This window comes from Myotis nattereri (genome assembly GCF_964212035.1).
Source record: "Myotis nattereri genome assembly, chromosome: 13".
Taxonomy (NCBI): domain Eukaryota; kingdom Metazoa; phylum Chordata; class Mammalia; order Chiroptera; family Vespertilionidae; genus Myotis; species Myotis nattereri.
The window spans coordinates 19,993,406-20,116,684 of NC_138088.1; the positions used below are offsets into that span (position 1 = coordinate 19,993,406).

General features: G+C 47.2%; 4 protein-coding genes across 6 annotated transcripts; 3 read left to right on the forward strand and 1 right to left on the reverse strand.

Annotated features, from left to right (window-relative positions):
- Positions 1-15,635: 15,635 nt before the first annotated feature.
- SAR1A (secretion associated Ras related GTPase 1A) lies at positions 15,636-31,689 on the forward strand. 2 transcript variants are annotated; one of them, XM_081104869.1, is made up of 7 exons: positions 15,636-15,750; positions 20,456-20,529; positions 20,658-20,777; positions 21,424-21,489; positions 24,109-24,212; positions 27,777-27,908; positions 29,283-31,689. In XM_081104869.1, exons 2-7 carry the CDS (start codon positions 20,472-20,474, stop codon positions 29,397-29,399), a joined length of 597 nt encoding a protein of 198 aa, XP_080960995.1. In that variant the 5' UTR covers positions 15,636-15,750; positions 20,456-20,471; the 3' UTR covers positions 29,400-31,689. The 2 variants fall into 2 exon arrangements, with proteins under 2 accessions (XP_080960995.1, XP_080960996.1); XM_081104870.1 differs by lacking the exon at positions 27,777-27,908 and having other exon boundaries at positions 15,642-15,750.
- A 2,692-nt stretch (positions 31,690-34,381) lies between these two features.
- On the forward strand, positions 34,382-43,153 carry TYSND1 (trypsin like peroxisomal matrix peptidase 1; the record flags this gene model as incomplete). The annotated part of the gene is made up of 4 exons (XM_081104871.1): positions 34,382-35,547; positions 37,104-37,234; positions 38,255-38,440; positions 41,034-43,153. The coding sequence occupies 4 exons, from the start codon at positions 34,382-34,384 to the stop codon at positions 41,249-41,251; spliced, it is 1,701 nt and encodes a 566-aa protein (XP_080960997.1). The 3' UTR covers positions 41,252-43,153.
- Positions 43,154-44,896: 1,743 nt separating this feature from the next.
- On the forward strand, positions 44,897-62,245 carry AIFM2 (AIF family member 2). The gene is made up of 9 exons (XM_081105004.1): positions 44,897-45,171; positions 52,615-52,804; positions 53,161-53,276; positions 54,372-54,491; positions 55,218-55,310; positions 57,101-57,209; positions 58,166-58,318; positions 59,722-59,922; positions 60,579-62,245. Exons 2-9 carry the CDS (start codon positions 52,627-52,629, stop codon positions 60,728-60,730), a joined length of 1,122 nt encoding a protein of 373 aa, XP_080961130.1. The 5' UTR covers positions 44,897-45,171; positions 52,615-52,626; the 3' UTR covers positions 60,731-62,245.
- Positions 62,239-111,923, reverse strand: MACROH2A2 (macroH2A.2 histone). 2 transcript variants are annotated; one of them, XM_081105005.1, is made up of 9 exons: positions 111,277-111,923; positions 87,711-87,941; positions 79,315-79,421; positions 78,484-78,681; positions 77,375-77,485; positions 68,395-68,494; positions 66,992-67,081; positions 63,940-64,114; positions 62,250-63,000 (listed from the first exon to the last, which is right to left on the reverse strand). In XM_081105005.1, the coding sequence occupies exons 2-9, from the start codon at positions 87,880-87,882 to the stop codon at positions 62,835-62,837; spliced, it is 1,119 nt and encodes a 372-aa protein (XP_080961131.1). In that variant the 5' UTR covers positions 87,883-87,941; positions 111,277-111,923; the 3' UTR covers positions 62,250-62,834. The 2 variants fall into 2 exon arrangements, with proteins under 2 accessions (XP_080961132.1, XP_080961131.1); XM_081105006.1 differs by lacking the exon at positions 66,992-67,081 and having other exon boundaries at positions 62,239-63,000.
- Positions 111,924-123,279: the final 11,356 nt, after the last annotated feature.

The window sequence follows — 123,279 nt, forward strand, 5'->3', positions numbered from 1 at the left end:
CTCCTTTCCTCTCTGAAATCAATAAAAATATATTTTTTTAAAAAGTGAAGAGATGTTATTCACATTATGTATTAAGCATTAAAACACTTTGAAATTTTTAATGAAATCATTGTGTCACAGGCAGCTGTAAGAAATAATAGAGAGGCCGAAACCGGTTTGGCTCAGTGGATAGAGCATCGGCCTGCGGACTGAAAGGTCCCAGGTTCGATTCCGGTCAAGGGCATGTACCTGGGTTGCAGGCACATCCCCAGTGGGGGATGTGCAGGAGGCGGCTGATCGATGTTTCTCTCGCATCGATGTTTCTGACTCTGACTCTGTATCTCTCTCCCTTCCTCTCTGTAAAAAATCAATAAAAATATATTAAAAAAAAAAAAGAAAGAAAGAAATAATAGAGAGATTCTCTCTATACCTTGCCTAGATTCCCCCAAAAGTAAGATTTTGTAAAACTATAGTATGATATCACAGCCAGGACATTGGCTTTTATTCAATCCATCGATCTTATTAGGATTTCCCAGTTTTATACTCATTTGAATGATATATTCTATACAAGTTAATCACCTATGTAAGTTCTTGCATCCTACAAGATACTGGTTCTTTCCTGTTTTTCTCTGAAAGTGTTACAGTGTTACATTTAAGTCTATGGTCCATTTTGAGTCTGTTGTTGTGTAAGGTGTTAAGATTTAAGTCAAAGTCCTTTTCATTTTCCCAAGGACGGTCAGTTGCTTCAGTACCATTTGTTGCAAGGCTATTCTTCATTAAACTGGTTTTGTGCTTCTGTTAAATATCAGATGCATGGGCCTGTTTCTGGGTCCTCTGTTTGCTCCACTGATCTATGTGTTTGTTCCTCTGTCGGTACCACACTGTCTGGATTTCTGTAGCTACATGGTAAGCCTTACTACCACACAGAGTACTTCCTCCCACTTTAGTCTCTATCAAGAATTGTTTAACTAGTTGTTGAAATGTGCCTCCTTATTTAATTTTTTTTTCTATCTTCTCTATTTATATATTATCCTCACTCAAGGATATTTTTCCATTGATTTTTAGAGAAAGTGGAAGAGTGAGGGAAAGACAGAGAGAAAACACATCGAGTGGTTGCCTCCTGCACATGCCCTGACTAGGGCCCAGGCGGGAGGAGCCTGCAACCAAGTTACGTGCCCTTGACCTGAATCGAACCAAGGACCCTTCGGTCCGCAGGCCAATGCTCTATCCACTGAGCCAAACCAGCTAGGGCTAATTTAAAAATATATATATATTTATTGATTTCAGAGAGGAAGGGAAAGAGAGAGAGGAGAGATAGAAATATCAATGATGAGAGAGAATCATTAGCTGCCTCCTTCACTCTCCTTACTGGGGATTGAGCCTGCAACCCAGTCATGTGTCCTGACTGGGAATCGAACCCTAACTTCCTGGTCCATAGGACGAAGCTCAACCGCTGAGCCTCACTGGCCAGGCCTCATTTAAATTTTAAAATAAAACTCTCCTATGTCTATTGTTTATGCCTATAAAAATCTTGCTGAGATTATGATAGATCAATTTTAGCCATGTGCTCACTTTCCTAATGTGTTTCTGTTAGTGATTTCTAGTTTGATCCCATTAAGATCAGGAAGCACACATTGTATGATTTCAACACTTTTTATATTGTTAAGGTTGTTCAATGGCCCAGAATGGTCAGATTTGGGGAATGTTCCACAGGTGCTTAGAAAAAAATGTGTATTTTGATGGTGTTGGGTGGAATATTACATTTCTGTTAACTAACTCCTGTTGATTGATGGTAGTGTTCAGATCCTCGATAGCCTTGATTTTTATTAGTTTTATCAGTTGCTGAAAGGAAGGTGTTGAAGTCTTCAGTGATGGCTGTAGATTTGTCTGTTTCCCTGTCCAGCTCTATCAGGGCGTGTGTGTGTTTTCATGTATTTTGAGGTTCTGTTGTTTGGTGTGCACACACTTTGGATCTTTATGTCTTTCTGGTGGATTGATTCTTATATTGTTATGTAATGTTCCTCTTTGTCTTTACTAATTTTCTTTCCTCTGTAGTCTACCTTATCAGATATTAATATAGCCACTTTTTAAATTAATGTTGGGCCCTAGCTGGTTTGGCTCAATGGATGGAGCGTCGGTCTGCGGACTGAAGGGTCCCAGGTTCGGTTCCGGCCTTGGGCACATGCTGGGTTGCGGGCTCAATCCCCAGTAGGGGGTGTGCAGGAAGCAGCCAATCAGTGATTCTCTCTCATCATTGATATTTCTATCTCTCTCTCCCTCTCTCTTCCTCTCTAAAATCAATAAAATATATTTTTTTAAAAATTAATGTTGACAAGGTCTATCTTTTTCTATTATTTTTCAACCTACATATGTTGTTGAATTTGAAGTAAATTCTTATAAGTATCATGTAGTTAAGTTGTATTTTTTTTTTAATATATATCTTTATTTATTTAAGAGAGAGGGAGGAAGAGATAGAAACATCAATGATGAGAGAGAATCATTGATTGGCTGCTTTCCGCACGCCCCCTACTGGGGTTCAAGCCTGCAACCTGGGCATGAGCCCTTGGTCGGAATCGAACCTGGTACCTTTCAGTCGGCAGGCTGACGCTCTAGCCACTGAGCCAAACCGGCCAGGGCCTGTATTTTTTATCCACTCTTTTTTTTTTTTTTAATATATTTTATTGATTTTTTACAGAGAGGAAGGGAGAGAGACAGAGAGCCAGAAACATCGATGAGAGAAACATCGATCAGCTGCCTCCTGCACATCTCCCACTGGGGATGTGCCCGCAACCAAGGTACATGCCCTTGACCGGAATCGAACCTGGGACCCTTCAGTCCGCAGGCCGATGCTCTATCCACTGAGCCAAACCAGCTAGGGCTTTATCCACTCTTTTAATTGATATGTTCAGACCAGCGATTTTCAACCTTTTTCATCTCATGGCACACATCATAAACTAATTACTAAAATTCTGTGGCACACCAAAAATAGGTATAATTTTGATTCAGTCACACCGATGGCTATTGTGTTGGCTGTTGCCATTTTTTTATTTAACAATCTAAGGGAAAAGAGGTCAGTGTCCCTGACTAAATAGTCGGGTATTGCATGTTTTAAAATATTTTGTGACACACCAGTTGAAAATCAACAATTTAGACCATTTTCATTTAAAATAATTATTGCCAGATTAGCACTTTATCCTGTTTGGAGTTTGCTCGGCTTCTTGTGTCTGGAAGGTTGTGTCCTTCACCAAATTTGAGAAAAATGTTCAGCCATTTTTCTTCAAATACTCTTTCTGCCCCAGCCCCACTCTCCTCTCTTCTAAGACTCTGAGGATATGAATGTGGGGTCTTTTGTCATTGTCCCACAGGTCTGTAGGTTCTGCCTCACCCTATCCCACCCCCCACCCCCCCAGACTATTTTCTCTTTTTCAGACTGGGTGAGTTCTATGGTTTTGTCCTCATTCAACGAGTATCCTGTCATCTCCACTCTAATATTGAAACTATCCAGCAAGTCTTTTATTTCTGTTACTGTATTTTTCAGTTCTACTATTTCCATTGGTTTTTTTTTTTTTGTAACTTCTATTTCTTTGCTAAGAGATTTTCTATATTTTAACTTATTTCAAGGGAATTTCTAATGACTAATTGCAGTTTTAACACAGATGCTTAAAAATTCGTGTAAATATTCATCTTGTCATCCATTGATTGTCTTTCCACATTCAAGTTGTGCTTTTCCTAGTTCTTAATCTGATGGGTGGTTGTTAATAGTGCTCTAGACATTTTGTCTATTGTGTTAGGAGACTCTAGTCTAGGTCCTATTTAGACCTTCCGTTTTTGCAGGCATCACCCTTGGGTTAGCAGGTGTGTTTTGGTCTGCTTCTGTGGTTTTGAGGGCAGTATGATTTTCAGCAGCTTTGCAGGTTTATTCTGGGCCTCGTGGTTTACCCGGTGCTGCTGGGGCTTCTGTTGATCCCTGCAGGTGCTATCTGAGGGCAGGTAGGTATCTCTTGGTGGAGGAGGGGTGTGGAGGTCCCCCAACTGGTTCTCCCAACCCACCCCTCTGCCCTGGTGCCTCTGGGTGGGGAGGAGTCTTAGGCCAAAGGGACAATGAGGCTCCTGAGGCAGTCCACCCTACAGCTTGATTTCTCCCTCAGGCTCAGCCCTGTCCCCCTGCCCTCCTCCCTGCACCCGGCCACCTAGATAACTCTTGGAAAAGGGGAGTCTCAGGCCTGTGTGGAAGGAGAGTGCCTCCCCTCTCCCCTGGGGCTTATTTCTAGCTGGGCTCCTATGGATCCCCGGTTGCCAGGAGGTGGCATGCTCACCAGAGGGACCCCATTCTCTACAGGGGAGGAGTGAGCCCCTGGGCTGCCTTCTGTCGCTGGCTCTCCTGTTGCTGCTTCTACTCTAATTCCTTCCTTGTCTCACCGTCCCCAGCTTTAAGAAAGGTACCTGTCTCAATGTCACCTGGGCTCACGTTGTGAGATCTTTCCTGCACAAAGTCAAGAACCCACACACTGCAGACCAGCCTCGGGCAGACCTGCTCTGGGCTGGTCCCCATCTGGTGACAGTGATGTTTAAAACCACTGTCCCAGTCATAAATCTCAGAGATCCACAAAAGGTTTCTCAGAGGGTTGTAATATAATCAGTATGAGATACTATAGTGACTGTTGTGGACAAAAGGGGCCACATGCTAACCTGACAAGCTCAGGGGAGACCTTCGTGGCGGTCTTGCAAACTCAGAGACCTAAAGTAACCATAAAGAATGGTCTGAAATTAAACTTAAACTAAAAGCAGCTATGGTGGGTAGTTATGTCCTAGGCCGGTATCTTCACTGACAAGGCCAACCTTTACCTTAACTGAGCCTATCTGTCTTTTTGCATCTATAATAACATACCCTTGAAATGTCTGGGGAACTTGTAACTTCCCTTTTTCTGGACCCCTGGGGGCACAACCTAATGTGCTGGGCGCCAGGACAGAGACCACAAATTCCTTCATTACCATGTTAATTGTTCCCACCCACCTAAGTATGTGTCTATCCCTCTCTAGTCTATCACCAATGGATTTCATGTAACCCATCTACGTCCCTCCTTTGATTGCAATTTATAAATACAGATGTAACCTGCCATTCTCTGGAGCAATATCTCAATTCATTGAGGTTCTGCTTCCTGGCATATATCGACAGTTTGACTCAAATAAACTCACAAAATCCTTTACAGGTTTCTTTCAATGGTTTTTTATGTTAGCACTATCACAGGAGCAGCAGCAACAATAATAGCTCCCATCTGTGAGCACTTCCCATGCCAGGCCCTGTGCTGCAGGCCTTATAGACTCGGTCTCATTTAATTCTGCAACACTGAGCTAGGGAGGTTCATGACCTGCCCGAGGTCTCTGGGCACCCTGTTGCCGGCTGGGAATGTGGAGGAAAAGACACCGTCCCAGTGCCACTGCCCTCCCCCCCAGTGACAGGTTAGCCCTTTCACCTGGCAGCCATGTAATGCAGGTTGCCACATGAAGCAGCTGTAATGTACCCCACAAATCACAGAAGGACGCCTCGTCACGTTTATTGCAAATCCGGGACTATGACGGGGCATTTCGCTCTCCCAAATCTCATAGTGATAAGACGGCCGCAACACCAGATTTATATAGGCAAAAATCACAAAGGTATTGATTACATCCCAGGGTTTGGAATGAGGACCCTGGTTTGCACAAAGCAGTTACAGAAGCAAGATTGAGCCGATTAGTTATCTACAAAGATTAATTATAGTTCTGGGTCTTTGGACCACTGAGTTGACAGAAACACATTATCTAGAGCCCTCGGGTCTTGGGACCACTGAGTTGACAGGGACACATTACCTGGAACCCTTGGGTCTTGGGATAATTGTGCTGTCCTGGTTCCCAGGTACAGAGGAATTTGCTTTCTAAAACCAGTAAGATCACAATCAATGGGATATTCACATGACAATAAGGCATTCAATCGAATGGGATGATTTATACAATTCAGAAAATCAAAGTAACTTTTCTATTGTTAAACAAAGCAAATAAGTACAGACGCCAAACAGCAGGGTTAAAGTTAAACTACAGTTTCTACCTGAGATGATTGCTACCATACTGCAAAGCCACCTCATGAGGTGGTCTCAACACGTTAACCAGCTGAGTCACCTTCAGCACACAACCTTCACACCTGGGTCCCGGGAAGGCCTCTTCCAGCTCTGATGCCATGCCTCCAGCGTAGTAAGTAAAGCGGCCCTGCTGCTCTCTGCGCAGTGTGCATGTCCCCCTGGGACCTGCCGCTGCACCCAGGCCTCGGAGCCGTCCTCCGGCCTTGGCTGTGGAGGCAGGTGGAGTCGCTGTCCTGTATTCCTGCCTTAAGTCTATTTCCCGGGCATCGCTGTCTCCCCCAGCTCATGAAAATGCATGGTGAGCAGGAACCTTGGATCCCTAAACAGCCTGCCAGCTCCATACTGGCAGAGGCCATGCCATGGGCATGTTTACACCCTGTCACCAGCTAGCACTGGGTCCGTAGGAGGAGTTCAGTAAATAACTTCTGATTGCTTCTCGAATGGCTTTTCAAACAGTCAGAAACAGCCACGTTGACAGAAGCAGCATCCCTCCATGCTGGCGGCACTCAGAACCTTTTCGTTATAAAGCATGGAGGGATGCGTGGTTTTCCACAGTGGCTCAGCGCCCACGGAGCACAGCCTGTGCCAAGGGGCACTAACTAGAGCCACAGGGCAGGCACCAAGCCAAGCCCCGAGGCTTCCATTTTACCCGAGAGAGAGAATAATCACAAGGTTACCCGTGGGTTAAAATCTCAGGTATGTTAATGGTTTTGAACACTAGTGTTCCATGAATTTGCTATTTGCGGCTTCCACCTTAAGGCTGTGCCACCAGATCCCTGGAGTCCAAGTAGATTCTTTTCTGGTTTTGAAGTAAATCCTGAGGCAAAGTGTGCAGGTGCAGGAAACAGCTCTGTGCTGGGTGGGCGTCATGCCTTTTCACCTTTCCAGGCCTCGGTTGGCTCATTTTGTAAAATAAGGTAGTGGGCTCCGACCGTGAGCATCTATTTTCACATGTCCCTATGATTCGGATACAGTCCAGTTGAACAGGGATGAGGTAGAAAAATAAAATCCTTTCTGTGACTGAAGGGAACAAGGTGGGTGGGTGGGAGACTGATACTAAAGTTCAAGCCACATTTGCATGATTCTGAACTTGAACCTGCAGACCACAAAGAATGGTCATGAGCATTTGCTGTGTCAGGGGACAGTCATAGCTTCTCTTGGAGGATGTGGCACACAAGTTGGAACCTGCGGTGCAGCCTCATTAAGATGGTATGCTGGCTGGCTTTGGCTTTCCCCCCACTTCCTGCCAAGGTCAGAGTCTGCAGTGACAGAAAGTTAAAGGTTGCAGGAGGAAGTCACAAGAATGAGCCCTCGGGGTTGAGGAGGGGACCTTGGGAAACCCAGTCTGCTTGGGCTTTATTCTCATTTGCCAGCTGTGCCATCTCTCCGAGGAACAGGAAAGGGGCATCTCTCTACGGGAGCTCACCTGCGCCTCCCCCTCCCCCTTCCCCTCGGTGTCTTTTCTCCTCTCTCTCTCCCCTAAGCTCCAAGGGTCCTTCTTTTACTTCTATAACTTGTTTCCTGAGCCCATTTCTTCTACCACTCACTTCTCCTACCTCTGTGACTTTCTAAATAAACTTGTACCTATACTTTGAGTCTTGCCTTTTAATTCTTTCTTAGCCAGAACTTAAGCACTGAGGTTGCTGAACCCAGGTCAGGTCTGACTCCACCAGCCTAACACCTGGTGCCGTTCTCACTGTTGCCAACACATCCATCATTACAGTATCATACAGAGTAGGAGTCCTAAAAAATTTTTTTAAAAAGGAATCTACTGGAAGGATTTGAGTGGGAGTCACGAGGAGAGATGGGCCTCTTCCCTTTTACATCAAAGCTTCACATGCGCACTAGGTGCCTGGCACTGACGGCCTAGGGATGCAGCCAGGAAGAAAACGGTGAACTTTTATACACCACTTTCTGTATTTGTGTGCAAGCAACACATTCAGACCATAGATTTCAAAAACATAATAACTAAGCTTTTTTCCTTTTCTTTTGATGGGTGGTGATAATGGTGCTGCAGTAGTTAGGGAAAGAGGATTCCATAAATAGTACTAATTTATTTTAGAAAAATTGGAAAACACAAAAAAATCAAATAAATATAGTGATGGTTTAATGTGCTTCTTAACAGTGGAACAAAAGGACATGAATATGCGATATACATGCATATGTATATACACATATTATATATATATGTGAGATATATATATATATATATATATATATATATATATACACATATACACATATATATGGTAGCTAGCTGGTCCTCATTATTTCTCATTGTTTGCAGATTCCAATTTTATGAATTGCCTACTCTCTAAAATTTACCTGTAACCCCAAACTCAACACTTACCGTGTTTTATGGTCATTTTACAGACATGCAGAGTGGCAAAAAATCTGTCACCTGATGTGCACATTCCCAGCGGAGGTCAAACACGGGGACACTGCCTTCTTGTTCCAGCTCTCAAATTGTAAACAGGTGCCCTCTTGGGGTGTAGTTTTTCCCCTCTGTGTGCTTTTTATTGGGGATTTCACTGTTTAAATAGCCCCAAGGTGCAGTGCAGTGCTCTCTGGTGTTTCTAAGCAAAGGCTGTGATGTGTTTTAGGGAGAAAATACATGTACTATATAAGCTTTGCACAGACATGAGTTATACTCCTGTTGGCCATGAGTTCAATGTTAATGAATCAGCAAAATATATTAAATAAGCGGTCTTTAAGCAGAAACACACATAAAATAAGGTTATGTATTGAAAACACTGTGAACAGAGGATTGCAAGAACTTGGTTCTGTGTTTCTCCCACCAGCAATGGGTCAGTATAGGCTAGTTCAGTGTTTGGGGTGAATTTATAGAACATAACTACTGCGAATAATGAGAATCAGCTGAATATACATACACAGGTATATGTATATATACATATGTATATTTATAAAACAAAATTGGGAAGTTGACTTACACCTTTGTAACCTGCTACTTCAGCTTAATGTAAACTTTTCTCCTTTTACAAAAACATCCAACACAATATAAAATGACTTAATTACATAATGAAGATATATCATAGTTCACTAACTAATTACCTATGATTTGCCTTTTGGTTTATTTCCAATTTCTTCCAATTTTAAATTATTGCTACAATGAATGAACGTTTTCATAAATAAATCTCAGAAAATGTCTGATTTTTTCGTAAGGATAAATTCCTAGAAGCGGAACTATGAGTATGCACATTTCCAAAGATTTCGAATATGTGTTCAGTTGCCCTCCAGAAAGATCTTACATTTGCCTTCTTGCTCACTGCTTATGAAAATGCCTCAAATCTCAGGTTTTTTAATGTAATAAAAAGTATCTCTTAGTTTATTAAATGTGTTCTCTCTTTCTTCCTAGCAATGTCTAATTAATCCTCAAAAGAATGTTCAAACTTTGTGTTTCTCAAACTTCAGAGGGCTTAAAACCAACTGCTAGTCCCACCCCCAGAGATCCTGCTTTCTTAGGTCTGCAGTGGAACCTGAAAATGTGTCTTTCTTTCTTTCTTTCTTTCTTTTTTTAATACTATTTTTATTGATTTCAGAGAGGAAGGGAGAAGGAGAGAGAGATAGATACATCAATGATGAGAATCATTGATCAGCTGCTTCCTGCGCACCCCCCTACTGGGGATCACATATACCCTATAACCCGTTTTCATATTATTAACACCTTGCATTATTATAGTATGTTTGTTACAATTGATGAATCAATATTGAAACATTATTCACTAAACCCCTCATTCTATTTAGATTTCCTTTTTACCCAAAAATATATTTTGGTTTCGGGATCCCACTAGGGATCCCATAGTGCATTTAGCTGTCCTGTCTCCTTCATTCCTCTCGGCTGTGACAATTCCTCAGACATTTCTTGGTTTTCATGACCTTGACAGTTTTGAGGAGTACTGGTCAGGAATTTTGTAGAATGTCTCTCACTGGGGATTTGTCTGATGTTTTTCTCGTGATGAGACTGGGGTGATGTGATTAGGGGAGGAAGATCGAGGAGGAAAAGAGCCATTGTCATCATATCTTATGCAGGGCGCCTACTATCAAAGTGATGTGTCACGGTGGATGTTAAGCTCTCACCTGGCTGAGAGGCACTTTGACCATAGCAAACGTTTTTAGCCGTGTAACTAACTGGCCGTGAGGCAATTTTGCTGTAAAAATGGTAAAATAAATGGCTGACAGCTTGGTTTTTTGTTTGTTTGGTTTCATTTCTCCACTGACTCATCAACTGCCTTCTGCTGCTTTAATGTCTTTAATTAAGCCCGTTTTCAGTCAGGCTTCATTTCTCCATTGACGAACTTCTCAGTTACTCCCAGTTTTATATTACATATACATTTAGCTAATCCTCATAATGGCCTGCACAGTGACAAGCGGACGTGCTGCTAGTCTTAAAATAGTTAGCAATTCTTCCAGAAGATGATGCTTTGCCCCAAGAGCTGTGTTGTTTTGAAAGACACTACCTTGGGAGTAGAGGGGCGGAGGGCCCTCTTTGAGAACGCAGAGCGGAAGTCACATTTCCCACAGAATGAAGACACATGCTTGGGTACAATCCACAAAATAACATCAGCTATTCGTGTAGTAGTGCCATGAAGCTACATACATTTTAAATGAATTCAAATATTTTGTACTTTATAATAAAGTCTTAAATTTTGCTATGTCCTTTTTTAATGCCTCTTTTATTTCTGTGATTTTTATCTTCTTCAGGGCAAAATTGCCTTATAGCCAATTAGTTATGCAGAGAAAATGTGGCAAAAATGCTTGTAGCAGAGATGTCTGTGACCAAGATGTGTACAGCAAAGATACTGGACACCCCGGTAAAACATTATTTCTGGGGGGGTGTATGAGGGTGTTTCTAGAAGAGTTTAGCATTTGTTTCAGTTGATGGAGTAAAGAGATCAGCCTTCACCAATGTGGGGTGGCATCATCCAATCCATTAAGGGCCCAAATGGAACAAAAACACAAGTTCTCTCTCTCTTTGAGCTGAGACATTCACCTTTCCTACCCTTGGACATCAGAGCTCCTGGTTCTCAGGCCTTCTGAACCCAGAACTTACACCAGGCCCCCCAGCCCAACCCCCCAGGTCTCAGGACTTCAGACTTGCACTAAATCACCACTGCCTTTCCTGGTTCTCCAGCTTGCAGATGGCAGACCATGGGACCTTTTAGCCTCCATAAGCGTGTGAGCCAATTCCTTTACTAAATTTCCTCTTAGATACATCCACATAGATTCTATTGGTTCTGTTTCTCTGCAGAACCCTGACCCACACAGTTGCTTTTCAGTCTCCATTTTAATTCCTGAGTGCATGTCGAGCTGATGCTGAGCATGTGTAGGGCGATAGGGTGGGGAGAAGCATTACAGAGAACTCCTCTGCTCAGACCCTCTGCTGGCTCTCCAGAGCACTCCCAATGAAAGCCAAAGTCCTCACAGTGGCCTGAGGCTCTAAGCTTTGCTCCCCATTGAGAGACAGTTCTCCACAATCCCTTCCATTTCTGCTCTTCTTGGAGCAGAAGTACTGGCTGCCTTTATTTGGACTATCTTTTCAAGGCTGTTTATATAAATTAGGAACAGTCATGGAAGACAGACTGTCTGGGGCATGGAGACAGGTTTGTTTACTGTCCCGTGTAATAATGTCTCCTTCTGGGTCAAAGGTCAGGCAGCTTGGCTGGCAGTCCATTATGAAAGACTTGAGTTCCCTAAACTCTGAGGGTTAGCATCACTGGGCTGCGCTGTGTCACCCCCAAGCACTTGGGTGGGCAGGGAGGCAAGTGGAAAAGACACAAACATGAAGCTCATGCTCCTTGCTACGCTTGAGGTAATAAAATCCTTTGTCTCTGCCCTAGGAATGGGGTGTCTCTGTCAGCATCCACGAAGCATACTAGGCTAGGTCATTAGCTTGCAAGTGAGGTAAAATCTCAGAACCTTCCCAGTTCTTAACTGCCTACCTCCTCCCCTCCCTCCCCTCATCTGCGATTCCTTCCCTTGCCATCTGTCTAGCTACACTGGCCTCCCAGCTGCTCCTGGAACCTGCCAGCACACTCCTGCCCCAGGGCCTTGGCACAGGGCTCTGTCGTTAGCCTGAAACATCTGACCCCCAGATGTCCTTCAGGTCTTGTCTAAATGCCACCTTAGTGGGGTCTTCCTTGACTACTCTATTTAACATAGCCTTGTCACCAGTAAACAGGTGGGCGTTTGCCAACCTGATGGATGAAAATGGTATCTCAGACTATGAGATTTGGGGAATGGTCCCTCATAGTCCAAGATTGCAATAAATGTGACTCTTTAATTCGACCTCTTGAGGCGTCCTTCTGTGATTCGCGGGGCACATTACAACATTTGGAGGCTCCAGTGAGATGCAGCTCCTTAGGGGTAGTGTTTCGGACGCAAAGGGAGGCAAAACCTTCCCTGAGCCGTTCCTGGAGACTGAGGGGTGTCTAGGGAGTGCGAAACCTGAGAAGTTCCAGGGCCCAGCAGAACTCCCTTTGGATCCAGCGAACGGGCAGGGGAACTTCACCCGTTCCTAAAAAAAAGAAAAAAAAAATTTTTTTCATCTGAGTCACCTGGGAAATCCTCTAGAGTCTGCTTCCGAACCATCGGATCCAGCATCCGGTCCCTGCAAATAGGACTACATTAACTTCGCCTAACAAACAAGGAAGGGGGATCTGTTGGAGACCGGGAGTAAGCTGGCAAGGTCTTTGCACCTGAAGGGGCTAGCAAGGCTGGGACCCTTACCCACACAGTTTTCCCAGACTTGTTTGGATGGCGGTTATCAGTAGAAAGAGAGCAACCTTTGTAGAATGAGAACAGCCTTTCTAGGCTTACCAAGAAGTCTGTAACTATTTACTGAGATTTGCTGTACCGAGAATTTGTCCTTCTGCTCTGTCTCTCCCTTAGAGATTAAGAGGAACAAAGAATACATTCCTCTTGACAGACCTCCTATTCAGTGTCTTGTGTATAAAAGGCATTGCGTGGTTAATAAACTTGCTGCAGTTCCTCGACTGATCTGTAGTCCTCCCCAAAAAAACAAAACAAAACAAAACAAAAACAAAACAAAAACAAAAAAGAAAATGGTATCTCAGTTTACTTATCTTTTATTATTTTCTATATGTATATACAGGGTGGGGCAAAAGTGGGTTTACAGTTGTTCATATGGAGAATAACACATGATTAATAAATAATAATATAAGAATAAACTCTGTGTTTCACATACAACTGTAAGCCTACTTTTGCCCCACCGGGTCATCTATAATCTCTACTATATTTCTATTATTAGTTTATTGTGTTTAAGAGCCATTTATAGTTCCTTTCCTGTAAATGGTCTGGTCCTAATCTTTGCCTATTTTCTAACAATAGTGTTTTTCATATTAATTTTTCACTTGCCTTGGATGTGATAACATATATATTTTCTCAGATTGTTATCTGCTGAGTTTATGGTGGCATCATTGTTGTTTTAATATAAAAGTTTCCTATATTTCTATAGTTACATTTGTCAATCTTTTATGGTTTCTGGATTTTCAATCCAAACCAGAAAGGTCTTCTCCATTCCACGAATATAAGGAACTCATCCATGTTTTCTTCTATTTTTCTAGTACTTTAATGGTGTCAATTAAAAATATACAAATCTTTAAAATCACTTGGAACTTACTTTGTGTAGTATGGGATTTATAAATTCACCGTTTAGGTTTTTGACTACCCAATTGTCCCAACCCTTTTATTATTTATTTATTTTTATACACATAATTGAAACATTTACTGAAAACACTAGAGGACCGGTGCACAAATTTGTGCACGGGTGGGGTCCCTAGGGGTGGCCTGCAGAGATCAGGTTTCAGCTCATGTCCCCAGCCTTGCAGCCCCGAAGCCCCACCTGGCACCCCGCTTTGGTCTGGCACCACCCACACCACCATCCCGCCGTGAGCCGGCAGCACCTCCACTGCTGCCTGACAGCACCTTGTCGCCGAAGCCCACCATGTTCCATGCCGCCCCCTGGTGATGAGGGTACGTCATAGCTAGTGGTCGAACTCCCTATTGAACGGCCAGAGGGGACAATTTGCATATTAGGCTTTTATTATATAGGATACTCTAGAAAAATTGCCAACATGGACAATGCCTCTTTCACCCACCTTAGAGGTGGGGACACTGTAGCCTGGGGCACTTGTCAACTCGCCCAAGGCTGCCCAGCTGGTGTTTGCTGATCTGAGAACCTGCCAGTGTGCTCCTTCCTCCCCAGCCGCCCAATCATCCTTATGGTTTGGGAACCTCCCACTTCTTGCAGCCAGACTTCTATCAGGGACAGCAATCTAATGCATTGGCTAGTGCTGGGGCAGCTGTTTCAGGATGTACACAGCGGGGTTCCAAGCCCTATGGACACAGTGCCCTGGTTTAGCCAAAGCAGGTGAGAATGCTCAGAGCAGGGACTGATCCCTTTCTCTGTCTGGGAGGATGCACACCCAAAGGGGAGGGAAGGTGGAGAGCTTGCCACCCAGCCCCCTCTGAGTATTGCCACTTTATTTCTGTATGTATTTGGGTCTATTTCTGTACTTAGTTCCATTGGTCTGATTGGCTTTTTGTGCACTAGTACCAAACTGTTTTAATGACTGAGGACCTATAATCCGCTTTACTATCTGATAGTGCTAGTTCCTCAGAGCTTGCCTCTTGACTAGTGTTATTTTTCCATTTGAATTTTAGGAACAAACAGGTGCTTTAAAAAACACACACACATCCCATTCATTCTATTAGCACGTTTATATGAATTTGTTAACTTTATCATTTCATTTAGAGAATTTAGATCTTTGTGATACCGAGTTTCCCTATCCAAAAATACTCATCTTCCCATTTGACTCAGTTCCCCTATTTGTAAAATGGGAGTCATAATACGAATCTCATAGAGTTAAGTGAGAAAATTCATATGAAGGACGCGAGAGCAGAGTCACCGTGTGGCCTTGCCGCTTCCTAGCGTATGAACTGGGCTTCGTCACGTCGGTTCTCTCCTTTGTGAGCTGGAGATAACGACGGTGTCTCCTCCATCGGACTGTGCGAGGGTCGGACGAGAGGAGGCGTTCCAGGTGCTCAGCGCACGGCCGGGAACACAACTTCCCCAAGAACATTAGCGGCTCGTCCAAACGATGGGCTATCGCCGGGCAAAGTGACTTAACCTTGCGGGGATCCACCTGAGGTCGAGGCCTCCAGGCCGTTCTTCTTTCCAAGAACCTGCCTAATCGTCACCCCTCTCAGTCTCCCCCTGGCGCCCGGGTAAGGAGTCGGATTGGAGCCGCGCCGCCGAGCGTCTGGGTCCACGGCCAGAAGCCAGGAGACCGCCCCCACCCTCGGGGCCACCGCGCTGCCACGTCTCGCGCGTCCCGCCCTCCTTACGGGAGGAGGCGTGGCCACGTCTGGCCCGCCCCCGAGCGCGTGTCGTCACGCCCGAGGCCCGCCCCTCCGCCGCTGGAGGCGCCCGTCAGGCGCCCCGCGGCTGCAGAGCTCCTCGACGCTACGAAGGGGCGGGGCAATCACGCGCCCGGAAGTCCCGGGGGAGGGGTGTGACGTATATCCGGCGAGTAGCTGGCGGTCCCGGGTGCTGCTGGGCTGTGTGCTCAGAGGAGGGTCGAAGCCGCCCGCCGCCGCCGGAGGAGCCTGTTGGGCCGTAAGTCTGGCGGCTGCCTCGAGGGAGGGAGCCGGGCTCGCACAGGTCGGGGCGGACAACTGAAGGGTCGGGGCGGAGGCCGGCGCAGGCGGGGAAGAGGGGGGGGAAGTGACACGCAGGCGGTTCTGTGGGGCCGTGGGACTGGTTCTGGGCGGGGATGGGCCGACTCGGCCGGGTCCGCTCGGTCCCGTGCCTGCCTCTCGGGGTGTCAGGTCGATCGGCATTCAGGTCGGGGGTCTTGCAGCTGCTGGGCGGGGCGGCAGCTTTCTCGTCTGTGCTGTGCGATCTGGTGTACGAAACGGCTTCACGTCTCCCCGTCTCAGAAGAGCCTTGCGTTACAGCCTCGGCGCGGCGGGCCAGAGACCTTGATGGTCCTTGTCCACAGACTCGGGGACCGAGGCCCGCCGGGCTCAGTGCTTTGGCCGAGGCCCCGGAGCGAGCGAGCGTGAGCGCTGGAACCTGTTCTCCTGCCTCCCAGTCCCGGCCCCCCCCCGCCCCCCCCCACATACACTCAGCTCTGTTACCATCTGATGTCTTTATGTCTCCCTCCTGTATCGCCCCTCTGCCTTCATTTCATGGCAAAATTTCTTCACATTTCTTTGGTGTAGATGAATGTTTAGTTCACGATTCTAGCTGAGCGGCCGGGGCTCCTCTAGTGAGCGCGATACCAATTGCCTGTTCGTATTCTCTCTCGCTCTCGTCTTTTCTCCTGACCTGACCTACCTGCTGAGGTGGTGACAGGCTTATGGAGCTTTGCAATGGGTCTGGCCTTGGACTCGGACCCCCTGCAGCCAAGCAGGTCTCTGAGCTACCCCAGATCTGTTTGGAACGGTGTCTCAACGTTGCTCTGAGTATGTGTACAAGTAATGAGTATGTATGGGAAGTGAGGGCTGCATAGACTCTTTATTGGCTAATGGTCAGTCGTCTGCCTTTCCTTTTTTAAATTTATTTGATCAATTAGTCTTGAAATGTGCAAATTTTTTTTAAATTTTTTTCAGTTTTAATTGTAAATGAAATTTGCAAATTTTAGTGTGGGGTACGTTGGCAGTGCTTTTGTTGGTGGTTCAGAGTCCTTAAGTTGTAGAGCACTCTAATTTGCTATAAGATGCCGTAGGTGGTAAAGTGGATCAAGGATAGGTCAGTGCTCGTTAACATGCCATTCAGAAGGTGTGATGCATTGCACGGAGGAAAACTTTAGAAGATTACCCGGAGTGTAATTGGTGGGCTAAGGAAGTTTGATTTTTTTAAAAGCATTTTGTGATTTCAGTTTGAATTTTATGTGATATTAACAGGAAGAGCGGTGACTTTGGCATTAAAAGAGGAAGGTTTAAGTTCTGGTGCTGTTACTTTTTCAGCTGAGCAGCCTTTGTTGAACCAGCTAACCTTGGAGTGTCCGCATCCTCATGGTGTGAAGTGAGGCCAAGGATTCCTGCCCAGTAGGATTGGTGTGAGGTTGAAATGAGATGGACTAGTATGTGCAGGCATTGCATAAACTATACAGCTACTCACAGAGGGATGCAGACCCTACTAGTAAGATCTCAAGAATGGAGTTGCCATGAAATTAGAGGAGTAACGCAACACAATGCTTTGTGTCCAATAGGTTTTTTTTTTTCTTTTAATATCACCCAAAGGGTGTCTTCACTTTCCATAGATCATTCTGATGGGAAGAATTATAGGACTTTTAAAGCAGGGTATGTCGAGGGAAAATGAATTGGAAAATGAAAGTAGTTCATTTAAAATGAAAAATTCCTTAAGAAGGGGTTTTCCCCTTGTCACCTTCTGAGAATTCATTTAGTTGGGAGTTCTATAGAAAATGATGTGGTAAGACTTTACAGAGTTTGTAAAGTACTGGCTGTAAACCAGTGTGGTACAAATGACCGCACGCGCTGGGTTGTAAAGGAGTGATCCGAGTGGAAGGGACCTAAGGAGAGGTGCTTTCCGAAGGCCACCTGCGCTTCTCCAAGCGGTGGACAGACAGTAGGGGAGGACGCCTGTTTGTGGGGTGGCAGCGGCGCGGCGCATTGTTCTTTACTGACCACAGTGCAAAGTTAAGCACGGGATCTTTGTGTGTTAAGTCACTGGACTTCTTAACGTGCAGGACAAGTTTCCAGACACAACTGTCACTTAACCTGCTAAATTTGTTCTTTCTGCCAAAATATATATTGATGTTACTGAAAGGGGAAAAACCTTAGTATCTTTTTATATTTAGTTTTTGCCTTCAGTCTCCACCCTGACTCACTCGCACCCTTCATTTGGCCATTTATGTCCAGAGCCATAGAAAATAAGCATTAAGCAGTCCCTACAGTTTATAGGTGAAGTCGCGGCTTCATTTTAAAACAAACACAAAAACCAGTAACTGTATGAAAAAGAAAATTAACACACATTATCTCAATTTTTCAATTTCTTCATCTAGCATTCTTTGAAGAATATAGATAGGGGTTTTTTTTTTAATTGTGCTTTTTTTTTTTAGAAATATTTTTTTAATTGATTTCAGAGAGGAAGGGAGAGGGAGAGAGATAGAAACATCAATGATGAGAGAGAATCATTGATTGGCCATGTCATGCACACCCCCTACTGGGGATGGAGTCTACAGGCTGACGCTCTATCCACTGAACCAAACCGTCTAGGGCTATTGATAGGTTTTTATGAGTAACCCTTTTACAAGTTAGCAGTAAATGAAATAAAATAAAATTTCATGAAAGTGTTATTTGAAAGCAGTTAGTCACAGCTAGTATAAAGCCTTGTGTTCACATGCTTTTGATGATGGACAGGAGTGAAAATGGGGAATCTTTCTCTTTACCAAATCTGTGATATTGAGGCAAAAGTTCAGTGTGACCAGGAAATGCTGACTAGGGAGAAACCTTAACACCTACCATTGACTCTAGGTCAGGGGTGGGCAAACTTTTGACTCGAGGGCCACAATAGGTTCTTAAACTGGACCGGAGGGCCGGAACAAAGGCATGGATGGAGTGTTTATGTGAACTAATATAAATTCAAAGTAAACATCATTACATAAAAGGGTACGGTCTTTTTTTTCAATAGTTTTATTCATTTCAAACGGGCCGGATCCGGCGGGGCCGTAGTTTGCCCACGGCTGCTCTAGGTCCTCTTAACTTCACTCTGAGGTCCTTTTGCTTATTACCAATGTATGTAGACCTTCTTGTAACTTTGTCTAGGCCTATGAGAAACAGTAGAAAAAGTGATGTTAATATCAGTACTAATTAAGATATGTTCTTGGCTGGGAACCTACCACAATGTCCTCAATGAGTATTCTCATTTTAGGAAAATCCATACTTACACTCTTCTTACTGCTACATGGCTCTCCAAAATAGTGGTATTTCTTCTAAGTTGAGACACTTATTTGCAAGAGAGGCTAAACAAATACTGTTTAAGAAGAGATAGCGAAAAGAAAATGAAATCAAGATAAAAAACCCCAAACAAACAAAAAAGAGATAGCATTGATAAATGCAGCAGGGCAAATTGTGACTGTTTTGTTTGTGTATGTGTGTTTAAGAAATTAAAAAAAAATTATTGATTGATTTGAGAGAGAGAGTTGTTCTACTTACTTATGCATTCATTGGTTGCTTCTTATATGTGCCCTGACAGGGGATCAAACCTTCAACCGTGGCATATTGGGATGATGCTCTAACCAACTGAACTCCTGGCCAGGGCCCTGACTATGTTTTTTAGAGCAGTTTACAAGGATGGGTTAATATGCTTTTCATTCTGGTTAATATGCCCTTCCCCCCCCCCCCCCCCCTCATTTTCTACTTAATGAATTGATGTCAAGTTTTGATACAGATAATTGATGGGACTGATTTCCTGCAGGTTTTGTTAACTGGTAGACAGCAATGGTGTACCTAGGGAATAGGAATGAGCAGCTTCCTGGAGGAGTGAGTAACACTAAAAGAGGAAAGTATATTGTACTAGTAGGTTGAAAACTGTTAGAAAATCAGGAGTTTATGCAGATTTGAAGACCCCAGAGCAAGCATGTCAAACTCAAAGGCTAACGGGCCAAATAAGGTTAAGTTTATGTGGGCTGCCAAAAAACAAAAGCTTCAATTTTCATAGAAACGTAGGTTTGTTTCAATAGAGACATGCTGAATTCAAAGGGGTGAAATAAATGACTAATTGTTAAAATAAACTAATAGAACATTTTAATAAAAATTAATTTTTTTTGAACATTGACTTACCAGACACTGAATAACTGCACAAATTAATAAATGTAATGCAAATAAGCCTATTTTTTTGTTCTCCGACAGCAAAATATTATCTGTTGCGCACACCAAACAAGTCACTACAGACTAATGAAGTGGCAGTTGGCTGCTAAAATATTTGCTGCTGGTCTTAGTGGAAAGAAATGGTGCACCTGGAAATGAATGCAACACGATTATAGAAATCAGTCATTAGTGAACATTGTAGTTCGTTATTAATAATTATGTATAACAGGATATTATAAAAATTAAGTTACAAAATTTTTATTAAGACGCTTCTTACATATGGTTATATTGAGTGGGCACAAAAATATTCGTTGTGGGCCGCGAGATTTATGTGCTTGCTGTAGGGACTTCCCTCCAGGGTGTAAAATCCTTTCTTTTCTTTTGGGACTGTAAATATGCATCAGGGCCAGGGAATAAGAGTTAACTTCTCCAAAACTATATGGCATTCAGAAAGCTAATGTTTGCTGTTTTCATATTTTATACAGGTAGTAAGCATTAATAATGTCTTTCATCTTTGAGTGGATCTACAATGGCTTCAGCAGTGTGCTCCAGTTCCTAGGTAAAGCCAATTTCCTTGAAATATATCATAGGTTTCAAACTTTCTGCATTTCCTCCAGCAATTTAAGTACAAGCAGCCTTTCATATGTAGAGAACAAAATGTTAAAGTTTTTTTTTTCTCTCTTTTAGGACTCTACAAGAAATCTGGGAAACTTGTATTCTTGGGTTTGGACAATGCAGGCAAAACCACTCTTCTACACATGCTCAAAGATGACAGATTGGGCCAACATGTTCCAACATTACATCCGAGTAGGTTTGAAAATACCAGATGACCTTTTGATATTTAAAGGTCAATATCAAGGTTGGAGGATGAATCCCCAATTGAAGTAGTTCTTCCTTCTTTATTAAAAACATGTTATTGAGAGAGAGGAAGGGAGAAGGATAAAGAGATAGAAACATCAGTGAGAGAGAATCATTGATCGGCTGCCTTCTGCACACCCCCTACTGGGCATGTGCCTTGACCGAGAATCGAGCTGGTGACCTCTTGGTTCCTGGATTGACATTCAACCACTTAGCCACACCGGCTGGGCAGTGTAGTTATTTTCTTAACTGAGATCCCAAAAGACAGCTCACTTGAAAAAAAATTCCCTATAGGACACATTCAGCTCACATACTTTATAGATCTGAACCTCTGGAACTTGGTCACTCTCTATTCCCACTGGTCCTATAATGGGACACATCTCTCATATCTACTTCTAAGCAGTAGGAGACACATTGGAGAAAAAGAAACTTGACTTCTAAAACTAATTTAAGAATGTTTTCACACTTGTATTCTTTTCTTTACAAGGTGAAAGCTTTATTAAGTTCTGCTTTTGTATTGGCTTATAATACTCATAGCTGGGCCTTGTGTGGATGGAGAAGTTTGTTTATTTCTTCTCTTTTGATAATTTTTCAGCATCAGAAGAGCTGACAATTGCTGGAATGACTTTTACAACTTTTGACCTTGGTGGGCATGAGCAAGGTAAGAAATGATTCACTGAAAAGATGGTATTGACTTATGGTTCATTTTGTTCCCATCTTTTTTTAAAAGCAGTTTGTCATTTTTACCTTTTAAATTGCTTGCATTTAGGATTGGAATCTTATTACTTTAATGAAGTTGGTTTATTCCCTTATTATTTTTAAGTAATTTCCAAATTGTGAAAAGTTTCAAAAATAGAGAACTCCACTGCTTTATACCTTTTGTCCAGATTTATTTGTCTCCCCCTCTATATAATACATATTAATACTTACTTTTCTTTAGCCGTTTGTGAGTCCATCAAGGTCTTTTTGTTGTTATTGTTAATCTTCACCTGAGGTTATTTTTCTATTGATTTTTAGAGAGAGTGGAAGGAACCGGGGGGGGGGGGGGGGGGGGCAGGTAGAAACATCGATTGGTTGCCTCTTGCATGGGTTTTATTCCTGATCAAGGGCATGTACCTGGGTTGCAGGTTTGATCCTTGGCCTCTGTCTGGGTGTGTGTGAGAGGCAACCATGTGATGTTCTCTCCCCCCCCCCCCCCCCCCGCACTTTCTCTCCCTTTCTCTCTCTTTCTGCCCCTCCCTCCCTCTCTCCCACACTTTCTAAAAAGCAATGAAAAAATATCCTGCCCTAACCAGTTTGGCTCAGTGGATAGAGCGTCGGCCTGCGGACTGAAGGGTCCTAGGTTTGATTCCGGTCAAGGGCATGTAATTTGGTTGTGGGCACATCCCCAGTGGGGGGTGTGCAGGAGGCAGCTGATCCATGTTTCTTTCTCATTGATGTTTCTAACTCTCTATCCCTCACCCTTCCTCCCTGTAAAAAATCAATAAAATATATTTTTTTAAAAAATCCTTGGGTGAGGATTAACCAAAACAGATAAATAAATAGAACATTGGTAACTTTAATTGTTCAGCCAAAAAATATTAGCCAAAAGGCTGGGAAGCGATCCAAATAATTTTATAGTCAGTGATTTCGTTAGCATATAATTACATGTATTTTATTTATTTATTATATGCTACCAAGTCATATATGTAGTATGGTCACAATCATATAAAATAGCAGTGTATGTGTTTTGATGGAGGATTATAGATTATCTTGGTTTTGTTTTTTGGTTTGTGTTTTTTTTGGTTAATCATTACCTGAGGATATTTTTTTCCCCATTGGTTTTTAGAGAGAGTGGCAGGAAGGGAGGGGGAGAGAGAGAGAAAAAAACCCCACATCTGTGTGAGAGAGAGACATCCATCAGTTACCTCTTGCATACGCCTCAACCCAGGCTGGAATTGGGCTGTAACCCAGGTACATGCCCTTGACTGGGAATCAAACTCAGACCAACGTGCAGACCAACACACTAACCACTGAGCACCGGCCAGGGCTTTTTCCCCCTACAATGAGCTTGTATTACTTTCATTTGGGTTTGAAGGGGTATATGGTATATTTTCTGCTTCTTTTTAAAAAGATTTGTAACTGTTTACAAATTTAAATTCTGAGGTAATAGTTATAAGCTGAACTGAGGCCATTTAGAGAATGCAGAACAGTAGGTGCTTTTAGACACCTGAAGTGGGAATTGTGTATTATTTGGTGTGATAATTTAGCTTTCAGGTTTTGATAGAGTAAGAAGGGAAATAATGTTCATGTACATAGGTCTGTTTGAGGAAAATTTACTTAACGGAAACAGTTTTTTATAATAACCTAGCCACTATTATACAGAAGTTACTAAAATACGGTACATTTGGAAGTTTCCTTTATATATATGTAACCTAGAAATCTAACTATTATAAAAGTAGTCTAGACTTAATGTAACAAATTTAGTATACAATCAGCATACACATATGGAAAGTAAAAGTGAAAGCTTCCCCAAACTTCTTCCCAGCCCCTCTTCCGAGGCGACCATAATTAACTGATGTAGAGATTCTTTTTTAGTTATCCCATTGAAAGAACCAGAAATGAATGGCTTAGAATAATGACAATATAATTAAAGCATTGCTTCCTAAACCATTATCGCTTCATATCATAAGCAAGTAAAAAGAAATTATAAGCACCCTGGGTTGAATAGGGGAGACCGAGGTGATTGGCCTGGAAACTTGAACCACCTGTCAGCCCAGTCTCCCTGAGGGCTGAGCGGATGAGTGTGTCACTACACTTACACATCAGTTGGTTAGGAACTAACTTGAGACTGAAGTTATATGGACAAGTAATTGGCATTATGATATTTTAACTCAGAGGCTGCAAACGAAAATGGCTCCAGGGGCAAGGAAGGTGATTTAAGTGAGTGAAGTGAACTTGGTGTAAGACAGTAAGGAATGGTAGGAACTTTGACAAACTCAACAGCCCAGACCTTATCCAAAGGGGCATTGGGTAGGTGGGCATGGGGTTGCCAGATGTTGCAGTTTTGGAGAAAATTATGCAAAAACCCCTAGTTTTTGACTTTTAAAATCATTTAGTTCATGGACTATCAGTTTGTACCTTCTGTTCTGACTTTTAATAATGGCTAGAGTTGGAAAATCATATAGAGTTTAATGCTATTGAAACCTGGCCAAGATATGACCATTTCATAGATCATTAGATTATTCATTTTCAAAATGGATATTTTTTATTGATGCAACTATGAACTTTGTCTTTTTAGCACGTCGGGTTTGGAAAAATTATCTCCCAGCAATTAATGGGATTGTCTTTCTGGTGGATTGTGCAGATCATCCTCGCCTCATGGAATCCAAAGTTGAACTTAATGTATGTTGATATTTTTTTCCTCTCGTGGCCTGTATTTCTTTTAAGGAATACAGCTCAGTAGTGCCTATACTTAAACTTTCCAGTTAACATTTGATAAAGGTCCTAGTTAGGAAAGAAAGTGTTTTAAAATCTACAACATTGCTTTTCAATGTCCTAAGGACACTCAGCTTGCACTTGAGTAAATTAATTTTGTTTATATCTCTCATAGGGTGACTCTATGTCCAATTTGCTCAGGACACTCCCCAGTGTATGCCTGTTGTCTCATCATAATTAATGCCTTTCCCTTTCACATGCTACATATGGTCACTCTTTATGAAGTATTGGCATAGTGATACCTTAAAAGGGATTAGCATTAGTTCTTTACATTTTGAGTCTGCCTTCTCAGGTTGTGCCTGCCCACCTTTGCACCGAATGACTTGCCAGACGTAATAGCCTGTTCTCAGTCTTCAGTTTTGGTAACGTGCAGGGTTTGATACTATTAAGGACTCACTTCAAGTTTTCTCCTTTCTCAATATTGCATTTTCTTGGCTTGACAATTTCTATAATGTTGCCTTCTTTGCCCTGTGCCTCTTCTTTCTCTTTGATTTAGAACTGTCCCTTTGCATTCTTGTTCCTGGCAATTTGAACATGTCTCAAGTTTATTTTTAAGTACGTTTCTCGAATCTATACTCCTGTGTCATGTAGAACTGCCTACGGGGCAGTCCTTCCCTTACTTGACTCCTTGGCACTGCCATTCTCTCTTTTTAAACTCCTCTTTACATTCTTGGTTTTTTCCCAGGGTCTAGACTTGCTTCTAGGCTGTTCCGGGCTACTCCCATTCCTTCATTTGCTACAGTGACTCCCAGATGGATATCTTTGGACTATACCTCTCTTGATCTCCAGCCTCATACATAATGCTGCCTATTAGACAACTCATCCTACCAGTTCTGTTCTGAAATGGAACTGTTGATCTTCCTCCCCATCTATCTGGACATGTAGTCCAGAACCCTGTGAATTACTGTAGATTTCACCACCATCCTGCCATATACTGTAATAATGCTAGAAGGAACTTTCTCAAGACTTATCATTGCCTTACTTAATATCCATTAATAGATCTCTATCTTCAAAACAAAATCTACAAATCTGCATAGCATATAAACTCTTTCAAGAGCATGCTTCTGTTTATTTCACTAGCTACTTTTCTGTTGCTTACCTTGAACTACATCTCAAACAATTTGCCCTTTCTCGAGAATACAGAAGTGGCTATCCTGCCTGCTTTCTCACCTGACCCCCTACCTCCTTTTGCTGGTAAATTTGAAAATGTCCTTGAAGAGCATTCAGAGTTCAGGCATGACCACTTCTAGGAATTCTTCTTTTACTTCTCAGATTATTAGACTCTCCATCTCATTAGTGTCTGTTTTTTTTTTTTTTTTTTAATTGGTCTTTCCCACCAGACTTTGAACTTAAATGGTAGGCACCTTGTCTTACTTCTTTGCACCTAGCAAAACATCGGACACATAGGCACTTTGTTAGCATGAATTAATGACTTCCTTACTCTGATTTTGTCATTTCCTGGAACTTAAATGGTCAAAGCATGTTCACATTTATCCATTTAACTCTAGTCTTTCCTAGCTTTTCCTTTCAGTAAGAACTAGACTCTCAGTGTAATGCTGTGATTTATAAGAAATGTATTTTTATCATCTGAATGATCAAATATGTTTCTCATATATATTTGACCTTTATCCATAGTTCCTGGCATACAGTTCCTGGAATTTTCTAAGTGAGGGGAGCCACATAGATATCTTCAGTTATGTTAATGAGGTAGATTTTAGACCTCACCGATGGATGAGGCTGGTTGCCAGGAGACCCAACCAGTCAGAGGTGGGAACTTTCAGCCCCAGCTCCTGACCCCCAGGGAGGAGAGAGGGGCTGGAGGATGAATCATTTGCTAGTGGCCAGGGATTTAATCAATCATGACTATGTAATAAAGCCTCTCTAAAAACCCAGAGAGCTTCTGGGTTGGTGAACACTTGGAGATTTGGGGAGAGTGGTATACCTGGCGAGGACGTGGATGTTCCATGTCCTTTCCCCATACCTTACCCTGTGCATCTCTTTTATCTGGCCTTTTATAGTCAACCAATAATCCAGTAAGTAACGTGGTTCTCTGAGTTCTGTGAGTCATTTCTAACAAATTAAACCCAAAGAGGGGGGTTATGGGAACCTCTGATTTATATCCAGTTGGTCAGTACAAGTGATAACCTGGACTTGCTACTGGTGTCTGAAGAGGTGTGGGAGTCTTGCAGGACTGAACCCTTAACTTGTGAAATCTGATGCTTATCTCCAGGTAGATAGTGTAGAATTGAGTTGAATTGTAGGACAACCAGCTGGTGTACTGAGAATTGTGTGTTAAGCAAGTCTAATAAATGATGTCCCCTCACATTGCACTAGATACAAGACCCGTCACCCATTCTTGAAATCTCTTCCAGCTTTGACCCTTCTTTTGTCTGTTATCATTTAAACTTCAGTCTCTTTACCGCTTTACTCCAAAATTCCTGCTGCACTATTCATTATATGCTGCCACCTTAGGCTAGATCATTATCTCTTACCTAAGCTCTACGGGTAGATACTGTTTGTGAATGCATTGCACTAAAAGTATATAGATTCTCTCTGTAACTTCTGGATTTGGGGTCTTTAGAGTCTACTGCAATTAACCTCTCAGACTGGCACCATAATATTGGCTATCCCTTGCCATCCTGTTTACTCTGTCACTGCATGTCAACATAAATGTGTTAATCCAGCCAGATGCTACTCCATAAAGCTTCCTGAGTTCTTTTCCTACTGTAAAGCCATTGCTTATATTCTCCTTCCTCTTTTTCACCTATTCTAGTCCTGTCCCTCCTTCACTGAGCCAAACCAGCTAGGGCTCCTGTCCCTCCTTCAGAGCCTAGTTTAGGTTCTACATCCTTGCTAAGACTTTCCTCAAGCCCACATCAGCATTTTATTTCCCTGAATGCCTTCCAGTATTTATAGTCTGTCCCCATTTGTTGTGACACTTAACCATGCACTTGCCTTGCTTTGTTGACAGATGTGTGAACATAGAGTGAGGATTTCTTGGGTAGGGGGCCGTGTCTTACCCTCCCTTTTGTATCCGTCAGTGCATTTTGCACACACTGGGCACTCAGTGAATACTGGGAGTTCCTGTTGTCATTTTAGAGCCTCGATAGCCAGAGCATTCATGCTTCTAGGACTGCTCAGTGGATAGCCCAAGGATGGTCTGTGCGTGAGTGACTTAACTCAGAGCTACGGTTGGGGCAGTTCTTGTAAACAGACACAGCCTTAAGTTGCCATTGTTTTGAAGCCATTGGGGGATTTTTGCCTAATGTCAAAGTATTTTTAGGGGCTTTTTACCTAATATTAAGAGTGTTGTAGATAATGTCCAGAATAAACTTTGAGTTAATCACTCAAGTGTAAAGATGATTAGATTTTCACTTTACATTTACTGCCTTTTAGACAAATGAAAGTCAAAGTGATTTTCATTATCTGGTGGCTTTTCTGGATCCTCACTCTTTTTTATCTTGTCTTCAGGCTTTAATGACTGATGAAACAATATCCAATGTGCCAATCCTTATCTTGGGTAACAAAATTGACAGAGCAGATGCAATTAGTGAAGAAAAACTCCGTGAGATATTTGGGCTTTATGGACAGACCACAGGGAAGGTAAGAGAAAAATCTTTAGAGGACATAGAAGGGGAATTCACCGCTTTGCTATCTAGAATTTACTTGTTCTAAAGTTTAACGGGGCTTAGGATTTGTTGCATTACAGGTAATTTGTAGACTATGAAGGCTGGAACATGTTCTTTTTTAAAAAAAAACTATTTTCTAATGTGATACATGAGAATGAAGGAAATGGTGCAAATGGCAAACTTAATATTTTAAGAATTTTTTAAAAATATATATTTTATTGATTTTTTTACACAGAGGAAGGGAGAGGGATAGAGAGTTAGAAACATCGATCAGCTGCCTCCTGCACACTCCCTACTGGGGATGTGCCCGCAACCAAGGTACATGCCCTTGACCGGAATCGAACCTGGGGCCCTTGAGTCCACAGGCTGACGCTCTATCCACGGAGCCAAACCGGTAGGGCAAGAATTTTTTTACTCTCTTTCAAATTCAATTTTTAGAAATCTCATTTGGAAGAACCTTTTAAAGCCAGAAATAAATTTTTTTTTAACTGGAGATTTCAGGTTATGAAGAAGAGTGTTCATTTATCTGTATCACTTTCTAAGCGTTGAATTCAAAGCACTGGATTCTTGGACTGTTTTCCCCATTCTGAAGATGGAGCTCTGACAGTGGTTTGTTCAGGTTCTCAAAGCAAGTCAGTAATAAAAGCGGGAGCAGGACCCAAGTCTAGATCAGTAGATCATGTTGTCTCCAGTTAAAAGAAGAAAAGTATGCCTGAGAGAGAAAATTTAAATCAACTATAATTAAGCATGAATCCTGTCCTTTTCATCTCAGGATTTTGGCATATTTAACATTTAAATTTTTGTTTTCTAGAATCTGTAGTGATATTTTACTTTTTTAGATGGTTCTTTTGCCCCTTGGTTACCTATTTCTTTCCAGAAATGCTTTCTCTTAATTTGTTTAGTTTCCCTCTCTTGCATGAGAATTACATACACGAATTCTTAATTTCTTCAGTATAACTTGTTATTAGTGTATCTTTCTGAATGTTTGCATTAATGAGAATATTTCTAAAAAGTCCCAGACTTCTTTTGTCCATCAAAGAGCATGCTGGTTCTGTGGGTCCCAGTGGCCTTTTTCTTGGTTTGCTGCCATAGCTGGCCAGTGAATGTTGGTGTGTTCAAAGCAGATGCACTTCTTAGGGAGAGGCGGGGAGTAGGACTGTGCTGCTTCCTCTATCCTGAAAGTATGAAGCCCTGGGGAAGTCATTCGTATGGCTTGGACCACACTTTTTAAAATAATCCCTCCTTAGAGTTGCTTTTGAGGAATGGGGAAAGTGATTTTTGTGATCACCCTTTCAAACTTTGCACCAGGAAGGTGCTAACAGGCCTTTCTTGACTTTGCCTCCCTTAGGGAAATGTGACCCTGAAGGAGCTGAACGCCCGCCCCATGGAAGTGTTCATGTGCAGTGTGCTCAAGAGGCAAGGCTACGGCGAGGGCTTCCGCTGGCTCTCCCAGTACATTGACTGATGTATGGACAGTGAAAATAAAAGAGTTTTACTTCTCTGGACTGATCCTATTCACAGCCTCCTCATGAACTTTTCTAATAGAACAAGGAAAGCTCTCCACAACCATGTCTGGCGTTGAGAAGCCAAGAGTCTCTGTCAGCTCTCTCTTCTCCCAGTGGTGACATGTGCTCTTCACACTGTCGGGAGGTCACGCTGCCCCATGTGCTGGTGCAGGTCAGCATCCCAGGACTTGGAAGCTGGCAGGATTTGCCGGGAAAAGCTGTGCGCCATCATGGGGCACCTGAACAGAAAAACACGTCTCACCACTGAGGTTGATTTCAAAAGAAAGCAATTCTATTTTTTAAAGAAAGTGTTGTTTATGTAATTGGTTTCCCTTCTAACTTTTTGAGTTTACAATTTACTTGGTCCAGAGTTTTCTATTCCTTTTTTTTTTTTTTTTTTTTAAATCTAGTGAATGGCATTTAGATACTTCCTAAAATTATACAGAGGTACATGTTGGAGGCCAGAGCTCAGTCAAGTGAACTCACTGCTGTTGAGTTAGCAGTTGGTGGAAGAAGCTCCCCTGCCTAACTGCCTGGAGTAGGTGGCATCACCTTGTGCACAGCGAACCGGGAAAGGGCAGGCCTGGCCGCGCAGTTGCAGGTTCCCACTGTGGCAAGCTGGGGCTCTTCGGCCTCACAGAGTGCATGGCAGATTGTTCACTGCAGGGGAGGTCATTATACAGTGGGTCATTGTTATTATCATTACCTATAAAGTTACAAATTTCAGCCAGTCTCTGCTTGGAATTGTGGTTTCATTTCTCTTTGTAGCACTTTATTTTTCCCTCAGTTATAGCAAGTGACTTTTGCCTCAAAATAGAGTTGAGACCATCTCCCATGTTGTCCTGTACTGCAAGTGTGTCGGTTACTTTTGCACAGATTTTAGGGGAATTTTTCCGAATAGGAGAGTCACACAGGACACAGGTAACAGCTTAAGGGCTCTTAATTTTGTGATTTGAGAACTTGAAAATCTGGTATTGTAGCATTTGGTTGAATCTGGGAAGGATTTACTCAGTGGACTATAAATTTCCCACTTGCAGCATTTGGTCTCTGGACTTTTCATGAGCTTTTTTTTCTTTTAAATCAGTTACCAATTCTTTTGGTGTTTAAGGATGTTTAAAGGTTAACATCTTTTCCAGAATTTTATTTTTATGACATTGCCTTTCTCCATTCCAGGAATAAGCTGGGGAAACTTGAATTCAAGAACTTCGTGTAGAGCTTTCCCTTTTGAGCCAGCATCACCTATTGTCAGCAAACACTCTGTACAGAAGCCGCCACATCCCCAGCAGTGTGATGAGGAGGGTGTTTATAGCTTTCCATTTCTTAATGCCATGGGTGAAATTGGGTTTTCTTGATCTTAACCAATTTTCTACCCTTGCAGTAAAAGATGACAGGATGGGAGGTGGTCTTAAAATGGGAGAATATCTTCATTCATTTTTCCTTTAATGAAAAGTTAGAGGTAGTTTCCTCAAAATTGAAAAATTGTGGTGATGCCGATATGCAGATGATTGAATTCAGAGGATTCTTGCTTACAATAAGAGGGTAGGGAAAGTGTGGATAACGTATTTTTGGGGTGAGAGAGTATTGTTCTTTAGTTGGATTTCTTGTTAACGATGTCTTCAATACTATTAGGAGAGCATACTTTTTCACTGCCAGGTACCAAATGCGGAGGCTCAGTGGAGTATAAGTCTGGAATGAGCATGACTTTCGTTTATGAGCAAGCATAGCTGGATTAAGACAGTTGTTGGTTTGGAAAGGGGTTAAAGCCTTAAGTGAACAAATCTAGCTAATGGTGAATTAACTTGCATACTTTTAATTTACTTTGGCTAAAGGTAATCTATCCTCCATCCAGAGACATGAGAGTATGATCGCTTCAGTGTTAGTTTTCTTGTTTTTTTTCTTTCCCCCTACTCACTTTGTAGCAAGCTAGAAAACTGGATTCTGTGCAGGGCGGCTCTTGGTGAAAGTGGTTTATTTTGGCCACTGGAGAAAGGGGGGGTCGAAAAGCCAAGTGTCACCCGTCTGTGTGTTGCCCCACATACAACACTGTTTCTGTAGTAACAGCAGAAGCAGCTGTGAGGAGCTTGGCTCTAACAGTGAGGATCTGAGCTTTGGGCAGGAACTCCCATGAATTGAGACTTCATTCTGTTTTATCAGAGCGCATATAGGTCCTATTTCAGGAAAAGTAAAGCAGTCATTTACAAAAGAAAGTCAGTCTGTATCCTAAGCATTTTAATAAAAAGTTAAAGCAAACTTGCTGTCTTTTTTTTTTTTTTTTGCAGTGGTTTTGAGTTGGAACATTTAACAATATTTGTGCTGGGGAAAGCAAAGTTCTTTCCTCCTGGTGGGAAGAAATTTATACAATGGGTGTGAGAGACTTAAATTTTGCTATGGCGGGGGGGGGGGGGGGAGGCTAAGCCAGTTTACACATTCCACTGGAAGTAATGAATTTAGTACTGTTTGAGAGCCTTGGAACATGTGGTGGTCCCAGAATTGGTGGTAATCTTTGAGACAGAATAGATAGGGCAGACTTTTGAACAAAATCTTGTATTAATATGCTAGCAAGGACTGGATCCATCTTTAGCTGGTGTTTCATCATTTTATAAAAAATTGGGAAGATCCAGTTGAATGCTACATTTGGCAAAATAGAAAAAATGAAACCTTGTGCATTTACTAGGCTTGTAGAATGACCTGCTTTTAGAAACCCAGATGAGATTCTAAAACTAACGTGCCAGTATGAATATAATGGGAAACAAAATGCAACAGGTTCTTAAAAAAAAAAAAATACTGATTTCAGAGAGGAAGGGAGAGGGGGGGAGAGAGAGAAACACCAATGATGAGAGAGAAGCATTGACCAGCTGCCTCCTGCATGCCCCACATGGGATGGAGCCCGCAACCCAGGTATGTGCCCTGACTGGGAATCTAACCATGACCTCCTGGTTCAAGGGTCGACATTCAACCACTGAGCCATGCTGGTTGGGCTCAACAGGTTCTTTTTGACCAAGTATTCAAATGGGAGGCATCCTGCGATTGAAACTGATATCCATGTTCCTATGATAGGAGGCCATGGGTTCTATGTTCATGTGCATTTGTGTTGTTTGAGATGGAGCGGAACATGAGAAGTAAAGGCTGAGTCAGTGAGCCCAATACCCGAGGGCTCTCACCTTGACTGTTGGCTGTGACTTGGGACTCTAATGTGCCATCAACAGAAAAACTGTCAGAACATGCTGGAGGCTTGAGAGACGAAGAATCACTGGACGAGAGAGAGAGAGAGACTTAATTGCTAGGAAGTTGGGACAGCTGAGAGATTGTGTTGCACTCAAGCATGTGTGTCACAGAACCAAAAAGAAAAGATGCTGATTTCAATCCTGCCTTATACTAAAATGGATCATCGTTCCCCGTTCTCAAAACAGCTTTGTTACTGGGAACACTGAGCATTACCCCGTGTTACTAGTTTTATTCAAAAATTTGAGACAAATGTATTTTAGTAATTGAATACTTTTCATTAATGCTAACAAATATGTCCTGAAATAAACATTAAAATGTGTATTTTAGAGATACGGTGATAAATGTCTAGCTTGTGGCTGCTTTGGGGATATCCTGAACCTTTTCCCCACAAACATACGCATGTTCCTTATCCTCAAAGATATTTCTTTGGAAAAGAAGGGATATTTTGTGTTTGCTTAGATCAAAGATGACAAACTATGCCTCCTGGGCTAAATCCGGCTTTCTGCCTATTTTTGGTCTATGAAGGAAAAATAGAATGTTATTTTGTGACGTGAAAATTATATGAAACTCAAATTTTAGTGGCCATAAGGTTTGTTGGGACACAGACATCCGTTCCTTTGGGTTTTGCATGCTAGGACCGCAGAGCTGAGTATTTGAGACAATGTATGGCCCACAAAAACTGAACTGCACTCTGGCTCCTTATAGAAAAGCCATTTGGCCCCTGACCTACATAAATTCTAGGGGTTATGTGAAATGTGCATACTGTAAAATATAGGCTTATACAATTAAAATTTTTTACTTCAGCCAGTGTTCATAGTCCATTTTAAAGGGCACTTTATTTGTAGCAAATTCAGCTTTCATGGGATTTGTAGTGTTGGGCTTTGTCATCAAAAGACACAAGATGTGCCCAGGCAGTTTGGCTCAGTGGTTGAGCGTTGACCTATCAATCAGGTCAGGGTTTGATTCCCAGTCAGGGCACATGCCCGGGTTGCCGGCTCAATCCCCAGTGTGGGGCATGCAGGAGGCAGCTGATCAGTGATTCTCATCATTGATGTTTCTCCCTTCCTCTCTAAAATAAACAAAACATTTTTTAAAAGACCCGATGTGCAATATTGTGAGCCCCATGCCCCCTAGTGGATTGCTATAGGGTTTACGTAACAAAAATTTAAAAATATTGAAATGGCCAAGGATTTCTTTGCCTTATTATCCCCGTCAGTGGTCGAACGTCACCTCGACCTAGGCAAACGCTGACAGGTGCTGTCATGGCTTAGGAAAACCTAGCCACGTCAGCGCTCGTTTCTATTCTCTTTCCTGAAGCCCAACAAAGAGACCAGACTAAGCGTCCGAGGGGTCCGCCCCCTGCCCCTCCCGCAATCTCGGTGTAGCCGCAGGCCAGTCACTTTGCTGGGGCTCGTCCTACGGGACTGCTGTATCGCCCCGGTGGCACGACCAACAGGGGAGGAGAAAGGGAAGCGTGGGCCTCCAGCAGCCAATCAGGGCTTGGCCTCGGGTCCAGCCAATCAGGGCTTGGCCTCGGGTCCAGCCAATCCCGGCCAGTGGGGCTCAGCCAATCGCGCCGGACGCGGAAGGCCGGAGTCCGTGTTTGCGCCTGTCGCTCCCAGCCCTGGGCGGCGCTGTGTGGGGTCCGCAGGTGCCGGTCGGGGTTCTAGCTGGCTGCCCGGTTCTCCGGGAAGCCGGGGCGCAGCGTCCCGGAGGCATGGGGCGACAGTGGGGGCCCGCCATGAGGGCAGCCGAGCAAGCGGGCTGCGTGGTGAGTGCCTCACGGGCCGGGCAGCCCGAGGCGGGCTCCTGGAGCTGCAGCGGGGTGATCCTGAGCCGCAGCCCGGGCCTGGTGCTGTGCCACGGGGGCATCTTCACCCCCTTTCTGCGGGCCGGCAGCGGGGCGCTGACCGCGGCCGGCGCCGCCTTCCTGCCCGGCGACAGTTGCAGCGACGATCTGCGCCTGCACGTGCAGTGGAGCCCAACGGCCGCGAGTCCCGCGGGTCGCGCGGAGCGGGGCCGCCCTGGGCTGTGCACGCCCCAGTGTGCGGGCCTGGAGCCCGGCCCGCCCGCCCGGCCCCGCGGGCAGCCCCTGCGGCCCCCGCACCCCGCCGAGCTGCTGCTGCTGCTGAGCTGCCCGGCCTTCCGGGCCCACTTCGCGCGCCTCTTCGGGAGCGAGCCGGCCGAGCAGTGGCGCTTCGCGAGCGCGGCGCCGGACGAGGAGGTGTCGGAGGACGAGGAGGAGGATCAGCTGCGAGCGCTGGGCTGGTTCGCGCTGCTGCGTGTGAGGCACGACCCCGAGGAGGAGGTGGACGGGCGCGGGCCGGCAGTGGCCGTGGCGCCGCTCGGGGCCGTGCCCAAGGGCGCGTCGCTGCTGGCCTGTGGCTCCCCGTTCGGGTCCTTCTGCCCCGACATCTTCCTCAATACGCTCAGCCGCGGCGTCCTCAGCAACGCGGCGGGGCCGCTCCTGCTCACCGATGCGCGCTGCCTGCCCGGTACCGAGGGCGGCGGCGTGTTCGCCGTGCGACCCGCGGGGGCCCTGGTGGCGCTGGTGGCGGCGCCCCTCTGCTGGAAGGCCCGCGAGTGGGTAGGCCTCACGCTGCTCTGCGCCGCCGCACCTCTCCTCCGCGCCGCCCGTGCCGGGCTCGGCCGCCTGAGCCCCGATGCCGCTGCCCTGGCCGCTCTCCTGCCGCCCGAGGTGGGCGCCCCGTGGGGCCTGCCCCTCCGAGACCCTGGGCCCCCGTGGGCAGCCGCGGCCGTGCTGGTGGAGTGTGGCACCGTCTGGGGCTCCGGAGTGGTCGTGGCGCCCCGTCTCGTGGTGACCTGTCGGCATGTGGCCCCCCGCGAGACGGCCAGAGTCCTGGTGCGGCCCACCACCCCCAAGTAAGACCCACATGGGTGCTCCCACTCCACACCTTCACCAGGTCTAAAATCTGGATCTTAAATTTCAGGTCTTAATCCTTGGAATTATGGAGGCCTTTTGGCATCACGCGGATGATTTGGGGCCCTCCCCTCATCCTTGGCACCCAGAACCCCAGTGTCGGGGATGCTGGGCCTCCTGGCAGGGGCTGAGTGAGGCTTGGGCAAGATGCCCAGCAACTCCAGATTTGGGAACTGTAGGCTGCACCCGCATTCCTGCCTGGGCATCTGATTTCCTTCTGAGCAACTTCTCTGCACTCACACACCCCTAGGCCTTGGAATGGAGACTTCCCTGACAGTGGTAGTGAAGCCTCAGGGCCCAGGATGCTGTGCTCCTGGGATAATGAGTTGGACCTGTTCATCTTCTTTATCTTGTAGATCTTAACCAGAGCTTCCCATCTGGGTCAAAATGATAGACGTGGAGTCCCACCTAATGAGAATGTGGGCGTGGGGCCCAGGCCGATAGATTTTGCACAGTCTTTAGGTGATCCTGGTGGGCAGCCAGGTTGGGACTTTAGTCATTTGTTCCCTCTCTGCAGAGAAAAGCACTTGCTCTCCGTGCACTTGCTCTGGCAGTGGGGACAGTGGCCTTGGCTTCCTGGCTTGATTTTCTAGTGCATGTTCTTTCTCTTTCCCCTGTAGTTTCCAGGTGCTTAACTTAAGCCACAACCAAGCAGGATAGCACCTTGGTGTTAATGCCTGATGTTCTCCTGTACCTGGCTCATGCAGCCTGGCAGCCCAGGCCTTTCAAAATCCTATTGCATTTCCGAGACTAACCCAGCCGGTTAGCACTGGTGGCCTTGGGGACAACCATGACTGATGGGAATTTTCCTGCCTGTGGTCCCAGATACCTCACCCCACCCCGCGCTTGCTCCTAAGAAAACCACCAGGTCTGCTGGGAGCAACCCTGCCGTGTGCCTCGCCTTGAGGTGGCATGTGCAGTCTTGGAGCAGAGCCTGGCACATAGTAAGTGCCGTAGAAATGCTAGCACTTATGTAAACAAGGACCCAGAGGGTTGAAATCCTGTCATGCCTGCCCCACCCCTGCACAGGATTATCCCAGTTAAATGAACATCGAAGGAAAAAGCGGGGCGCACTCTGGCTCCTACCGCTCACCCATTATGTAATCTTGGGAATGTTACTCAGCCTCTCTGGGTCTCCAATGCCCCACCTAAAATGGAGGAAATAGCAGTGCCTCGCTCACAGGGATTCTGTGAGGACTTCATGAATGACGCCCACAGAGTGTTAACACGGGGCCTGGCCCACAGTGCTCACTAGGTGCCGGGTGTTGGTGGTCACGGTGACGTGCAGGAAGCTTTGCCATTGGTAAAGCTGTTTGGAAATAACACCACAGAACGGTTAAGGGACGTGACCAGAGTTGCCAGCCTGGTAGGTTTCAGGACTGTCACCAGATCTTTTCACTCCCACGTCCATGACTTTTACTGTCACTCATCCATTTGCTTCCTCCCGGCACTAAAGGGTCAGAAAGCTAATCTGTCCTTTTGTTTCCCTTGCTCCCAGGAGTGCCAAGATCTGGGGACACGTGGTGTTTGCCACTCAGGAGACATCTCCGTATGACATAGCCGTGGTGAGCCTGGAGGAAGAACCAGAGGGTGTCCCCGTGCCGGTGCCCACTGAACATTTCTACGAAGGTAAAGGGCAGAGGGGCCCTCTGCTCTGGGCTGGACCTTAGGAAGGAAAGTCAGAGTTGGACACTCAAGCCCTGCAGATGAGGGAGCCAGTCCCCCCGGCCAACCCCCTTCCCACTCCTGCTGGACTAAGAAGTCAGGGTGACATCCAGCTGGCATGAAGCCATCCTGGGTACAGTGCTTTTGCTCTTGGACACTTCCCTTCTTGTGCCCACATGCCCAAGGTGCATGTGGGGTCCCCAGCTAAGGAGGAGGCATGCCTCTTCCCTGCGGCCCTGTGGCAGGCTCCTTACAACATGGCCGGCTGGTCAGAGAGGGGCTCCTGCAAGGCTGCAGTGGGTGATTTGAGCAGGAGGCTTTGTGATGCCGCCACAGAAGTTGCCGCTGGCGGCCGACTTTGTGCACGCGGTGTGATGTCACTACAAAGAGCACGGGCTCTCCCAGCTGGCCTCTCTTGCCACTTACGAGCCCCGTGTCCTTGGACAGGCAACGTGATGTTCTCTGCCTCGGTCTCCACATGTATAACTGCACACCTTCCTGCTCCTGGGCGTGTGAGGCCCGGGTGACATGCTGCCTGTGAAGCACTCGGCCCCATGCCTGTGCATTCAAACACTTGGTAAAGGAAGATTTTGTGGTCATCACCACTTTTTTTTTTTTTTTTTACTAAGAGACTACTTATTAGTCCCAGGAGGAGGTGGGTGTTAATTCTGTAAACATTTACTGAGCACCTAGCTGGGTGCTCGGAACTCCAAAAAGTGACCGCCTACTCTACTGGGGATGAGGCTGGGGAACAGCCTGGCACTGAGAAGTGGTTGAGCAGGTGCAGTGCTGGGAGCTCAGTGCTGGTCCTGGCCTCTTCCTGTGGGGACCTAGGGAGGCTCTCGGAAGGCAGGAGTGTCTGAGCAGAAACTCCCAGGGCAGAGTGTTGGGAGCTTTGGAGAGGGCAGGGTTGGGGCTGGGGAGGATGAGTCCTGCCAGACAGGAAGAGGCTTTGCAGCTTCATCCTTCTTTTCTTTTTGGCAGGCGAGGCTGTCAGCGTGGTGGGCTTCGGCGTTTTTGGCCAGGCTTGTGGGCCCTCGGTGACCTCGGGCATCCTGTCAGCTGTGGTGCAGGTGGATGACGCACCGGTGATGCTGCAGACCACATGTGCTGTGCATGGCGGCTCCAGTGGGGGACCCCTCTTCTCTACCTGCTCAGGGGACCTCCTGGGTAAGCAGCGCCTTGGCCCTCTCCCAGCCTTCCTCTTGCTAGAGCCTCAGTCCCAGCTACTGAGGGCTTGGTGTTCACCCCCTGTCTGGGAAGGTAGTGTCCCTGTGCCCGGGAAGTAGTTAGCCAAGGTTTCAGGCTTGTTCTGCTCCTGAGGGTAGAAAGAGACAGATGCTGAGCTACAAGGAAAGACGTCTGGGTTCTGGTTCCTTCTCTGCCCCTGAGCCACAGTGCAACCGTAGGTAATCCCCCAATCTCAGGCAACCTGTGAGACTCAGGAGTTGGATTAGTCCAGGGGTCACAGACTCCGTAGCTTACAGAGGCTGGAAGGTCGAGGGATGAATGAGTGAGTGGAGACAGCATGCAGGGGGAGGTCAAGGGTGAGCCGGGGTGAACACTCAGCTCCAGCCCATGTTGCCACATCGGAATGTGAGCTAACACTGGCTGACCTTCAGTTTTTCACAAGAAGCTGTGAACCTTCTTTTCCTTTCTTTTTTTTTTTTTTTTTTTTTTTTCCAAATATGTGGTTGTTAAATATTTTAATTTAAAATTTTTGGTAACTCAGGTTTTTTTTTTTTTTTTAAAGTATTTTATTAAAAAACCCCCACACAAGACAACATGAATCCATATGGATACCTCCAGCTGCCCAACTGCAGCCCAGCACATGGGGTTCATGTGTGCCTCCCCTTCTCTTATTTCTGACTGCTTTTTGCCACGGTGAGAGACCTTGCTCTTTCTTGCTACAATAGATTTACTTATTCCTTCAACGGCGGTGTGCAAATAAAGTCAAGCAACCATGACTTTAAAAATATATATGTGTATGCAGTAGTTAATGTAAATATATATATCCTGGCTCTGTCCGCTGTGACAACCCAGTTGATGAACGAGCACACCGAGAACCCGCTCTCTAATAAAAGGAACCAGGAACTGGTTGGTACCAGGATCAGGCAGGGAAAACCGGCTCTCAAGGTGCTGAAAAGGAAGGAAATGCTAACAAAACAACCCAGGGATGGGACATGTCAGACGCTGAAAGAACTAAGAGCCGACTTGAAGGAGCTCCCATGGGAGCAACTGGAGCAACACAACAAATCGCAAGAGTATTGGGTGAGCCCCGCGAAAGCACGAACATCCATGTGTCCAGATAAGTAACCAAACCTCAAAATGGAGACAAGCCACAGCTCTTTCTTACAGAAGATTTGCAATTAGTAAAAGCAGAAGAAATGAGGGAAGTGGGAAATCACTACTGGCTCACCACAGTAGAAATTGCTGCAGACAGGATCTGCCGATGGATGCTAAAACCAGTGGGCAATAGTTTAAATAGAAATAGGATATTTGCCTAACCCTCAGATATTTAGTACTTTACACGGGAAAATACTAAGTCTACAGTGGAGAAACCTGGGAGAGAACCCATGGCCAAGTGACCCAGTCATTCTTATAGACACCATACACCTCCTTGGGAAGCACTGAGGACATGTTGCTTCTACCGTATTCTCAATAAACCTCGATCTCATCCTGAGAAAACATCAGGCAAACCCTAATTGAGGGACATTCTACAGAATAACTGGCCTGCATTCTTCAGAGTGTCAAGGCCACAAAAGATGAGGGCAGGCTGGGGAACTGGCCCAGATTGGAGGAGACTTGGGAGAGGCAACAGCTAAGTGCTGTGTGGGTTACGGGGTTGCATCCAAAACGGAAAGAGGACATTGGTGGAAACATTGGTGAAATCCAAATGAGTTCTGTGCTTCAGTCAATAGCATTGGTTAATTTGTTGGTTCTGATCAGTGTGTGTTTTTTTCCCTTTTGTTTTTAATTCTTACCCAAGGATAATTTTTCCATTGATTTTTAGAGAGAGTGGAATGGAGGGAGGAGAGGGGGAGAGAGAGAGAGAGAGAGAGAGAGAGAGAGAGAGAGAGAGAGAGAGAAAGAGAGAAAGAGAGAAAGAAACATCAATGTGAGAGAGACACCTCAATTGGTTGCCTCCTGCACACATCCTACCTGGGCCGGGGAACCTGCAACTGAGGTATATGCCCTTGACCAGGAAGGGAACCCGCGGCCGAGCAGACGGGCCAGGGCTTAGTCAGTGTTCTGTGGTGACATAAGATAGTAATAGAAAGGGAAGCTGGATGAGGGATATACAGGAACTTTGTACTATTTTGGCAAGTCTTCTGTAAGTCTAAAATTGTCTGAAAAAATACATGCACACACATGCGTGCACTCAGCAGGCCAAACAAAATGTGTCTGTGAGTTTGATTCATTCATGAACCCGCTCAGCAAGTATTTATGAGAGCCGCCTATGCTGGGCACCGTCTAGGTCTGGGGAGGCCGCGTGAACAAAACACAAAAGTCCTGCCCTCGTGGACCCGACACTGGTTGGAGAGAAAGATAACAGAATAAGTGAAACAGTGTTAGGTACTGATAGTGTTAAGGAGAAAGTTAAGGCAGGAAGGGGGACCAGGGTTTGTGGAGTTGGTGTCCCTGAAAGAAAACCTGGCATCGGTCACTCTGGGGGCTTCAAGCCCACCGTAGGCCTAGGACCTCCCTCCCCATCCCTCTGTGTCCGGCTCACACCCTCTTTTCCTCTCTGACTCCTCCACAGGGATTGTCGCCAGCAACACCCGGGACAATAACACTGGGGCCACCTACCCGCACCTGAACTTCAGCATCCCCATCACGGTGCTCCAGCCGGCCCTGCAGCGGTACAGTCAGACGGGCGACATGGGCGGCCTCCGGGCGCTGGACCACGCTGCCGAGCCAGTGAGGGTGGTGTGGCGGCTGCAGCGGCCCCCGGCAGAGGCCCCGCGGAGCAAGCTCTGAGCCTGTGTCACCCTCGAGAGAAGAGCGACATTTTATGCCCTGGGAAGTGCGAGTGTGATGGCAGCCTCGGCATCCTGTCACAGCAGCCCAGCTGGGCAGCCCCCCATCAGCACCCGCCGTGCTTGGCGCTGGAGTCTGGATCAAATTTCTCCTCAGCCCCCTGGGCCTCCAAGCCAGTAGCCCCTTTTGGGGTACTCCCTCCAGCCTTCACCCCTCTCTGCTCCCTGGCATAGACACAGCTCTGTTGTTCCCCATCTGGGGGCCCAGCACAGCTGCACAGAGTCCTGGTCCTGACAGACATGTTGGCTGGAAGGCAGGCCCAGCCCTGGGTTCGAGTCTCCCCTGTCTCCGATGGCCACTGGCTCCTCTGCTCTCCGTCAGAGTTAGCAGCTGACAGAGCACTGGCGCTTCCTCAGAAAACCTCGGCACAGAGGCTCTGCTCTGAAGACCGGAGAGAAGGAAAGCGACGTCTGTCTCCCTGTTCTGCCAGACCTTTGGGGAGACAGAGTCCCTGAAAGTCAGGACTCCTGGGCCTTCATCTGTTGTGTCCGTGGCCCACAGGGGCACTCTGCCATAGTGCCTTAGTTTCCCAGCCCATACAACGGGCCTCAGGGATCTTGGGAGGTGGGGAGAGGATTATCAGGTGTCCGGCTGGGGTTTGGGAATAAACAGGACCTATGGGAGGAACTGTATTCTTGTATGAATCAGATTCCTTTTTCCCCTTTCTGTGTTGAGAGTGGAGTTGGGAATAAGCAAGCACCAGGCACACAAACGCACCTTTTCTGTCCAGCTTTCTCAGTGCGATTTGCTCTCACAGGATATTCTCATGCCCAACTGGCCCTTCCACCACCTCTGGCCCCTGGAGAGTCAGGCAAAAGAACTTTGTTGGGCAAGGAGCCCTGAGGTTCACTTCCAGAGCCATTGGGCCTGTTGAGTGGGTGAACTGCCTCGGGAAGGGCACAAGGGGGGCTGCACCGAGCCCCTCTTCCCTCTCTTGGATCAAGGTCCTCTGGTTGCCAAAGTGTTGAATGACAGACATCTTCCCTGATTCATGGTTTGGGGTAGATCTTTGGAGATGGGCCACCAGCTCTGAGAAGCCATGCCCCAAGCCCAGTGCGGGGCCACTATACACCTCTCCTCTCTCCTGGCTTCAGGTTTGTGCTGTGATTTTTAGAGTCCTGCCTTTGCACCCTGCCCATTGGAATTCATCTGTAGAGGCCCAGAGCTTTCAATCAATCTTCCTTGACCTTCCCATGCCCCAGGGCAGGCTGTAGCACTCCCTGTAGCTCTCTGTCTCCCACAGGGCAGGACATGTGCCCAGTAAATTTCCGATGCTTGTTTGACTCACAGTTGAGACTCTCCTTTGCCTGCTGTGACCTTTGGCCCCCTTAGGAGTGATGCCCTGCTGAGGGGTTTCCTGGCTTCAGGGTGAAGGTCCTCCAGCTCCTTGGCTTTACTAGCTGTGAATTTGCCTAAATTCTTAGCCTATGAGCCTCAGTTTGCTCATCTGTGAAATGGAGATTAATAGAATTTACCTTGGAGGATCTGTGTACATTTTGAGAAGCTATCCAAAACTGTGTTTTCAATAACCATTAGCTATTATTTTTCTAGACTACTGGCCAGATTGTTTAGTCAGAAATGCCGGGAAGAATGGTGTTAGAAATTGGTGATGGTTGCACAACCTTCACATTACTGAATTGTACATGTTAGAAGAGTGAATTTTATGGGAAGCAAACATTTGTGAACTCCTAGGAACCCAGTGTTGGGTCAGGGCCAGAGGCTAGAGACCCAAAGTCCAGCAGAGTGAGGTCTCTGCCCCAAAGAGCTGGTCAAGGGTGGTGGTTGCTGTCCTCAGGGTCAGAGTTTAACCCCCACCCTGCTTTCCTGGGGGGGTTTCAGGAGAAAAAAAAAAAGAGATAAAAACTGTTTGGAAGTTTGCAAAGTCCAGGACAAATGCAAGGCTTGCAGGGCCCTATGAGACGGTTTAGGCTGGGCAGGGCCCTGGGCTCTCTGCACCCACACTCTGGCACCATTGCTCTTCTGGCTGCGAGAAGGAGGTGGAGATTGCCACACCTCTCACTGTATCCCCCTCCAGCCTACTTTCATGGGGCAGATATCAGCGGGAGAGGGGGAGCGGCAAAGGTTCCAGCGAAGAGGAAGATGCAGTCGGGCTTTGTAGGTGAGACTGGTGCCCACAGGAGCACACCAGCTTTTCTCCCAGCTCGAGATGAATCAGCACCAACTTCGAGATCAGCGGTTCTCAACCTGGGGGTCGCGACCCCTTTGGGGGTCAAACGACCCTTTCACAGGGGTCGCCTAAGACCATCGGAAAACACATATATAATTACATATTGTTTTTGTGATGAATCACTATGCTTTAATTATGTTCAATTTGTAACAATGGAATTGGAGGTCACCACAACATGAGGAACTGTATTAAAGGGTCGCGGCAGTGGGAAGGTTGAGAACCACTGCTCTAGATGGAGTTGATCCCATCGCTCCTATGCTGGGGGTATAGGGTACAAAGTCTTTGACCACAGCCTTTGGAAGAGGCACGGAAAAGGCCACGTCTAGTATAAACATTTGTGAAAACCGGGAAGGTGAAGGGCAGTATTCTAGGGAGCACTGGGTGGGAGCCAGGAGGCTGCCAGGCACGGCATGGCCTTGGGCACGCTGGCTGCTGTGTGCCAGACACCACACTAGACAGTTCACGTCAAGGATCTCTCAGGGTAGGTGCTAATGTTTGTTTAAATAGATGTCACCTGTCATCTAATTAGCTTGATCCGACTGCCAGGTTGTAGCTTGCATCAGTCCATTTCCTTACATATCCTACGTAGTCCAAGCTCTTTTTCTTTTTTCCTAAACAGTTTCCTCATTTTCAGCAGCCCTCCTACTTCCCCATCCTTTCACCACAGAACATGACGCAGTCCTGTCACTCTTCTGCCTAAAGCCCTGCAGGGGCAAATCCCACTGCCCTTGGGGTGACGGCCAGTCTTCACCAGGGCCTCCGGCCTGTATCACCGCCAGCGATTTGCACACCCAGAGCACACTCGCCTCCTCTCTGCCCAGGACTAACTCCTTCTCATCCTTGCAGAAAGGCCTCAGCACCCTTCCTTTGCCCCCCGTTTTTCTTCCTTCAACGAGAGATAGATATTTAATATATTGTCTTTCCCCAGACTATCACCCAATCGGACGGTGAGCAGAAACCAGGCCAGTTTGTTCTCCATTTTATCTCCCAGCTCCTAGCACAGGGCCAGGCATACAGAGGTGCTCCACTGGGTTTGCGGGTTATGACTTATAAGCGTAAAGGCAGGAGGTTGGTCATCCGCCCCGGGCGGCACAGCCGGTGCCCGAGAGCCCGCGCTCTGAAGTCCGGCAGCTTCGGGCCAAACTTTGATCAGAGTCCGAGGTGCCCGCGCAGGGCCAGGCAACGTCGATCTTCGGGGCCGTCAGTTTCACCGTCGGGGGTGAGGGAGGGGTTCCCACCCGTTAGCGGGAGGCGTGGGGGAGGGGGAAGGCGGGCGGGGAGTGCCCGCAGAGATCCTACCGCGGGGGCGTGGCCGGGGCGTGGCCAGAGGGCGCCCCGAGTCACGTGGGCCGGGAGGGGCCGCGGTGCCCCAGGCGACCCGCACCGGCCGCGCCGCCGAGGCGGGAGGCGTGCTCTCGGGCTGCCCGGCGCCCGCAGGGCCCCGCAGACACCCCGAGCAGGGACCCGCCGGGGCCTGGGAGACGGGACGGACAGAGGCGGAGGTCGGTGCGCGGAGTTGTGGCCTTGGGAGGAGGGCGATCGTCTGGGACGCGAGGGCTGCACCCCCCACTTTCCCCAAAACACAACAGGGAGGTTTACGGTACCCGCGGCAGGGGGAGGGGCATTGACCCCCTTCCCGTCCGCCCCCGAAGTGACGGCCGAGTCTTCCCAGGTAAGAAGGGTGCCCTCATTCAGCCCTAACCCCCACCCCCCGGCCCAGGGTCGCCGCTGGTTGGAAGCCGGGTCACAGGGAAGGAGGAAAGCCTCGGGTCCAGAGGGAAATGCCGGGGGCTCACTGCCCCAGGCTCCGGGTTACACGAGAAGGGCCACCTCTCCTTTCCCGGAAGCCCGGTTTCCGCGGGCTCCAAACTTACGGATGGGGCTGGGGAGCCCAGGACGCCCCAAATTCCCGGGGATTTGCTTGTAGTGGGTGCCGGTGCGCGCTTTACTTCCAGCCCCACCCCCTAAACACACCCTGCCTGTCCCCTCCAACTAGCGACCCTTTGACCCCTGGCTGTGTCTGAGGGTGGGGAGGGGAGCCGATGATCTCACAGGAGGACTGGCACGGAGCTGGGGGGCAGACATAGTTTGGGGAGGGCTTACCAGGCATCCCAGGCGTGTGTCTTGTGTTCAAGGCCTTTGTAAAATATGTAAATGTGTAAACTATCAGGGAGTCCTGCTCAGATTCCTCTGTGTGTGTGCGCGCTCCAGCATGCCCCTGTGCAAGCCCTAAGCTCGCAGACCCCACCCACCCTCACCCCAGCACCTAGAGAGAAGCCCTTTAAGAGCACTGTGTGTAACCCCAGATCTGGAGGGCCTCCATTTCTGGGGGAGACTGCTCCCAGCTGGGCCTGCCCTTGTTCGGGACACCCAGCAGTTTAGCAGTAGAGCTGACCAGGGCTGGTGTGCGCCAGGGCCTGGCTGGTGTTTGGCTGGTGGTGAAATAAGAAAGCCAGGAGGATCCAGACACAGGAGGTGAGCAGACCATGGGTGTTAGGTGACGGGCTCCCAGGAGGAGGTACACGGCTGTGGTAGGGGAGTGTGTAGGACACTGGGATGAGCCTGTCTGCCCAGAGCTGCCCTCTCCTGGAGCGTGAAAGGATAGCTCCTTTGTCAGACTTTGAGTGCCTTTCAGAAAGTGGTATTTTTGGGGTTATATTTAGCATGCATTCCCTGGGGAATGGGCCGTGGAAGGCCTACTCTCAGCCTGTCCCCCGGTGGATAGGGGACATTCGTGGTGCTTGGAGTCACACCCAGAGGCCCTCTCAAACAGGATGGCCACTCTGGAACCGTGGCTGTAGAAATCTACCCTGGGCATACTCCAGACTTTGTTTCATTTGTAATCTCTGTGAAGCGATCCTGGACGATGTCCTTGCGTTGATTGGAACCCACGTGGTTCCTGCTGTGTGTTCTGAGGCGTGAGCGCTCTACAACGTTGGCATAAATGTAACTGGCTTGTTTTTCAGTAGATTCCTCAAAGCCTCTGTTTGTATTATTAGAGACTAACCTCTCCTCCCCCACTCCCCCGGGGGTCAGGCTGGGTATCCTTGGTAGAAACAGGATTTACTGAGAACATTCCAGTGTGCACCAGGTGTGTGTGTGTGTGTGTGTGTGTGGCGTGCGGATGTGTTGGGGGAGGGGCAAAGGTGAATTTCCTTAGGAGTCCCTGGACAATTAGGGTTTGCTCTCTTGGACCTTCTCTTAAGCCAACCTTCCTGAATCTTGGCAGATTGAGTTAAGACTGTGCTCTCTCCTTTGGCTTGATGTTCAGTTCAGAATCAGCTGGTGGGTTTTGCAGTTCCTCAAACAGTTCAACACAGAGTTACCACAGGCCCCAGCAATTTCACTCCTGGGTATATACTCAAGAGAATTAAAAACATACGTTCACAGGAAAACTTGTGTATGAATGTTCATAGCAGCATTATTCACAATAGCCAAAAGGTGGAAACAACCCAAATGTACATCAACTGACGGATGGATAAACAAAACGTTTCTCCATACAATGCAATGTTACTCAGCCATGAAAAGGAATGAAATACTGATACATGCTACAGCTTGGATGAATCTTGAAAACATTATGCTAAGTGAAAGAAAGCAGACAAAAGGTATGGAATGGGCAAATGTGTAGAGACTGACAGGAGATTGGTAGCTCCCAGGGGCTGCAGGAAGAGGGAATGGGAAATGACTGCTAATGGATGAGTTTTTTCTTTCCTTTTCTTTTCCTTTTTTTTGGGGGGGGGGGCGTTGAAAATGTTCTGGTATTAAATCGTGGTGTTGGTTGTACACTTTTATGAGTGTACTAGGAACTACTGAATTGTACACTTCAAAATAGTGAATTTTATGACTAATATCTCAATTTTAAAAATTAGTTGGTAGGAGGTCTGCCCTGTTTTTAAAGCTTTATTATTTCTGTAAAAATGACACACTCATTTAAAAATATTCAAACAAGCCCTAACCGGTTTGGCTCAGTGGATAGAGCATCGGCCTGCGGACTGAAGGGTCCCAGGTTCTATTCCAGTCAAGGGCATGTACCTTGGTTGTGGGCATATCCCCAGTGGGGGGTGTGCAGGAGGCAGCTGATGGATGTTTCTCTCTCATCGATGTTTCTAACTCTCTAGCCCTCTCCCTTCCTCTCTGTAAAAAAATCAATAAAATATATTTAAAAATAAAAATATTCAAATGATACAAAAAAAAAAAACACCTCAAAGAAGTAAGTAGAAAAGTCATCTGGGACCACTGTGAGCGCTTTGCTTTAGAGCTCAGGTCTGTCAGACTGTGAGGATTGACCTTGGGCAAGGTTACTGACTTTCTATAAAAAAATGGAGAGAAAAACTCACACTATTCAATGCAAATATACAGATAAAAATGCAATGAATGCTAGCTGTTGTCATTATTACATGTATGTGTATATATGTAGCTAGGTACACATGTCTGATTGCTCATAAGTGGGATTAGGCTGTTCTATTACCTGACTTTTTCATGGACAAACTTTGTTTTTGTTTTTTTAGTATATTTTTATTGATTTCAGAGAGGAAGGCAGAGGGAGAGAGATAGACACATCAATGATGAGAGAGAATGATTGATCAATTGCCTCCTGCACGCCCCCTATGGGGATTGCGTCCGCAACCCGGGCATGTGCCCTGAGTGGGAATCAAACTGTGCAGTGACCTCCTGGTTCATAGGTTGACTCAACCACTGAGCCACACTGGCCAGGTAACAAACTTTGTTTTTTAAGGACTTTATTTTTGTAGAGTAGTTTTAGTTCAAAGCAAAATTGAGGGCAAGGTACAGAAGACTTTTCATATGTCCCCTGTCCTCACACATGCACAGCCTCCCCCATTATCAACATCCCCCGCCAGAGGGGTACACTTGTTACAGTTGATGAACATGCATTGACACATTCACCCAAAAACCATAATTTACATTAAGATTTATTCGTGGTCTTGTACATCATATGGGTGTGGACAAATCATGGACAAACATTTCATGTAAAAAGCGTCCACTCTAAAAACGAATGGTTCCAGAATATTCCATTGTATGGGAGTATAACAGTGTATCCTGTAGTCTTCCATTGATGGGGTCTCCCATTGATTGAGGCTGGATATTTTTTCCATTGATTTTTAGAGAGAGTGGAAGGGAGGGAGGGGAAAAAAAGAGAGAGAGATGAGAAACACACCGATTGGTTGCCTCCCACACCCTGACCGGGGCTGGGGATCGAATCTGCAACCCAGGTACGTGCCCTTGATGGGGAATCAAACCTGTGAGTCTTTGGTGCATGGGCTGATGCTCTAACCAGGGAGCCACATTGGCCAGGGCTACATGGCTTTTTGAGCACCGATAGGTAGGGTGTGTGGCTGGGAAGCAGCTCTGTGGCTTACATACATGGTTTAGGTATCTGGCAAAGTGGATCGTGGTCGAGTGTAGGGGAGCTGTCCTCAGGGGCCAAGCTAGAACTGGCACTGGGCCCTGGCTGGGTGGCTGAGTTGGTTGGAGCATCGTCCTATACACTGAAAGTTTCCAGGTTTGATTTCCGGTTAGGATACATACCTAGGTTGTGGGTTCAATCCTTGGTCGGGCCATGTATGGGAAGCAACTGATTAATGTTTCTCTCACATCAATGTTTCTTTCTCTCTCCCTTCCTCTCTCCCAAATCAGTAAACATCCTCCAGTGAGGATTAAAAAAAAAAGAAGAATTGGCCAAGGAAGACACGGGTGTGCAAGAGTGTTGGGTAAGGGAGGCCGCTGAGGAGGAAGGGTGGAATCAGCTGGAGAGCCGCCAGCCCACCATTCCCCCAGTGAGAGTGTCAGGGGTCAGTGGAGGAGAGAGAAGAGAGATTCCAGGAGGGGCTTCAGGGCCTCCTCTTCTCGTCCAGCCCCTCGTGGTGGGGGAGCCCTCAGGCCCCAGACGCTGGGACTCCAGAGAAGCAGTTTGCCTTCACGGAGGGTCTGCCTGCTCGGGTGGGCCAGCGTTTGCCCTTTGGGGAAGCCCGTCGATCCTCAGCCAGTTTACTGCCCCTCAGGCCTGCACTGGGGCCGCTGGGCTTACTCGCCTCCCCGGGGAGGGCCCGGGGCAGGCCTGGTGGTTAGAACTGGTGCGCATGTAGGTGTGACAGGCACCCTGTGTGTGCTGGCCCTGTCACCTGCCCTCCTGGCCACCCACCTTGTTCCCCGAGCTCATCTTCAGCCTCCCTTTCTGCCACCGGACCTCTTGGCCCAAACTGTCCTCTGCAGAGAGGGCCCCAGGTGTTTTCAAAGTCTCTCCTTGAGCTTCCCTAGGTGGCCCAGTGTGACCCGACCCACGGCGGACCCCTCTCCCTAGCCAGCTGTGCAGCCTCTCTGGGCCTGTGCCCAGCCAGCTTGGGAGCAGGGCTCTGGGGGTTTCCCTGACCTTGCCGGCTGCTGGCCCCAAAGGCAGGTTGGCACAGAGGGGGCCGTGCTGAAGAGGGAGGTGAAACATACCCCTTCCATCGCCTGCCTCATTCCCAGCCTCTGCTCAGCTCTGGTGTTTACTCCTGGCCTCGGGCTGGGCCCTGGGCCCTCTTCGGTTTTGGCTCCCAGGAGACATGCTCCTTCTGGCCCAGTTGGCAGATTCCGCCCGATGAACACTCAGGACGACCTTTCTGAGGGCCTGGAGCAGTGAAGGTGGTACTGCCTGCTGGGGACTCGTCCTGGTCCCAGCCCTGCTGAGGGCTCTTTCCTCATCTGTAAAAGGGTAGAATGCACAAGCCTCAATGAGTTGGGGACCATTCAGTCAGTGAGAAACAGTTAAATCCCTTCTAATCTTCTCTGTCAGATCTACCTCCCCCACCAGGCTCCCCCTTCCCCACCAGGTTCTCTTCCCCATCAGGTTCCTCCTCCCCCATCCTGTTCTCCCTCCCCCACCAGGTTCTCCCTCCCCCACCAGATTCTCCCTCCCCCTCCAGTTTCTCCCTCCTTCATTAGGTTCTCCCTCCCCCATCAGGTTCTCCCTCCCCCATCAGGTTCTCCCTCCCCCACCAGGTTCGCCCTCCCTCACCAGGTTCTCCCTCCCTCACCAGGTTCTCTCTCCCCCACCAGGTTCTCCCTCCCTCACCAGGTTCGCCCTCCCCCACCAGGTTCTCCCTCCTCCAGGGGAGAAATTAGGCAGTGGACATTTGAATACCAACAAGAACAGTGCCTGGAGCTCCAACCATAAGCTGCCCCTATAAGTGTGGGGACCATTTTGGGGGCCCCATGTCTTGGAAACCTATGTGTGCAAGGACATCTTAGGATGCCCCCTCACATTACAGGGGGTAAATGGAGGCCAGGGGGGAGGGGTTGTGCCCAGGCCACACAGGATGCAGGACAGTGGGGTAGTCTTCCAGCTGCTGGGGTGCTGCCCGAGAGGGCCCAGGCCGGCTGGAACACGCTTCCCCATCAAGCCTTTGGGCAGCACACTGCTTGCCCTTCAAGGCTGACCCAAGTCCACTTCCTCCTTCCTTGCCACCCCCTGCCGCCCCCACTGTGAACCTCCATCCCTGATGCCCGCAGCCGCTGTTGGGCCTCTCGCTGCTTTCTGTGCATGCCAGCTTCGCCATCCTTTACTGTCTCTCCTGGCAGCCTGCTTTATTTCTGCCTCTCCTTAGAGCCTGGCACAGGCCAGGAGGAGGTGTGACTGCCTGTCGCCTCTAGCCAGCATCTCCCAACAGCCCTCACTGCTCTCAGGCGCTCAGCTGCAGTCAAGATTGCTCCCCAGGTAGCTGGGCTCCCACACTGGAGAGCCCGGGGCCCTGCACCATGAGCAGCCTTCTCTGGGGTTAAGCTGGACTGGGGTAAGGCCTCTGACTGCAGCCCCAGGCCAGCTTCTCAGCCCTCAAAAGGGACAGACTCTGGGATTCGCCAGGTGACCCGGGCTCTTTGGAGGGTGAGCCTGCTAGATTGCCTCTCGGGCTGGCTGGGGGCACCCAGGCAAGCTTCGCCACCTCTTCCTTCTCCCTCTGTGCTGACTCAGCCCAAGGCTGTCCTCTGCCTCAGACGTCCTCCAGTGTCATGCTCTGGGCTAAGGGTTTTTGAATTTCAGCTCCTCAGGAGCTCAACCAAGGTTTGCTTGGCTGCACCAGCCCAGGTGTGAGTGTGGGCCTGGGGCACAGGTGGCCTGCAGTCCTGGCCCTCCACCCTCTGCAGACACTGTCCCTGGCATCAAGCAGGTGCTCGCTCCTCCCTCCCCCTCACTGGAGCCCACACCATCACCACTGCTGCCTACCATCCTTCTTACCGGCGGGCATTCCTTCGCAGTCTTTAACCAGCACTGTTTCTTCTCACAGCAGACGTCTCCCCTTGCCCCATGTCTCCTGGGGAGGCTGCCCAGCAGTCCTGGTGGACATCCACTGTCCCAGAATGCTTGGGGAATGACCTCCCGCTGCAGGCCTCTCCTCCCCGCCCCACTGTCACGGCCTCAGTCACACTGCATCCTATTTTGCAGGTTGATGGTCAAAACCTGTCCATTCATCTCCTTAGACCTGGGGCTCAAGCTGGTGGCCTGTGAGTGGGCAGAATCTGGTCAGTGATTGCTTAGCTTGGGGCTTAAGAATTTTATTTCGTTCCTTTGATGTGGCCCGTGCTTGCAGGTCCCCACAGGTGTGCCCACCATAGAAATGTGCACCTGACCAGCTTCCCAGGTCTGCATCCTCCTCCTGGCCCTGCGGTTTGTGAGCCCTTCCTTTACAAGGGCAGGGGCCACATCTGTCTATCTGTCTCTGGCCCCAGGAGCCACGGCACAGGGCACATCAAAGAGCAGGAGCTCATTTAAGTTACGTTGACGAGTGAGCAAACATATTGAGTGGGGAAACTGCAGGATAGTTTAATGTGTGCAGAAACAATTACGATTGTAGGTACACAGAACACCTCTGAAGGATTCATATCAACTTGGTAACGTGGATGCAGTGGAGAATGGAACTGGGTGGTTGGGCGATGGGATGGAACAATGATACCCCTGTGCCTCTGGAATTCAGATTTTACAATTAAAATCTTAATGATGACATAAATTAAAAAGGTCACGTCTCGGCATTTGAGGCCCTTCTTGCTGGGGGCTGACCCCTGCCCTCCCAGCCTTGAGCTGCCCCTGACTCCCAGGTGGCCTCTCCTTCTGTCCCTGCAGTGGCGGCTCGAGATGGGGTCCCAGGTCTCCATGGAAGCGAGAGGCGTGCATGTGGTGATCGTCGGTGGGGGCTTTGGCGGGATCACGGCCGCCGGCCAGTTGCAGGCGCTGAACATCTCCTTCACGCTGGTGGACATGAAGGACTCCTTCCACCACAATGTGGCCGCCCTGCGGGCCTCCGTGGAGAGCGGTAACGGGCTCCTTTCCGGGGCTTTCTTGGTCTTATCACGCTGTGGGTCTGGGGGTGGTTTTCTCGACTTAGGGCAAGGTACCTCTGTTCAGCCGCTAGACAAATTCTGGAGAATCTAAAGGTCATTGGCCGTAAGCAGCTACCATCAAGGCCCTAGAGTAAGAGCTTGAGCTTCCCTGATGCCCCGGGGCACAGCTGGCACTTTGGGGGTGGGTGGATACCCTGGGTATAACACTGGCCCAGATGTTTGGTCAGGGACACCCCTGTTGGTATGCAGTCCAGGAGAGGTTCTGAGTTATTCTGTCTCCTGTGGGCAGCCCAGTTTTACACTGTGACCTCCTCTGTCCGCTCTTCAGGGTTTGCCAAAAAGACATTCATCTCCTACTCCAAGAGCTTCAAGAATAGCTTCCGGCAGGGCGTGGTGGTTGAGATCGATCTGAAGAATCAGATGGTGCTGCTGGAGGATGGCGAGGTGAGCAGGGCTGACAGCTGCTGGTGGGAGACCTGGCAGGTCTGCCTGGCAGGCCTCACGGCGGGAGAGAGGCCTCTGGCCCCCAGCCCTGCCTGGTGCTGAGAGCGCTTCCTCATAAGCAGAGGCCTGACGACAGCAGCCATACGTGTGGGGGCAGACATTTCCTGAGCCTTTCCTGTGCCCCGGGCACTGTCCTAAGCTTTACACGGTCTCCTGTGGTGCCCGCCATGACTCGGGGAGGTGATGTAGCCTCCTGTCACATGGGGATAAGTGGCTCGCCCGGGATCCCACAGCCAGGAAGATGCTCAGCCCGGGTCGTAGCTCGGCGCCTGGGATACACCCGCAGTAATGTGAGCTCCACCCATGAGCTGCCGCCAGCCCAGTTGTCATGTTGAGGGTCACCTCTAGCCTTGCCCTCTACTCTATCCAAAGCTAAAGGGGAATTAGAAAAAGGGGACACCATTTCTGTCCTCAATGAGTCTTCGATTTTGTGTGAATCAATCCCACTTGCATTAATTTTAGGGCTGGGAATCTCTCGGTTGGAAAGATTGCTGAGAGTCGCCTTGTTCTGTGGTTTTGGGCCAGACTGTTCAGAGCCCTGGAGGGTCCATGAAGGTCCATGAGGGTCCATGGGGGTCCATGGGAACACAGACCCCCGTCCTCCTCCCAGCAGAGCAGCACTGGTTTTGTCAACTTGATCTATTTAGGCTCCAAGCAGGATCTCCTCCCTCCCCCCTTTCCTTTGTTTTGGGGGTGCAGGGGGCAATTTCTTCTAAAATACCTAGGAGAGTCTAAACTAATTCCACATGGATGCTGGAATCCTGCTTATTCCCCACATGTAGTTTCCTGTTTCCAGCTTACCTGCCCCACACTGTGGGGAGCTCAGCCCTCTCATTTCCATGCTGGGAGCTCTGGCAGGAGGCAAGTCTGCTTCTTTAGGTTCTACTGGGTTCTAGCACCACCCTTCAGCTTAACCATGTGATGGTTTTGCTCCCCTCCAAGGAGGGCTGCCTCAGAGGGCTCAGTACCCATGGGCCTGGGGTTGGATGAAGAGCCCAGGCCTGCCCCCACCTTTCTTTTCCTTGCCCCTCACAGGCACTGCCCTTCTCACATCTTATCCTGGCCACGGGCAGCACTGGGTTCTTCCCTGGCAAGCTGAACCAGGTTTTCAGCCAGCAGGAGGCCATTCAGGCCTACGAGAACATGGTGAAGCAGGTGAGCGCCCCTGGCCCCGGGCAGGGCAGTGAGCGCAGACTGGGTGGCCCCTGGAGAGCAGAACAACTTGGGGGGCACAGCAGGGAGACCCTTAGGAGGTGTTCAGGGCTGTGACAGTGGCTGCAAGGAGAGTTATTCGAGAGACTCCTGGGAGGAGACCTTTGGATCTGTCATCAGTGTCTGGACATGAGCACCCAGACCTGCTCATGGAGCGATTGGGGACCCAGCTCCGCTCTCTCGGCTCCTGGTTGCACAGGGCCTGTGATATATAGAGCAGGCTTGGACCCATGCCCGCAGCCAGCTCTCACAGCAGCCCTGAGAGCCGGCGGGTGGCTCTGTCCCCTTCGAAGTGATGAGGAGTGGGGACCAGGGAAGGCTCTCAAGGTGAGTGCTGCTGCATGGCTCGGCCAGGTCTTCCCTCTCTGCACAGCTTCTGAGAAGCCGGGAGGAAAGACACTAGTGTAGACGTTAGGAGCCAGGCTTTGAGCTCAGACAGACCCGGGCCATGGTCATCTGAAGGGCGGGCCAGCAGCATGATACTTGCCTCTTGGGGCTGTTGTGAGAATCAGATGGGAAAATGCAGGGAGACACCCAGCAAGTGTTAGACCTCACATTTGGAAAGAGTTCTCTACTCTTTGGCAAGGACCTCCCTCCCTGCCCTGGCCCAGTGCTGCCCCTTGAGGCAGGGTGAACTTGAGGGTGTTTGTACATTTGCTTCTGCTCCAGGTCCAGTGCTCACAGTCCATCGTGGTGGTGGGCGGAGGCTCTGCTGGAGTGGAGATGGCAGCGGAGATTAAAACCGAGTACCCCGAGAAAGAGGTGGGCAGGCGGCCTTGGCTCTGAGCTCTCCGTGGCCGGCTTCTTTCTGTGTTGTCGAAGGAAAATCAGGAATTCGCTCAAGGCCTGGGAGGCGGAGCCCCAACACACAGTGGGAGCCCGTGTTTCCCATCTCCTGCTCTCTGTACTGAGGGATCCCCTGAAGTGCCTTTCTGATGGAATTTTTTCTGGACAGCCAGGATGTGTCCTGGGTCAGTGGGGGGTCTTGCCTTCTGGTCCCACCGGGAGAATCAAGGCCAGGGGAGACCCCTTACAGAACATTAACGCCTGTGGCCCCTCAATGTCCCAGCTCTGTGACCTGAACGTAGACTTTGATTGCCTGATTTTGCTGACAACTAGCTTGGTCAGAAGCACCCTTAGTTGTTTTTTTTGGTCTTTAAGAGACGGTAGCCCTAGCCCTGGACAGCCCCATGGGGGAGCCTGCGGTGCAGCCCCTCACTAAGGACTGGCCGGCCCTGTTCCCTTTGGATGATGGAGGGATAGAGCATCTGGCTGGCACGCTGGAGAGAAAACACACATCCAGGCAGCCGCGAAGGCTCAGCTGAGGGCCGAGCGATGATTGGTAATTACGGAGGCGAGAGCACGCTTGCAGCTGATGCCAGATCAGCTGAGAGCCGCATGGAGCCCGTGGCTGCTGCTCGTTCCCGAGGGAAAGGCACGTTGGTTTTGAAAAGTGAGATCAATATGGGTTAATTTAATTATACAGTTGTTCTCTGACAAATTGTTGGAAATGATTATGAATAATTGATGTAAAAGTTCATTAATTTTGATTTATGGGGTAAAGACCGGTCTGAAGTAGGAAGTAACTCAGGGAAACTTCCGTATGTTTATGATCAGTAGACACATAAGAGTAATATGTGCTTTATACACACATGCTCGTTTCGTCATTACATTTCTTTTTTAAAATTTACCTTTATAAAAGATATATATATTTTTTTATTGATTTCAGAGAGAAAGGGAGAGAGAGAGAGAGATAGAAACATCAATGATGAGAGAGAATCACTAATCGGCTGCCTCCTACACGTTCCGTACTGGAGATGGAGCCTGAAACCCGGGCACGTGCCCTTGACTGGAATCTAACCCGGGGACCTTCAGTCCGCAGGCCGACGCTCTATCCACTGAGCCAAACCGGCTAGGGCTTAAATTTATCTTTATTGTCGAACGTATTACAAATATCCCCTTTGGGTTTTTTCCCCATTGACCCCCTCAACCCCCACCCCTGCCCCCATCATGACAACATTTCTGTGAATGGGACTGCGATCTGTCTTACCGAGTTGTCAGGCAGTGTCCGAGTGAGTATCCAAGATGGGATTTCCACCCAGGCAGTCTGATTCCAAAGCCCAGGCTTTGAACGCCGTTCCAGGCTGCCTCTCGCGCCCTGTGCTGACCCGCATGGCAGGAAGTGCTCGTTTTAGAACCAGCTTTAATGGAAATGTCAGGTTGACGTACAGGTACAATGTCAATGGCTTGTATATAGACTGTCTGACCGTAAGTGCCCAAGGATGCTCGAAATGATTTTCCACGTGGCGCCCCGTGTGGTTGTGGCGTGCCGGCCCATTCTGAGAGTCCTGGACCGGGGGACGTGGGCTCCAGCCCAGCTTGCCATGAGCTGGTTCCAGTGTTGGGCAGATTGCTTCACTTGGGCCTCAGTTCCCAAACCTGTGACCTGAGGTAGGGGGAGGAGGAGGGGAAGGCAGACTGGGTGTTTTGAAGCCTCTAATTGTGTGCAGGAGGCTCAGTGGCTCCTCTGTCCTATGGTCGTTTGTCCCCAGGTCACTCTTATTCACTCCCAAATGGCCCTGGCTGACAAGGAGCTCCTGCCTTGCGTCCGGCAGGAGGCGAAGGAGATCCTGCTCCAGAAAGGCGTGCAGCTGCTGCTGAGTACGTGCCGTTCCCCTGGCCCTGCCCGCCCCCTGGCCCAGGGAGATTGGGCTCGAGGCTTGGTCACTGCCTCCGGCTAGAGGGTGGCCACAGTCTCTGAGTCCTGGGGTTGAGCATCAAAGCCCATTTGAGCCCTGATGTCCAGCCGGAGGTTGTGCCTGCCCTCGGCAGGGCAGAGGCCCTCGTGCTTACAGGATTTCATGTCACGGACCAGCACTGTCCTGGCTATTGGTTTGGACAAAGTGCAGATGGTACCTATTTGTTGAATGATTTTTAAAAAATCATCTAAAGGATTTGACCTGAATTATGATGTCTCTCTGGTACAGAGAATAGGTTTTTTGGTTTGTGTCTTGAGGGTGGTGAGGAGTGTGGCTTTTGTCCAGAGCAAGAGGGAAGAGAACCACCCAGCAGCTAGCGAGTGGGGGTCTAACCCCAGGGGTGTCCTCCACAATTTGTGGGGCTCAGCCTCTTTGTTTTCTTCAGGGAGGGGGGTGTCTGCTCTATGAAACCCCAGGCTGGCTGCCTCCTTGCTCCTGGCTCTGCAGTACTGTGATCACCTCTACTTTTAGGCAGTGGTTCACCTTTGCCGGTGTGTCTGGAGGGCCTGTGCTGCCTGAGCAGGGTGGCATAGCTCACAGTCGGGGAGGCATGTTGGAGATCTTCCTCAAATAGCTTTTCCCAGAACTTGGGAAACTCAGCCTCAAATTGCTTCTTGGAACTTTCCTCCCATCGTATCCCTGGGGGCCTGGTGTCCAGATTGTGCTTGTGGGGGTAGCAGGTGGACTGGGAGAGGAGCAGGGCGGGAAGGGGGAGTGGAATCATTACCTACTTGGGCCACAGCATCCAGCCCTTTCCTGGGGCCTTCAGGGGTCTCCAGACTCCCCCGGGTCAGCTTTGGCGTGGACCAGCCTTGTCCACCCTCTGCCAGCCTCCTGGTCACAGACCTCCCTTGACAGGTGAGCGGGTGAGCAACATGGCGGAGTTGCCTTTCAATGAGTATCGCGAGTGCATCAGTGTACAGACGGACAAAGGCACTGAGGTGGCCACCAACCTGGTGATTGTCTGCAATGGTATCAAGATCAACAGCTTTGCCTACCACCGTGCATTTGGTAAGCAGGTGGCAGAGCCACTGTCCACTGCTCAGGTTGCCTCCTCACTGCCCAGCGTCCAAGGCCCCTCAGGCCTTTCCCCCAGGAATCGGCACCCCCTTCCTTTCCCCTCCATCCTAGCAGCTCTTTTGTCTCTTCTGAATGGTGACATCAAACTTTAAATTTAAGTTCAGGTTCACTCTTGTTGTCCTTTCCTCAGCTGTGATAATGATGACTTAGCCCCGTGGTAGGCAAACCGCGACTCGCGAGCCACATGCGGCTCTTTGCCCCCTTGAGTGTGGCTCTTCCACAAAATACCACGTGTGGGCGCACATGTACAGTGCGATTGAAACTTAGTGGCCCATGCGCAGAAGTCGGTATTTTGTGGAAGAGCCGGTATTTTGTGGAAGAGCCACACTCAAGGGGCCAAAGAGCTGCATGTGGCTCGCGAGCTGCGGTTTGCCAAGCCGCAGTTTGCCTACCACAGCCCAAGATGTGCAAGGTGACGAGACTCTTCCAAAATTGGGGCCCACCCCCAAGCAGCAAGAGATGAGAACGGGTTTCAGAGAGCCGAAAAGATCTGCTTTCTGTTCCTGGCCTTGGATCACGGATGCAGAGGAAATCCTGGGGTCAGGCCTTTCTCTCTTCACAGGTGTGCTGCTCTCCCCAAACCCTGACCCAGATGTTTGGCCACTTGAGCTGGGATGACCATTTGGGGAGTGGGGGCAATATTGTGGCTTCGTGTCCTTAAAGCTCAATATTGGACCATCGAGCTGACGGAAACATGGAGCAGGTGGCCTCCTGCCTCCATGTGTGAATGGAGACTCAGGGGCTCCTGGTCAGGCCCCATGTTGCTGTGTCCTCAGGTTCCCCGCATGTATGCCTGAGTCCCATTCCTGCCCGCGGAGCTCCCCCTCTGTGCCTGCAGGAAAGACTTATCCAATCCCAGAGGAAGGAAGCTAGTCCGGGCCAGGCATGTGGGTGGAACTGAGGGTTAATGGACAGAGCCCAAAACTGAACACCTAATTGTCCTAATGATATACTTCAAAGATAAGCTTTTAAGTCCCTTAAAATGAAAAGTTTATCATTTATTAAAGCCCTGTATTTATTTTAAAAATCTGATCCACGTTCAAAAGAAAGTTCAGGACTCGGCCAAGTTGTGAACGTAAGCACTGTGTTAACCGTGGTAACGTCCAGAGTCACGCACAGCACAGAGAATGACCCTTGCTGTCTTTCTGACCAGTTCCCACCCTGGAGTGGTCCCCTTGCCTCTGCAGGAGGAGTTGGGGGCGGGGGGGGGGGCTTCAAGCGGAAATAAACTGGGTGGGCGGCCCGCCTCCGGCAGAGCTCCTCTTCTCTGTGCTCTGGGGGCCACTTAACATGGCAGCTTAGGGTTTTGGTTTCCTGTTGGTTTCGCCTGGCAGATAGTGGACTGGCCAGCAATGGTGCCCTGAAGGTGAACGAGTACCTCCAGGTGGAGGGCTACAGCCACATCTACGCCATCGGCGACTGTGCCGACGTGAAGGAGCCCAAGATGGCCTATCATGCTGGCCTCCACGCCAACATCGCCGTGGCCAATATCGTCAACTCCATGAAACAGAGGCCCTTCAAGGCCTATAAACCAGGTGAGGGAGTCCCATGTGCTTCACAGTTTTTTAAAAAAATCTTTTTTATTGATTTCAGAGAGGAAGGGAGAGGGAGAGATAGAAACATCAACGATGAGAGAGAATCATTGATTGGCTGCCTCTTGCACGCCCCCTACTGGGGATCGAGCCTGCAACCCAGGCAGGTGCCCTTGACTGGAATCATACCTGGGACCCTTCAGTCCACAGGCCCACGCTCTATCCACTGAGCCAAAACCAGCTAGGGCAACTTTTGCTTCACAGTTTTAAGAGAGTAGGGGTTAGACATGGTGAAAGTCTTTGAGATAAATGACCACTAGTACCAACTTTTTAAAAAAAAAAATTTTTATTAATTATGGGAGAGGGAGAGAGAGAAAGAAACATCAATGTGAGAGCAAAACATCGATTGGCTGCCTCCTGCACTCACCCTACCAGGCACTGAGCCCGAAAGCCCAGCAAGTACCCTGACCAGGAATTGAACCGGCAACCTGTCGGTGCACAGGACGACGTCCAACCCCAACGGCCAGGGCTAGGACAAACTTTTAAAGCCGGATACAGAAACACTCCCTAGAACGCTTTAATAATTTGTAATTAATAAATCTGGGCATTGCCCGCCACAGATGGTGAGCAGGACTCTAGCTTGTGCTTCTGCCCCACAGGTGCGCTGACGTTCCTCTTGGCCATGGGGAGAAATGACGGTGTGGGCCAGATCAGCGGCTTCTATGTGGGGCGCTTCATGGTTCGGCTGGCCAAGAGCCGGGACCTGTTCGTCTCCACGAGCTGGAAAACCATGCGGCAGTCTCCACCCTGAGGAGGAGGCTGGGCGGGAGACGAGGTACCACCGACACCTGGGAACGGATTGCCTGACAAGTGGTACCCGCCTGACAGCTGTCAAAGGGCACTCTTTCTGGAGTAAGATGCCACTGATGTACTCACCAGAAACACAACTTACAGAAAAGCAAAACTGGAGAGGAGAGAGAGAGAAAAACAGAGAAGGAGAGAGAGAGAAAGAGAGAGAGAGAGAGAGAGAGAGAGAGAGAGAGAGAGAGAGGAGAGACTAAAAAGACACCCCCTAGAGGATTCTTTCTGGGTTTGGCAAGGCTGAATGAATGCTTCACTGGGTCCTGGGAGTGCGAAGCCAGCCTTCTGCATAACAGGCTCCCCTTGGATGTGTGTGCATGTGCGGGCGCTGGGTCTCCTGAGGGCTGGCTTCCTGTCTGTAGGGCAGGAAGGAGGACCTGCCAAGTGAGACCAGCTAAGGAAGGGGGTCTGCACCCCAGTCTTGCCCGTCGTTCAGAGGGTGGGGAAGCCCACACATTCTACACTACTCCAGTTGTCAGTAGGAGGCTGATTTTAAACTGTTAGTCCCTACAGTCTTTAATCTTAACGAAACTTTCTATATTTCAATTTTTATACCATATATACTATGATTACATATCATAGGTTATATTTAAGAAGAAAGAGATAAAAATTTCCCCGTTGGTTAGTCCATGCTAACAGTGAGTTTTTACGGAGCTCAGGGAAGTTAAGACCGAGACCTGGCCTGCCAGCTGCTGGAGGTGTTTAAGGGCGGGGTGGGGGTGGGGGGGCAGCCGAACTACGTGACCTTTGGGTGGGTCCCCATCGGCGAACATCCAGGGAGCAGACGAGCCCTGTGTGCTTCCAGGCTGCTGTCATGGCAAATTTACAAGTGAAAAAACTCTGTGGTTTTGTGCTTCTGGTCTCTTGGCCAACCTGACTCTCGCTGACCTGGAGACCCGGCCCTGTAGTGAGGATGCCTGCCAGCAGCTATGTTACGGCTATACTGACTCTTCTGCTTGGGAGAGAACGTCAGTCTGGAGGAGCCTATTTTGGACCCTGCAAGTTCACGCGACAGCAGACGTGGATGATCAGTTCATCCGAATAAACTCAGGTTCTGGCCCTGCCCAGCCGGCCCCTCCCTGCTTCCCTTTGATGTGGCCCCTGGATACTTGGCCAGAGTCCTTGGACACCAGCCTCACGGGGGCTCCCACTCCACCCCGTCTGGGCTGCGGCCTGGGCTGATGAGACATGTGCCTCTCCCCCAAGCATGGCTTCCCCATTGGGGCATCGCCCACGGCTGAGTTCCTATGGACCAAGGCCAGCGAGGCCCCCCTTCTGGAAGCAGGACCGATGCCTGAGAAGCAGGCCGTTCCGTGCTGTCTGACCTGGGGCCTACCTAGCTAGCGTGGCGGAGTCAGAGCCCGTTGGAGACAGGCCTCGTTCTGTTTATAACATTCTAGACGTGCCCACACCCAGGGGGACAGTTTTCCAAACAGGAAAATGTTGCAATAAAAGAATATGTTGTAAGAAAGACACTGAATCTTTTATTTTTTTTTTCCTTTCATTTTCTTTTTCTTTAAAAAACAAAACAAAACAGAAAAAAGCCTGAAGTAAATCCTTTTGAGGAGTAGTTACAGATATAGGGGCGGGGCGGGGGCACTAAGAAAGATAAAGCACCAGTGAGATGCCTTTCTAATTTTCTCCTCCATCACGGAGCACAGAGCCTCTGAGCAGAGCCCGGGCCACTTGTACGCCCTCCTCCCTTGCAAAAGGAGAAACAGAAGACAAGAGTTTTGAAAGGATTTTCTCGGTGTGTGTAAAAGTCAATGCTATAAATCTAAAATGAAGTCTGTTTTTTTCAAAAAGTTCTAAAACAACAGGAAGAAAACACATGGAAAGAACCCCTCGTGAGACCTGGTGTTTAGGACTGAGGCTCTTTGTAACGAGAATATAACAGGCAGCGGCTCCTTCCGTGGGCGGGACCTGCTCCCGCAGCCTCTGCCACCCACTTCCCTCCAGCCGCCCAACGCTCCCTTCCTCTCTCCGTGTAAAAAATAAAACCTGCTCCGTGACCGATCCTCCGGCAGCTCCTGTTGGCAAGCGCAGCCGCGGGGCTACTTGGTGTCGAGCTTGGCCATCTCCTGCACGTAGATGCCGATGCTCTCGCTGTCGAAGAGCAGGAAGTACACGTTCTTCAGCGAGGACGCGCTCGAGTCGTCGAAGTGGGCCGAGATGGCTTTGAGGGTCACCTGAGCGGCCGTCTGTTTGGGGAAGCAGTTTCTGCGCCGGAGGAAAAGAAGAGCCCCTGTCACGCTGGCCCCTGGGACCCTGGAGTGACAGCCCAGGGCGGGGGCAAAGCGGGCCCTTCTTATCTTGGCCCCGGGCCCTGACTGCCATCGCACGGGGTCTAACCACGGGCAGGCTGGTCCTCGCACCATCTCCTTTGATGCCAGTCAGAGTGACAGCCGGGGTGTGTGTGGGGGGAAGCAGGGGGCCCATATCATCACCTCACAGGTGCCACGCTGACTCGGGCACAGGGGTTTTAGCCAAGATCATAGGGCAGACTGGCGAGCGGTGCCCTGGGCTTGAATACGTAGCCCGACTTCAGTCAAGCTTGGCTTTGAAAACACTACCAATTCAGCATCTCAAACACCTGGTCTTCAAAACAGCACCTACAGGTTTCATTAGCTCCCTCAAAACCAGTTTACGTCGTAGACTGTTTATTAAAGGGCAACAATAGATGCTCAAAAGCGTGTGTTCATAGTTCCTTTTCATGCACTTAAGGTTCCTCTCATCAACACACAGAGATGTGCGAATGTCATTTCAGCAGCAGTGACGTACAGAAACGGGACCTCCCCTCTGCTAACCCCCAAAAACAAACCCGAGGTGAGAGCTTGTCATTTCTCTGGGTGTGCATGTCACCGCCTTGGCCTCCTGGCCTTCCTTCCGCCCTCCTCCCCCCACACCCCCCCACCCCCCACCCCCAAGCAACACAGGATCCCCGTGAGTAGCAAGGCCTTCAAAGCCTGGTGTTTCTGCCTCTCGCTTCTCCCCAAAGCTCCTCTCCGAGTGTTCTGAAGGATGGAGGCTGGCAGCCTCTGGTCATGTCTGCAGTGGCCAGAGTGGATGTGTCAGTGGAGAGAGAGCACCAGCTCCCAGGGAGAAGGCTGGACTCAGAACCTCCCCGCCCGTGCCCACCCCCCCAGAAGCCCCTCCTACCTGCCACTGGGGAAGGGTGGGAAGGCCACAGACTTTAGCTTCTTGTCCTCCGCTGCCGACAGGCAGTTCTTGATGGTCTCTTCAAGCTGCTCTTCACACTTGTCCGAGCCCCACTGAGGGATGTGACAGTGGATGACAAACTTGGCTGCGAGTCCGCTGGATTGGCTGACGGCAGCTGGGACGCGGGAGAGAAACGCTGCAGGTTAGTCCCTGGTCTTCACCTTAAGCCAGGGGGTCAGGCCGAGCCCCCCATATACCTGTGAGGTGTGTGGGGACAAGGAGGCGACAGAGGAGGCGACAGGGAAGGCGACTGGACAACCTCCTGTGCCTTTGAAGGGGACTGCAGTGTCACAGTGCGGGAGCCGTGCCGGAATCGCTCTGACAGCGGCACGAGCTTCCTTTAAAGCTGACGTGGCACCACGTGACCTGCCTGTGCCCTGCCAACTCGTCACCACTCAGCAGGTCTGGTGCGGCTTGTGTTCGTGACCGGATCCTCCGTAAGTCGGGCCACGCGCCTGGCCCTCCACTCCCCCACAGCGATTGTCTTCCTGATCATCTCCGAGGAGCCTGCAGGGAGCGGGCCTTCACACGGCTTGTTTGTTTATTTATTTATTTATTTATTTATTTATTTATTTATTTTTAATCCTCATCCGAGAATATGTTTCCATTGATTTTTAGAGAGAGTGGGAAAGACAGAAATAGTGATGTGAGAGAAACTCATTGATTGGTTGCCTCTGGCATGTGCCCCGACCAGGGCCCTGGCCGGGGAGGAGCCTGCAACCAGGGTACGTGCCCTTGACTGGAATTGAACCGGGGACCCTTTGGTCCGCAGGCCGGTGCTCTATCCACTGAGCCACACGGACTAGGGCTATCCTCAATATTTTCAACCTGAGGACCCAGGGTTTCATTCTGGAAATCGTACAGCAACGATCTTTTAAAACACGGCTTCTCTACCCTCTATCTTCTGCCTCTGGAACTTCAGACGCAAGATGGAGCCTCTCATTCTACACAGAGCAGCTGTTTCCTCTTTCCCACCCTGACAAGCAGTCTGCTGGGTGCCTTCCCTAGACCCCCAGCCCAGATCCAGTCTTTGTGGCCAATTCAGGGCTCTGGGCAGGGGTGTGGTAGGTCCACGCACTGAGCCAGTGGGCATGTGGCCTGGGCGAGAGGCTCCCTGCTCCCATCGGCTCCCCTAGAAAACAGCTTTCACACAAGCCAGGCCCTGCTGGTGGTCTGAGCGAAAGGCCACGGGCGTTGCTTTCAGCACTGAGTCTCGCTTTGGTTCCCTCCACGGAGGAGGTGACTCTGTTCTCATCACCACCTAAGAGCCACCTCCTGATGGTTCAGCATACTGCAGACCTGGAGCCCACCCGCAGCTTAGCCCTGCCCTGCTGCTGCCCCAAGCAGCACGCCTACCCCTGCCCACATGCATGTTTGTCCTATATTTCAGTGTGGCTCTGTCTTAAAATTTTTTTAAAAAATGCTATCATTGCTATATGAATGGGGAATGGTATGTGCAGACTCTACAGGGTGGACTCACACTCTTTCTAGACTGGAAGACCCGTTACTTCTCCAGCATCTACCAGTAATCTGATCACAAGTCCCTCGCTTCAACGGTCAAAGGCGCCACTCTCGTCCATTCCGGGTCTCCTTCTATCTGCTGCTCGCTGCTGGCTCATGGCCCGAGCCCTCTCACACACAACGCCCTTATGGCCATGACGTCCCTGCCCTCAAGTGGGTCTTTCACCCTCATGGAGATTCCACTTCTCCCCCAAGCAGAGGGTGGGCTCTGCAGTCCTGCTCCCATCTCTCTGTGCCCCACTACTGAGTCTGTCTTGCCTCCTAGGCTGTTCGGTGCTTGTGGGCAGGAGGGAGATGTATTGCCTTTGGGGCCCTGGCATCAGGGCAGCACCTGGCACTGACTGGATGGCCGTGGGGGGGCGTGTGGGTGGGGACACAGATCTGAAGTTGAACACATCCATCAGAAATTACCCAACTGTCTTGAAAACAGGTGTCAAACAAAAACTTGCGCACAAATGTTTACAGCAGCTCTATTCACAATAGCTAAAGGTGGAAACCACCCAGTGATGAATGGATAAGCAAAATGGAGTATTATTCAGCCATGAAAAAGGAATGAAGTTCCGATACATGCTATAATATGATGAGCCTCGAAGAAATTATTTGTGAAAGAAGCCAAACACAAAATGTCCCATATTGTCTGACTCCATTTATATGACATGTCCAGGACAGGCAAATCCACAGACAGAGGAGACTGACGGTCGCCAGGGGCCGAGGGAGGAGAATGACTGAAAGTTACCCAGTAACTCCGGACCATTTTTGGGTGACCTGAAGCACCCTGACTTGAACTATCCAGATACAGTGGGGCCTTGACTTACGAGTTTAATTCGTTCCGTGACGGAGCTTGTAACTCAGATTACTCGTATGTCAAATCATAAAGTGAACGAGACACGTGATGCTGGGCTGATGTTGTGGTGTTCACTGTGATGTTCGCTGCGCCAACTAGCGGTGGGGTATCTGAAGCTGGCTCGTAACCCGAATTTTAGCTCGCAACTCAAAGCAAAAAATCGGCCGAGAGACGGCTTGTATCTCGAAAAACTCGTTAGTCGGGGCACTCGTAAGTCAAGGCCCCACTGTACGTTATAGCCCCCGAAGGACATGACATGATCCACTGTTCAAATTAAAAAATAACTTTCTGCCCTAGCCGGTTTGGCTCAGTGGATAGAGCCTCGGCCTGCGGACTGAAAGGTCCCGGGTTCGATTCCGGTCAAGAGCATGTGCCTCGGTTGTGGGCACATCCCCAGTGGGAGGTGTGCAGGAGGCAGCTGGTCGATGTTTCTCTCTCATCGATGTTTCTGGCTCTCTGTCCCTCTCCCTTCCTCTCTGTGAAGAATCAATAAAATATATTTAAAAAAAAATAACTTTCTGATTAGGCACGGCAGACGTTACTTTGCAAACTGAGCGTGTGCGAAGCCTGTGACGCTGGAGAGGGAGGGGCGAGGCTGTGCTGGGAACGTGCCCAGTCCACACTCACCTTCGGCCACTTCCAAGGGGCCCTGGGACTTGCGCAGCTCCTTCACCGTCTCCAGGAACTCTTTGCCCCCCGCCTTCTCCAAGGCCTTCCCTGTGAGGACAACAAGGGGAGCCACTGTGGCTGTTCTTTCACTGCCGCCAATCACACTGTCAGACACACTTTCACGAGGCCAGAGAAAACCAACCAACCGTACTTGGAAAGTCAGAATAAAACTTTGCAACTGAAATCCTGGTTTGCCAGTGGTCACCTGTGGCAGGGGTCTGGCTTCTGTCCATCGGGACTTAGATTCTAACAAACTCTTCAAGGACCTTCTTAGAGGGTGACCTGACCATAATGTGTCTCCTGACAGGAATCCTGAAGATTATTATTATTATTATTATTTTAAATTGAGGCTCCAGTGTTCTGTTCTCTGGGCTCAGTACCGGTTGTGTTCATTTAATTCAATGCCTTGATTGGACGGCCACCTACTGGGGATTGAGCCCACAACCTGGGCATGTGTCCTGACTGGGAATCGAGCTGGCAACCTTTTGATGCAAGGGATGACACCCAACCAACTGGGCCACACCGGCCAGGGCTGAGATGGTGACCATTGAGTATGCTATTATTTCTCGTGCCCTTCCTAGCTTCCCTTCCCAGGCTCTTCTACCTAGCCTGGTAACATCTCCTGCCTTAAGACAATGAACTTTTCCTAGGTGCCCATTTCCTTTTTATCGATGGTTTTCTCAATATTTAAGCTTAAAATTATGTAGAATTTAACCCAAAACATGTACAACAATGTTTGTACCAGTATTACTCATTATTATCTAAACCAAAAACCACCTGAATGCCATCAATGGTAGAATGGATCAACAAATTGGGATATATCCCTACAGTGGAATACTATACAGCAAAGAAAAATGAACGGACTACAACCATACTCAACAACATGAGTGAACTTCACAAATACAAAGTTGAGCAAAAGGAGGCAGACACAAAAGAAGACGCACTGCATGATTTCATTTATAAAGACTCCAAGAACAGATGACGCCATCTGTGCTGTTAGAAGACAAGATAGTGGTCACCCTGGAGGGAATGATGACTGGGAGAGGGGAGAAGGGGACTTCTGGGGTGCTGGTAAGGTTCTGTTTCATGATCAGGTGCGGTTGCAAAGATGTATTCACTCTGAGAAAAATTCACCAAGCTGTGCACTAATGATCCGTTTTTATCTAACATTTCAATGAAAATTTCAAAAATATATGCAGATTTAAAACAAAATTAGTTACTCTCTGGTAATGCTGTTCAGCTACATATAAAGGTAAGCACCCGAAGCAGGGGACAGCCAGCGGACAAGGGCCAACCTCCGAAGAGCTTGCCTGAACAGTGGGCTGTACTGTGGCGCCTCTTCCAAAGTCTGGGGACCTTACCTATGTCTTCCTTGAGGTCAATTTCGGCCGTGGTTGGGTGGACAATGCCCTCCACTCTCATGGAGCCAATGTGGCTGATGTCACTCTGGGTCAGGGACAGCTGCATCAGGAAGAAAGGATAGAGAGTGTGGGAAAGATTAGATCCTGTTAAGCATCTTCATATTTCAGATCATATCTGTTAATTCTCTCAGTTACTAACACCAAATGTCAACACAAAGGGCTGTACATGGAGCAACGTCTCGAGTTTCCCGGTGTTTGGTTTTCAACAGGTGCTTTGAGCTCAGAGGATTTGATGTTCGCTCTGAGGTTAGCAGCTTGCACAAATCTCCTCTCCCAGGAGCAGAAACGGGACCCCCCCTCCCCTCTTCTCCTTTCCCTACAGCCTATGCCTGCCTTTCCCCATCCTGGCAGCCTTGCTGGTCGGTGACATAGTCTCTGAGTAGCTTCTGCAAGGGAAGCCTGACTCGCTCCTCTACCTTCTGTCTCCTGCATCCTTCCCAGAGCAATGCAGACCTTCGGGCAGGGTCGCAAAGCTGATGACCTCGCTTGAGAGAAGTGATGGCCTCCAGGACCCTGACCCGCGTATGTCTGGCCACCTTGCCTTTAGTGGACCACGTTCTTGGGGCTACACTTGTGAAATGCTGCCCTATGTGCACAGGGCTTAGTGGGATGGAGGCATTATTCGTCGCCTCCCCATTGAGCGAGGACTTCACGATCCCCTAAAGAAGTGAGAGAAAACTCATCGCCTCGTAACTGCAGACGGCCTCCAGAGGGGACAGGAATTCCACCTCTTCGCTCTGGGCTTCCATCAGTGATGCCGTAGGAACCGGCCACTTTTACACTCTTCCCATAACATGCGCGTCCCAACCGCATCAATGAGATTCACACTGTACTGTCGTCAGGCTGCAAACATGGCGCTACCAGAGATACGATCAACTGTTTCCTTGTGGACCTTACGTCAGCCCCAGTTGATCTGACAGATAATCGTCTGTTTGGAAAACTTTTATGCTGGGGAATGAATTATCTGCAGGTCATGCTGCTGGAGACTGTTCAAATGTTTGGCCCGTTTGCTTCTTCCTGCAGCCGAGAAAGGCAGGCAGACGAAATTACCGGCAAATCATTCATTTCTAACACCAGGCGTTTTCAGGAAACATATTTCTATTTTCTTTCTTTGATGAATTACAGTGAGCCATGTGACGTGGACCGCCCAAAGCCTGCTTGAGAAATTGGCTCTGAGCATTTTGGTGAGCACAGAAATAACTGGGCCTGGGCCATTTCCAGCAAACCCAGGAATGCCATCCTATCTACTGACCAACTATCCGCTCTCCATGCTTACTTTTGGCCGCCCGACATCAGCATGAACAGCTCTCAGCACGAAAGACCTGGTTCACTCGTTAGTTCAAAAATGAATCATTCAAGGCCAGAGCGAAAGTCATATTAGGGGAACCAGATGAAGGAGGCGTCACTGCTTGTAAACAGCAGGTTATAAAAATGCAACCATGGGAAGGGAAAAATGGCGGAGGTATAAGCGGACGTGTCCTGTGCCTTGTCCTGGAGCAGATAAGGGTGAGCAGCTGAAACGGGTAACATTCAGCCTGAATAGGTAGAGGATTTTCAGCTGAGAGATTGTCTGCAGCTAGGAAAGACTGAGAACCCCCCAGGGAAAAAAAAAGGACTGTTGGAGACTGCGGCTGAAGCCTCTCCTGGTGCGCCAGCTAAGCAGCGGAGACTGCGCCATCTTGGGTGATTGTTGCCGGCATCCAGAGACCAGCTACTAACCTGGAAACAAGGGATCTCCAGCAGCGTGACTGCGTGAACTCAGACGAGCACTGCTTCTTCTCACAGAAAGGTTGGACATCCCCTAAAGGTGCGGTTTGCAGTTCGGGTTGGAGGGAGGACCGAGCTCGCGTGCGCGGGGCGGAATTTGCGCCCCACAGAGTCCGCAGCCGCTGGGACCAGCGTGACCCGCGAGTGGGGAAGGGGCCCCACAGGGCTGCTGGCAGAAGGGAACGCGAAAAATGAGCCCATAGCTGGACTGGATGTAAAGGAGCAGCCTTGGACTTTGCCAATCTGCTGGCTGCTTGGTGCCAGGGGCGAGTGAGTGCGCGGAGACTGCGCGCGTAGACTGCGCGCAGACCTGGAAGGTGGAGGCTTGCGAATTCGCACAACTATCAGGCTCTTGTTACAGTTCCCCTTAGATCCGTGCATTTGATTATTAAACCCAGCGCATGGGATTCCCCAGTTGGGGTCATTCGCAGAGCCTGTAGGGGAAAGTTCTTTTTGGGGAGCCTGGGAAACAGCGGACAGTGGCAAGGAACCAGCTCTGGGCAGTGGTCTTTCCCGAATCAGTTTCAAATACCATAGAGGACAAAACCCTACTGATAGAGAGGACTTAGAGCCTCGGAGGTAAATCCAGACACACTGCCACCCAGAGGCAGAGCCACGAACTGTCTCTTTTGCGATCACAAATAAAGGCAGTCTGGTAAAAAAATACAACCTGCCTTAAATTCAGGTCTGTGGTTTACTGCACGGAGGGACAGTGTATCGCAGGGAAGTTCAACACTCCCCTGAATGCCTGGCAGGACTGAGGCGTGCCAAAAAGAAGAGTGGAAGATCTGAAGCACCTTCACTTCCGAATATTTTTATATATATATATTTTTAATTCTTTTTTCACCATTTCATTAAGAACCTATTTTATTTATTTTTTTTATTTTTTATTTTTTTCATCACCTGATTTTACCTTTTTAATTACTACATTTTTTAACCAGTATTATTGCTATCCTTTTACCATTTTTTCAAAGGTCATTTTATTTTTTATTATTTTTTTTTTATTTTTCTTTATTTTATTTTGGGATTAGTGTTCTACACTCTATTTTCATCGTTCCTTTAGCATCATTTCTCTCTATCTCACATTTACCCTTAAGCCAAAACTCTCTTCCTCACTTTTCCCCTTTTGTTGTCCTGTTTCTCTTACCCTATTCCTGCTTTGGATTTTACCTATTCCTTCTTTCTACCCACTGTCTAAATTTCACCCTACTTATATATCTAATTTCCAATCCCTCGCTCTCCCCATACAAATAGCCTCTTCCCCACCTCTATTTCATTCTCTTAATTTTTGTTTTTGTTTTTGTTGTTGTTGTTTGTTTTTTTTGGTCTTTTTGTGTTTTTTTTTTTTTTTCTTTCTTTTCTCTCCCTTTTCCCAATCTCATTTCGGCACTCCTTTTTGTTTTTTATTTTTCTCTCTAATATTTTTCTCTTTTTTCTTCTTTATCCCCTAATTCTCTTTGCTCGGGGGGGGTCACCTTTATTTGGGGTTATTAAGACCGTGAATGCATTTAGTTCGGTGCCTTGTACGTTGTGCCTTGTTGTGTTGTATTTTGTGCCTTTGAATCAGCGCAACAGAGAGAGATCTACATAACCAAACACCTTGAGAAGAGAAATCATGGTGAAACAAAGAACCAACCCAAATATGAAAGAAAAACAGGCATCATCAGAAAAGGAAGTAAACGAAATAGAGGCAATGGAGGCAAGCAACCTGTCAGAGAAAGAATTCAGAGTAATGCTCATAAGGTGGATGAAAAGAATGGAAGACCAATTCAACAATATGTGTAGGAACCAAGAGGAAATGAAGAAGAACCAAGAGGAAATGAAGAGAAACCAAGAAGAAATGAAAAACGACATCACTGCCATAAAGAACTCAATAGAAAGCATCAACAGTAGACTAGAAGAAGCAGAGGACCGTATCAGCGAGCTAGAAGACAAGGTAGAAAAAAATACCCAAACAGAACAGCTTCTAGAAAAAAAAATTAAAAAGCAGGAAGAGAGCCTAAGAGAACTCTGGGACAATGCTAAACGAAACAACATCCGAATAATTGGGGTGCCAGAAGGAGAGGAAACGGAGCAAGGAATAGAAAACCTGTTTGAAAAAATAGTAACAGAAAATTTCCCTGATATAGGGAGGAAAAAACTCACACAAATCCAAGAAGCTCACAGAGTCCCAAACAAAATGAACCCGAAAAGACCGACACCAAGGCACATAATAATTAAATTGGCAAACACCAACGACAAAGCAAGAATCTTAAAAGCAGCCAGAGAGAGACAGAAAGTTACCTACAAAGGATCCCCCATCAGACTAGCGACCGATTTCTCAACAGAAACACATCAGGCAAGAAGGGAATGGAATGAAATATACAAAGTCATGCAAAGGAAGGGTCTGAATCCAAGAATACTATACCCAGCGAGGCTATCAATCAAAATTGAGGGTCAAATCAGGAGCTTCACAGACAAAAATGGTCTACGGGAGTTTATTACAACCAAACCAGCAATGCAAGAAATGCTAAAGGGTCTGCTGTAAATAGGAAAAACAGGAAACAAAGAAGGAACGCAGCGGTAAAGAACAAAAATGGCGACTAACAAGTTTCTATCAATAATAACTTTAAATGTAAATGGATTAAATTCCCCAGTCAAAAGGCATAGGGTAAATGAGTGGATAAGAAAACATGACCCATATATCTGCTGTCTACAGGAAACCCACCTCAGAAAAAAAGACGCACACAGACTGATGGTGAAGGGATGGAAAAAGGTTTTTCAGGCCAATGGAAGTGAAAAAAAAGCCGGGGTAGCAATACTTATATCTGACAAATTAGATCTCAAAGTGAAGGACATAAAAAGAGATCAAGAAGGCCACTTCATAATACTAAAGGGAGCAGTCCAACAAGAAGAAATAACTCTGGTAAATATATATGCACCCAATATAGGAGCACCCAAATACGTAAGAAATCTTCTGGAGAAGATCAAGGGAGAGATTGACAGCAATACAATCATAGTAGGGGACCTTAACACCCCATTATCGCCACTGGACAAATCCTCTAAACAGAAACTCAGCAAAGAAACATCAATCCTAAATGACTCACTAGATCAGATGGAATTAATTGACATCTTCAGAACATTTCACCCCAAAGCCACAGAATATACATTCTCCTCAGGTGCACATTTGTCATCTTCAAAGATAGACCATATATTGGGTCACAGACAAAGTCTCTTCAAATTCAAGAAAATTGAAATCATATCAAGTATCTTCTCAGACCACAAAGGCATAAAACTGGAAATCAACTACAACAAAAACAATCCAAAAAAATCAAACACATGGAGACTAAATAGCATGCTATTAAACAACGACTGGGTCACCAGTGAGATCAAAGAAGAAATAAAAAACATCATGGCAACGAATGACAATGAAAACACAACAATCCAAAACCTATGGGACACAGCAAAATCAGTCTTGAGAGGGAAGTTCATAGCTCTACAAGCCTACTGCAAGAAACAAGAAACAATGAGAATAAATGACCTAACTCTACAACTCGAAGAATTAGAAAGAGAGCAACAAAAAAAGCCCACTGTAAGCAGAAGGAAGGAAATAACAAAGATCAGAGCGGAGATAAACGACATAGAGACCAAAAAAACAATACAAAAGATCAACAAAACCAAGAGCTGGTTCTTTGAAAGGATAAACAAGATTGATACACCTCTAGCCAGGCTCACCAAGAAACAAAGAGAGAGGACCCAAATAAACAAAATCAGAAATGAAAGAGGAGAAATAACAACAGACCCCATAGAAATACAAAGGATTGTTAGAAAATACTATGAACAACTCTACTCCAACACACTAGACAACCTGGAGGAAATGGACATATTCCTAGATAAATACAACCTTCCAAAACTTAACCAGGAAGAATCTAAAAATCTCAATAGGCCAATAACTATGGAGGAAATCGAAGCAGTAATCAAAAAGCTTCCAGCAAACAAAAGCCCGGGGCCAGATGGCTTCACAGGGGAGTTTTACCAAACATTCAAGGAAGACCTAAAACCTATCCTCCTCAGACTATGTCGAAAGATCCAAGAGGAAGGAACACTTCCCAGCTCATTCTATGAAGCCAACATCACCCTAATCCCAAAACCAGATAAAGACAATACAATGAAAGAGAATTATAGGCCAATATCCCTCATGAACATAGATGCCAAAATCCTCAACAAAATCCTAGCAAATCGGATCCAGCAGTACATCAAAAAGATCATACACCATGACCAAGTAGGATTTATCCCAGGGATGCAAGGATGGTACAATATCCGCAAATCAATAAACGTGATACATCACATAAACAAATTGAGAGAGAAAAACCACATAGTCATATCAATTGATGCGGAAAAAGCATTTGACAAAATCCAACACCCTTTCTTGATAAAAACTCTCAGCAAGATAGGAATTGAGGGATCATACCTCAACATAATAAAAGCCATATATGACAAACCCACAGCCAACATCATAATCAATGGGCAAAAACTAAAACCATTCCCCCTAAAAACAGGAACAAGACAGGGATGCCCCCTCTCACCACTCCTGTTCAACATAGTACTGGAAGTACTAGCCATTGCGATCAGACACGAAGAAGAAATAAAAGGCATCCAGATTGGAAAAGAAGAAGTAAAACTGTCCTTATTTGCAGATGACATGATACTGTACCTACAGAACCCTAAAGACTCCATCAAAAAATTATTAGACTTAATAAATGAATTCGGCAATGTAGCAGGATACAAAATTAATGCTAAGAAATCCATGGCATTTCTTTACACCAATAGTGAACTTACAGAAAGTGAAACTACAGAAGCAATCCCATTTACCATTGCACCAAAAAAATTAAAATACCTAGGAATAAACTTAACTAAGGAGGTAAAAGACTTATATGCTGAAAACTACAGGACACTGAAAAAAGAGATAGAGGAAGACATAAACAGATGGAAGAATATACCGTGTTCATGGATTGGTAGAATAAACATCATCAAAATGTCCATACTACCCAAAGCAATTTATAGATTCAATGCAATCCCCATTAAATTACCAATGGCATATTTCACAAATCTAGAACAAACGTTCCAAAAATTCATCTGGAATAAAAAAAGACCCCGAATAGCTGCAGCAATCCTGAGAAAACACAAAGTAGGTGGGATCTCAATACCAGATATCAAACTGTATTACAAAGCCACTGTTCTTAAAACAGCTTGGTACTGGCACAAGAACAGACATATAGATCAATGGAATAGAATAGAGACCCCAGAAATTGACCCAATCCACTATGCCCAATTAATATTCGACAAAGGAGGCAAGAGCATACAATGGAGTCAAGACAGTCTTTTCAATAAATGGTGTTGGGAAAATTGGACAGATACATGCAAAAGGATGAAATTAGATCACCAACTCACACCATACACAAAAATAAACTCAAAATGGATAAAAGATTTAAACGTAAGACGGGAAACCATAAAAATACTAGAGGAATCCACAGGCAGCGAAATCGCAAACATATGCCGAAGAAATTTCTTCTCTGATAATGCTCCTAGGGCAATGGAAACTAAAGAGAAAATAAACAAATGGGACTACATCAAAATAAAAAGCTTTTGCACAGCAAAGGAAACCATCAAAAAAACAACAAGAAGACCCACTACATGGGAGAACATATTTACCAATGATATCACCGATAAGGGTTTAATTTCCAACATATACAGGGATCTCATGAAACTTAACAAAAGGAAGATAAACATTCCAATAAAAAAATGGGCAACGGACCTAGATAGACACTTTTCGAAAGAGGACATACAGAAGGCAGAAAGACATATGAAAACCTGCTCAAAGTCACTAATTATACGAGAGATGCAAATCAAAACGACAATGCGTTATCATCTCACACCTGTCAGAATGGCTATCATCAACAAATCAACAAACAACAAGTGTTGGAGAGGATGTGGAGAAAAAGGAACCCTTCTGCACTGCTGGTGGGAATGCAGACTGGTGCAGCCACTGTGGAGAACAGTATGGAGCTACCTCAGAAGACTAAAAATGGAACTCCCATTTGACCCTGTGATCCCACTCCTAGGAATATATCCCAAGAAACCAGAAACGCCAATTAGAAAGGATATATGCACCCCTATGTTCATAGCAGCACAATTCACCATAGCTAAGATTTGGAAACAGCCTAAGTGCCCATCAGCAGATGAGTGGATTAGAAAACTGTGGTACATATACACAATGGAATACTATGCTGCGGTAAAAAAAAAGGAACTCTTGCCTTTTGCAACAGCATGGATGGAACTGGAGAGCATTATGCTAAGTGAAATAAGCCAGTCAGAGAAAGATAAATACCACATGATCTCACTCATTTGTGGATTATAGAGAACAACATAGACTGATGAAAAAGGACAGACCCAAAGACTGAGAAACAGCGATCAGGCTATCAATCCCTAGAAGGAAAGTAGGGGAGGGCGGGGGTAAGGGGAAGAGATCAACAGAAGGACTTGTATACATGTATATAAGCCAAACCAATGGACATGGACAACGGGGGGATGGGAGCACGAGTTTGTGTGTGGGGGGGAGGTTGGGGGTTAAAGGGGGGGGGATGAGGACACATTTGTAATTCCTTAACTAATAATAAAAAAAAAAAAAAAAAAAAAAAAAAAAAAAAAAATCAATGGAAAAATATCCTCCAGTGAGGATAACAAAACAAAACAAGACAAAAAATACGAAAGTGCTAATGGGGCTCAAGGTAGATAAAGTAGATGGGATGACAGATTAAATTTGTCTTTTTTAAAAAAAAAAAAAAAAAAAAAAAAAAAAAAAAAAAAAATGCAACCATGGCCCTGGGAGAGGCTCAGTTGGTTGTGACGTCATCCCATGCACCGAAAGGTTGCGGGTTCGATCCCTGGTCAGGACACAAAGCTAGGTTGTGGATTCCATCCCCGGTCACAGAGAGTATGGGAGACAATCAATAGATGTTTCTCTCTCTCTCTCCTCTCTCTCTCTCTCTCTCTCTCTCTCTCTCTCTCTCTCTCTCTTCCTTTCTCTAAAAATCAATAAACATATCCTCAGGTGAGGATTTGAAAATGAATCATGTTTTACTACAGCACAGCACAGCACAATTCTCTTTAGTACCTTCTGCCCTAGAACGAGGCTCTTAGAAGACAAGATGGTGAATCCATCTCCTGGCCCGTCTTCAGAGGTGGAATTCGAAGTCCCTTCTTTATCACTGTCTTTTGGTTTGGACTGTGGGTAGAAATCAGAGGAACAGGTGGGAAGTCATTGGAGAAAAAGCCCAAAGTGGCTCAATAAAGCTCTTCCCATGGCCACCACCCCCGTGGGCATGAAAGGCAGTGGTTAGCGTTATGTTCTACTGCTCTTGATGGAGGGAAGCAAAGGGTAGCAATATCAGGAAAAGAAACGGGTGCTGCCAAAAATACGACGCGTTCAAGGTTCACGCGCACCTGTAGTTCTCACTCAAACCCGCACAGTCATGTGATTCTTGCTCTTCTCCACTTACGATGACAAGCATCAGAACCGGGAGGGTCATTCCTCAACCCCCTGTCCCCGGTTTCCCCTGGGACACGGAGGCAGCGCAGGGAGCGCTTACATGACCTCTGTGTTGTCATGAGGTCTGTGGAGGGCAACAGACAGCCTCTGAAGCTGTGCTGTCCAACCTCCTGTGATTGTGCGACGTCCTGCGTCTGTGCTGCCAGGGCAATTCACTCAGCTCGTGCAACCGAGAAAATACTTTTAAATTTGATTTAATTAAGTTAAATTCAAATAGAAAGAACCACACGTGGAGAGCAGTTACTGTGCTGGGCAGCGCCTGAAAGTATTACTCTGCAAACGGCATCTCTGGCTGTAGCTGCTCAGCGCATCAGGTTCTCCGCCACACCTGGAACCCCCTCGGCCGGACCTAGGGGGCTATCTAGGGGAGACCAGAGATGTTTCAGTGGCAACATGGAGCGATAGAGAAGTGAAGGGCAGCGTGCCAGGCTGTCGGCTCTCACGCAGGTTTTAGTGGGGGCAACGGCAGGGATCTGGAAACATGAGGACCACCCATGCTTTGGAAACCGCTGGTAGACCCTGCCTGGCGATTGCAGCGCATGCTTGGCATTTCCTCCCAGCACCGTGCTGTGGAGTCCCCCATTTTCTGGAGATGTGGCTACACTTTCATCTTCGACGGTTCAACTTTCCTGCTGTTCCGAGAGTCCCTGGCTCACAGATGCAGCCTGGCTCACCTTTTTGGACGTCCGTGGTTTGGCAGCCTTGGATTTCTTGCCCCCCTTCTTGCCCGACGTGGCCTTCCTTCCTCTTTTCTCCGGGGGAGGGGAGAGGATAGTTTCCGACTTGCCTTTGGTCCCTCGCTTTTTGGCCAGCAGTTCGGGATGGATTCTGGGCAGGACGCCTCCGCTGGCAATGGTCACTCCTTTCAGCAGCTGAAGAGAGAAACGCATCAGTTCAGACAGCTAAGAGCTTGCTGATTCTGGGCTTAACACAGTTCTAACTGTTGGCAAAACAAGGTTAAATCTGGCCTTTGTTTCCCCTAAGTTGCATAATACACCGTCTAACTGGCTTTTTCTGTTTCTCTTGCAGAGAGTATCTCTGTAGGCGTCAAGGCCTCCTGTGATCTTGTGCAGAAAACACAACAAGCCAAGCAAAATGAAAGGCTAGAGAGGCTGAAACCAGCGATGCTGCCCAGGGCTCTGGAATTCCAGACATAACAGAGGATAAAGAGCCTCACACATGGGGAGCGCAGCTTGACAAAATGAAGTTCAAAGGTCAAAGCTGGGGCTAGACCCAGCGGACCGCTGGTCTCCGCACTCCTTTGAGGAAAAGAAGGCCTGGCCAGACCCAGAATATATAACAGGATCTACTCCAGAGGCAATTGTATTTTGAAGCCGAATGATACCCTAGAAGAATCGATTCTTCTCTTTTAGGATCTAAAAGACCTATTTTGGTGCAAATGTGATGGGAACTAGAGCAGGAATGATGTGCAGCCAGCTGTGTCCACATGCAGTCGTGTGTTTGACAAACCCATTTGGTGGCACATGTCCGTGCGGCCGAGGTACCTGATTGAGCTCCTCATCGTTGGCCACGGCCAGCAGGATGTGTCTCGGGGCTATCCGGGCCTTCTTGTTGTCCCTCGCGGCATTGCCAGCCAATTCTAGAATCTCCGCTGAAAGGACAAGGGGGAGTTAATAGGCAGTCACAGAATGGGGTCTGAGCTCCCTGAAGCTTTTCCTTGGGAGTGGTCTTTGAGTTTGATCACACTGATTCACTTGTGATTTTTAAGTCTGGGCCTGGAAAGAAATCCAGAAAGCTGAAAAGAATTCAGGTCTTAGACAAGTAAGATATGTTAGCAAGACCTGACCTATGATCCTGGACCAAAAGTCTTCTAGTTGTCCCTTGACATTAATTCCTCCCCATCCTTCTTGGTATATGGATCTGATTTTTTTTTTTTTTTTTGCTGAGCCCATATCCATGGGAAGGAATGAAGACAGTTTTTCCCAACCTCCCTTGTTGATAGAGGTGGTCATGTGACAAGCCCTGGCCAGTGAAAGGCAAGCAGTCGTGTCGTATGGTACCCCTTCCTTTTCTATTGCTGGGCTGAGGACGTGATGGCTGGGATTTGACCAAGAAGAAGCCGTGGACGTGGAGTAACAAGACAGAAGGAGCTGAGGTATCTCATGGCTGTGGGGCTTCCGTACCAACCTGGACTATGTTCTATAGCAGTGATGGCGAACCTATGACAGGCGTGTCAGAGGTGACACGCGAACTCATTTTTTTGGCTGATTTTTCTTTGTTAAATGGCATTTAACTATATAAAATAAATATCAAAAATATAAGTCTTTGTTTTACTATGGTTGCAAATATCAAAAAATTTCTACATGTGGCACGGCACCAGAGTTAAGTTAGGGTTTTTCAAAATGCTGACACGCCGAGCTCAAAAGGTTCACCATCACTGTTCTATAGACTTCTTTTATGAGAGAGAAATAAACTCTTATTTAAACCCTAGCATGGGGCATCTCTGAAGAGAATAGTGATGTAGGTGAAGTCTGTCTCTGGTCCCCAGTGGGACCCCTTTCAGAATCCTCTTTTCTGCTTCACCTGATGCCCCAGCTCCCTCTTGTCCTAAAGGAAAGTGGATGGGAAGAACTCACACTACGGGATGAGGAAATGCTCAACCCGAGAAGTGAATTCCAAGTGGGGAGACCTATGAGGTCTGCGAAGGAAGGTACGTTGGGGCTCAGGGGTTTCCTCATACCCCTCACAGCCTGGCCTAGCTCTGAGTTTAACGAACATGTTATGTGGTAAATGTGAAAGAGCTGACAGAAAGCAATTTTCCTAATACTACTTCACCTGCTACCAAATTTTTGAGTCAAGTTTTTTTTTAAAAAAAATCTATAGAATTGTTTGATACCATCTATATGCTTTCTCCTTTCTCCTCTTATTTTGTTATTTTTCCTTCTTCCTCAATTTTAGGATGTTCTGCTAAATCAAACTTGTCTGCTTTTAAAAGAATGAATGAGCCTATAAAGAAAAAGTCCTTCCCTTAGAAAGCTAACAGCAATGTGCCATTGAGTTGTTTCACTAACACGTGGGGGAAATGTGTGCGTATGTGCATGTGCGCATAAATTTGTTGTGAGGTGTTTCCACAGGCGTGTGTGTGTGTGTGTGTGTGTGTGTGTTGGGGATTTGCTGGTATAATGGCATAAATATTAAATCTTAAAATTAACAGGGGATTATGTATGTCTTTACAATCAACCTAATTTCAAATAAAATAGCACATGAAATTGCCATCATTTATAAAATATATGGCAATAAAATAAAAACTTTGCATAAGTATGCCATATTAACTAAGCAAATGTAATTAACAAAAATTAGAATAAAATAATCATTAGAGTTAAATATTTATATGGCATTTCCATAATGAAAAGTGCTAAATCACTGCAAATTCATCTCATAGCATCCCTTCCAGGTTATTAAGCAATGAATATTGTGTTTACCAACAATTCATTTATACAGGGATCATGTTTCCTGAATCAGAGGTTGAGGGGGCACTGTAGTTGGAGAAGTATGAGCATATTTGTTGAGACAATGGGGCAGAGAATTTGAAATTAATGTCATATTGGATAATCTGATTTGCTGCATTCAGACTGCTGCCCAACCCTTTCTTTATTTAAAAAAGTGTACCCATCAAAAAGAAATGCAATCACAAAGCTTTCACTAATAGGCTTGCTGGCCTGGCCTGTGTGGTTCAGTGGTTGAGCGCTGATCCATGAACTAGGAAGTCACGGTTCGATTCCCCATCAGGGCACATGCCCAGGTTGCGGGCTTGATCTCTAGTAGGGTGCGTGCAGGAGGCAGCCAATCAATGATTCTCATCATTGATGTTTCTCTCTCTCCCTCTCCCTTCCTCTCTCTGAAATCAGTAAAAACATATTTTTAAAAAAATAGGCTTGCAGCATGACTCTAGGTTAAAATGGGCAGCACCCCACTGTGCGCAATAAAACGGAGTATCCTGCACTTGCTCATCTCGGGGGGCCCATGCCTGGGCAGAAGGTGCACTCCACCACCCTTTTTCCTAGATGGGTGTGGGGGCCAAGGAGTCTCCCAATGTTAAGCTTCTGAGAAATCAAATGTAATTTAGCATCTTGGCCCATCACTCTCCTGCCTCTGTCCCTGCATTTAGAGGAAGAAGTTAAGCACCCTCCCAAGTTCATTAACTCAGTCGTCAGCATGAGAAGCAGGGCTCATGGGGAATCCCTCCATGCTTGGGGCCTGCAAGAAGCCCCTGAAGGTCAGGTTATTTTCAGCTTGACGGACAGACGCACGGACATGAGACCCGCAGATGGGAAATCTGCCAGAATTAAGTGCAGCACAGGAGAGAGTCACCGCAGTGACTCAGCAGGCGGCACGAAGCGTGCGACTCAGCTCCCGGACCAGCCCTTCCAAAATCCGTTCTAGAAAGAAAACCTTGGCCATGTGCTCTCGTGAAAAGCAAAGGTAGAGCTTCCTTTTTCTTCCTTTTTTCTTTAAAGAGGAGAACTTCATGATACACCAGAAAATCTAGACCAAGGAGTTCTTTTCTCTGTTGAATGTTTCATCTGAACATTCCCTGGGACAGAGATGCCACCATGTAAATCTCAACCTTCTGGCCCTTTAAATACAGTTCCTCATGTTGTGACCCAACCATAAAATTATTTTCGTTGCTACTTCATAACTGTAGCATTGCTACTGTTATGAATCATAATGTAAATATCTGATATGCAGGATGGTCTTAGGCGACCCCTGTGAAAGGGTCGTTCGACCGCCAAAGGGGTTGCGACCCACAGGTTGAGAACCTCTGATTTAAATGTTTGAAACAACATTACTCATTATTAATATTTTCAAATGCTGTTCCGACAAACGCATTCAAGTGGATTATAAAATAAGCATTAAAATTAAATATTTATGTGGCATTTCCATAATGAAAAGTGCTACAACACTGCAAATTCATTCTCACATCTCTTCCACGTTATAGTTGCTACATCCTTGAGTGACTTTATTGATTTTGGAAACACAAGTCTCCTTCTATTGGCCATCAAGAGGAAAACTGGATTTAGATGGCACACATTTGTTCCACTGGAAATTCTGTAGGGAGATCATTATTCCATTAAGTGGTGGCGACTTCCCTGGAAGTTTATAGACTTCCATAGCAAACCTCTAACTTCTTGGAAGTCTGGTTTCCAGCAATAGTAACCATCTGGAATGCACCTGAGTATCTGGTAGTTAAAAAAAAAAAAAAAAGATTTCTGTAGCCAAAAGAAATTATTTTGGAAGAGCTGTGTCCGCTCATTTTGGACACGAACCGAATCGACACCGGGCATCCCGACCCCAGCAATGGGAAATAGCACATCAAACGGAGGGTTGAACAGAGGGCCTGGAGTGGCCACTCCTTCAAGACTGTCTCCTTCTCCGGCCCCATCTTGCTTGTACACCTGCCCACTAGATGATGGCGCCCCTGGGCTGTTTCTGGGCCCTTTGCTCTGCTTAGGCCATGAGTCTTTTAGAGGGAACCCCACCCACTTTTGGCTCCAGCTTCCACCTACCTTGCCGTGTGGTCAGATCTGCACCTCCAGCTCTGCTGAGATGTCACCTGGGCCTCCTCACCTGGGTGTCCCACAGGTAAATCAAACTCCCCACATCCATATCACCCCCTTCCCAAGCCTGCTCCTCCCATCGCCCCTGGGACTGGCAGCTCCATCCACACACAGACCTTAGAGTCATTCTCTCCTCCTCCCCGCCCTCCCTCTTCCCGGCCTCTTCAAGCTCACACACCTTTGCCCCTCTTCCCCACGCTTGTTGCCATGATCTGAGTTAAGGCTCTCTTCTCTTCCGGCCCAGAAAACAGTAGTGACTGTTGAAATGGTTTCCCTGTCCCTGTTTTGTCCTCCTCCAGGTCCGTGCCAACAAGGCCATCACTAGGCCAAAGGCGCCTTTGTGCAAATTAGAAAAAGATGCCTCTTCCTCAAGACACTGTACAGCCCCGATTTCATCTGAACAAGACCCTTTACTGCCATCTGCTGGAAATGCTCATAATAAAGATAGTTATCTGAGGGCCACGCTGTGAATGGCAGGCCTTAAACGTGTGTCCTTGCGCAGTGTACAATCTGCACAACCACGCGCGTGGCTCTGGCTGCCAAAGTGAGCTCTTCAAAAACACAAATGTAATAAGTGAGAATCATTAGGTAAAAATGCTTGGTGGTAAATGGATAGACCTAATTGCCTGGAAATGATGTGTAAATGATGAGTTCCTATGTCACACAATGATTTCAGGAGGTGCCCTGAAATTTAACCCTGCTTTAAGACTTCTTTGTCCTCTCAATTAAAAATATTTTATGAAACATTTTCTCAACATAAAAAAGGTAAATTATTTATTCTCAATAGCTCATCGTGGTCCTCAATGGCCTGCTCCCCACTCCATCTCATTCCCACCACCAACCCCCGGCCCTGCCATTTCCCAGCGTGTTCCTGGTACACGGAACTTCCTCTAGTTCCTGGAAGTGCTACATACTTCCTCTAACCTTCATCCTTGTTCCTCCCCAACCTGACAATCTCCCCCTGTGCAACCCCTCCCATCTGAATCTGGTAACTCCTACTAATTCCCAACTCTATTGCCCGTCAGATCATTTGGGGGAGCTTTGAGAAACCCTGATGCCCAGAACATACCCCAGAATTTCTGGGGGTGAGACCCAGGCATCAGGAAAGGAGAGGGATAGAGAGATAGAAACATCGATGAAAGAGCAAACATCATTGACTGGCTGCCTCCTACACGTGCTCCACTGGGGATCGAGCCCGCAACCCGGGCATGTGCCCTGACCGGGAATTGAATCCTGACCTCCTGGTTCACAGGTCTATGCTCAAACACTGAGCACCACGGGCCAGGCTCACCTTCTCCATTTGACTGAGGAAGATGCTGGATGCTGGGACTGGCTGGAGAGAGGGGGAGGATATTAATGGCTATGCTATCCTTCTAGGTGCTCATCCTCTCTTCTATTTCATGTGCAACTCATGAGCAAGTCCTGTTGGCTTTGCCTTCAAAATATATCAGTGCTCTACTCTTCCTCGGTGCCTTCACTGCCCACTCACTGGATCTCTGGCGTAGCCTTCCAGCTGCTTCTCCTGCTTCCACCCTGTACCCCTCCCCCAGGATCCGATCACTCCTGCCTCTGCTCCAAAGCCTGCAGAGCCGCTATTGCTAGCTCTTATCCCCACCCCTCCCCCAATTCCAGCCCCTTCTCCCTTGGGCCTCATTTACAGTCCAAGCCCCGCCCCCAGCTGCAGCCCTCTGGCCCCACTGCTGTCCCCACTCCCAGCACCTGCCTTCCCCCAGGCTAGGGCGCCCACCCCCAGACATCTGCAGGCCCACTCCCTGGTTTCCTTCAGACGGGCCTTCTGGGGTGGCTCTATTCACGACTCCCCTCCCCTTCCCTTTTCTGGAGCACCCTATCAGTAGTATCCACTTTATTTGTCCCCCAGCACTTAGCACGCCCGATGCAGCACACCCTTCACTTGTCTGCCTGCGCCTTCCTCGGGAATGCATTCTGCTGGAGGGAGGGATTCCTGCCTGTCCTGGTCTAGGCTCTATCCTCAGCATCCACAACACCTGGCCCACAGTAGGTGCTCAGTAACTTTGTGAGTGAATGGAAGATTCTGAGAACTCCATTCACTGAGAAACAGAAGGACGCTCTACTCTGGGAGGTACTATAAGTCCTTAAAGACCTGCTGGCTCAGTGTGACTGCTGTGGAGGCTGGGGGCTCTAATCCAAGACACATGAAAAACCCTAGCAACGGTCCAATTCTATGACCAGAGAGCAGCCTGAGGACTCAGTGTGTGTACTGACAAGTAGATGCTTACCAGATATTGGTTGAATAAATAAACGGGAAAATGTAAGCTTTTATCTGAACCAAGACGAACAGAGATTCCCGTGATTCAAAAGGCCGCATTTGTTTTCTTATGCACCAAGTGTGCCTTCTGCCAAGTGGAGACGTAGAAAGTACTTAATTACTTTGATTACACACACATTATAATGGGTCATGGTGGTGTAGCGGAAAGTGCACAGCTTGGGATCGGAGGGTCTCAGGGAAGCCCAACTCCTGCGGGGAGGCTGTGGGATCTCTGGGTCACCCAAGTGGTTTCCAGTCTCGGTGGGTGACACGAGTTTAACAGGTTGTTTTAAAGTTTCATTCATCTTTCTCGAAGACAGCATCCCAGAGCCAGCAGGGTTTCCCATCAGGCTTCTGGGTTCTACCCCAGACCCAGGGAATCAGGCCACCGGGAGGGGTGCAGCCAGGAACTTGCATTTTGAACAAGCATCGCCCACGCCTGTAGGCCTGCTGCTGAGAGACTGGCTGCCACCTTGCCCCTCTGAGCCGTCCTGGAACCAGCAGCATGGGCATCACCTGGGAGCTCGTTAGGAGGGCGGAGTCTCAGGCGCCACCCCGCCCTTGTCAACAAGATCCCCGGTGATTCCACCTTGAACAGCACTGCTCTATCTCCCTGGACTCAGCCGACCTTCAGAGCCCGCCAGCCCTCTCCCACCTCCTGAAGGGTCCTCCCTGGAAAACCTTTAGCCCAGGAGGGCTTTCATTGCCCAGTAAGGGACAGGCTCATGGTGCTGCGGTCGGTGTGTCCGACTGAAGGTCAGGGGGAGAAGTTTCCACGAAGGGATCAAGGCAAACCTTTCATCAGTAACGGTGCTCAGTGAGTGATGGGGACCAGGAGGGCATTTAAGGACCGTACATTTAAGGAGGAAGAGACTGCGCTTGAGGGAGAAGCAGGAGGGGAAGAGGGACCTGGGAGAGAAACTGGGTCCAGTCCTGCCCACCTGGGGGTTTTCATGCTGCGGCTGCAAGGGGCTCAGCTTCCAGGTAGGTGGTTTGGGGAAGTTTGCTTTTCTCCCTGGTGGACTTTCCAAAGGATCTGGTGTCTAGGGAATCCCCATGGGCAGAGTCTAAGACATTATTGCCAATGGCTAAGAGGACCCCTTCAATGAACTAACCACACTTATTTATATAGATTTGTATATTTATATATTTATATATCTTAAAAATTAAAAAAAATTAAAATTGGTTTCAGAGAAGGAAAAGGAGAGGGAGATAGAAACATTAATGACAAGAGAGAATCATTGATCAGTTGCTTCCTGCATGTCCCTTACTGGGGATCAAGAATGAAACCCGGGCGTGTGCCCAGGCCGGAATTGAACTGTGACCTCCTGTTCCAACCCACTGAGCCACTCTGGCTGGCTCTATATATTTTAAAGCCTCCTTGAAATTGTGAAGTATATCTTCTGTTTACGACATAAGAGTACAATAACAAAAACGAAGTAGAATGTTCTCAAATATATAAAGAACCCATACAGCAAAACTCTCATCTCTTAGTAAAAAAGTAATTTTAACAACCAATACGGGAAACGATTTCCTACGTAACCACTGTAGACAGAGAACCACGTCTGTAAAGGAGCAAAATTAGAATGCTGGCTTCATGGGACCAACTGACGATGCCTTTGGTGCTCTGGTCAATGTTATTCATGGACACCGAGTCCTGGTTTCATGCCCCGGAGAACCAGTGTTTAAGGAGGGCTTTCTGTAAAGTGAAGACCCCCTTTTACAAAACAAATAGCACCCCCTTCCTCCCGTAGCTTCTCTTCTTTGGGAACCTAGATTCTCACACATCGCATTTGCCTACGCAAGACACACCGTTTTCAGGGCTGGGCTGGAAAAGCCACCTTCCTGTGAGTTCTCTGCCTCTCGTGCTGATCATCTGTCCATCTTATGCCCTTTTCTCTCCCCTAAAGCCTGCAGAAACTGATCAGCAAGCAGGCAAGCCCAACCCAGCTGCCACCCACAGCAGCCTTGAGACAGCACCCTCCCAGCCTGTGTGAGGGGCCGAGCGAGTTACCTGCCCCTCGAGGCACCTTACCTGCCAGGTACTCGATGACTGCCGCCATGTACACGGGAGCACCCACGCTGATCCGGTACTTGAACGTCCCTTTCTTCAGGTAACGCATCAGCCTCCCCACCGGGAAGATGACCCCGGCCCTGGCTGACCGGGACAGCTTGGACATTTTCTTCTTCCCGCTCCGGCCCGACATCTTGCCTCAGTTTCCCTCTCAGCTTGCTGACACAGTGGCTTCCTGGCGCCAGCACAATGCTGGAAAGGAAGGAAAGCAGGGTGAGGAAGGGCGGCTGGAGAACACCTTGGGAACAGTGAGCGGTCCTAGAGCGGTCTAGGTGAGGTGCCTGACAGTCCGGGAGGTGGCTGGGACCGGCTGCCACCGCAGGGTGCTGCAGGCAGGCCATCGGCAGGCCCACCCACAAACCTCTCCCACCCCATCAAGCCAGCCCAACCTCAAAACGAGAGGCCAAAGACTGTCACCAGAGGCCAAGGCCTTTCAGCCAGCGAATAATGGTTTCCAACAACGTCCACTTCGTCACCCCCAGACCATTTGGGATGTGTCGCCTTATATGGCAGAAGGGACTCTGCAGATGGGATTAAGTCCAGGGTCCTGAGCTGGGAGCGTATCCTGGATGGTCTGGGCAGGTCTAAAGGAATTGCAAAGGTTCTTCCATGAGGGGGGCAGGAGATGAGAGTGAGGAGCGACATGAGTGAAGGGAACGAATTCTCCTCTCAGAGCCTCCAGAAAGGACCAGACCTCCCGACGCCATTTTATTTTAATTTTTAAAAATATTTTTTTATTGATTTCAGAGAGGAAGGGAGAGGGAGAGAGTAGAAACATCAACGATGAGAGAGAATCATTGATTGGCTGCCTCCTGGCCCCCACTGGGGATCGAGCACGCAACCCGGGCATGTGCCCTTGTCCAGAATTGAACCCGGGACTCTTCAGGACGCAGGCTGACGCTCTATCCACTGAGCCAAGCTGGCCGAAGCTGCCTGCGCCATTTTAGCCCAGTATAAGGGCTTCTGACCTCCAGGCTGTGAGAGAGTAAGTCTGTCTGGTTCTAAGCCACTAAATTTGAGGGTGACTTGTTACAGCAGCAATAACTAAACTAACACAGTCCTCTTTTCTCCGATTTGCTTTGGCTTGCTTTAATACATTAGTACAGTGGGGCCTTCACTTACGAGTTTAATTCGTTCCGAGACCGAGCTCGTTAAGGAGCTCGTTAACTCAAATTACTCTGTCAACTCAATGCAAAAAATCAGCAGAGAGACAGCTGGTATCTCAAAAAACTCGTTAGTCGTGACACTCGTAAGTCAAGGCGCCACTGTACTTTATTCATAGCTTTGACCTACAGCTCACGGCTAATTTCCAATAATTCTTAAAAACCTAAACATGCCAGAAGAGGCCACTGTATTGGATATGTTAATGCAAAGTAACCAAACGCCACAAATGAAAAGTGAGAATGCAGCCCAAGCTTCTGTTCCCTGGAATTTGGGGGAGAAACTTCAGAATCAGCAGGAAGAGGTGACTTCAATACAATGCCCCCCCCCGCCCCCCCCCGCCCGCCCTCCAGAGACATGTGTATTTCAGGAAGCTATTTTTGTGTGAAGATAAAACAATTCTATGTTTCTGAGTCTCTAAAAGGCTAAAACTAACTCAGAGAATTGTGATAGAGCTTAACTTGTTGGTCAAGGGAGTACCGTGACCAAAATAGAATATAATTCAGAATAAATAAAAGCAAATTACAAAGGACAAGCAAGCAGGACCAAAGAAAAGCCAGAAAACTTGTAGGAAATGTTTTAATGAATCAAAGCTCTCTGCCCCAAAGGCAACATCATCCTCTGTGGCCATTTCGTTTGGGGATGGACAATGAGAAAGTCAAAACGAAGCTGAAATTGGTTCTACCTGTGGAGGCAGCCATTTCAAATTTTGGTTAGGTCAGCTTACTGACAACCAAGATGGCAACGAAAAGGCCTAAGAAAGTGGCTAAGAATATGATGTAAGAAAGTTCTAAATGAATGCATGGCTAGTGTCAAAGACACAAAACGGGGATTTATTTAATCTGGATGGAAGAATGAACATAGTATTCAATTTTCTAAAGTATCTGATTGCTCTGTTATGACTGAGGAGTTTTAAATGAAACTATGGAATCAGCTACAAACCCCATTCTCAACACCCTCCTATCCCCAAGTTAAAGGATGAGAGTGTGAGGCATGTTATTACATACTTCACATACATTAATTTCAATTGCATATCTGTACTTACTGTGCTCCCACTATATGTGTCATTTTGCCACCAAAAGATGTAGGTATTCTAAGATGAGGAAACAGTCTTAGAATATTATCTCTTTCACCGTAAGACGCGGCAATAACATAATATCACCGTTTTCAGAGCCACATTGTCCGTGCCTCGGCTGTCCAAGGCTGCTAACTCTCAGAAGTAGACTTATAGATAGATGTCCTCTTCTGGAGGAAGCCATCAGCAGCATATTAGGATGTTAACCATTGATTGAAGTTACGGAAACTTAGGTCAGGCATCAGTAAATGTCCTGAGTACCTGTTGTTGGCCATCACTGTCCCGGGGCCAGGGGACCCATAAAGCAATGTGGAAGGGTCCTTGCCCTCAGAGAGAGCTACTTGGCAGGTTTGCTAGCTGGTGGTGCTGTTCCACGTGGAGGTGCTCCCAGTACAGTGGAAAGAGCCCAGGACTGGGAACAGGAACCCCAGGGCGTGGTCCCACTTCTAATAACTAGCTATGCGCGCGCTGGGTGTCATCGGCGTGGGCCTCATCTGTAAAATAGGACAGTGACTCATAGATCCTGAAGGTCTTTCTGGCCTTAAATGTTCCTATTTTTTTTCAACTTTCAAATGGTTCTGGAAAAGAAGTGTAGGCCCTTTAAGAAATGAGTTCTAGCCCGGCTGGCGTGGCTCAGTGGTTGAGGGTTGAAGTATGAACTAGTTTGCCCACGGCCCGGATCCGGCCCGTTTGAATGAATAAAACTATTGAAATAAAAGACCGTACCCTTTTATGTAATGATGTTTACTTTGATTTTATATTAGTTCACACAAACACTCCATCCATGCTTTTGTTCCGGCCCTCCGGTCCAGTTTAAGAACCCACTGTGGCCCTCGAGTCAAAAAGTTTGCCCACCCCTGAACTAGATCATGGTTTGATTCTTGGTTTGGGCACATGCCTGGGTTTCAGGCTCAATCCCTAGTAGGGGGCGTGCAGGAGGCAGCAGATCAATGATTCTCTCTTCATCACTGATGCTTCTCTCTCTCCCCGTCTCCCTTCCTCTCAAACACACACACACACACACACACACACACACCACCATCACCACCACCACCACCATCACCACCACCACCACCAAAACCCCACAAAACAAAAACACCACCACCAAATAAAAAACAAGAAAGAAAGAAAAGAAATGAACATAGAGAGACTGTGCATGTTCATAAAAATGTGTTCGTATTGGTGGCTCCACTACGCCAATTTTGCGCTCTTTTTAGTTACTGGTAAGTGGAGGGAGGGGAAGGACAGTAGGTCTGGTTGCCAAGGAGCCACCTAAAAAGTCCATCCCAGGTGGACATGCCCTGTGGATAGGTGCGTGCTGGCTGGTCAGGTCTCTCCCACCAACAGAGAACCATGCACAGGGGACAAAGGCCACAGAGGCAGCACCTCCCTCCCTCTCCTTCATTTTTCTCAAATGAAAATGGCCAGAGAATGAGCAGGTGTGCAGGATAAGGCGAGGGGCTTTCCCAGTGCCAGTCCAGAGGCGTCACACACGGCATTAACAGCTGGGAACTGGGACCAGCAACAGAAAACAGGTGACATCAGGGCACTGATGCCAAAAACACTTATGACTTCAAAACAGTCAAGGAAGGAAAACCAGGGTTAGGCCAAATAGACAAACATATCAGCTGAATATTTACAACATGTAGGGGTCGCCCCCAACACAGCATGGATAGCAAGACTCTTTCTTTGGCTCCCAGACTCTCCTCTATGTTAGGTCCTTAAAACGGAGTTGAAGATGCAGCTCCATTTGAAGTCTAAGTGTGACACTGACTGTTGCATGTGCTTTTAATGCATTTTTAAAAAATTGATTTTAGAGAGGGGAAGGGAGAGGAAGAGAGAGAAACACTGAATGGCTGCCTCCTGCACGCCCCCTACTGGGGATCGAGCCTGAAACCTGAGCATGTGCTCTGACCAGGAATCAAACTGGCGATCTTTTGGTGCAGGGACGACACTCAACCATCTGAGCCACACCAGCCAGGGCTGTTGTATGTCGTTTAATAGACCTGGAGAGTTCTTTGTGCCTGGGGAGCCCATCTTTTCAGACGTTGTGCTGAGTTTAAGCAACCAGGCACTTAACTCCTAGGCCCCAAGGGTTGGGCGGTCCCCGTAATTGTAAAAACTGGACCATATAAAGGAATCCTAGGGCAGCAGGGAGGAGGCTGGAGGGAGCTGACCTATCCCCCTACTGGATCCCACAGATCGAAGGAAGTGTCTGCCTCCCCACCTCCCTCCCGGAACTCCTTGAGAGAAGACCCTGCTTTCTGAAGACCGCCCCGCCCCCAGCCTGAGCTGGACTCTGCCTGGAGGTGTAAGAAATCGTCATCTCTGGCGTCCTTCTATTCTGGCCACTCTTTCCCCGGACTCTATCCTTTCTTGGGAGGTCATGTGACAACAACTTGATCTGCTTCCTGTGAATTTGAATCTTCGAGGGGCCACCCACCTAAAGAGAAAAGAACTATTGCAGTGTGAAATTTCTTTTTACCCGACTTTCCTTTCCATCCAAACATTAATATTTAAATGTTTACATTTACTTACCTTCTGCTCTTCAGCAAGTTTTACTGTAATTAAGCAGAGCTTAAGGACTCTAGCTCATTATGTTTGTTTTCATGTTTGAAAAATAGGGTCTCTGAGTGGTTACAGGCACTATGTGGGCAGCCCTGGAGACCATGTGGCCAAGCTTGGGTGGCTCCAGCCTCCAGGTTACTTTGGGCTTCTTACCAGAAATTGGGAATAAGATCAGAAAAATACAGCCTAGATCTGCAATAGCTGTCCTTTCATATCCGAGGAACCAAGAATACCAAGTTTTGTAATTACTTGCAAAGTGAATGGGAGAGTTTGAAACATGTTAACAGTGGGGGACAGGAACATAAAACTCAAAATTCAGGGAAAGAAGGGGAGAAAGCAGTGCCGACCGCTCATTCCCTTTCACCCCCAAGAGGACAGCCGTTGGAAGAGCAAGATTGGTTTTGTGTGTGCTGGGGAAGGAGACACAGTCAAACTCCACTGTGTTAGGATTTATTTCTATGATTGGTTTTAAGCCCACAAAGACACTGATGAGTTTGACTTTACAGATATCACAAGGGTAAATATTAAACTGTAGCACTGACTCAGACATGGGCAATAAACTCACAGCAGCCTATAACTGCTGTATTTTATTGATTTTATAATGTTTTTTTTTAGCATTCTACTATTTCTAGAAATCAGTATGCATCTTATAACCTATGACATCATGGATTCAAATGAAAGTATTTATGGAGCCTTTATTATTATTAAAGTTTTTTATTGATTTCAGAGAGAAAGGAAGAGAGATAGAAACATCAATGATGAGAATCACTGATCGACTGCCTCCTGCACGCCCCCTCCTGGAGATTGAGCCTATAACCCAGACATGTGTCCTGACAGGGAATTGGACCGAGACCTCCTGGTTCATAAGTCTACGCTCAACTACTGAGCCACACTGGCCAGGCTATGGAGCATTTATTTATTTATTTTATCCTTACCTGAGGATTTTTTTTCCATTGGTTTTTTTATTTTTTATTTTTTTAGGGTAGAAGAGAGAGAAAAAGACAGTGAGAAATATCGATGTGAGAGAAATACATCGATTGGTTGCCTCCTGCATGTACCCTGACCAGGGCCTGGGCCAGAGAGGAGCCCGCAACCAAGGTACATGCCCTTGACCGGAATTGAACCTGGGACTCTTGGGTCCACAGGCCAATGCTCTTATCCACTGAGCCAAACCAGCTAGGGCTGGAGCACTTATTGAACAAGAAACTACATTAGATATTTTAGAATATCCATGGCCCTTGTCCTCAAATGTTTTCCAATAAAGTTTCACAATTTCAAGTAGATGAGAGGGACACAGTTCCCAAACTGTGTACTAGGCACCCTGAGACTCATCAGCAAGTGCTTAAGCTTTCAAAGAAAATACATTGATACTCAACCTCTGCTGAACCCCACAACTACCAGCTCGTAGTGGTTCTACCAGTGGTTTGTGGTAGTTTGCATTATCTTCCTTTTGATGATGCCATACCTTTGTAAAGCTGAGTTCTAGGCTGCCACTCCGATTAAGAGCAAGTGTCAGGTGAAAACCAACATGGCACAGGAAATGAGAGTGGCAGGGTCCAAGCTGATCCTCAGTTTTGAGAAACTGTGCAGTGTCCAACGGGTGCACACGTCCTATTTGTCATTCATTATGGTTATTGAAGAACGGGATAAAAATATTCTTTTTTTCCTTCTAGTTCATGTTTAATATTATTTTAAACAGCTACTCAGTTGTGAAGACATATGTACTTTTTAAGTTGTTTGGACCTAATCGCTGAATAACCAGAACTAACAGGCATTTCTTCTGGTCTAGAAGCTCCCAGAAAGCATGACTCAGACACTTTGTCCCCTGTGGACTGAGAAAGGTTGGAAGCTTCTTTATTAGTGCCCACCAACAACAAACTAAAACATATAATTATGACTTGCTTAAGGTCACCCTGAAGCAAGGAAAACAAGAAGTTATTTAAAATTTTAGAGTTTATTTTATCTTTAAATCTAAGTAATATTTGCACATAACAAAGTGAATAAAAAAGGAAAAGAAACGCATAAAATAAAAAGCAACAATTTCTCATTTCACTCTTTCTACCCCAATCTCCCTTCCAGAGGCCATTTCATGTAACAATTTTTAATTTTAGTTCTGGTGGTTATCTCCAAAACTCTAATGTTTATACCTCTTCTTCCTAAGTTTCACTTTTAGAGTGTCTATCAATGCTAAGGATGAGAACTTAACTCCCTTTTCTCCTCCCTTTTCCAATTGTTGACAGTATATTTTCATTTTTATTTCTTCCACTGATTACCTTGGAAATGTCAAATAATACACTTCAATCTCTATCTCTGACTCCACCAACTTTAGGTATTATCTCATGAGTCATTGTTATATAAGATGTGGACGTGTGTGCCCTTAATCTTTCTCTGGTTCACTCCTTTCTACCCCATTTCTACCTCTGTCTTCTATACTTTTTTAAAGAATATATTTTTTATTGGTTTCAGACAGGGAGAGATAGAAACATCAATGATGCGAATCATTGATCGGCTGCCTCCTGCACGCCCCCTGGTCATGTGCACTCCAGGCATGTGTCCTGACCAGGATCGAACCATGACCTCCTGGTTCAGAGGTCAATGCTCAACCACTGAGCCATGCCAGTTGGGCTGTCTTCTATACTTTTGATTGTTCATAATATTTATATTTTGTTCTGTAATCATAATGAAATCTTCATTTTTGTCTCTAGGTTTAATTTGGAAATTCAATGTCCGTCAGCAGCACTTACATGATTAGGACTTTGTAAATACTGCGCCCTTCAGAACTGAGTCGGGTGCTAGCCTCGCATTTCCTCCTCTGTGGCCCAACACTAGGACCCTTGTGTCTCAGTATCAAGAAGTGGATTCTCTTTATTCTGAAAACATGTTGTGCAAAACCATTCCACATTTTACGTGGCTTCACATCTTCCTGGCATAGCACCCCGCCTCTGAGTTACTGGTTACAATTGACACAGTATTTGTAGTACAGGAGGCCCCCTCCCTTGGTTTCTCTTTCTGAAATTTCAGTTACCCATGGTCAACCTCAAAATATTAAATGGAGCCCTAGCTGGTTTGGCTCAGTGGATAGAGCGTCGGCCTGTGGACTGAAGGGTCCCAGGTTCGATTCCGGTCAAGGGCACGTACTTTGGTTGCAGGTTCCCTGGCCCTGGTTGGGGTGCCTGAAGGAGGCAACCAATCAATGTGTCTCTCTCACATCGATGTTTCTCTCTGTCCCTTTCCCTTCCACTCTCTCTAAAAATCAATGGAAAAATATCGTCGGGTGAGGGTTAACTAAAAAAAAAAAAAGTTGTGACTTAAAAAGACCCCCAATTAAATAGAGAATGTTAAATGGAAAATTCCAGAGATAAACATTTCATAGGTTTTAAGTTGTGTGCTGCTCTGAGTAGTGATGAAATCTCTCGAGGTTTCTTGCCTTCCTGCCTGGGACGTGAATGATCCCCTTTCTCAGCGTCTCCATGGTGTATACACAGCTCCCCACCTGTTAGTTATGTAGAAGCTGCCAGCCCGGTTATCCTATCCACGGGCACAGCATCGCAGGGCTTGCGATTAAGTACCTCTTCTTTTACTTAATAATGGCCCAACGTACAAGAGTAGAGATGCTGGTAATTCAGATATACCATAGAGAAGCTGTAAAGTGCTTCCTCTTTTTTAAATGTTTTTATTGATTTTAGGGAGAGAGGAAGAAAGAGAGATGGAGAGAGTGAGGGAGGGAGGGAGAGAGAGAGAAAGAAACATCAATGATGAGAATCACTGATTAGCTGCCTCCTGCATGCCCCCCTACAGGGGATAAAGCCCACAGCCAGGCATGTGCCCTGACTGGCCCTGCCTGGGAATGGAACCAGAGGCCTTTTGGTGCATGGGATGACGCTCAACCAACTGAACCACACCGGCCAGGGCTAAAGTTTGGGTCTTTTAAATGGAAAGGTGAAAATTCTCATCTTAAGGAAAAAAATTGTATGCTGAGATTGCTAAAATCTACTAGGATAAGAATCAACCTTCTATTGGTGATACTGTGAAGGAAAAACAAATTTGTGCTAGTTTTGCTGTTGCACCTCAAACTGCAAAAGTTATAGCCACAGTGTGTGATAAGTACTTAGTTAAGATGGAAAAGGCATTAAATTTGTGGGTGGACTTTGAGTCAGCATTGAGGGACCTGGAGAGTATCATGCTAAGTGAAATAAGTCAGTCAGAGAAAGACAAGTATGGCATAATCTCACTCACATGTGGAAACGAAGTAACAAAATAAACTGATGAACAGAGTGGACCCAGCGACATGGAAGCATGGGACAGAGTGTGGAAACTCTGGAGGGAAGGCAGGGGAGGGTGGGTGGGTGGGATGTAATCAACCAAGGACCTTGTATGCATTTATGCATGGCCCACAGGCACAGACAATGGGGCGGTGAGGGCCTGGGGTGGGAAGTAGGCTGGAGAGGGTCAATGGGGGAGGAAGGGGACATATGTAATACTTTCAACAATAAAGAATTATTTTTAAAAAATGTGGGCGGAAGATATGAACGGACATGTCCCAACCGATGGCAACGTGTTGCGTCAGAAAGCATTGAGCTTCTACGAAGACTTCAGCAAGGGCATTAATGTGTAGGGAAACAGAGTACAGGGTCCTTGAATAATGTTGTTTCATTCAAAGTCATTTCACTGTTAACGCTGATGAGAAAAAAATCAATTCCCAGCCCTGGGCCTCTGTGTGGAGTTTGCACTTTCTCCCCATTTTTACATGGATTTTCTCAGGGAACTCTGGTTTCTCCCCACACCCCCAACGTGTGCACGTGGGGCGAACTGGCGTATCTAAATGTCCCAGTGTGAGCGAGTGGGGTGTGCCGCGTCCTGTGATGGCAGGTGCCTGCCTGGTGCCCTGAGCTACCGGGACAGCCTCTGCCCCTGCAACCCTCAACTGGAATAAGTGGGTTTGAAAACGATCTTGTCTTCACTCATTTTTCTTAAATGTCTACAGAGCTCACATTTTTATTCCAATGGTTTTTTTTGTGTTTTTTTTTTAAAAAATATATTTTATTGATTTTTTACAGAGAGGAAGGGAGAGAGATAGAGAGTCAGAAACATCGATGAGAGAGAAACATCGATCAGCTGCCTCCTGCACATCTCCTACTGGGGATGTGCCCGCAACCCAGGTACATGCCCCTGACCGGAATCGAACCCGGGACCTTTCAGTCCGCAGGCCGACGCTCTATCCACTGAGCCAAACCGGCCTTGGCTAATTCCAGTGTTTGATATTAGAAGTGTTTGGGTCTTTACTTAGAAGTTTGGTGATGCTTTTGTGACTAAAAAGATGCTGTAGGAATTTAACTCGTTTGTATCAAGTAGCCTGTCATCACACCCTTAAAGCTGCAGTTTCCAAGAACCTATCGATGATGTTATGTGGGACCTACTATGTATATAGGGTTCAGTACTATCTGCGGTGTCAGGCATCTACTGTGCCTGAAAATGCATCTTCTGTTGGTAAGAGGGGACTGCTGTGGTTCTGATTACACATCAGCCAGAAACCCTGGGTCCGTGAGCAGTGAACGGCTGACTGCTCCTGGGGGAAACGGGGGCAGGTTGCTATGGGCCTCTGGTCACAACCTCCTCCTCCATGGATCGATACATAACCTTGTTTTACGTGTGTTTCTATACAAGGACATCTTATTTAATAAGTATTATTGATTCATTAACATTGAACTCAGGCCTGAGCAAACCTTATCTAACACCTGCTTTCTCCAGCAGGCACATCCCAGCCTTGCTGTGCTCAGGAGCCTACACAGCTCGTCAGCACTACACCAGGGGCCATTGTAAACAGCGAGACCACCAACAGGAAGCACAAAACCGTGCAAAACGTGACACTAAATGAGCCATGACAAGGACTCTAGTTTACGTGGTGAGAGATGAAACAAGAAGGCAGGGCGTGGCCTGTTCGGCCTCAGCTGGGAAGGTGCGCGATGGACGTTCTGCTCTGTGCGCATGCCTGAATGACAGCAAAAGCACCGTGGGACGTGCATTGGTTTGGGGGTTACAGACACATTTATTGAGTAGGTGGGATGTGAGAATATGGAACCCATGAAGAATGAGGATCAGGTGTCCTTTCTTTGTTCTGTTGACAAAAGAGAAACATGCCTTTACCTTCTCACCCAGCTTCTCAAGCACATTGTTCTTGGGGACCACTTTCCTCCAGGGACACTTATCCTGACGCCCTCTGACCTCGGGCCCCGTGTGGAATGGTTGTTCTGCCCAGTGGTCCTCGTGGAACGGTCTTCCCTGCTCAGCCTATCCCGGGACCGCCTGTCTTGGCTTTCTCCTGGTGTCCTTGGAATCCACTTCATGAGACAGTCGGTCCAGAGAAGTCAACTTTGTTTTCTGACAAGTTGGAACTGTTTTTATTGAATGATCTTTGGATTATCCTTTGGTGGGGTATGTAATTTTTAGCATCAAAATCATACTGTTTCAACCTTGTGAGGCCACTGGTCCGTTACTTTTAGTATCCTGCATTACAGAGAAGTTTGGTGCCCTCCCTCCAAGCTACCAGATCTTTCTTTAAAAAATTTATCTTTGTTGTTGAAAGTATTACAGACATCCTCTTTTTCCTCCCATTGGCCCCCTCCCCCCTGCACTACTGTCTGTGTCCATGGGTTATGCATATAAGTTTTTTGGTTCATCTCTCCCCACCCCCTTTCCCCACTTCCCTCTGAGATTCATCAGTCTGTTCCATACTTTCATGTCTCTGGATCTGTTTTGTTTGTCAGTTTATCTTGTTCATTATATTCCACATATGAGTGAGATCATGTGATGTTTGTCTTTCTCTGACCGAAGCATATTTCGCTTCGAATAATGCTCTCCAGGTCCCTCCATGCTGTCTCAAAGGGTAAGAGATCCTTCTGCTCTACAGCTGCACAACATTCCATGGTGTAAATGGACCGTAGCTTTTTTACCCACTCGGATTTTCTCTTTACGTTTATAATTGCACAAGGCTACGTCTAGGTGTGGGTCCTCCCCACCCCATCCATCCTGCTCAGCACTTGGCCAGAAGCCTGTTTAATCTAAGATTCACTTCTTTCATAACTCCTGACACTTTCTGTTTTTGTATTTACTTCCCCGCATCTTAAAAAGAATAATTTTATTGATTTCTGAGAGGAAAGGAGGAGAGAGGCATAGAAACACCAATGGTGAGAATCACTGATCGGCTGCCTCCTGCATGGCCTACACCGGGGATTGAGCCCGAAACCTAGGCATGTGTTCTGACTGGGAATCAAACTGTGGTCTCCTGGTTCATAGGTCGATGCTCAACCATTGAGCCACACTGGCCAGGCTCCCTCATCTCTTGATTTCTCTCACTTCTCTCTTTACTTGTCTCTCTAGGATGCCTGTATGGCAGATGTTGGATCTTCTGGATCGTTTCTCGAAATCTCATACTTTTCCTTCTACCTTTTCAGTCCTTTGAATGTCTAATTTTGGTAATCATATTATTAATTTCCAAGAACTCTTTGTTGTTCTTTGTTCCACTTTCATAGCATCCTATTCTTTTATGAATGCACCATCTCTTCCAGTCTCTCTGAAACTAGTTATGTTTATGTTATCTTCTGTTCTCGAAATCATTTTATCCAGTCAGTTGTCCTATGTATTCTCATCTTTCTCTTTCATGTTGGCTTTCCTCAAACGTCTGGTGACCTCTGGTCGTGCATGCATATTTAAGAATGAAAGGCAAGGTCATCATAGGCAGATAGGAAAGCTGTCCTCGGCTACTGTTTGGTAGGCAGGCTCCTGTGTGGGGCCTCTGGGCGCTCTCACAGGACATGCCAACGTGCCGGCGCCACCTTAGAGTGCCCTCTTAGGAAGGCACCAAGAGCCCCCGAACGCCAGGATGGGGAGCCTTCCTTTGTGGGGCCATATCCATCCTGGAAACTCTAGACCTGCTCTATAGTTGTCCAATTTCTTTAGAGAGGAAACCTCAGATTGTTAGTTTGGGGGATAAATGTCAGACATGCCAGATTGTCAGAAGGCCAACGAGGAGGAGGGGAGGGAGAGAGGCCAATTCACCTGGCTGCTCTGGAGACAGATCTTTAATGACTCCCCATTTTCCACTCTGCCCACCCTCCGTGCAGTGCCCTCCTGCTTTCATTTTAGTTGTGGCTTCCCTGTGATAGTGCCTACAAACAGCGGTTCTCAACCTGTGGGTCGCGACCCCTTTGGGGGTCGAACGACCCTTTCACAGGGGTCGCCTAAGACCATTGGAAAACACATATATAATTACATATTGTTTTTGTGATGAATCACTATGCTTTAGTTATGTTCTGTTTGTAACAATGAAATTGGGGGTCACCACAACATGAGGAACTGTATTAAGGGGTCGCGGCATTGGGAAGGTTGAGAACCGCTGGCCTACATGGTTCTGTGCCCTTTCAGTCTTCCACGAATGCGTTGAAATCTCCCATCTGCTGCTGACGAACACCAGTTCCTGCTCCCCTTTAAAGTGTTTATTTTCTTTGTGCTTCTTTACCATTATTATTATTATTATTTTTTTTGAGGGCGGCTCTAGAGATGGAAAGCACGTGTGTTCAGTACATCATTCTTGAACTGGAAACGGAAAGTGTCATTTTAATTTAACATCTTAACAAACATCATTTGGGAATTAGCCTAGAAATGAGTATGCTGGCAAAGAGAAAACGCTCAACTGTTTTATAATTGAGTAATAATGTCATATTAAGAAATTTAGATCACTTTCATTACCAGGTGAGTCACTGGACACTAATTGGTCTTGAGATAATTGAGGAATATAAAATTTTGTATCAAGAGATTATGTAAGACTCATTAATATAATGGAATCAAATTCAGTGTCTCTGTATTTGTCTGATTATAGCGTATGGTATTATTGTAAACAATATTTAAAATTATACTGTAATCCCAGAAGGGAGGAGAGAAAAGAAAGCAAAACTCTTAAGCATTCGCCATGATTGAATGAATTGCTGTTGGTGGGAAACAGCACGAAAAGACAAAACAGTCTGGTTTCTTTAGACCCATGTTTTCTTTTAATTTCAGTAAATTCTTTCTCAAGCATAAAGAGCTGATAAAGAGTAAACTATTTTTTTAACCTCTCAAACAACTTCTTGAAATTTTTATTCTATCTTAACTGATGAGAAATGTGACAACCCTAGCCAATCAGCAAGATGGTTCATTAGAAGTTGCCAGCAATCTTGATTTAAATGACCATTTTTCTGCTGTCAACCTTCTGCATTTATTTATTTATTTATTTATTTATTTATTTATTGTTATTTTAAAATGTTTTTATCGATTTCAGAAAGAGAGAAGGAGAGAGATAGAAACATCGATGAGAGAGAAACATCGATCGGTTGCCTTCTGCATGTGCCCGGACCAAGGACCAGACCTGAAACCTAGGCATGTGCCCTGACCTGGAATCCAACCAGCAACCTTTTGGTGCATAGGATGATGCTCAACCAGTTGAGCCACAATGGTCTGGCTGCAAAGCGAATTTAAAAAAGAGAGAGCAGTCAGTCATTTGAGACTGGGAGCCGTGATTATAGGCCCGCGAGTCACAGGTGAGGTGTAGTTGGGCTGATGGTCCATCTTGACAAAGGACCTGGAACTATAAGAGCGCTATTTGAAAGCTCTCTTTGCGATCATTCTCTTCAGAAGTAAACGAATCAAAAGGCTTTCATATATACATTGTCTTAAATCTAGAAATAACAGGTCTTATGGCTTTTTAATGATGTAATTTAAAAAGAACTTTACTGCTTTCTGAAATGTATACGAACATGAAATTCATAGTGTCATCCCCTAATGGATTCGTGTACTGTTTTAAAATTGTTGAAATTTATTCATTTTTAGTCCCCATGACATTTCCCTAATCTGTATAACATTGTGCTTCAGAATATTTTATATTGTAAATATTTATGAAAAAACGAAGTAGACACTGCAATGAAGCATCTTTACTCTTGTCAGTTGGAAGTTATCCTGAGGGAGAATAAAATGAGATGAAATAGAACTCGGTAGGACATAAGGGAATTCAATATAAATATATTCACTATATGTAGAAATATATTTTTAAAGGGTATGAAAAAAAATCTCTTAGCCTTGCAACTAATAGAATTCTAATATATTTTGGTGTGTTACCCTAAGTGCTGTATTAAAATAATAGTTTGTTAGTATTATTTTGTAGCTGTAAAAACCATTTTCAGTAATACTAGCTAAATCACTTGCTCTATTACACTTCCATTTATGAACTCCAAGGGCAAATCATTATTGTGCAAGTAATCCTTCCCAAACCATTTTCTTCCAAGGCCACCTTTAAGTGAATGAGAACAGTCAATAATTTTATCGTCCTATCTGTTAAAGCACATTAACAATTTATAATGTAAAGAGCTCTATCAAATGCAATTTCATCAAGATGACATGAGGATCAAATTAACCAAATTAACCATCCATGAACGTTAGAACCAAGCATTAACCCAATTTATTTAAATTATACCATTGGATTACAAATCATTCCCTTTTTAAAAAGTATTTCAAGTCATGTCCTGGAATAATCTAGTAGGAAGCTCAACTGCCGACACATTCTTTCTAACACAGAGGCAGAGAATGTGTGGCTATCTCGGGCTTTTAGAGGGGAGGGGCATTTTAGAGGCAGCAGAGCAGAGGATGGGAGCCTATGACACGGGGTGGATTTAGGCTGTCTGCGGCTACTGCAGTATGCAGTGACTTTAACACGTTTTGTCTTCGTTGGTGTGTTGCTATTTCTTAAGAGAAAAGCACACATTATTGATATACATTCTTTCCTTTTTATTAGCCTTATAGTATTTTCTACTCTCTATATAAAAGCCCAATATGCTAAGTGTCCGACTGAGCAGCCGACCTCTAGACCAGTCGCTATGACACGCACTGACCACCAGGGGGCAGAGGCTCCAACCGGGAGGTTAGCTTGCTGCTGGGGTCTGGCTGACTGGGACTGGGTGAGATAGGCCGGACACGCCCTGGAGCCCTCCTGCAATCCCTCCCCGGCTGGCTGGCCCTGACTGGCTGGCCCTGATCAGCCCGAATGGGAATGGGCAAGACAGGCTGGACACGCCCTGGAACCAACCTGCTGTGGTTCCTCCGCAGCCTCTAAAATATTTCTTCTAATTAATTTCCTTTTAATGTGCATGAATTCGTGCACCAGGCCTCTAGTATAAATATATTTGGCTACTTGTGGTAAGAGCTGGATGAGAAATGACTGTATAAAAATAACGTTAGTGCCGAAACCGGTTTGGCTCAGTGGATAGAGCGTCGGCCTGCGGACTGAAAGGTCCCAGGTTCGATTCCGGTCAAGGGCATGTACCTGGGTTGCGGGCACATCCCCAGTAGGAGATGTGCAGGAGGCGGCTGATCGATGTTTCTCTCCCATCGATGTTTCTAACTCTCTATCTCTCTCCCTTCCTCTCTGTAAAAAATCAATAAAATATATTTAAAAAAAAAAAAAAATAACGTTAGTGCTCCTTGAATCTGAGTTATAGTAATGCATCCCAGAAGAAAATGAACTGGTTTGCCTTCCTGAATCTATTTATTCATGGAAAACAAAATAAAAATAAAAACAAAACCCTTCACTAGGTGCAGCCTGGTCTCTTGTCTTTTTGCTCTTCGGGAATTGGCAAATAGGAACTGTGAGCAACCTGTTTTCTCGAAATCAAAGTTTCATATTAACAGTGAGGTTTACTGTTCTAAATAGCGGCCTGTCTCGCTTCTCTGAGCCAAGAGGAGCTTCTCAGGTGGGAGTGAGGGGATCTGGGAGGGCCCTTTGGGGGTGAGAGTGGGGGTACCGGTACCAGGCAGCAGTCCAGAGACACCCATGATTGCTGGGCAACTGAGTATATGGGGCGGGGGGAAGCGTGGGGCAAATCTGGGTTCTCAAAGCTACAACATACTGTGCTCTGCTTTAAGCAGAGGCAGCTGCCCCTTTCTCCACCCCTCCACCTGCCTGCTCTTCCCTACGCTGCTCTCCTTCCTGTCAGTCCTCAGGCAGTGGTTGCACTGTGGAGACACGTGGCTGGGGGACTGTGGCTTCAGTTGCACTGTCTTATGCTAGTGACAGGCAGAGTTGCTCCTGGTCATGGCCGTGTGAATCCCCGAGAGCCTCTGGGCCCTGGCTCATTGAATCAGCTGCACCAAGCAACCACTAGCCATACCACGTCATTTCATCTGTGGGCGGATCTGGTTAGTCGTCTAGGGGGCATCATGGTGGGGGGAATGAAAGGGCCATGGACCAGAGCGGGGATGTGTGGGAGGGGGAAGGGGTCCCTTTCTGTATTGACCAGCAAATCAGCTGATTTTTCATAACTTCCCTTTGGCTCAAACAAAACCTTCCAGGAGCTCTAATGTATCAAGCAGATGGAAGGAAGGGGACTGTGCTGGTTGGAGCTGGGAGGTGCCTGGGAACCTCAGTGGCTTGGTCCCCACATTTCCTGCCTTGCGTCTCTGAGGAGCTGTGAGCTCTGCAGAGCTGCACCTGAGAACCGCTGCACCGGCTGACCTCGGAGGGCCCTTCCAACAGGAAAAATGATGCTTTCCTATGAAGATGCTCAAACTGTCACTCCTACTGACCCCCCATCTGTTACCTACATTCACAGAGACGGAACAACCGGGTAGAACTCAGTCACACCCAGGGGAGCTTTCCTTTTAAGTCACTATTTCATCACCCACCATAACCATGGGAAAGAAAAACAGGGCCTGAAAACGGCTTCATTTTGTTCTGGGACGGCTTCTCCTCCCACCTGGAGACAATGATCTACACTGTTTACTCCACAGCAGCCGGGGTGGGTGGGGGGTGGGGGGGAATCCACGTTAATTGCACGTTAATTGCAAGAGGGGTTAACACTTGAGTTCAAAGAATTTCTGGAAGACTGATCCATGTGGAAGTTTAGCACTTTGGTGTCGAACCCAGTGAATTATCATCTGATCTAAAAGTTTATGTTCTGTCTTTTATAAGCTGCTGGAATTCACCTTTTTGTAGTCCACCACCACTATTTAATTTTCATGGTTTTATTGAGCAATGAAGGCAGCACAAAACCCCAGTTACATAATTCTGTGTATATACCATTTGCGGGCCAGTAAACACAGGGCCTGGGTTTTCCAGGGTAAGTTTGGTCTTATTTTTGTTGTATTTTTGTCCTGTTGTCATGGAAACACCCCAAACTTAGGCACCTAAACTATGTCATGAGAACTGCCTCTCCAGAAACAACCCCCGAATATTTGGTCAGGCCGTGTGTGGCGCTTTTGGGCTAAACAATATGGTGGCTGCAGCTAATTCTCCCGACATCCGCAGCTGAAGTAAACGTCCCTGTACTGAGCCTGGTGGCCCTGCCCATAACTGCACACACACTTCTGTCAAAGCGGGAGAATTCTGACTTGAATTACTTACTCTATTCCAAGTCCAAATTGGCAATGTCAGTCAAATAAATCGGGCAAAGTATGATGGATGGTGAGATGGATAAATGAACATTAAAGGCTTCGGAGAAACCACCAAATTTATCTTATTTAATACTTTGTGACAAGACGGCTTAAAGCACAGCGCTAGGTGGCTCAATCTGATGCTCCTTATCTTTCTTTTGGCATAGTCAGACAAAACAGATGCAAATAAGGAATTTTAAAATAAAATTTGCATAATATTAAACAGCATTTGAGAGTCACTGGAATGCTGGCAGCTTCTTGTTCTCACCACCTGGACAGAAGGACATAGGGCTGAGGAGTAAGGGTGCTTGGGCTGGAGTCCTACCTCCACTACCCACCAGTTGTGCAGTGGGCAACCTTGGGCACATTCTTAACCTCTTTTCTGTAAAATGGGTATAACAGTATATACCTATAGGACTAGGTATTATTTAATAACTATCTTATTTAATACATTTAATAAGAATTAAGCAGGTTAATACATGTAAAGTGCTTGGAACAGTACCTGGCAGGTAGCAGGCATTTAATAAGCACTGGCTATTATGACTTATTTCCACAAAATAAAGGTTTAGCGAATAATTTTTAGGGAATGCTAACACTGTCCCTCCATTTCAAAAGCCACTACAGTAGACCCTTGAATGTCAGGGTTAGGGGTGCTAATCTCCCAGCACAGTCGAAAATCACATATAACTTTTACTCCCCCAAACTTAACTACTAACAGCCTACTGTTGACCAGAAGCTTTACTGATAACATAAGCCGTCGATTAACACCTGTTTTGTATGTTATGTGTAGTATATACTATATTCTTACAATAAAGTAAGCGAGAGAAAAGAACATGTTATTAAGAAAATCGTAAGGAAGTCAGACCAGAGCATTTTCTCAGACTGTTGAGATCTTGCTTTCAGGCATGCCCTCTATTTGGCTCAAATAAACTCTTATAAAAATTCTCTACAGCTGTGGACATTCTTATGTCAACAGAGAAAATACATTTACAGTATTTATTGAAAAAAAATTCTCATATAAGAAGATTCGAACCAGTGTTGTTCAAGGGTCAATTGTACTATATATCATATTACAGTGCTTGACAGTATGTGTATGAACACGAGACTTAAAACTCAGCAACATCTTTCTACACCACTGATCTTAGGAGTGGCGTAAAGGGTGGTAATGCAATTTTAACCCTGGAAAAACTCTGAGACACACATAATCTACTGAGAACTTTCATGACAGCGAATATTTTTGTTTTTTTCTTAAGGCTGGGCACTGTTGGGCCCTTCCTCATCTAAGCCTATATTTCCCGAATTCCATCTGCCTGAGAATTCACAAGCATTGCAATGTTAGAATCCTGGGATTTCACAAGATCATAATCTAACACTGAAAGGGGCTTGAGTGGTCAGTGGGTTCCCCCTCCTAATTTTAGCCACAATGAAAGGTGTGGCATGGGAGGGCAGTGGCCAGGAAACCCCACACAGTCTGCGTGAGACAGATCGAGAACCCGCGCCCTAGGCCTGGGGCTGTTTTCCTGTCCTCTGCTGTGGGTTTTGCTACCCGTGGCACCTAGCATAGTGTTATGTACATAATCAACGTTCAACAAATATTCTAGCCTTAAATATTTGTTTTAAAAGCAGTTTTGAGATTTTTTTTTTTAGGAAAATGAATTATCTTCTCAACCCTTATCTTTCTCTGCAGCCTAATTTCCAATATGTATCCCAGTGTGCATTCAGGAGAAAAAAACCTCCCCATTCTAAAGTTTTCACTACATTCCTTAAAAAAAAATTATATATATATATATTTTTTATTGACTTCAGAGAGGAAGGGAAAGGGAGAGAGAGAGATAGAAACATCAATGATGAGAGAGAAACATTGTTTGGCTGCCTCACCCGGGCTTGTGCCCTAACCAGGAATCAAACCATGACCTCCTGGTTCATAGGTCCATGCTCAACCACTGAGCCACACCATCCCTTCCTTTTAAAAATCACCCCCTTCCAATACCATTGTTAGAATTCTACTGGCTCGTTCTTTTCTTCTAAATCTAATTTAAGACATTCATAGAATCATGGCAGTGAAAGAAACTGTGGCCTGTTCATTCAGTTCACTCCTCCATCTGGGCCTTAGAAGGGCAGAAATCAGCCTTGCAAGGGGATTTATATAAACCTGAGAAGAAAGAGGAGGAACGAGCTGGAGCTCTGAGTCTGCATCAGGCTTCCTTTCACCTGCCTTGTCCCCCAACCCCACTGCACTGTCTATGAAGCCTAGTGCAAGCCCTCCCCTGCAGCCTAGCATTCTCCTCTCCCTTTCAAAATTGTTGGAGCATCTCACTTGTGAGTTTTATTGCACATCATTAGTTACTCTTAACTTGTTAATTGTATTTTGTTATCCAATCAACTTATAAATTAATGCAAATTTCAATATTTTAATCATGGTTATGGGTCGGTATGAATATGACTAAATGCCTCGACAAGTCCTCCAATTCTTGTCTCTGAGTGGGTGTCTCGTTCTACACACTCCCTCTCCACTTATGTATGCGTTTTTACTTACAGAAATGCATAGTTTTATTGTTTTTAAAATGATACTATACAGTATGTATGGTTCTGCAATGTTTTTTTTTTCCATTAATACTATATGTCTTGGTGATCTTTCTGTCTCTGTATAGATAGACTTACTTCATTCTTTTTACCTGCTGCCTAATTTTCCAGAAGACAGATGGACCAGGTTACTTAGCCATTCCCTATCGTTGGCCATTAGATGTTTTCAATTTCAGAATTAGCAGAACTCTGCAATGACAGGGAATTACATAATCTGTGCTGGTGTGTGCCTGCTTCTCTAGGATACATACCAAGAAACGGAAATGCTGGGTCATAGAATGTGCACGTTATAGATTTTCAGGGTGCCAAACTGCCCTTCAGCTTAGCTACACCAATTTACATGCCTGTCAGCAGGATATGAAGGACCAGTTTTCCCACCAGCTTGCCAATATTAATAACTTTTGACCTTGTTTTCCCTGCATATATATTTTATCTCCTAGGTTTGGGGTTGAAAACCCTGAGAGCAGACCCATGATGACTTCATATTTGCATATCTTCCCGTATTCAGAGGTGTTGAGTAATTGGTGTTCAATAAATGCTTGTTGAAGGATCTCTAACCATAAGTTCTTTGCTCATCTCTGGGCAATACACACAAAAACATTCTTAAGAAAGTTGGTTGAATTTCTGTACATACTTCCCTCTGAACAAGTTACAGACATCTTTCATTTAAAGCTGCCTAAGACAGGATTCCCTCCTGCTTTGCCGGCAGGAAGCAGTGAAAACAGACCTGGTTTTCTCAGACAATAGATGGCAGGGTGTCCCACCCACTGGGAGAGAGCAGACTGAAGGCGCCTTAGAATTCCTGGGAACCAGACAGAAGACAGGATGAGGGAGTCAGGTCAGAATCTTGGAACATTCTGGACCCAAGGAAATAAATTATTTTATAGAGTTTCAAAAGAGAGGAAACTATTAATAATGTCTAAAGCATGGCAATAAATGGATCCAGGTGAGGAGGAACTGTGACAGGGTAGGAAAAACTGGAATGGAGAATTGGGCATATTTTTAAAGGAAGTTTAGAGAGAGGAAAGAGGTTTTTAAAGGTGTGAATGACAGATAGTGCGTTTGTTTGTTTATTTATATGATAATCATGGGCCAAAGCCTTTCTAAAACTCCATGAGCGCGATTCCCAATGATGGCACTCCGAACGTCACATGGAAATGAGCGTTTTCCAGAATGGTAAGAGATATCTTTCAATAAAATATGAACAAATGGAGAATTATGAGTAGCTTAGTTTGTGTTTCACAAAGGAACTGGTTCTAGACAAGAAACAACATAAGCGAAGACACATTTCCGCTCTTAGGAATGTTTCTTTTTCTCTCACCAACTGCGCAGCCCAGGAGGGTACAACTGCATTTCGGCACGAACACAAATGCGGAAAGCGAGGGAAGCGTGTGCTCTGGGGGACTGACTACCCCTCGGGTGCCTGCGGTCCGGGGGCCCTGCTCTGAATCCCCTGGAGACCTCAGACCCCCGGGGCTGTTGGGGCACCAGGGCTGCCTGTGCCGTCGGGCCTGCGAGGCGTCACACCGCTGCACCCCCCAAACACACGTGGACCGCGCTTGGGGTTCTCGGCCCCTTTCTCTTGCCGAGAACCTGTTACCGATAAACCCAGCGGCGAACGGGCCTAACTCCAGCCCGTGGTGGCCGGATCAGCGACTGGAAGCTCCTGGAGGGGGGGCACGTGGCCCTTTGGGGGCTCCATGCCCTTTTGGCCATTGTTGTGCGGAACAAAGAGGGCAGGAGCGGAGGGCGCCCCCACGAGGAAAGGCGGGAAAGGACGCCGCGGGCACGATGCAGCAGGCGGGCGAGGCTGGAAGTGGGGTGCTCCTGGCGAGCGGGCTGGGGGCCCGGGGGAGCGGGGGCAGGCCGGTGCGCCCGCCGCGGGCCGCCCCACCCCCTCCCCCGCACGCGACCGCACCGCAGCCACTTTACTTTTAACCCCTTTCCTTATTATTATCATCTTTTCCCGCGCAAAGCCGGAATCCGGGGCCGCCATTTCCCGGGGAAAGCGCGTCGCGCGTCGGCACCGGGCGCCCCGGAAAGGGAACCGGAGGGGAGTGCCCGGCCCCGAGCCCTCCTCCGCGCCGGCCGGGCTCCCGGCTCCGGCGTCCTCGCCCCCGGGGCTCCGGTCCCTTCCCTCCGCCCGGCGCCTCCGCGCTCTGTCCATTGTCAGCCCGCAAAGCCGGCGCCCGGCCCGCCACCCTCCGAGGCCCCCGAGCGGCCCTGCGGGCTCCCGCGGCCCCGGCGCAGCCCCCGGCCCCCGCGCCGGTCCCCTCGGTGGTGGGGCGCCTCCCTCCTCCTCCTGCGCCCCGAACTCTGCATCCCCAGGAGCCGCCCGCGCCCTCCGCGTCCAGCCTCGCCCGGGGCCCATCGCTGGACGCGCATCCCTCCTCCGCCCTCCCTCTGCGCCCGCGATGCCCGGCTCCTCACCGGCCGCAGGAATTTCACCGCTTCTTGACCGCCCCCCCCCCCCCCCCCGCCTTATTTCCTGGGAAGCAAGTTGGGCAGCTTGATTTATACATTTTTCTTTTTGCGGGGAGAGTCGACTATCCCGGGTGCACCCGCAGGGGCTGGGCAGCGGGGAGAGGCGGGGGGTTCTCTCCGGCCCCTGCACGGTTCCCGCGGCCGGTTTTGTTTCCAGACCCCGAGGACCCCCGAACAATAATGCCATCGCCATGGCGGGCTCACCTGGTGCTGCGCCGCCTGCTCCGGGCGCCGGTGCCCTCGGCGCGCCCTCCCCGCGCGCAGGTTCGGCCCGCGCGGCGCCGGTGCGGGGCAGGACTCTTCGCCTTTCTTTAGGTCCTATCTGTGCGTGTCAATGGCGGCAAGCAGCAGTTCTCCGGGCCGCGGATAGCAGCGGGGGGAGGAGGCGGAGGGAGAAGGGATTGCTCCTTCTCCACATAACCACCTCTAGGAGGAGTTGCTCTGCCTCATCCCCCGCCAGCCCAGGCTCCGCGACGGGTCCAGGGCTCTCCGTGGGGCTTGATGAGCTATTGTCCTGCAGGAGCATTAATGAGGGCAGCGCGCGGCCTCCGCGGCGCCGGCGGACCTGCTGGGCGCTCGGAGGGCCCCTGGCTAGGACCAGGCTTCTCCCGGAGCCGGGGACCGGCGCTGTGGCCGCGATCCGGAGGCTGCTGGATCCACCTTGGGTGGAAGAAGGTGTGGGCGATCACGGGCAGTTCTGGGGAAGGCCTGAGAAGATGAAAGCAAAAATTGCCACCTTCGATGGGCTCGTGTCCTTTAGTCATAATAAATACAGTAACGTTCGTGTCCACCACTGGGACGACAGCCTAGGGTGGCCACAGCCACAGAACTGAGAATTTATGTCCACGCCTGTGGGCTTTTTAATAAAGTAAGACCGATTTAGAATCCAGCGTTGCGTCATATTTGGAGCAGCAGATGCATGTTTTGGTGATTATAACGGCATGGACATGATTTTTAATTCAGTTGCTTTACAGTTTGTCAATTTGTAATATTTCAACTCTTACTAAGTGTTAACACAAGGCTATTGTCCTAAGGACCAATTTTTATTAGTTTCTAGGAAATATTCTGATATATTTTGATTTAAATATATTTTTGACAATATCAGGTGTGATAATGGGATTAGTGGTTGGTTTGTTTCTTCTGGAAGCCAGTCTCTTCTTTGTAACCCGAGATGTTGGCCAGGGCTCTATGGCTAGAGGGGTGAGTCAAAGGAATTTAATTTCAGTGGGAAATGCTAACTTGCTCTGGACTATCCACACTTCCTCTGATTTCTTCTTGATAAAGGACTGTGAGAGGCAAAATTTTTGTTTTTCCACAAAAGAGAAACCCACAATTCTCTAAGCATTGAGCAAATGTATGTGTTTTAAAGCTTCTCCCGTTTGGTAGTATTGTGTATATTTGCCCCTATACATTTGTAAATGTTTAGGCAATGGGGAATCTTGGGGTGACTGAGAGCCTCCAATTGCTTGAGTGGGAAGAACCCCAATGCCCACTGCCTTCTGGATTCATACTAGTTGATCAGGGCTGTTGACGTGTTTAGTAGATAGCGCTTTAGACCACGTGCATTTTAAACAAGTGTTTGGGAAGTCAGCTGGCTTACCCCAAAGATCATGGATGCATCATAAAGGTACAAGTAAACCTCTCACTGTTTAAATCTCATCTGGTTTCTCAAACTCTCCTGGACTCAGTGGACTCAGTTTAGTGAGGTTTCTTCCACTCTTTTTCCTACTCTTTACCCTCTCTCTAGATGACTTCAGTGTTTTTGTCTTTGATCTGGTACTCTCTAGGTCAGAAATCTAGTCGGGAGAAAGCCCTCTTTGCCCAACACTTATATTTAAAGGGTTTCAAATGATCCCCTGGGCATCTTATAATGGTTTCAACTTCCTCTTCCTATAGGAAGCGCCTCACTCCCTTCTTACAGAGATTTCTGGTGCCCATTCTTGATCATCATTAGCCTCCAGGCCAACATTCGGGAGGGTTCAGGAGCCTTTTGGGAGTGCTGGAGAAATGATCCAATCAGCCAGGCTGACTGAGATATCGTTTAATAATTTATCAATGTATATTAGATTCACATTCTCCCTGTAACTTCCCAATACAAATGACAGGTGTAGTCATTTTTGTGTGCATGTTATGTATCTTGTTTCATCCTAGCATTTTGTTTAGTGCTATTCTGAGAAAAACTGGGTCTAAGAAACTTGTCAGGATTCTCCCATGTCCTACAGGTTAGTTTCTTTAAATAGATGATATAGTGATTTATGCAACTCAGAGAATCAAGGAGAATGTCAGCTTCATGATCCTGTTGTTCTTAGAAGGGGTCACAGAGTTCAAGCGCTTTATGTTATAGGGAGAGGTCTGGTATTCAGGTGGGTGAAGTGACTCACCCAAGGCCACCTGGGTAATTGGCGGCAGAGACTCTGGTGCATTACCATATACGCAGCTAATGTCGTTTCCACCAACTCCAAACTTCTCAGGATGTATATGGGACAAATAGGCAACCTAATATGCAAATGTAGTTAAATTATAGCTATTTAATATTGAACATTTGACACATGAACCAAATTTAACACAGATAATATTGTGTAGTTAAAATTAAAAATAGTCGACACGACTATCAACTCATCAGTAATCTTGAGTTTTGTAGTGGCTTCCAGCTCAGGGAACCTCTGGCAAGGTGAATAATTGTGACAATAATTAACACGTATTGAATACTTCCTATGTGCACTGAGCTTTCCCCTTACCAACTCATTTAATCCTTACAACAACTCTATGGGGTGGGCACTATTTTCTCCCTTTGGCAGATGAAGGAACAGGCAGAGAACTGATGAGAAACGTGCTCACAGTTGGGAAGTGGCAGGTTCGTGCTCTTAATCCCTGCCTTAGTCTGATGGTATGGATGTGTTTATTCTGTCTAAACAAAGGAATTTTGTGATTAGTCTCATTATTGAACCATTACATATACATATCCTTGGACCTTTCCCAATACATATCCTCAGCAGTCAGCAGAAAGACTAATTATAGGATGTTTGCTTGATTACTGTTGCACTGGAAATACTTCCTTAACCTTTGACCTGTATGTGTGGATAATATTATGAATAAATGTATTGATTGTGTGTTGACTCCATTAGCAACAAGGATGTCTAGTAAACATTTTACTGGGATGCAGGATGGACTTCTTCTCCACTTAGAGACAGGCATGTAGCATGATTTAGATACTGAACAAGTTAATCAACCATGCAATTAGATTCATATTCTATTAAGTCTACTCGTAATTCAGCCACAAAATCACCTATTTAAAAATAGCTTCATGATTTTTGTCCCCCCAAACCTTTTATTTCTCATGATCCAAATTTATGATGTGTGAAGTGAGTGGGTTTTTATTTTCCATGATTAGTCCTAATGTAGTTTATGGCACCTATTATAATTGGCGATCATTTTACCCTTCTGAAGTCTTGTTATGCAATCACCCTATTAATTTCCTGACCCTGGGCTCTTCTAGAAAGACTATGCCATGTGGGTATGTATTAATATCTGACATATGTATACGCGATTTACATATCCAGAGTCTTTTTGTTTGAGATTTCTCATCTTTGAAGTAACCCGAGATTTTCTGGGAGTATTATAAAAGCAGATGGGGATCATTGGTTTAAGCTCTTCTTTGAATGTAAGAATTGAGGAGAATGTCAGGTTCATGATCCTCTTGTTCTTAGAAGGGGTCACAGAGTTCAAGCGCTTTATGTTATAGGGAGAGGTCTGGGATTCAGGTGGGTGAAGTGACTCACCCAAGGCCACCTGGGTAATTAGCGGCAGAGACTCTGGTGCTTTTCCATGTACCCAGCTAATGTCGTTTCCACCAACTCCAAAGTTAGGCAATGCTAGACGTTATATTAATTCCATCAAGGCACCAACTGGCATAACTCTAGATAGCAAGTTGGGCCCTGAGGTTATGCGTGCAGACAAAGCACCTAGCTAAATGGTACTCTTTTATTCTAAGACATAAGTACAGCTTCTAAATGTACCTTGTAGCCTGGAAAATACTAAGCAATCTGACTTAACATTTTTTATTAGCTAGAAATATGCAAAGTCTTTTCTAACCTGAAGATATGCTTTTTTATTGATTTTAGAGAGGGAGGGAGAGAGAAACATTGATGCGAAAAAAAAAACATTGATCTGCTGCTCCCATACATGCCCCAAAGGGGGGGTGGAACCCGCAGCATAACCCGAAACCTGGGTATGTGCCATCACCAGGAATCGAACTCACAACGCTTTGGCGCACTGGACGATGCTCCAACCAACTGAACTACACCGGCCAGGGCTCCTGCTGTGATATTTTAAATAGCGAACATGATTAACGCTAAACATTTATTTCCATGATCAGAACCGGTGGCATTAGGATCTTACTCATTTGTGGAAAGAAATAATGTCCTTAAAGAAAAGACACACAGGCAATCATTATGCTAACAAGGCCCATTCTTAGTATGGCTGGCTAAAACAAACATCTTCCTCCCTAACAAAGGAAGCACTTTACTAGTCCTGGTCCTAACAACTACAACATCACCATACTTTGCAAGTAATAGTTTCTGCTCATAGCGCTTTGGATACGAAGTCCTGACCCTTTGGTCCTGGAAAAGGGGATTTAAATGAGTGGGAACGTGTTTATAGATGCGTATCTATGTATATACATCTGTATAGGAATAAATAAATATTTGATGTATGTGTTACATGTGTGTACTTTATACGATGGCTAGTGACTCAGACTATAGTAGGCTCAGAGTTAAGGCTGATTTGGATTTTAAAGGAATCTGCCAAATGTTTAGCGTTTAACCCATGAACTGTTTTGCAAAGGAAAATGACATGTTTTAGGTTTTTAAGAGAAATATATTGTCACCTCCAATTACATAAAGTTGTGGTTAGGAAAATAAGGCACATAATGTCATTAAATTTAATGGAAGCAGAACCCGGAGCTACGGGGAGTGTGCCAGTTGGTGCCTGGGTCTGTTGGGTGCCGAGCTCTCTGGGAGATCAAACTCTAGGCAGAGCTCTTTGCTGCACTGCGCTGGGGAGTGGCAGCACGCAGCCGGGGAGCCTGGACCTTTGCATCTGTGTTGGGAGATCTGTGCAGTGTAGCCTCGCACCTAAACAAAATTGCTCTCTATAATTTAGATCAGTTCCAGAGAATGGGGGCATTGATTTTCCAAGTCTACAAAAGCAGAATACCATAGTAAAACTATAATTTATTTATACAAGTGGTGTGTTTTTACAAAGGCCATCTGTCAGTTGACTCTCTGATCTAAAACAAATCTGTTTGTTCCCCAGAAGAAATAACATGTCTGTTGAAAAAACGATACGGACGACAGGCTGCCCAATCCACCAGCCATTGTGTAATAGTAACTATTTATGATATATTTACATCTGAGGGAGTGCTGTGAGTGGAAACTATTACTTGTAAAGTATGGTAATTAATTTTTCATTGCTTCAAAGCCAAGACATAGAGCCCAGTTGCATTTATTAAGATTGCTGCCCAAGAAACATGTTTCTTCTGGAAAGTATATCTAAATAAAAGCATTCAGAGAACTTTGGCCACACAACAGCTCAGTGCTCTGATGGGTGGGCACAGGCCCGTCCGTGTACTTGAACTCAAGCCCTGAATTCTCCTGGAGGACGGAGGACAGATCACTGAATGACCATGGCCACTTGATCTCTAGGCATCGTTGATGGCCCTTATTAAAAATTAGATCTTGCCCAGCCGGTGTGGCTCAGTGGATGAGTATCAATCTAAGAATCAGGAGGTCGCAGTTTGATTCTGCGTCAGGGCACATGCTTGGGTTGCAGCTCGATCCACAGTGTGGGGTGTGCAGGAGGCAGCCGATCAATGATTTTCTCTCATCATTGATGTTTCTATCTCTCTTCCTCTTCCTCTCTGAAATCAATAAAAATATATATTTTTAAAAATAGATCTTATCATTAACTAGAGGCCCAGTGCATGGCAATCCAGGAGCCCTCGGGGATGTCCGACTGACGGCTTTGGAGCAGGCCTAAGCCATCAGTTGGACATCCTCAGCGCAGTGGTGGTGGTGGTAGCTCCTGCATTGAGCGTCTACCCCCTGGTGGTCAGTGTGCGTCAGAGTGACCGGTTATTCCATCGTTTGGTCTATTTGCATATTAGCCTTTTATTATATAGGATACTAAAAAAAAGGCTCTAGGCTGAAAGAAATAGAAACCGAAGAGAAGGGAAGGATCCCTCTTCCAATCCCCCTACACACAAAGGAGACACTCGAGTGAATGCTTATTCATTTAATTAATTAAAGATATTCTTTTTATATATTTTTTTAATTGATTTCAGAGAGAAAGGGAGAGGGAGAGAGAGATAGAAACATCAATGATGAGAGAGAATCATTGATTGGCTGCCTCCTACACTCCCCCTACTGGGGATCGATCCCACAACCCGGACATGTGCCCTTCAGTTTGCAGACCAGTGCTCTATCCACTGAGCCAAACCAGCTAGGGCTGTTTATTTATTTTGGAATGGAATCTAATATTTCTTAATATGTACTCTCATCAAGAAACCAGACTAGGTCACATGAGAGGTACAAAGAGGCATGTTCTTGTCTCTCAGGAAATTTGCAATCTACCTGATAACTCAGGACATGGCAATCTGTATAGTAATCACCTTGAAATTAATAATGAAAAATAGTTAACAAGACACCCTGGCTGCTTTGCTCAGTGGTTAGAGCGTCGGCTCACAGACCTCAGGGTAGTGGGTTCAATTCCTGGTCAAGAGTGATTGCGTAGAGGAGGCAACCAATCCATGTGCCTCTGTCATGTCGACGTTTCTTTCTCTCCCCCTCCTCCTCCCCCTCTTTTACTCTCTCAAAAAATTAATGGAAAAGATATCTCCAGGTGAGGATGAAAATAAAGTTAACAAGAGTCAGGAGTAATCACTGAACACTTTTCTTAACACCGATTCTTACATTTTGGTTTTCCAAAGCATTCTTAGAACTAGTTTAACCAGGTACTCCCGCCCACCCCAATTTTATTTACTTTTATTATTTTTCAAACATTTAAAAATAGGCAGTACTTGAGTATGATACACAAATCAAAAGGTGGAAAGGTAGATTGTCTAAGGCAGTGGTTCTAAACCTTCCTAATGCAGTGATCCTTCAATACAGTTCCTCATGTTGTGGTGACCCCCAACCATAAAATTATTTTCGTTCCTACTTCATAACTGTAATTTTGCTACTGTTACGAATTGTAATGTAAATATCTGATATGCTCTATGTGTTTTCCAATGGTCGCGACCCACAGGTTGGGAACCGCGGGTCTAAGGGTCCTTTCCCGTGTCCCACATGTGGGTCGTCACCCTCTCCAAGGGGCCAAAGTCACGTTTTTTTCCGTGTCCTTCCATGCGTGTACTTTTCTCTCAGGTTTCTCTTGTGGATAGAGGTCTTATTTGAGTCTTAATATTCAGATCCCAAAGGGGACAGTTGGCAAGGCAGCACATGTACTCCTGTCTGCTGAGTGAGTGCGCTCAGAGGCTCAGAGGCAGGATCCATGCGGGGCCTCCTGCAGCTGCAGCTGTGAAGGGTCCATCTCAGATCTGGGAAAGGCCTCACCTGGCTTAAGTCAAAGCCAGGGACTTGGATGACACAGTTGTCTCTCAGGCTGACAGTTCAGGATCCCAGCTCTGGAGATAAGGGGGTCCTTCCTCCCTTTACCTCTTTTTTTTTTGTTTGTTTTTCTGTTAATCCTCACCTGAGAATATTTTTTCCATCGTTTTTCAGAAACAGTGGAAGGGAGGGAGGGGAAGAGAGAGAGAGAGAGAGAGAGAGAGAGAGAGAGAGAGAGAGAGAGAGAGGGAGAGAGAGAGAGAGAGATAGAGAGATAGAGATGGAGGTATGTGAGAGAGACACATCAACTAGTTGTCTCCTGCTTGGTGCCCAGGGTGGTAGCCAACCTGCAACCCAGGTAGATGCTGGCACTCTAACCACTGAGCACACCAGCCAGGGCCCTCCTTTACCTCTTGATGGATCCTTGAAGATGCCTCATGCCACTCCGTTTTATTTCCCACAAAGCACCTCCTGCAGTTACCGTAGGTGGAAGACCTGATACGGGGAGCCTTGAAACAAGGGTGAGGGCTTGGTACCGACGTCAGTAAGCAGTGAGATCTTGGAGCTTCCCATGGACAGGGCGGTGGACAGTCTGAGAGCCACATTTTTGGAAGATTCCCCTGACAACTGTGCATGCTCTATGGATGGTGGGGAGACCCTGGAGCAGAAAGACCGGCCCTTCCCCACCTGCTGGAGCAGATGCCCCCTTAGCTCCACTGTCAGCAGAATCACTTCTCCCTTTCTACAGGGAGGCAGCATTATTTCCCCTCTTGTATACCGAGAGCCAATCACATTTTTCAAACGAAGGGATGTGCATTTTGAACGGGAAAAGATGAAGAACAGCCCATCACAAAAATCACTGAAATTTACCTGGGGCACCTTCTTCCCTTCCCTCTCCAGCCTTCTCTGAGAATATTGCTGGCAAGAGGCACACTTACTTCACAGCCTCAGACAGACCTGTCTTCTAAGCTTGTCCTGCGGGCCCCGAGTCACACAGCTGGTTAGTGGCCTGGCAGGCATCGGAACGGGGCTCTGTGGCGGAGATTCTAAGTTCTTTCCATTCCACCTCACTGGCCCAGGTAATCACTCTCCATCACTGTGTGTGTGTGTGTGTGTGTGTGTGTGTGTGTGTGTGTGTGTCATATCACATCACAGGCTAGAATAGACTCCCACATATTTCAACATAGGAATTTTTGGAATTGGTTTTATGTGGAGAAATAAAAATGGCCCAATCTCTTTATTTACACATTTATTTTCATAAAAAGATACTCTTTAAAGAGGCATATTAAATGGGCCTGTCTAGACTCTTCAGGTATATTCATAGATCTATGACTGACAGATTGTATCATCACCGTTTACTGACGAAGCTCTCTGTACAAAGTCGCAGCAGCCTGGCCTTGGAGAGCAGTTTTGCCAGGAGGCCCCGTTGTCTTTCTGACTCACCGTTCTGCCTCGCACCGTTCTGCCTCTCTCTCTGGTCCTTCCTCTCACCGTCTGCCTCTCACCGTCTGCCTCTCTCTCTGGTCCTTCCTCTCACCGTCTGCCTCTCACCGTCTGCCTCTCACCGTCTGCCTCTCACCGTTCTGCCTCTCACCGTCTGCCTCTCACCGTCTGCCTCTCACCGTCTGCCTCTCACCGTTCTGCCTCTCTCTCTGGTCCTTCCTCTCACCGTCTGCCTCTCACCGTTCTGCCTCTCACCGTCTGCCTCTCTCTCTGGTCCTTCCTCTCACCGTCTGCCTCTCACCGTCTGCCTCTCACCGTCTGCCTCTCACCGTCTGCCTCTCTCTCTGGTCCTTCCTCTCACCGTCTGCCTCTCACCGTCTGCCTCTCACCGTCTGCCTCTCTCTCTGGTCCTTCCTCTCACCGTCTGCCTCTCACCGTCTGCCTCTCTCTCTGGTCCTGCCTCTCACCGTCTGCCTCTCACCGTCTGCCTCTCACCGTCTGCCTCTCTCTCTGGTCCTTCCTCTCACCGTCTGCCTCTCACCGTCTGCCTCTCTCTCTGGTCCTTCCTCTCACCGTCTGCCTCTCACCGTCTGCCTCTCACCGTCTGCCTCTCACCGTCTGCCTCTCTCTCTGGTCCTTCCTCTCACCGTCTGCCTCTCACCGTCTGCCTCTCACCGTCTGCCTCTCTCTCTGGTCCTGCCTCTCACCGTCTGCCTCTCACCGTCTGCCTCTCACCGTCTGCCTCTCTCTCTGGTCCTTCCTCTCACCGTCTGCCTCTCACCGTCTGCCTCTCTCTCTGGTCCTGCCTCTCACCGTCTGCCTCTCACCGTCTGCCTCTCACCGTCTGCCTCTCTCTCTGGTCCTGCCTCTCACCGTCTGCCTCTCACCGTCTGCCTCTCACCGTCTGCCTCTCACCGTCTGCCTCTCACCGTTCTGCCTCTCACCGTCTGCCTCTCACCGTCTGCCTCTCACCGTCTGCCTCTCTCTCTGGTCCTGCCTCTCACCGTCTGCCTCTCACCGTCTGCCTCTCACCGTCTGCCTCTCTCTCTGGTCCTTCCTCTCACCGTCTGCCTCTCACCGTCTGCCTCTCACCGTCTGCCTCTCTCTCTGGTCCTGCCTCTCACCGTCTGCCTCTCACCGTCTGCCTCTCACCGTCTGCCTCTCTCTCTGGTCCTTCCTCTCACCGTCTGCCTCTCACCGTCTGCCTCTCTCTCTGGTCCTGCCTCTCACCGTCTGCCTCTCACCGTCTGCCTCTCTCTCTGGTCCTTCCTCTCACCGTCTGCCTCTCACCGTCTGCCTCTCACCGTCTGCCTCTCTCTCTGGTCCTTCCTCTCACCGTCTGCCTCTCACCGTCTGCCTCTCACCGTCTGCCTCTCACCGTCTGCCTCTCACCGTTCTGCCTCTCACCGTCTGCCTCTCACCGTCTGCCTCTCTCTCTGGTCCTGCCTCTCACCGTCTGCCTCTCTCTCTGGTCCTTCCTCTCACCGTCTGCCTCTCTCTCTGGTCCTTCCTCTCACCGTCTGCCTCTCACCGTCCTGCCTCTCACCGTCTGCCTCTCACCGTCTGCCTCTCACCGTCTGCCTCTCACCGTCTGCCTCTCTCTCTGGTCCTGCCTCTCACCGTCTGCCTCTCTCTCTGGTCCTTCCTCTCACCGTCTGCCTCTCTCTCTGGTCCTTCCTCTCACCGTCTGCCTCTCACCGTCCTGCCTCTCACCGTCTGCCTCTCACCGTCTGCCTCTCACCGTCTGCCTCTCACCGTCTGCCTCTCTCTCTGGTCCTTCCTCTCACCGTCTGCCTCTCTCTCTGGTCCTTCCTCTCACCGTCTGCCTCTCACCGTCTGCCTCTCTCTCTCTGGTCCTTCCTCTCACCGTCTGCCTCTCTCTCTGGTCCTTCCTCTCACCGTCTGCCTCTCTCTCTGGTCCTGCCTCTCACCCAGCTCACGCCATGAGGGTGTGCTCCCCTCTGTCCTGTGCCGATGATCATAAAACTCAGGGTTCTCAGATAATAGGACAAGGGAGCAAGGAGAGCCTTGCTTGGAGCCAGAGGGGTGGCCACCATTAAGCTCTGGAGGAACCTTCAGAACAACGGCCCTGCCGAGCGGCCCTGGCAGCTGCTGCTCGCGGGGTGAGACACCCCGGCCCAGAACCAGCCAGTGCCGAACCGCAGGGCTGCCTGCGCTGCTCCAGAGCGTTTCTTTCTTTCCACGGTGGCCGCTGAGACGCAGGCTCTCGGAATCCTGCTCTGAAGGGGCCGCCGGGGACCTGGGCCATGAGGGGTTATTGCTGGTGGTCCTCTGTCTCGGAAATGATTGCAGGGCCGCATTTTCCATCTTTGCGCTGGCTTAAGGGACTGCATACATTCCTGCAGAGTGTCGCCGTGATATGTATGTTTGCGTTGGTAACCCATACGGTCATTTGTAATGAAAATTATGTCCAGGACATTATGGTACATAACCCACAGGAGCAAATGTTCACCTCTCAGAGGCTCTCATTCTTTAAAGAATAAATTCTGTAGTCGAACCCTCACATGTACATATTTCTATTTTCCAAGCCAGAATGAATGTTCAGATTACTGTTAGCTCACACTTATGGAGCCTTAAAATGGTTATGGGTATTCATGAATCAATTGAATTCAACTCGGACTATTTAAAATTTTCTTATATTGCTTCAAAGTTAGATAAAATCCCAATTTTTTGAATTCCGTGATCATGAACTAAACTCTGCATTATACTTAGTGAGACATCCCATGTGCCACAATGCATTCCTTTTCACGTTTGTAAATGTAAAAAAATAAATAAATAAAAATCAATACTCAAACTAGGCATCCTTTTTTTAAAAAGTGTACTGTGGATCCTTTGCTAATCTTTTGAATGCATGAGGTGTTTTCCTGCGAAACACTATAAGGTTGATATCCTATGTGGTTAATCTTACTTGACCCAACTCCAGTCATTCACAAACAACAGATGTTCATGGTATATTTTTCACTTTCCTGCTTGCTCTGTGAGCAATTAAGTGTGTGGTACGCTGTGCCTTTTTCAGGGCCTCAGATTTCTAGTCAAACTTGGAATGTTCCTTGTGTTGATTCTCCGCCCGTGGTGTACAGTGTTTGGGTGCGGTTCAAGGCTTGTGGCTGTCTTCATTCAGGCTTGTTCTTGTTTGGGG

Bases quoted from the DNA above. Each gene is read 5' to 3' on its own strand.
- MACROH2A2 (XM_081105005.1), bottom strand. From the start codon at position 87,882: ATGTCGGGCCGGAGCGGGAAGAAGAAAATGTCCAAGCTGTCCCGGTCA. The intron at 78,682-79,314 runs GTACCTCGGCCG...TTCTCTCTTCAG, and splicing joins ACGATGAGGAGCTCAATCAG to CTGCTGAAAGGAGTGACCAT. The intron at 67,082-68,394 runs GTAAGGTCCCCA...TTGTCCTCACAG, and splicing joins TGACCTCAAGGAAGACATAG to GGAAGGCCTTGGAGAAGGCG.
- AIFM2 (XM_081105004.1), top strand. From the start codon at position 52,627: ATGGGGTCCCAGGTCTCCATGGAAGCGAGAGGCGTGCATGTGGTGATC. The intron at 52,805-53,160 runs GTAACGGGCTCC...TCCGCTCTTCAG, and splicing joins GCGGGCCTCCGTGGAGAGCG to GGTTTGCCAAAAAGACATTC. The intron at 54,492-55,217 runs GTGAGCGCCCCT...CTTCTGCTCCAG, and splicing joins ACGAGAACATGGTGAAGCAG to GTCCAGTGCTCACAGTCCAT.
- SAR1A (XM_081104869.1), top strand. From the start codon at position 20,472: ATGTCTTTCATCTTTGAGTGGATCTACAATGGCTTCAGCAGTGTGCTC. The intron at 21,490-24,108 runs GTAAGAAATGAT...TTGTCTTTTTAG, and splicing joins CCTTGGTGGGCATGAGCAAG to CACGTCGGGTTTGGAAAAAT. The intron at 27,909-29,282 runs GTAAGAGAAAAA...TGCCTCCCTTAG, and splicing joins ATGGACAGACCACAGGGAAG to GGAAATGTGACCCTGAAGGA.